This window comes from Natator depressus, chromosome 9, assembly GCF_965152275.1.
Source record: "Natator depressus isolate rNatDep1 chromosome 9, rNatDep2.hap1, whole genome shotgun sequence".
In the NCBI taxonomy this organism is placed as follows: Eukaryota; Metazoa; Chordata; order Testudines; family Cheloniidae; genus Natator; species Natator depressus.
The window spans coordinates 64,368,096-64,512,274 of NC_134242.1; the positions used below are offsets into that span (position 1 = coordinate 64,368,096).

Consider the following 144,179-nt stretch of genomic DNA (forward strand, 5'->3'; position numbering starts at 1 on the left):
AAGGGGCTGATGAAATCAGTAATTAAGGGGCCCACTCTTGCTGTTTCAAAATTCCCTTTTGACTTTTTCTTGAATACAGACTGCATACTTGGACTTTAAATATAAATGTAAAACCAATACATTGGCTGGGTTTTGGTAGGTTCAATCAACCAACCAAAAAAAAAAATAGAAACACAGACAGATTCTTGTTCTCTGACTCAACTCCCAGCCTACACTATTTAATTTACAAGCCTACTTGTCAGTTTCATTGATTAAAGATTCAGTCTGTTGGAAAGCTAGTCATGGAAGAGTTTAAACACCCCTCCTTTCCATTCATCAGTGACCCTAATTGTCAGGCAGAAACAATGCAAGAAAAGGCCTTCTCCTGACAGTGTAACATTCATTATGGCTAGTTGATCTCAATTCCATGCACATTCCCATGTTTTTGGATTAAAGCAGATTTTTTTCTTGTTGTGCAAGACAACATTTGATGTGTTGATGTGATGAGAGATGCGTCAAAGCCAATGGCAACACAAGAGATCTTGTGTCATATGTTAAGTTATATTTGTATTCACCACTTTTAGCCTTTTTTGGGTGACTTTTTTTTAAATGAAAAGGTAATGTGTTCCAGTAATATCAACGAGAAACAAACGATGTGGCAAACATGATTTTCCCCCTTCAAAAGTTAAAATGCACGATTGCAGCCAATATCCTAGATGAGCAAAGCCAGAGCTCAAACACTGCGGGTGGCTCCACTATTTAAAGAGGAAAAAGCCTTGCTGTGTTTTGCCTCCAGCTTGTTGCCAAACGCCTCATAATATTAAAGGTGCATTTCAAAGTCGGGGGCTGCAGGGGGAAGAGAAGGAACCGCCCCATCATTTAAATCCATTGGCAACCGGACAAAACACATATTGACAGATAAAGCCCTGGTCGGTTTCATGAAAGGGATTGAAAGCAACAAGGAAACAGCCCGATCCTCACTGCATCCCTGGCCCCGAAGGAAGCTGCGAAGGGCTCCAACTGCCCTGCTCGCTCTTTGGTACCAGTCTGTAAGTTTCTCCAGCGGGCTCCCTCCCCTTGCTCCGCTTTGGCCCCGCCCCTGGGCCAGGAACGCGGTTCCACGGCCGCTGATTGGCTGCAGCTCGGCGTAGCTCAGGTCCGGAGCCGCGCTCTCTCTCCAGACGGTGTGGTGGCCAGGAGTTTGCAGCAGCAGCAGCAGCCGCAGCGGCGAGCGAGGTGGAGACGGGGCAGTGGGGAAGCCAAGCCGCCCAGCGCTCGGGCACACGCGTGGCACCGCTGGGGTGGGCTTGCACCAGCACCCCCGCCGCCAGCCCTGCAGCAGCTGCGGCTCCTGAGGATTTGGGAGGCTCGGATTTGCTGAAGAACTTAAATATAAAAAAGCTCCTCACTCGTCCACGGCGTCATTTCTGCCGGTTGGGCACACGCGCGCAGCCAGCCAAGCCCGGCGCCCGCCTCGCGCTGTTTCCCCGGCGCGTGTCCAGCCACGATTCAGGGACTATGAGCCTGGAAGTGAAACTTTCCTGGAGCGAGCTTTATTTCCCCTGTCCATTCGCAAACCCGATGAATGCGAGATAATAATGGAGAGGAAAAAGGCGAAGGCTGTCTCCGAGCTCAGCACGCCAGCGCTCTGATTCACCGCGGAGCAGCCCGCACCTGCTGTGAGCGCCTCGGACTTTGCCTAGCCAGCCTATTGCTCCTACTTTCCCCGGGCGAGCCGAAGGAAGAGGAGGAGAGGTGGGGCTGCTGTGCAAACTGCTGTAAGAACTTGCGTGGCGGATACGGTGTAACTGACTAGCTCGGGTTTCCAAAGGCGAGCGTGACTTTCCACTGCTAACTCTATGACTCTCAGAGATGACACAGCCTTCCCCATCTCCAGCCCAGGGAAGTGGCTCCGCGGTAGGGCCCTGAGGAACCCCCCAAAACCCGACCCCCAGTAGCATCTTATTTTGCAGACGTTCCCCTCCCCCCTCTTTCCAGTCTGTGACTTATGATCGGATAAGGCTTCCCCCACCCCTGCTCGTTTGCAGCCGCACTTTCACACCAGCCACTGCCTCGGTGTCTGGTTGCTTTTTTTTTTTTTTTTAAAATAGGGTTTTATTTTTAATGCAGTAACCACAAGGATGCGTTTAAAGTGTGCCTGGTCTCCGCAGTGAGGTCTGTGCTATTTTTTTTTTTCGGGAGGGGGGAGATATTGCGCATGCCAGGTGCAAATAAATCCAGATTCCCCCATATATTGACTGCTCTGTGATTTTTTTTTTAATCTCTCTATAAAATACAATTTTTCCTATAACTTCTAACCTGCATGCACCTCGATGGGCGGAAAGCGCAGCTGATTTTACTGGGATGGTCGATGCTAACTTTGATAAAGAGGTGAAACTGACTGCCGGGGGAAGCAGACGAGCTGATCGTCTCTAGACTCGAGACGATTTCTGCCTCTGATTTTACCCTATTTTAAAACACAACACACCCCACCCCGGTTCCCCCAGACAGCCAAGCACCAAAATACCCCCGCCCCCGCCGGGCGATCAACAGGCAGCCAGGAGGGAAGAGGGGCGCCAGGTGTGCGGAACCGGGAGATGGATATTCTCCCCGTCCTGCTCGCCTTGCTGTGGTCCGGGGCAGGAGCCCTGATCAACCTGAAGTACTCGGTGGACGAGGAGCAGCGCGCCGGCACGGTGATCGCGAACATCGGCAAGGACGCCCGGGAGGCCGGCTTCGTGCTGGACCCCCGCCAGCCCGCCGCCTTCCGGGTGGTCTCCAACTCGGCCCCGCACCTGGTGGACATCAGCCCGGGCTCGGGCTTGCTGGTGACCAAGCAGAAGATCGACCGGGACCTGCTGTGCCGCCAGAGCCCCAAGTGCGTGATCTCGCTGGAGGTGATGTCCAGCTCCATGGAGATCTGCGTGATCAAGCTGGAGATCAAGGACCTGAACGACAACGCGCCCAGCTTCCCCACCGACCAGATCGAGCTGGAGATCTCGGAGACGGCCAGCCCGGGCACGCGGGTGCCGCTGGAGAGCGCCTACGACCCGGACTCGGGCAGCTTCGGGGTGCAGAGCTACGAGCTCACCCCCAACGACCTCTTCGGGCTGGAGACCAAGACGCGCGGCGACGGCTCCCGCTTCGCCGAGCTGGTGGTGGAGCGCAGCCTGGACCGCGAGACGCAGTCCCACTACAGCTACCTGCTCACGGCGCTGGACGGCGGCGACCCGCCCAACTTCGGCACGGTGGAGCTCAGCATCCGGGTCATCGACTCCAACGACAACAACCCGCTCTTCGAGGAGCCGGCCTACGCCGTCAGCGTGCCCGAGAACGCGCCGCCCGGCACGCCCCTGCTCCGCCTCAACGCCTCCGACCCCGACGAGGGCACCAACGGGCAGGTGCTCTACTCCTTCCACAGCTACGTGTCCGAGCGGGCCCGCCAGCTCTTCCACCTGGACCCGCAGAGCGGCCTGCTCAGCGTCAGCGGCGCCGTGGACTACGAGGAGGGCCACAGCTACGAGCTGGACGTGCAGGCCAAGGACCTGGGGCCCAACTCCATCCCGGCCCACTGCAAGGTGACGGTCAGCGTGCAGGACGCCAACGACAACCCACCCCTCATCAACCTGCTCTCGGTCAACAGCGAGCTGGTGGAGGTGAGCGAGAGCGCGCCGCCCGGCTACGTCATCGCCCTGGTGCGGGTCTCCGACCACGACTCCGGGGCCAACGGGCGGGTGCAATGCAAGCTGCTGGGCAGCGTGCCCTTCCGCCTGCAGGAGTACGAGAGCTTCTCCACCATCCTGGTGGATGGGCGGCTGGACCGGGAGCAGAGGGACCAGTACAACCTCACCATCCAGGCCCGGGACAACGGGGTGCCCTCCCTGCAGGCCACCAAGTCCTTCACCGTCAAGATCACCGACGAGAACGACAACCATCCCCACTTCTCCAAGCCCTACTACCAGGTCATCGTGCAGGAGAACAACACCCCTGGGGCCTACCTCCTCTCCGTCTCCGCCAGGGACCCTGACCTGGGCCTAAATGGCAGCGTCTCCTATCAGATCGTGCCCTCCCAAGTCCGGGACATGCCCGTCTTCACCTATGTTTCCATCAACCCCAACTCTGGGGACATCTATGCCTTGAGGTCCTTCAATCACGAGCAGACCAAGGCTTTCGAGTTCAAAGTCTTGGCCAAAGATGGGGGCAACCCGTCCCTGCAGAGCAATGCCACCGTCAGAGTGATCGTTCTGGATGTCAACGACAACACCCCTGTGATAACTGCCCCACCTCTGGTCAATGGGACTGCAGAAGTGTACATTCCTAGGAACGCTGGGGTTGGTTACTTAGTGACAGTGATCAAGGCAGATGACTATGATGAGGGGGAGAATGGAAGACTATCCTATGAAATGGCAGATGGGGATAGAGGGTTTTTTGAAATAGATCAGTTCAATGGAGAGATAAGGACCACCAGAGCATTTGGGGAGAATGCAAAGACTACTTATGAGCTGATTGTGGTAGCGCATGATCATGGAAAAACATCGCTCTCAGCTTCTGCCTTGATTTTGATATACCTATCTCCAGCTCTCGATGCCCAGGAATCCATAGGATCTGTTAACTTGTCACTGATTTTCATTATTGCCCTGGGTTCTATTGCTGCCATTCTTTTTGTCACCATGATCTTTGTGGCAGTCAAGTGTAAAAGGGATAACAAGGAAATAAGGACCTACAACTGCAGGTAACGTGAACTTGTTTCTTTGTACCATGCAATATGTGCTTTGATTTGTCAATCTAAATTACTTTTCCATTTGTTTTAAACCCACAGGTGTATTGCACTCTTTTTAGGAGCAAAAATGAGGGTTCATGATATTATGTTGCTTTTAAGAAAATTTCCATAAACTTTTTTTTTTTTTAATTATTCTGAGAGAAGTGGTTTTGAAAAGAATATTCCAGTCTGAATAAGTGTGTTTTGACAATCTGTCCTAATATACATTTTCTTATGCATTCTGTAGCAGAACAAACCAATCTGTCTTAAATCAGCATCGCTATTTCCTGTGTGCTTAGGGGGAAAAAATGTACAGATCGAATTGTTACCAAAAGAGGAGAGAGCCCCTGATTTTAGATTTCAGGAGAGAACTATGTTTTTATATAGTTGCACTCACTCCTGGGTGAGCAGTACCATCCTGGTTGTAAAGCCAGGTTGGATTTTTGAAGCACTGAACAGCTGAAATGGAACAAGCCTAACGTGGGGAGAGTTGTAGGTGCTCATAGCACTGAGTCCACACATAGGATAGCAAATCCACACCTACAGTAGTAGTTGGTATTGGTGGGCTTTGCTTTAAGGTTCATCTGCATGATGTTTGGATCCTGTCCCCACCAGAGGATGTCACTATGGGCATTTTTTATGTGTTGGTTTTTTCCAGGAGTGGTGGATATAAAAAAAGTGGAAGCTGGGAGAACACACTATGAAAGAAATCAGGGTTCAGCTAGAATTCATGAAGTGGAGCAATGCCCTTAAAGCCCTTTCTTTCCATATAAAAGAACTATTGTGCATGTGTGTTTCAGGATGCAGCTCTTACAAGCAAAAATAAATCCAAAAGAATAGGGGGGAAAAGAGTCATTTCCTTGAATAAACCCAATTCCTTGTGAAAATGTAACTGTTGATTTAGTTCTTATCAGTTGTTTTAATGATCATATTTACAACTTTGCATGATTTTGCAATGCATGATCACAAGTCCAAAATGGGGAATGGTAGGTCATCTCTGCATCTGAAACCTTAGCTGCTATGAAAGCCTAATATCTGAAATTGTGTTCCCTGAATATGTAACAGCCAAGCGATTATTGTTTCTTTTACTATTCTCTGTGTTACACAAGTTAGTAGACAAATGCTAACCACACATGAATATCAATCAGATGCCATAAAGGAGCAGCTGCAATGCCTCATAAATGGTTTAATCCTGTTACTAGTGCAATAGCCATGACTTCTTCATTCCTTCAGCACTGAATCTTTCAGATGGAAGGAATGGAAATTAATTTTGATCTACCTTTGTAACATAACGATTGCCTGTGGCAATTTTATAGTGCAGAAGAATGTGCAGTCTTTAAAGTTTTATTTACAGAGATATAATAACGGAGAGTTCAGTTTTTATATCCCATTTTCACAACATAAAGCATGTTTATAAGCCCTTTTGCTGGATGGGGAAAAATCATCTACAAATAAAGCACTGTATGTGCTATATTATGGGATGCCTAGCTTTAAATGAGAGCTAATATACCAGATTTCTTGCCAGTTTGGTCCATTAAACAAGAATAGGATCTGAATGTCTAAAATCAAATCGTGGTGAGGCCTCTAACAACTTCATACAAAGGACCAGGAGGCTTAATGTGTTTTAGGGATTAATGAAGTGCAGTTTAATTAAATAAGTGGTCAATAGAGAAAGGACATCAGAATGAATGCTGTGAGAATTGGACTCTCACATTGCCAAACTTAAACATTAAGGTAAACAAAACAATTAAAGCTCTGTCAAGTGTTGTTAGACTAGCCTGCATGCGTACAGATCTTTTGCACAACAAAAATCTCCTGAATTCCTTTATTTTATTGACAAGCACAATGGAATGATCATTCTATTAGCAGCGTAAATCTGATCAAGTGAAGTCAGCTGCAGAGGCGCAAAAAAGTACTGTATAGGCTTAGATGTGGTTTTGATCATCATGTGTCCCATATGTGCATTTTGTATATCTGTTTAGACTTGTCTTTTCTTTTCTTATTTTTTCAAGGTGCCTATCAACATCTGCAGGAGGTTTTTCATAAAATTAGTTCATTTATGAGGCGTATGAGAGAGCTAGCTGTTTTGATGGTTTTTTTTTCCGGCTCAGGCAATTAGCTTTGTAGAGCAAGAATGCTTGTACAATATTTACCTTTCTAGATAAACCTGTGTTACTTATTCTTGCTGTTATCTCCTTAATTGCAATTATTGGATTTCAAAAAACCCACCTTTATCATAATTTGAAAAGTAACAAACTCCATACTTTTGAATGTATATTTCTGGCTATGGTAATAGTTTAACATAATTCCTTTGAGAAGTATTGTGATGTCTGGCATCTTGTATGCATATCTATATCTATCTGTGTGGCGTTGATAATGATACACGGTCCTCTGGGTCAAAAAAAACGACAGTTACTTCAATCTAAATGTACAGGGATAATGCCGAGTGCAATTATGTTTTTAATTATTTTTTCCAGTAGCTTAATGATAACTTTCTTCCTTTGGTATTTTTTAAGAGAGAAAGACACACATCCTGCATCAGTTCGTTCTTTCAGCAGGTACGAAGCAAAGGGGAAAGACAGGCATAGAAAAACAAGCTGATGTAAGAAAAGGTCAGAAGAATAGTTTCTCTTTGAAAACATCATTTTTGCTCTTCAGTTTCTAGAAGAAAAACATTTCCCAGGAAGTGGGGAGGGGTATTGAGGGGAGGGGAGAAGAAAGGTTCCAGAGAAGATTTAAAGTTATCAAATGGTACCATGAAAGAGTTGAAATAAAAGCAACCTGGAAACATTTTGTTATGCAAACAGCCTTCGGAGTATGGTGGGATAAGTGTGCAAGATAAGAATATTGTGGAATTTGCTATGTTTACTGCTAGGGGAGGAGATCTGGAGAAAAATCTCTAGTCATGCTGGTTTTTGATTTACATGAACTAAACACTTTAAAAATCCTTATTACACATGGAAATTAATTCAGGTACCCTTTTCAGTTCATGGACCTTAACATCTCCATTTTTTCTTTTCTGCAGGCTGAACTTTATTCCTGGTAACTAAATATCAGCAATTATAAACACCAAACAAAACACGGAGGAAATGTTCCCTTCCCTTTCTTTTTGTGTGTTACTTGTAAACTTTATACATATGAAAATAAGCTAAAGATCATATGTTGCCACAGGATTCAAAACATGACATAAGGTGCATGAATAAGAAGTCTGTGTTGAGATGGGGCTAAGCCCTCTGGGTTTCTTAATTATTGAGCCGGGCACAGTTCAGGATTCTGTTAGATACTCATTTTGCTTCTTCTGTCCCACAGAATTGCAGAGTACTCTTATGGGCATCAAAAGAAATCAAGCAAGAAGAAAAAAATCAGCAAGAATGATATCCGGCTGGTACCACGGGATGTAGAGGAGACAGATAAAATGAATGTGGTGAGCTGCTCCTCCCTTACTTCATCTCTCAACTATTTTGACTATCATCAGCAGACCTTGCCACTGGGCTGCCGCAGATCTGAAAGTACCTTCCTCAATGTGGAGAATCAGAATACTAGGAACGCAGGCTCCAACCACGTTTATCATCACACCTTCACCGGGCAGAGTCCCCAGCAACCGGATCTGATCATCAATGGAATGCCATTGCCAGAGGTGAGTGTGGCCAGAACTTTTACAGAGTTTGTGAGGCTGAATCTAAACAGTTTGAGAACCTCCCTAGCAGCAAATGAAAGTTTGGTGTATAGAACTTAGTGTGTGAAGGCAATGTGTCTTGTTGCAAGTCATGCCTCCAGACTTTATAGAATCTGCTTCCAGAAGGAGGCAGATATTCATGTAAATATATGTACATATAATGCATTTTAATTTTTGCAGGGTATTATACTCCACGCATCTGTTGGTGTTGTCATTGTCGTCTCTGGGCTTTAAGCACTGCGAAAGCCACTTCTTGAACACAGAGATCAACAGTATTTAATGCATGCTCTACATGGATGCTCAGATACCATGGTGATGAGCATAGTATAAATACCTAGCGGTTAAGTTAAGAGTTGGATGTAAAAGTCTGAAGTCACTTAAATCTTTCTAATGGAAGAATCGGCCACTGTAATAATCACTGACTTCAAATATGGGCACAATCCTGCAACTCTTACTTATGTGAGTAATTCTTACTCACCACATGTAGTTCCAGTTAAGTCAGCAGGGCTGCTAATGCAAGTAATGATGGCAGGGTCAGGCCCATGCCTTACTAATAGTGTTGGTGGAGTGTCCCCCTCCCCCCCAATGCTAATTTCATTTTAGCTTTAAGGGGATGACTCTTAAGGAAACATCAGTTTGGTCAATAGTTAAATTCTTAAGTTGGTCTTTGAAGGTTTTTTAAATTTTTATTTGTGGCCATTGGTATGATAGTAGGAATACACAGTGCTTCAGGGTTTTCACTTTAAATTAGGCAGCTGAAGTTCTAACATCTCCCATATTGTCACCTCGCTATTTGGTGTGAGTGAGTGGTGACCATTGAAATAGGTGATGGATGGTGTCTTTCTAAATATGAAGAAATGAGGTGGAGTGTCTGTGGCCCTGGTCGCACTCACTGACTTCCTCTAATTCCGTCAGGTGTTTTCTGTACATCATGGGCATTGTTTACTGTTGCTTGTTTGTTTCTCTTTGAATTGTTATTTGGTATTAAACAAAACAATCAAAGGTTTGTCATGTTTCCTACTTTAAACAGAATAACAAAGCTGAAAAAGCAGCTAAAATATTTATGGCCTACTCTAATCTGCTCTCAGTACACCAGTGTAAATGCAAAATGAGTCCGCTGAAGACAGTGGAGGTGCTCCAGATTTATACCTTTTTGTCTACCCAGTGATTAAACACCCAGGCCTGGCATGCGTCAGCTGACTTGGGATCACAGGACTCGAACTACAAGGCCGTAAAATTGCGGGGTGGCTGTTTAGGCTTGGGCTGGAGCCTGGGTGCTGGGACTCTCCACCCTCATGGGGTCCTAGAGTTCAGGCTCCAGCCCAAGCCCGAACATCTACACTGCAGTTTTTACAGCCCGATGAGCCCAAGTCATCTGACCTGGGCCAGCCGCAGGCGTCTAATTGCTGTGTAGATATACACTAAGAGTACAGTTTTGCTCTTAGTGTCTGGTTGCAGGCCTGTTTTAAAGCAGTTGGTGTCTGTGGGCCTGATCTTGCAGTCCTTATGTTGTCAAAATTCCCACTGAATTCACTGTTTGTAGTATCATTAGACACTGTGTTGGTCCCAGGATATTAGAAAAACAAGGTGGATGAGGTAATATCTTTTTTTGGAGCACCTTCTGTCGGTGAGAGAGACAAGCTTTCGAGCCACACACAGTTCAAGGTTTGGGAAAGGTATTCAAAAGTGTATCGCCTAAATACAAGGTGGAACAGGTTTTTTAGCATAAGTAGTGAAAGCACATTTTAAGGGTCCATTCAAAGTGAAGTGGCCCATTAGCACTTCTGCAGTCACTAACCCCACCTTTTTTGTCCTGTGAGTTAGATGGTTGTATTTAAGCCATAAATCCAGTTTCTCTATTAAGACCATGATATTTAGTGTCTAGCAAGTTATGAACTTAAGCTCCCCAGCTTGTCTTTTGAAGGTGTTGCGCAGCTTTCTTTTGAGGACAAGGACTGAGAGGTCAGATGTGGAATGAATGTGTTTTGAAAAATGTTTACCCTCAGGTTATATGGTGTTCTTGTCTTTTATTATTTTTCTGCGTGAGTTCATTCGAGAGCACAGTGATTGTCTGGTTTCACTCCCATGGTTGCTATGGAGGCATTTAGTGCATTGGATGAGGTACATCACACCTTGTGATAGGTATGTGTAGAACCTATGGCTCTTGAAAGGTATGTTGTGTGGGGTATTGATCATTGTGGCAGTGGAGCTATGTCTGTAGGTTTTGCTTGGGTTGTTATGGGGGGGTCTGGTGCTGCTTTCAGTTGTTGGGTCCTGGTCTGCTGGGAGCTAGGTGAGGTTGGGGGGTTGTTTGAAGACCAGAAGAATTCACTACTATTTTAATCTCCATAAGCACTGCATAATTAGGTCCTTTAAAGAGTAATTTTTGGTGGTCTCTGAATAGGGATATAAGCCTTTGTTCTTGAATTGTTATGGAGTCCCTAGGTAAAATCCAGGGGTAGAGTTTTAAAGGATGGATTTAGTTTGTAATTAAAAGGTGACTCTCTTAGTTTTCTAGGTCTTTGAGATATCATCTGCTTTTACCCCCCCTTGCATTTCACATCTGTCCTGCCATAGCAGCTCCAGACTTTTACATGTCATCTTACAGTTTTGCCGTTTTCAGGGTTACCCACTTAGACGCACTGAGACAACTTCTGCATCAGTGCACAAGCACACGGAGCCAGTACTGAATATAACAGCCTGTAGCTGCCAGGAGTGAGAGAGTGCCTAAATGCAATTAGGAGGGTATGGCTGAAGTAATAGAGCACTGTTACAGAGAATGAAAGTTCAGCTTAACCTCTGGTATAAAAGCTATAATCAGGCGTCTTGGCTGTACCTGAATATTGACCTATATATAATAACTTGTATAATTTACTGTTTAGGCCAGGTCTACACTAGGAAATTAGGTTTGTATAGCAGTGTTGCTCAGGGGTGTGGCTTTTTCACACCCATGAGTGATGCAGTTAAACAGACCTAACCCGCAGTGTAGAAAGTGCTAAGTTGACCGGAGAATCTCCCATTGGCCTAGCTGCCACCTCTCGCGGAGGCGAAGTACCTACGCTGCTGGCAGAAGCTCTCCCATGGACCTAGGTAGCATCTTCATGGACCTAGGTAGCATCTTCATCTTCTACAGTGGCACAGTTGTAGCGATGTAGCTGTGCTGCTGCATCAGTTTAAGTGCAGATCTGCCTAGATACAGACCTGAGGCAGAACCCCTGATCCAAATGCCCTCATACTTGAGGAGAGTTTGGATCGTATCTAGATCTGAACTCTTTGGCTCAGGCCTTTCTTTAATTAATTACATATGCTAGGAAAATTGATCATACAGCCATCTTTGAACCCTAAACTCAGGTGGGCTTGAGAAAAGGTGAAGAATTCCAGAATTTGTTAATATTAGGGTCCCATCAAGATTCAGGCTCATCTGAGCACTGCATAGAATAATATTTGAGGGGTGGAGTGTCCCGAGAGTTCAGATCACACTTTTTTTCAAGGTTGTGGGCAAGCAAAGTGTTTTGTTTTCTGGGGGCAGTGTCCTATGAATAATTCCTGCCTTTATGGGTGGGAGAATGGTATCATTTGGAGGAGGGTCTCAGAAGTGTTATTGGCGGCTGCTGCTGCCTATCAAAAGGCATTGGTATTCCAGAGTACTGTAGGAGCCTCCTATGCAGTTTCTACATATAGGGCAGTTGAGCAACATTGTGAGTACTCTGAGGTCATGATTCAGTATTACAGACTAAATTCAATCATAAAATCCATCACACATTGGTATTAACTAGAATTGTCTGTGGGCAGCTGGAGGTCTGCAGTATTGGGGAAGAGGAAAAGATCAGGGGAGACATCATAGCACAGCTGATAAAGTTAGTAGACATACTCAGCCAGAATACATTTATGTTCAAATTTCTCCCTGATGCAGCTGCATTACAGTTAAGCTTTGGATCCAGCTGGGTGTGAATCTCCCTGAAGAAGCGTCAACTCTATTAACTCTGTTTTTTTTCTATTAGGGAGGCAGGACACTGGCACAAGGGAAAGACATTTCCCTACATTTCTCGTCTTTAACTTGAGTCCCTCTGTCACTTCTTATAAGCTTAATATATTAGAAGGCACTGAAACATGGAGTGTTGAAATGAATTTATTGTATTAACAAATTAAATGTTTCTCTACCCCGCTTCAGTGTCAGCTTAAAATGTAGTATGCCAGCAGTTAAACCAGAACTGCACAAGGGGCAGTTACAAGATTTTCACAGTTTTATTAAGAGTACAAGCAGCTCTCTCACTGGGTGAGCTCAGAAAGTCTCATCCAAAGCCTGTTGAAATAAATGAGACTTTCCATTGACTTCACTGGTTTTTGTGTCAGGCCTTGCACAAATCCAGCTCTGAGAATGTCTCTCCACCAAGGCGTTGTCTGTTTTGTTTGTGTCCTAATTTATATCCCTTGAGGAGAGGAATTGGACGAATCTCCTTGCACCTCAGTTGCAATGCTGGAGGTGTTGAATGTTCTCTCCACTGCATGCCATGCCTTCGTATGAAATGAAGGATTAGGAGTGCTCAGCCCCTGAGAGATCTGGCTGGGATCTCTAAGGGCTTTTAAAATCCTTCAGAATGCTAGATCCAAATGATCCCCCTGCCACGTGATGCTGAGGGGAGCAAGACCAGAGAAAACCCACAGAAATATTGTCATCCACTCAGAGGGGCAAGTGGATATGTGGTAGCATCTCTGTAGCATGTATCCTCCCCCTTAGTAGAATTGCGTGTAAGCTGGTCTCTGTGAGTGGGAGGCTGAAGCCAGCCAAGATGGGAGTAGAGTTGGAGAGCAGCTGTGCTACATGATATGCTCCCAAGAGAATGCAGACTAATATGTGGCAGACTGCTGGCTTAATGCTGATGCTGTTTGCATTAATTCCCTCCCTCTGCTCTGCTCCTTGGGAGTAGTGGAGGGCCAGGAGAACATAGTGGGTGGAAGCACCACCATGAAAAGTCAGGCTGCCAGTTATTTACAGATGGGAAGAGGGTAGCACAGTGTAAGGGGAAATTGAGTCACTGCATCTAATTGAGGAATCATGAATTTGGGCCATGGATCCCTGGCCTTCTGGCCTTTGATGGGCACATTCCCTGTCTTGGTCACACTGCTGTTGATTCCAAAATCTGTGGAGGGAGGATCATAGACGCGAGAGATGGAAAAGGTCTTTTCCGTCATCTAACTCATCTCTCTGCTAGTGCAGGATGCCTCAGACTTGGCAGCTACATCAGAACTGCAGGGATCTTTGATTGATTTGTTCCCCTCTTCACATTTTCACACAGGAGTGCAGCCCTGGGGCCTTCCTGGGCAAGGAGAACCAGTTCAGGTGAAAAAAGAGCTTACCAAACCTCTGTACACTACTCATACTGATCCCTAAATGAAATCTACTTTGAAGCTTGAACAAAGTAGGAAACTGGGTTTAAAAACCATAACGTTCTTTTTCAAAATAGTACCAACCAGGCTGTTGTTATGGGGAGGCGGTTGTGCTATTTCTGACCCAGCTGGCACCAGGAATTACTTTAAATCTGGAAGACCCAAGAGTTTCAGCTGAAAATCCAAACTTTTGGGTGCTTGTGCAAATGGAGCCTCCAAACACTTGGAGCTCATCCATCACTAGCGCCCAGATAGCACAGTGATGAGCTCTTTACAAATGCCCAACATAGAGAGAAGTCGCACAAAAGGATATTCCAGAACTGTTCAGTGTCTGTGGAGGAGCAACCTGTTACCAGATCCCAGCTTTCTCTTACTACTTAATCTGAGTCCATGCTCTTCTCTCCCCTTCAAGATCTGTGCTTCTAAAAGATAAATAGGTCATTGACCCTGGCCCGAGCTTCTGTCCCCCTGCCCAGTCCCAAACATGATGGTTGACTTCCAGGGTGCTTCCAGCCTGGGTCTGCTAGGAAGATGACTGCAGGTCTCACTGCAGCAGTCTCCATGGAACTGCAGTGGAACACAGTTGCTGTTCCTCAGTGTCAGACTGTATTACATTAATAGGAGTTATTGTGCATTAGCAATTACGTGTTTACAAAGCATATTATTATAACACTTCCCGGTGCAGACCGTTTAGTAATTACGATTCTTACCCAGCCACCTGGATTTCAGACAACTGAATTGTAGCTGCTAGAGAAGGGCAAAACCTGCTATCCCATCCAGTCCATCTCCCAGTCAGTGCGGGATTGTTCCCTGCAGTATATTTACCAGGACTTTGTCCAGTTTAGTTTAAGATGTCTCAAGTGATGAGGTCTCTGCCATTTCCCTTGGGAGACTGTTACACAGTCTATTAGATTTTGGTGTCAAGGAGATTTTACTAATGTTCAGCCTACCTGTTACTTTCCATTTTTGTGCTGATGGGAAAGCACAACATCGGTTGACACAGGATACAATACAGAGGTAAACAAAGTAGCTTTATATGCCAGCTAGCATGAGATGTTTGCATCTGAAAAGTGACTGTCTCTAAAAACAACCATTTCCCTAGCAGAGGATGGGTTTGGATTGGCTTGATATATAGCTGGTCTTTAATGTGAGGCTCATTTACTTTAACAGTTAAGAACCTTGAAATAAAAGTCCCTGAGGATGAGTTGTTTGTGGAGACAAATGCTCTTCAGGAGACGCTTCATCTTTCTCTGCAGCATTGTTCAAATGGTGGCAGGTATCTGGGCTGCATATACAGTGTCTTGTTGCTTATAATTGAACTCACTTGTGCTCCCACCTTTTGTCCAGTTGGTTTGGAGGGGATGATGCATGTGTGTCTGCAGGGGTTAGAATAAAGAACAGGAGTACTTGTGGCACCTTAGAGACTAACCAATTTATTTGAGCATAAGCTTTTGTGAGCTTCAGCTCACTTCATCAGATGCATAAATTGGTTAGTCTCTAAGGTGCCACAAGTACTCCTTTTCTTTTTGCGAATACAGGCTAACACGGCTGCTACTCTGAAACCAGGGATTAGAATGTGATTCTGAGAAAAAATATTAGAGACTGCTAGCCTAGAAAGGCTTTTTCTTTATTCTTTGGGCCAAATTGTTACTTCAGTCTGTGTCTGCCAGTAAAATTATTGTTAGGAGAGGATCTGTGGGGTGGAATTCTTCCACTGTGACTTTTGACCCTAGTCTATTCCTGCCAACCCATCACTTCGTAGGCCCTCTTTTGGGGGGTTGAGGCAAGAGGGGACCTCAACCCCAGTCAGCACTGCTGTCAAGCACATTGATGGGGTGGTTCCCCTGGGCTAGGGCCCAGCAACAGGTTCACATTTGTCCCCATGGGGTTAGACACCATTCCCCTATCTCATAAGGAAGTGCCTAATGTATTACCTTTTTGGATCTGGTGTTTGAATCAGCAAGTTCCTGTGCTGGGCATCTGCTAAAAGTTGTGACAACTAAACATCCCTCATGTAGGTCCAAACTATGACACCTGGGAGGGGGTGAATTCCAGCCATCCGGTTGCTCAAAACCTAACCCTGAAGTTTTGCTGCAAGGAAGATGGAAAAATCCCAACCAGCCTCAGCCAATCTGGTGGTTTGGGGGAAAAATTCCTTTCCAATCCCAAAGGGCTGACTTGCGCATCCCACAGCGACCTAGATAAGGGAAGAAGGGTAGACCGACTTCTAGAAACTAGCAAACAGGAAGTGGCTACAAGCACATGACTTGAAATCTCATGCCGAATCCTGCGAGACGTTATGGCGCCAGATCCCATGATACCTCAAGCCTATCCTGGAAGTCCTGTGGTGGCTGGAAATCTTGTGGGACCTGTCCTGTCCTTTTGCCCTCTCCCATCATGGGAGCCACCAAAACACTGCCCTCTCTAGGATCAGGGCCCTCTTCTGGTCACAAGCAGAGTTTGAATTAATTGTGAATTGGTGCTAATGTCAAGGGTGAGTGAAAAGAGTCAGAGTTTGGCCCTTTTATATTGAATTATTTACATTTGTTTTGCAGCAGGGGCACATGGGGTACTCTTTGGAAAACATCTTTTCCAGCCAAAGGAAAACTGCACCCATTTTGTGCCTCAGTTTCCTAAAGCTCACTGGGGATAAATGGCCTTCTCCTTGGGGAACCTGGGGAGAAGTGAGCTGTCAAGGTTCCTTCCCCACTCTGAACTCTAGGGTGGGGACCTGCATGAAAACCTCCTAAGCTTACTTTTACCAGCTTAAGTTAAAACTTCCTTAAGGTACAAACTATTTTACCCTTTGCCCTTGGACTTCCACTGCCACCACCAAACGTTTATCTGGGTTTATTTATTAGGAAAGCATTGTTTGGAAACGTCTTTCCCCCCCCCAAAATCCTCCCAACCCTTGCACCCCACTTCCTGGGGAAGGTTTGGTAAAAAGCCTCACCAATTTGCATAGGTGACCACAGACCCAAAACCCTTGGATCCTAAGAACACTTAAACCATTCAGTTCTTACAAAAGAAGAATTTTAATAGGAGAAATAGTAAAAGAAAAAAACCTCTGTAAAATCAGGATGGTAAATACCTTACAGGGTAATTAGATTCAAAAGACAGAGAATCCCTCTAGGCAAAACCTTAAGTTACAAAAAGTCACACAGATAGGAATATCCATTCTATTCAGCACAACTTAATTTCTCAGCCATTTAAACAAAACAGAATCTAACACATATCTAGCTAGATTACTTACTGAGTTCTAAGACTCCATTCCTGTTCTGTCCCCGGCAAAAGCATCACACAGACAGACACAGACCCTTTGTTTTTCTCCCTCCTCCCAGCTTTTGAAAGTATCTTGTCTCCTCATTGGTCATTTTGGTCAGGTGCCAGCGAGGTTATCCTAGCTTCTTAACCTTTTACAGGTGAAAGGGTTTTTCCTCTGGCCAGGAGGGATTTTAAAGGTGTTTACCCTTCCCTTTATATTTATGACATGAGCCTTAAAATTAAAAGGGCCATATCCAGCCATCATGTTTTGTATGATGCTTCTAAAGAACTTTTTCTGGGAGTTGTGCTTATGGATCAACGGCAAATTGGAATGCGTCTTCCTGTGTCTTGTGCTGGTGGCAGCTACTTGCTAGAGAGTGACAGCATGTTGGAAGTGGTATGGAAGCCAGCATGTGGGAGTGTAAATGCATTTGGATGAAGGTGGTATATGCATGTGAAACATTATGTATTATTAAGAGCTTGTGAATCAACTTCTGTCTTGCTTTGATGCTGGCTTATTATCAGCCCATTCAAAAAGGCTGTGCGCAGAGTGCTCCTAGGACTTCAGAATCTGCCCTCAGATACTCCTCTTTGCTGTTAAGCTTTTGGGGCAAGGTTTTCAGACCAGAGCTGCACATGCATGGCCTATTTTACAGGAGTAATGCATGCCCACACAGCTACCCAGGCGCTTGTGCAAATCTGATATGCGGATGCACGGGGGTAGTGTGCATGTTTGTGCCAACGGTGCACTAAAATCACAGTCTCATAATTTGTCTCCCAGTGTTAACTAAGTACTTCTGTTGTTAAACTAGGATTAAAGTACAAGGGATGCTAGTTTGCAGTCTAAACAGTCCGGAATGCCGTGCTGCTGGTATCACAAACGAGGCCACTTTTTACTGAGATGGTGGACTCCAGCAATAGGCTCAGAAATGACCATCAACCTTTATTCGCTCACACGAATAATCCTTATTCATATTGACTTCATTAGGACCACTCACATGGTGAGCAAAGGTTGTAGGATCAGGCCTTATTGCTTTTACATATCTTTTTGCCAGGTAGTGCTTTTCTGACCGTAGGAAATGGTTTTCCTAGCAAAAGACGCAATTTTCTCTTTGGGTAACCCAGGCAGCTTTTGTTTAGAATATCTCTCTGTATTAACTACCATAAATTTTTAGAGTTAGCAAAGAATTTTATTTTGTAAGACATGAAATCCGTATGGGTCTTTCTCTGTCATTTCTCTACTTGTCAATTCTTTTTTCCTCTCCAGCTTCTCCTTTTTTGTGCTAGCCTTAAAAAGCCCCCAAAGTGTCTGTTATAATCACATTTTGTGTGTTACAACCAGAATGAATGCCCTCACATTAGTATGCCTGGTTTGAGGAAATCAGTTTCTGTCTGGTGTAACAGACAATTTGTGAAAAAACCATGCCATTTATATGTGGGGTTCTACTAGGGAAACATCTGCATATATAATTGGAGAGGTTTTTAGTTCACATTGTGAGTAATGCTGTTTATAGAACTAAAATAAAAGTTTTCAGCACTCAGATGTGCCGTGCTATTGAAATGCAGCTTATTTAACGAGGCGATCATCATTAAAGTATTATTGGCAGTGTTGTTCAGCTTGTCGGAAGATTGACTTCACATGCGAAGTTGCCAGCCTTGTTTTCTCCTTGGGAGGTCACTGTAACTCAGCACTTTTCTTTAAGTTTTGTACACAAAGGTCATTTCTCTAATTAATGCATCTTCATTTTTGAGAGTGTGCACCTTTGTGTTGTGTAGTATATTAATGGAAATTTTTCTTCTTTAAAAGCTTGGCAAAGACACGTGATGTTTTTAGTATTAATGACCCCTCCGCCCTGTGGTTTATAAAAATAAGCGATAGGTGTTTTGATTTTTAACTCTGAAGTGATAAAAAAATGCTGGCTTTTAGGAAATCACATATAATACCTGGATACGAAACAAACATTTGGCTGATTTATGGGATTGCTAATGGGATATGTAGCCTTACACCTGTAGGTCATCTCTTAGTCTCTGGCACAGGTTGGTGGCAACTGAGAGTCATTATCTGATTTGCTGTTTTGAGGGTTTTGTGTAATGAATTGGAAATCTTAGTCTTGTTCCTAGCGGATAGGCAATCATTTCACAAGATCCACTGGCAGAGTTGATACCACTGTTGGCAGCCTATGTAGAGAGGCCAAGGGCAGAAAGAGCAAGGAGACTGAAACTTGCCCTTGGGGATAATCTCTCCAGGTCAAGATTGAAGCATGTTAGTAGGGTAGCATGAACGAAACTCCTGCTGCTGGTGCACGTTTATATTTATCTTGTGGATAATTAGAATTTTTAATTTCCACTACTGGAAATCCAGAACCTCTCAAGAACACTCAACAGTCACTTAAAATATATGCATATGTAAATAGCCAGATAATTGCAAGTCACCGAGAACCTCTCAGCTTAACTATTCCTGAACTGTTTTGTATATCATGATACATTCTCTGACCTTTTATAATGTTGGAGGCCAACATTATGGAAATAAGCAGCTTTTTATTCCATTTTAAGGTCAATCTAACCAAATTATGCATCTTCTAATGTGGTCGCTTCAAGCTCTCAGTTTGGAAAATTTCATTTTAATATCTTGCAACGGAGATAAATACTGTAGCTCATATTCATGTTGAACAATTTATTGCACTGACCATCATTCTCACTGCATGGTTTCTTGGGCCAGGGTCTTGTTTAACATTGCTTTGTTCTCTCTTTATACTGATGATGAAGGGCTCCGATCCCACCCCAAAACACTTGTGGGGTCCATGTTGCAGAGGTTTCAGAGCTCTGCACCTCCTCCTGTTGAAGCTAATGGGAGTTTTAGCACTGATTTCAATGGAAGTAGGATGGATTTCAGTATCCATTTATGGCCTTGCATGGAAGCGGGGTCTGACATGGATTTGTTTTGTGCTTTTGAAGTGTACTGGTTTGGGAGAATAAATTTGAATCAATAAAAATGGACATTGCAGGCTTGATTCTCCGCTGCCTTGTATATTGTGTAATCATTTATAGCTGTGTAAAGTGAGTGTGAAATGCTCCTGTTGTGGCATTGCACCCACTTTTGCATTCACTCTGCCCTGGCATAAAGGACTGCACAAGGTGCAAGGGAGTGGAGGATCAAGTCTGGTGTGAGAAGATCATGTGTTCAGCAGTTGGGTCCAGGTGATGGTGGTCCTTCATTAAACTCCTCAGGGCTCTGCAAGGGCACAGGGATCCAGGTTCAGGGCCCAAATGTGTTGAGAGACTGCCAATATCACACTGTGACTAAATGGAATTTTTTTTGGTAATAGTTTTATGAAACCTGTGCGCGCCTCAGTTTTTATGCTGATTTGTTACGTAGTGGATGGAAAAGGGCTGTTTGCTCTTGGGATAGGGTAAGACACAAGTGTGAATGGCTCCTAGTTGTCTGGGCCTTTGGCCCCATATCAGTGGAGCATCTGAGAAGACAATGCCTGGATGTTGACACCTAGCAACCTATGACCCAGAGGGATATGAATTCCCGCCCTCTCCTTCAGGAGGCCAAACAGCATTTTTCCAGCTTGAGAACTAAGGACTGGGAAGGTGTGAGGTGGGGATAAGAGTTGGCTGCTGGAAGGGGAGTTGGGGGTCTCATTGAGATTCTGGTCTGATGAAGGAGGTCAGAGAGAGAGATGCCATGAATCAGGGGGTTCACTGCAGCTTGGCTGGCCTCTGGGCTAACCAGAATGAGCTATGCTTTAACCTTCATTTCTCTAGACTACCCTAAGAACTTCTTATGCTGTGTTCCAGTTAACAAATAAGCCCTACTCTTTTGTCAATTGTGTGAGTGTCACGGCAAATGCTTGCTGAGGTGCATTAATCACTGAAGAGTGTACAAGTCTCTATTGGACCTGCTGGGACTTGCTGAATGAAGCTCAGGGTGTGAAGCAGGAGTGCTGCAGGACCAGAGGTCCAGTCTAAGGAGGTGGTGAAGCACCTGGCTTACCCTGGAGGAAGAGTGAGACCCCCAAGAGGGTCTTGCATGCTGAAGGGGGTCCTCCTAGTGACCATTCCAAAGCTGGGGCCATAGAGTTTCAATCTTGTAAACATTGCATTAGCTTTTTCCCATTTATGCTGTTTCTCTATATTTTACATTTCGGTTTGGACTCTAAAAGCAGAGTGGTTAGTTTCATTTTGTTCTTGGCTGGTTTCTGGTTCTCGTGCCTGTGGTTGTGTGTTGGGCTTGGGGTTAAAGAAGACACTGCAAGTAAGTACTTTACTTTAATAAATATTCATAGTGGGTTTTTTCTTGTTGTCCTTAAACTATCAGACATTGTCCTTTTTAAAATAACTTCCAAACTAGTTGTCTGCAGTAGCTAGCTATTATGAATCCTGTGGTTTGTGTATAAAGCTAGTATTTACATACTGCATAAAGGCTGCATTAGTTACAAAGCCAAATTCTGGTATCAGATGGTATAACTACTTTTCAAAACTCTACAACCAATGCTTTGGTTTTCAGAAGTACATTTTCTAGAGGCCATACCCTGAAATCCTTACTTAGGGTTTACTCAGTCTGTGCTCAGACAAAACTCTCAGTCAGATGCCCATCCAGACTAACCTACGCTGGCTTGAACAGTCATTTCTGATTATCTGATAATGTAACATGAAGTAAGATCATTCCAGAGGAAAGTTAACAGTAATGGGGTGTTTTTTCCTTTTCTTTCTCTCCCTTTTGCTGTAATCTGTGGCAAAGGCTGTGGTTTAAAAGGCTGTGGTTTAAAGTAATCTCAAAACAGTATGGATTGTGAGCCTACAATTTAAACATGTATTTTGCTTGGCACAGTCTACTGGAAATGTTCAGTATGCAGTTATGGGCCAGCTGGCAAGCAGAACCTGAAATGTGTGTGTTAGGTACACAAAACAAGGACTAGGATGAAATCCTGGCTCTGTTGAAGTCAGTGGGAGTTTTGCCATTGACTTCATTGGAACCAGGGTTTCACCCTAGAGCTATACAGTTTCTAGTGGTCCCCCTGGCCTCTCAATCTAAATTTCTGACTCCAAGTGGTCATTGACATCAGTACTCAAAGTCCCTGAGATGTTTTGACAGGGTCAGCTTGTGGCATTGCCTACTTTACCCCAGCCCTTCTGTCATCCTTGGAACCAGTGGGCCTTCATTGTGTCTAGATTGTATCACTCCTCTCACCAGTTTGTCCTCTCACCAGTCACATTGGTGATTCTGTCCTCTCACCAATCTCATCTCATTATGCTCCTGAGTCCCACTGGAATTTTGCTCCCAAAACACCTCATGCCATTCTGCTTTGGTAGCTTCACAAAGGGCTGCTGTTTGGCTCAGCCATAACTCCTCTGGCTGAAATGCATGGTTAGCAGTTTTCTCCTAACAGTTTGTTGAATCTGGGAATCGCTTGCCTGAGATGCACTGGAAACGTTTCTGTAAGCAAAACTAGGAGGCTTGAGAGCTCCATCTTTCTCCCAAAGTTTATTCAAATATCTTCTTTCATATTGAAATTGCTCTGCTTTGAAGTTAACAGCTCTCAGCCCCTTTCCTTTACATACTAGGCCAGATCCACAGCTGCTGTAAAACAGCATGGCTCCATTAAAATAAATGGAGCTACTCCAGTTTACATCAGTTGTGGAGCTGGCCAACTGTTGTCTCTGTCAGATCATACCCAGATCCCTCTGCTAGTTTTGTTTGCATGTTCAGCAACTAATTCTCAGTCAAGTTCCTTTGCCAGTTGCTAGCAGTCTCCAGCAGAGTTCTGTTACTACATTTTATTTCAGTCCATTTAATTCGTCATCCATCAAAGGGGCAATGGCAAAAATGTTATTTCCCTTTAGGGGTGGGTTTTCACCCATGTTTCTGCAAATAGCTGTGCTTGCCGGTGAAAAAGGCCAAGACTTGCCTTGATGATGTACTGAAGAAAATTGCCATTTTTCCTAAAATCATTCAAGCTAGAAATAGCAAAGAACTTGCTAGACCATTCCATCCAATACATCCTCCTGCCTGTGCACAACTTTCCTGTGAACTGTGCCTTCAGGTGTTTCCTATAGTATAATTTAAATATCTCAATTGATAAGACATCTACTACTTCCCAGAGATTACTCCACAGCCTCACATCACTGTCTCCAGTGACTTTTTTTTCCCCCTTCCCTCCAATCTTGTATTCAGCCTAAATTTTCCATTTCTGGAATTCATTCTACCCTACTAGTTATACTCTCTCTCATACCAACCTAAATAAACCTCCCACTTGTATCATGTCCTCCCTGATTGTTGTTATAAATGTGAAGCAAGGAATAAAATCACATTATCTTTGAAAAGTCATGGAAGATGGGAGACATTCTAGAAGACTGGAAAAGGGCAAATATAGTGCCCATCTATAAAAAGGGAAATAAGGACAACCTGGGGAATTACAGACCAGTCAGTTTAACTTCTGTACCCAGAAAGATAATGGAGCAAATAATTAAGAAATCAATTTGCAAACACCTAGAAGATGAGGTGATAAGTAACAGTCAGCATGGATTAGTGAAGAACAAATCATGTCAGACCAACCTGATAGCTTTCTTTGACAGGGTAACAAGCCTTGTGGATAGGGGGGAAGCAGTAGATGTGGTATATCTTGACTTTAGAAAGGTTTTTGATACTGTCTCACATGACCTTCTCATAAACAAACTAGGGCAATACAACCTAGATGGAGCTCCTATAAGGTGGGTGCATAACTGGTTGGAAAATCATTCCCAGAGAGTAGGTATCAGTGGTTCACAGATATGCTGTAAGGGCATAATGAGTGGGGTCCTGCAGGGATCGGTCCTGGGTATGGTTCTATTCAATATCTTCACCAATGATTTAGATAATGGCATAGAGAGTACACTTATAAAGTTTGCAGATGATACCAAGATGGGAGCGGTTGCAAGTGCTTTGGAGGACAGGATTAAAATTCAAAATGATCTGGACAAACTGGAGAAATGGTCTGAAGTAAATAGGATGAAATTCAATAAGGACAAATGCAGAGTACTCCACTTAGGACGGAACAATCAGTTGCACACATACAAAATGGGAAATGACTGCATAGGAAGGAGACTGCGGAAAAGGATCTGGGGATCATAGTGGATCACGAGCTAAATATGAGTCAACAGTGTATTGCTGTTCAAAAAAAGCAAACATCATTCTGGGATGTATTAGCAGGAGTATTGTACGCAAGACATGAGACATATTTCTTCTGCTCTACTCCAGGCTGATTAGCCTCAACTGGAGTATTTTGTCCAATTCTGGGCGCCACATTTCAGGAAAGATGTGGACAAATTGGAGAAAGTCCAGAGAAGAGCAACAAAAATGATTAAAGGTCTAGAAAACACAACCTATGAAGGAAAATTGAAAAGATTGGGTGTGTTTAGTCTGGAGAAGAGAAGACTGAGAAGGGACATAATAACCGTTTTCCAGTACATAAAAGGTTGTTACAAGGAGGAGGGGAAAAAAATTGTTCTTCTTAACCTCGGGGGATAGGACAAGAAACAATGGGCTTAAATAGTAGCAAGAGAGGTTTAGGTTGGACATCAGGAAAAACTTCCTAACTGTCAGAGTGGTTAAGCACTGGAATAAATTGCCTAGAGAGGTTGTGGAATCTCCATCATTGGAGATTTTTAAGAGCAGGTTGGACAAACACTTGTCCGGCACGGTCTAGATAATACTTAGTCCTGCCTTGAGTGAAGGGGACTGGGCTAGATGACCTCTTGAGGTCCTTTCCAGTTCTGTGATTCTGTGCTTATTTTTCTACCTTTAGACGTTCATTTTTCCCTCTACTGGGAGATGAGGTGATGCAGCACCATCGATCCCTGTACTGTAACGCTCCAATTTGCCAATTGTCTTTTTGGGAAGTAGGTGCCCAGAACAGAATGCAGTGTCCTGTGTGCAGTATACAGAAATACTGTTCCCTCCCTAATTTTGTAATGAGATACCTGTACATATTCAGTCAAAAGACTGCATTGGCCATTCCTTTATTCATGCAGCCAGACTGTATTTCAAACTCCTGTCTAACTTGCTGTCCACTATCACCCTAGCTCTCTCGTGGTATGTGAATGCTTGTCAAATAGAACTTGGTAGCTGTGCATGCTCTTTGCTCCCCAGCCAGGTTGCATGGATTTGCTTTAAAAAATGAGATATTGTTCCATGTAGAGGCCATAATTAAGTGACAATTACTTTTTACTAATTAAAATACATGATGGTCTTATTTGTAGCATAAATAGTTCTAACCTTTTAATTAAAATTTAAATTACAGTGTGCTCTGAATTTATAGAGTTGTGTGCTCTTGTGAAAATGCTTCTTTTTTAGGGCTCGATCCTTCTTTATCCCAAATTTCTAATGACATTAGGAGGAGTTTTGTGTGTGAAGTAATACAGAATCAGGTTGATAATTGGCAAAGTGGCATTATGGGCCTGATTCCACAGTTCCTACTTAGGCAAAGCTGCCTGTTGAAGTCTATGGGCAGATTTACCAGTGAAAAGACTGCAGTGTTGGTACTGCAGCATTTTAAACTAGGACAAAGTAATAGCTTATGTCAGCTGGACAAGTGATTATTACTTTGTGTGTTTAACACAGAATCTCAGTTAGTTCTTGTCTCTTTGTCAGGGTAGCTAAGGTTAGCGTAATGATTTTTAATGATGCCCTAAAAATGTGTATTACATTTATTGTGCTACATCTCCTCAATGGCTTATCCAATATCTTCTGATGGAACTGCTCAGTACACTGCAAGTAAAAAATCTCATAGGGAACAAAACCCTCATTAAATCAAATAAATACTATATGAAAATTGGAGTTGATTTCTGTATCTTTGAGCTGCATAAGAAGGTCTCTGCTTTTCTGCATTCTGTTGGCTCAAGAGATCTGGACATGAATCCTTTACCATCCTCTCGGGGGTCTTGAGCTTGTCGGATTATACCATCTTTTGTAATGGCAGGTGTATGCCACAGGGCAGGTTTTAAAACTCCTATGTTGGTGGATTGCATTAACCCATACTAAGTCAGGTATGTAAAATTCCATTAAGCTAAAACCCTCTGGCACTTTCTCACCAATGCTGGAGATCTGCAGGCTATGCTAATGTAGTAGGTTTGCTCATCTATTAGTAGGATGATGGTTTTAAAATAATAACATTTATCTTTGGCTGTGGACTGACATAGTGCCTGCTGAGTACAATTTTTTGAAAGGCTTTGCAGATGTTGCTTCAGTCAATCTGGGTCAAAAAAAGATTGCTTAGAATCATAAAGGTTAGAAGGAGATCAAATCATTCTGCCTTTTTATTGCTTGAATAATGTGCTTGGAAAATATAATTCACTATTATTAGACTAAATGAGTTGGGATAACATAGGACTCAATATTAATTTTTCCATGTTGGTTGATTTTTGCCTGTTTTATGATGCAGCTAAATTCTGTGTTATTGATTATATCATTGATTAGTGGCTTGCAAAACTAAATGTATGTATTCATGTAAGCACATAGGAGTTTAATGTGTTGCATTAGAAACAACAATTAAAGAATTACTCTTCTGTTTTACAGAAGCGTTTGACAATAGGAAAGACCCAATTAAAGCAGCTGAGTGTTGCATTTAAAAGTTGTTTCTCTGTTTCCTATGGTAGGGGTAGTATTAAGTGATCTGCCTAGACAGTATGGGGCATGTGAATGCAAATTTTGATATGTTAAGCAGTCTGATGGGAAATGATCAGTTTGCTATTTCAACAAATGTCTGCTGCTATTCTGAACAAGGATTGCTTAACAAATACAAAGATCTTCTTTTAAAACATAGTTTTTATGTTTCTTCTTTTCTGGGTATGGAAACTTTTATTTATATATAAAACTTTAGAACCTACAAGTCTACTCAGTCCTACTTCAGCCAATCGCTCAGACGAACAAGTTTGGTTACAGTTTGCAGGAGATAATGCTTCCCATGTCTTGTTTACAGTGTCACCTGAAAGTGAGAACAGGCGTTCACATGGCACTGTAGCCAGCATCATAAGATATTTACGTGCCAGACGTGCTAAAGATTCATATGTCCCTTCATGCTTCAACCACCGTTCCAGAATATATGCGTCCATGCTGATGAGGGGTTCTGCTCAATAACAATCCAAAGTAGAGCTGACTGACACATGTTCATTTTCATCATCTGTGTCAGATTCCACCAGCAGAAGGTTGATTTTCTTTTTTGGTGGTTCGGGTTCTGTAGTTTCCTCATCGGAGTGTTGCTCTTTTAAGATATCTGAAAGCATGCTCCACACTTCATCCCTCTCAAATTTTGGAGGGCACTTCAGATTCTTAAATCTTGGGTTGAGCGCTGTATCTATCCTTAGAAATCTCATATTGGTACCTTTGCGTTTTGTCAAATCTCCTGTGACCGTGTTCTTAAAATGAATATGGTGGGTCATCACCCGAGACTGCTAGAACATGAAATATTAGGTAGAATGTGGGTAAAACAGAACAGGAGACCTACAATTCTCCCCCAAGGAGTTCAGTCACGTATTTAATTAACGCATTTTATTTTTAACGAGCATCATCAGCATGGAAGCATGTCCTCCGGAATGGTGGCCGAAGCATGAAGGGGGATATGAATGTTTAGCATATACGGCACATAAATACCTTGCAACACTGGCTACAAAAGTGCCTGTTCTCACTTTCAGCTGACGTAAATAAGAAGCAGTCAGCAGTATCTCCCTTAAATATAAACAAACTTGTTTGTCTTAGCAATTGGCTGACCAAGAAGTAGGACTGAGTGGACTTGTAGGCTCTAAAGTTTTACATTGTTTTGTTTTTGAGTGCAGTTATGTAACAAAAAAAATTCTACATTTGTAAGTTACACTTTCATGATAAAGAGATTGCACTACAGTACTTATCTGAGGTGAACTGAAAACTATTTCTTTTGTTTACCATTTTTACAATGCAAATATTTATAATAAAACTTATATAAAGTGAGCACTGTACACTTTGTATTCTGCGTTGTAATAGAAATCAATATATTTGAAAATGTAGAAAAATATCCAAAAATAATTAATACATTTAAATTGGTATTCTATTGTTTAACAGTGCAATTAATTGTGATTAATTTTTTTTTGAGTTAATCGCTTGAGATAACTGGGATTAATCAATAGCCCTAATATAAATATAAAACTCTGTTAACTACTGCATCTATAGCTATGTATGGACTGTATTTTACTATTTTAATATAACTTTAGAGAAACTGTAAGAATAACTTTCAACAGCTTCTGCCACTCTTACTCACATCAAGTAGTACCTTCCTTCACATGTATTCTCATTTAAATGAGAATTGGACTGCTCAAAGTGTAAGATACTACTTACTGTAACAGTGGCAAAGTCCGCCCTGCGTCACTAACATAGTCATTAACATTACTGATGTACTAAAAACATAAGAACTCAACTTCTACATATATTTAGAGATGAGCCTAGGGCAAATCAAATGCCCCTGAAATCTGGGGAAGTTCTGATCCAAACTTGGTTCCTAGTTCTTGTCTTTTTTATTGAACTTTGGCAAATTCAGTTTCATGCTGGCTTGGGTCCATCTTCCCTGACATTTAATAATGTGTTCATGACAAATGCAATTTTTAACTGCACAGGGCAACTGACTTATTTTAACTTCCTAAAGCTTGAAGATATCCTGTCCACTCCCTTTCTGGCACACTGCTTTTGAGCCACTGTTTGGAAAAATGGTGTGTGCTGGCCATAGTCCTGATTGTTTACTTCCTTAGGTATGAGCTGACTGTAGTCGTGATGTTGGCGAAGGAGATTAAATTAGTGGCATATATGCCCTTCTCCTTCACGACTCCCCTCTGTAGAGGATTCTGTACAGAGTCTGTCAAAAGAGCTAGTTTGATTTGACTGTTGCTGCAGAACCAGCAGAGGGAGCACAGAAGCACAAAACATTGTTATATAAGTTTTCTGGTTACAGTAGCTACGGGCTCTTTGTGTGCACGCTCTGTGACCAGAGATGAATTACTTTTTAAAAATGAAAATATTTAGGAGTAGGCTCTTTCTTTGATATTCACTGTTAAGTATCATTAGGATTAGTGGGTGCTAACTCACACACACTAAGGGGAGAAGGACTATATCTTCTAGAATTTTGGGGACATTCCTCATTAGACTCTAACAAATTGTACCAAGCTACTGACTCCACATGAGCAAACTCTGGAAAAGATTATCCCTTTTCTACTCTGCACTGTATTTTCTTTAGTTTCTTCTCATTGATCTGATAAAATCATCCTTCTTTTTAAAGAGTGGTTCTTGGCAGAACAGGGAACCAGTAAAAAAAATAAAAGTGACACACTGGGTTTCTGTATTTCCTCTGTCTCAATGACATCCATATCAAATTAGCTTCAGAAGATGATTTCTCTAACTGCCAGCATTGACAACACCAGCTAGAATCTGAAAATCAAGGGTTGTCTCTTCCATCGTCCTAGTAATACAGATTCTCTAATCAAGATTTATAGAATCCATTTTGTTGGTATACATGGAAGAATAGAATCCACTCTCCCATCCCATAGCTGTACTGACTCTGCAGTGCTACCAGGAATAAATACTTGTTGTCCCTAACATAAGCAAATGGGACTCAAATCCCACAGAGAATAGATCTGTTGAGTTACATAGTTACTTTTCACACTAAAATGACACTGTAAGCGTTCATCTGCCCTTGCTGCCTCCAGTCTGAAGCCGTAACCTGCCATGTGTGAACATGACAATTGCTTGCTGTGATAATGCTGCTCTGTTGTTGTTTGCTATATTGTATGGCAGCCTGAGGCATGTGACTGTTGCTGTTTTAAAGTCAATCAGTAATAATTATTTTTACTTCAGGTGGGGGATAAGGAAATAGAGTGCAGTAGCAGACAAATTCTTAAATACAAAGACAATGTTTGCATACAAATGTCCTTGGTGATAAAGAATAGGGATGGAATGTATATGTATTTCATGAAAATTGCTTCTAAGGACAATTGTTTTCACAGATTTACATGAAGCTGATGGCTGTTCTTTGTATAATAAAACTAAATATCATACCCCCAATATCCCCTGCCTCAAAATCATTTTGGGGATCTTCGGAAGCGGGGATGGTAGATTTGCCTACCTCTCTCCTCCCACCCTCTATTTACACAGGGCAAGAAAGTCATCCTGATGCAGTCTGAGATAATTATATATAGCTCAATTTTCACATACCAATTCCAACAAAGAAAAATTGGATGTGACAATCCTGGGTTTATTGTTATGAGGAAAATTTCTTATTCCTATGACAGCACGAATCTTGGGTGGGTAACACACATTCCACCCAGTACATCTTTGTGAAATAGCACTCAGTGGAAGATGTAAAACTCTCTTATATGACTGAAAAACTCCTCTTTTTCAATATCTCCTCTTTGCTCCTTTTGTGGTTCTTTTTCACAGTCCTTTCTTACTTTGTTTGGATGTTTCAAATTAATGAGGTTTTGAAGTATGTGTTCAGTCAGTGTCAATTTGGAACTTGTAAAATCTCTGTGGGCCAAATCCAGCATCCTTGAATCTGCTCAGACTCAATATGGGTAAGCATAATAGAAACATCTAGATAAAGAGAGTGTGATTATTCAGGCAACGTTCTCCTCATAGGGAAAAAAATACTCTTCCAGCTCTTTTTTTTGGAATCGGAATAACTTTCAGTGGCCAATCTGGTTAATAATCAAAGATGCTTATTCCCTGTACTCCTCATCAAGTACTGCATTGAGTTTCCTGCTATCTGAGCTCATTAGATTCCCACTCACATCAGACCCTATTAGGCTGTCTTCCATTCATAGCTGCTTAAGTTTCCTTATTACCTCACTGCTTGTCAGGATTTTCCTATTTACATTGTAAACTGTTAGGTTTGTGACACAGCATATGCTCATTGTTTTGTTCTGTCCTGCAAAATAGTTTCTCTAATTTTGTGTTGTCTATTGGATACCCCCTCCCATTCACAATGGCGCAGACCATGTCCCCTCCTGGTAATAGTCACATAATATCCCTGTGGCTCCTACAGCAATTGCTTATACAAAAAAGTAATATTAGGAGAATATTTAATGTAACTGAGCAGCTGGAAATAAGGGAGAGGAGCCAGCACCATATGATCAGCCAGCTTTCCACGGACCATGAGCTAGTGTATTCCATGGATTGAGACCCTGTTCTGTAGATTATATGCATCAGAATGCACTGAGTTTACAGATGCTTCCTTGCAGTTTTGTTTAATCATTCTTTGCCCCATACACACATTGCAATGCAATCTTTTTTGTATTTACACAAAGGGCATCTTTGCCACAAATTTTAATTGGTGTTATGTGTGCATCTCAAAGAGAGACTACATCTCTTATAGTACCATATATGAGCCAAATTGAGCACCTGCATGTTCTCATTGCCTGAAATCATATAATACTTAGGAGCAGTTAATTTCATATTTGCAGGTTGGGAAATGATGGTTTAAAATGTCTGAGACCTGGCTATGCTAGCAGCTTTGCACTGGTGCAGCTGCTGTATTGTTGACTATGGCTATAATACAGATACTGCTTTCAGTGTAGACACACCTGGTTGTGAAGAAAATCTAATCTGAATGTAAACTGTTGCAGTTTTGGCTGTTTAAATCTGCAGACATGCAGACTAAACTAGTGGGCCTGAGTTTCAGAGATGTTGAGCACCTGCAGGTCCTATTGAGCTGGAGATCAGCATTGCTAAAAACCATACCCAGCAGCTTTGAGAGAGGTACTAATTGTCCCTTCAAGCTCAGCAAAGTGTTAACCCTGAAGCCCAATGGTGGTGACAATCCTAAAGCAAATTGTGATGCAAACCCATATTATTACTACTACAGTAATAATAAAAATCATCATCATCATCCATTTCCCTACCTGTGAAACATGATGAAGAGAGGTGAAGTGAGTTGTCCAAAATGTCACGTCAGAGCAGGGATTAAAACGCAGGAATTTCTGGGCTTCTATTGCTATGCTCAGTAGAAATAGAGTATAATTTTCTGGCCATAGAACCAAGTCTGTTTGTTAATGGTATATGTTTTTCATTTGGTGGTAACATTACTTTTAGCATTATGACAACAACAAAAACCAAGTAACTGTAAATGACAAAAGTATGATTTTGCTAGAGAAACATTTTAGAAAATGACTTTGCTAGTAAAGTAGTTCCTTGAGGTGCTGGGTGAATTTCAGATCATTGTTGTGTTTTTTTTTTTTTTTTTTTTTTTTTTTAATAATTGCAAATATTTTTTTTTGCCATTGAAGCAAATGGGCTTTGATATCACAACTCCAGACAGCTGAACCAAAGTTGTTCAGAACTGCAAGCAATTGACATGGCTGAGACTTGTGAAATTCACTTAGAGCTCTCTAACTGTTCTCATGATATATGCAGTGTAGCATTAAACTCAAGTAGGCAGTAGCGACTCCCAGCACAGTTTAATCCAATTGCATGGTAAAGGGGATTTGCTGGCACAGAATAACGAAGGAAGAATTTTATAACCCATTTTTTAAGGATATTCAACTGCTCCGTGATACTGGATGTAACTTTAGTAAAAATATGGATAGAAATCACTCCTTTATTCAAGTGACAAAATTAGGTCATATTTGCCCCCAAATTTAAGTTTTATGAAAAAAAGTTTTACAAAACTTCACATAGTGACTGCCATCATGGGTCAGCATTGAGTTTGAACCTGGAACCTCCAGTACTAAAAGCATGAGGCTCTAGTGCTTGAACTAAAGGAGACCTCTGCTAGCAGAAGGGGATGCAGAAAAATGGGTCACACTAACACCAATAAGAAAGTGTCCCAGAGTTTAAAAAAAAAAAAAATACAAAATAATTTTTAAAAAAAGCGCTACTGAAATTTTTTTAAGTACAAGCATTTTGTCATGATGTTTCCAGCTGTAGTATTGCAGCATTATACTTGTGCACAACAGCCAGAAAGTGAAGTTGGGCCCAAGTGCTCCAAGTGTAGAACTCCTATAGAACTGAACAGAGAGCTTACAGCATTAACCCTTGGAGCAGAAAGGGACCCCATATGAAAGTGAAACTGACTAGTCTATTTTCATTCTCCCAAATGGAGAGAAAGCCAGCAAGTAAATGAGCAGCATAAATAATGGAAATAAAATGGATCTTTTAATTTTTTTCATGTATTAATAGTGACACAGATGAGGATTTTAAAAAGGTGTTTTGTTTTACCCAGTAATAGACACAAATCCTATTGACTTCAATGGGAGCAGGTTCTGTGGCTTTAACTATAGCCAGGTGTACTTTACAAACTTTCTGGGTTGTGATGAGGGGTATCTTGTGTCTGGGGGAAAAGCCCCCCATGTATATGCAGTTCTTATGTTCTTATTTTATACCAGCAAAACTATGCTTGTTGCACGTGAAGGGCAGGAATAACTATGTGGGCGAAAGCACAGTTTTTCTGGTAAAAGCTGCATCCGCATTATGAGCCCTTTGCTGGTATAGTACAGCTACTCTGGCAAAGTACTCCTAGTATAGACTTGGCCTATATTACAACCAACAATCAAAGCTTTCCCACATCTTTTTCTCGCACTTTCTTTTCAACCATCTCCCATCCATTTGACACTCCTAATAATCCCCTTTAATTCTGTGCAGGAATCCCTTGTAAGGCATGCTGTAGAATTAAGCCATGTTGAGCGGTGGTTGGCTGTCATGCACCCAAGTTTTTATTGGCTCACTTTTGTTTCTCATTTAATATTAATGATTTTTTTTCCCTCCAACCTGCTGTTTCATCTCAGACAAAGGGAACTATAAGGAATTTCTTAACAAGGTAGGCTCTAATCATCTTCCATCATGTTACAGATGTAATTGTGTACATTCTGTACATTCTGTGGGACTCACATAATCGCCATGCAGAATGCATCATTCATAAATTGTTCAGGGCGACCTTTTGTACAATAGCACTAATTATTATTATCACAGAAGCCCAGTAAACGAGACTGGTAATTATTAGGGATTTATTTGAATGGACAGCGGAGCTATTCTTGGCAAGTTAGTCAAAGCAGTTGTCATGACAGCCACACAAATGTGACTTATGAATTGGGTTAATTAGGGTAATTAATAACTGTTGTTTTGCCCTTTAACAAGGGATTGCCTAGGTGTTATCAAAAGGGGAATTGTCCCTAGCGCATCTCTTATTTTTTTCCTGGCACAACAACTTTCAAATCTTAAACCTGAAGTAGTAAGTACCTACAGGACTGCCGTTACATATGTAAATGTGGCATTCTTTTTTTCTTGTGCAAAGCAGGGTATGTTTTAATCTTACTACTGAACCGCTACTACTTGCCAGCGTTACATAGCAAACGACTCGTCATCGTCATGAATAGTATTATTGTAGCACCTAGGAGTTCTAGTCACAGACCAGGCCCCATTGTGCTAGGTGCTGTACAGTCGTCACGATCCTATTCTTGCCAATGGGAGTTTTGTCACTGAGGGCATTGAGAGTAGGATCAGGCCCTGTACACACACGAACTTTTGAACTCATTTTAAAGCCTGGATTTTAGATCATCATTTATTTGTATTACAGTAGTGCCTACAAGCCAGAGCCCTATTTTGCTAGGTGGTTGTACAAACGTATAACAGAGAGACTGTCTCTTTCTTAAAGAGCTTACATGACTGAGAGAATCAAAGTCCATCTATCAGAATTACTAAATTGAATTGTCTCTCTTTTATGGTATGGATGGCCAGTTGGAGCTGATCCTGACATCCTTGCTCAGGTAAAGCACACCTTTTATTTCAGTACTTCTTGCATTTGCCTGAGACCTTGGGACTTAGTCACTATTGTAATAATTATCATTAATGTTTATACTGTGTGGGGTCTAGGAGACCTAGTCATGGATCAGTGCCTGGTTATGTTAAGCAGCGTGCAGACAGAACAAGAGGACCCTGTCCTGGAGAGATCACTGTCCATGTAATTTGATCTAAGGTTTGGAACTTGGAAGCCTCATAGTCCCACTTTGCTTTACATTAAGTTACTGCTGTTGTGATTTCTCCATTACTGCCAGCGTGTGATCTGTGATTCACAAGACCTGTAGTGGAGACAGTTCCTGCTTTGAAGAACAGTAAAAATCTGACAAAGGACTTCAGGATTTAGCCGCTGATTATTAAAAATGAACCAAGATAAAAGGTTTGACTCAGGCATATTAAAATAAGCTTTGTATAGAAATGAACTGAAAACATGACTGGAGACAGTGACTAGCTTTTCAGCTCCAAAGCCATGTTTATTTTTTTTTATCACCTGGGTTTTTGAAGGCCCCTTTAAAAATAAAGTTTATGTGATAACACACATCTTTTAAAAAGAAAATAATGGGGGTAGAGAACCCTGCAGGGAGGCAACAATATTAATGAAGAAATACTTTACATCATTCTCTTACAACCTTAGGTCTAATAGCCTGGAACTGGTACTTTGGCTCCTTTAAAAAGCCCAACAAGGCAATCCAATTATGGACTCTGAAACATTTTTATTTTTAGTTTCTTGTAAAAGCAATTCATCCACTGCCATGGTACATTAACTGGAGGGAACAAAAAGAAGTGAGGTTTTGGCACCTTTTGTTATAACTAACTGGCTGTATTTACCAGATTGTTGTTAATGCAGAGGGAGTATTTTTTTCTCCTTCTTATAAGGGGAGATGGAAGGAAGTTAATGAAGTAAAAGAAGGAGAATGCAGTACAATCCATACCTTAATAAAGACCTACTAAGTTGGAAAGCAGTTTTTCTCCCTTTCCTACAGTTTATCCTCTGAATAGACAACAATTTGGTTGTTTCTGCTGAATTTTTCCTCTCTGGCTAGTTGAGAGATACCTGTCTGGCAATCAGAGTAGCAGCCGTGTTAGTCTGTATCCGCAAAAAGAAAAGGAGTACTTGTGGCACCTTAGAGGCTAACAAATTTATTTGAGCATTTATTTGAGCATAAGCTTTCGTGAGCTACAGCTCACTTCATCGTTGCAACAAAGCCCGTTGCCAACTGTGCCCACATATCTATTCAGGGGACACCATCATAGGGCCTAATCTCATCAGCCATACTATCAGAGGCTCGTTCACCTGCAGATCTACCAATGTGATCTATGCCATCATGTGCCAGCAATATCCTTCTGCCATGTACATTGGCCAAACCGGACAGTCCCTACGTAAAAGAATAAATGGACACAAATCAGACGTCAGGAATTATAACGTTCAAAAACCAGTCGGAGTACACTTCAATCTCTCTGGTCACTCGATTACAGACCTAAAAATTGCAATTCTTCAAGAAAAAAACTTCAAAAACAGACTCCAACGAGAGACTGCTGAATTGGAATTAATTTGCAAACTGGACACCATTAAATTAGGCTTGAATAAAGACTGGGAGTGGATGTGACCTTACACAAAGTAAAACCATTTCCCCATGTTTATTTCTCCCCCTACTGTTCCTCAGACGTTCTTGTCAACTGCTGGAAATGGCCCACCTTGATTATCACTACAAGAGGTGTGTTTTTTTTTTTTTCCCCTTCCCTCTCCTGCTGGTAATAGCTCACCTTACCTCATCACTCTGGTTACAGTGTGTCTGGTAACACCCATTGTTTCATGTTTTCTGTGTATATAAAATCTCCCCACTGTATTTTCCACTGCATGCATCCGATGAAGTGAGCAGTAGCTCACGAAAGCTTATGCTCAAATAAATTTGTTAGTCTCTCTAAGGTGCCACAAGTACTCCTTTTCTGTCTGGGAATGGTCCCCTGACCAGTGTGTACTAATATTGCTCTGTATCAGTTTGCTGTCTTCCCCCAGTGGAGGTTGGGCCAGCAAATATAGTTTGTTTTCTGTGCTCTCTCCAATCAGGAGAGGACAAATATGAGCTATGGGTGTGAAGTCCCCTCTGAACGAACTTCCTGGTGCACATAGCACTGAGCTATGGGTGGGGAGTACTGTGTGGAGAAACTTCCTGCTTTGTACAGCACTGCATCATCCACTAGCTTCATTATGGTTTTGTGTTTAAAAAAAAGCCATCCTCTGATGCATGAAATATTGGCCAGAGGTAGAATATTAGACTTGATAGAACAGTGATTTAACCTGATACTGAAAATCCTCTATTCCTTTGACATTGGATAAAATAATTCTGGATGCGTGTGTTAAGAGAGTAATATGCTGGGCTAAACTCATCCTGGTCTAATTCCCTTACTTTCAGGGGAGTTACATCAGTGACTAATTTGGCCCAGAGTAGCCCTCTACTAATAATTCTCAGTACAGGAAACGCCATTTGGAGCTTGCTGCTCAGAATCCTTTGCAGAAAGCTGGGTGTGGAATAAAGATAAAGCATGATGGAATTTTGGCAGCATACCTCAAAGTCTCCATCTCTCCTTAGCAAACAAAGCCCCACTCACAGATGTACAATACTCCTCTATAGTATTTTTTGTTGTGTCCCTCAGTATGAGCTCCGTGTCCCCATTTTAAAATCCAGTGTTTCATGTTAGACACAGTACTGTATGTGTGAGTCACAGCAAGAACACACAATCAGAGGGTGTCTAGAACAGCATTAAGGCTCATCAAGAGTCATCAGACTGAGCGGCAGTGGGTAATATCAGCATGTCAGGGGCAAAGGATGGCAGGACAACTACTTACATTTTCACTTTTTATGAAAAGGATTAAAACCAAACTGTTCCTTTCAAGGTTGGGCCTTGGGCCAGGCTAGCAGATGTCTTGGTGCTTTATGAAAGTGAGGCTCCGGACGTTTTAGACAGGGTGACTTGATTTAAATCACCAAGTGAAAAGCCTCCATTTAAATAATCAATTTTAATCAACTTTTCCATTTGTTCTTTACTTATTTTCTGAAGAAGGGTGCATTCTCATTGGTTGATATAAACAATTAAAACATGTTGATTTACAACTAAATGGAGCCTTACATTAGATTGGGTACATTTTTTTTTTCCTATGTAGGAGGGTATACTATAACTGCATACATTTATTAAAGCAATTCTATAACTTAATTTCAGAGTCTTTATTAATTGCACATTTTTAGTATGTTAGAAAATGGTAAATGATATTTCTTATTTACTAGATAATTAACTGTTCATGATTTGTGTCTAGCTGCATTAGGATGGTAACTGGAATTTAAACACACAAAACAGCATATTTTAATTAAATGTTTTAAGAGATTATAATAAGTTTAGGGCTTAGCATATTTTGTATTAAATTCAGATATCACTTTTAACAGGTTTATTTTTAAAAAGAAAAACGTACAATTTAAATACCATAAAAAACTACAATTAAAAATTTTAAAAATTATTTTTCCACCCTGGTCTTGGAGGAAAATCATCTGAAGGACTGTGTCTTTTGGAAGAATTTCAGTCTGCATCTTTGGCCTGGCACTGGGGTGTCACAAGAAGGTGATAGGCTCAACCTCTGGGCTGAGGGAAGAGATTGACTTGTCTGTGTCCCCTTTCCCTTCTTTCCCTTTTTCCAAGGTGGATGAAAAAAGTAGTTTCTGTAGCCATGGTCTTAAGTTTTGTGCATCACATTGTGCAACTTGTGCAGATCACATGGAAGGGCTTCAGTGTTTACAAGATGAAAGAGGAGTATGAAAATATAAACTCCAGAGGATGGATTTTACTCTTGGACCCGCCAGTTTCATTAGTTATCCTTTACAAATGTGTGTCTCATCTTTGGCATTATGTCAGTTTGAAATTTCTGGTGCCACTGCTGTTGTCGAAGGGAGGAAAGAGTTTCTCTGCTACACATTGACTGATTCTACCCACCCACTTCCCATCCCATCTCATGCAGCCTGCAAAGCATAGCCAGAGCTGTGCTGCTTTGCGTTGACTGATGCACATGGATCCCCCTGTAGCCTGGATTAAAATGCCTACTTCAGCCTGACTTTTCCATAGTTTGATGATGATTCCCCTCCCTTTCTCATTTCAGAGTTCCTTTGTCAACTTCCTACACTGGTGCAGCCTGGAGAAAGGCATAGTACCTTTCAGCCTTGCAGTCAGTCTCTCTCATGACTGCAGGGTATTTCTGTGGTTTGGAGAGCTGTGAGAAAAATTTTACCCATGCAGCAAAAATGGGAAAAATTTCCTTTTGATAAATAATTTCATTGTGAGTTAAATACCCTTGAGACTTACAGTGGTAGCTGCCAGAAGATATTTTGATTGCAGTTCATCCCTAGAAATTATAGATAAACAGTTTAAATGATAACAAAACAAGTATTGTTTGCACAGGGCATTATTTCACAGGGTTTGATCATCCTCCATTGTGTGGGATTTTATCTCAAGACAGCTTGAGCCTGCTGGAGCCAAGGCCTGACTTTAAAAAATGCACAAGCACAATTATGTACCTAATGTGTGCACACACAACTACTTCGGTTGCATGTACAAATGGCTATTTGTGGGTCTAGCCAGCTATGTGTGTGTGTAAATACTCAATTTGCTCATGCAAATTTTAAAAATCAGGCCTTCAGTCTCTGGCTTTACCCCTTTAGTATGGCCAGGTTAATTTCATTTTGAAAAAAATATAGTGAGGGGAAAAAAAGCTCAAAAGGGTGATGTAGATTGCAAATGCAGAGTTTGATAGAGATCTTTTCCCCTTAGGGAGAAATTTCCCTCTCATTCCTTGTGCATAGTTACAATAAATGGGCTTGTATTTGGGAACTGAACTGGAATTGGGGAGATTGGATCCATCCCCCAAACTGTATCGCCCTGGATGATGATATCCTATGCTATGCTGGCACTCAGATGTGGCACAGACTCAAGCCCTGCCAGATGTGGTGGCCATCAAGTTCTTTGCTTGCTCACTCTGCAGCAGCCGTCTCTCCATGCGGTGGAATTGCAGTACCTCTGGTTTGTTCAGAGCCTTTGATGACCCCTATACTGCTGAGGAGCTTTGACCTTCAGAGAGAGAACACCTTCAACACTGTTACTTGAGGAGAGAATGTGCCAATATTTTGTCTTGCAACTGCATTGCTCCTCCTGAAGGATTTGTCTTGTCTGTGTTTTCTCTCACTGATGAAATATACATGAGTAATACTACTACTCAGTAATCATAGAGCCCCTTTCATTCGTGATACTCAAAGTGCTTCACAAAGGTGGGGAAGCATCATTATCCCCATTACACACATGAAGAAACAGGAACATTGGAGGTTAAGTGACTTGCTCATGATCTCAAAAGTGAGTCAGATGCAAAATCAGTTACAAAATCTAGGCGTCCTGGCTCCCAGTCCCCTGTTTTCATCAATCTTTCCCTTGATGCCTTGGCCTGGAATTATGCAGTGGAGGCAGGGGCACTGCTTCAGCATACAAGCTGACCTCCTAGAACTTCCTTTTGATTGAAATGAAAAGGCATTGGCATGACCTCATGACTTCATTATTCCCAACACAACTGCAAAGACTTTGGGCATTTTTTGTCATGAGAAATCTGAGATCCCTCCTCTGTCCCCAAAATGTATCACTTTTGACCTGGAGCTCCAGAGAGCGAATGACAAAGTTTTATTTAACCTTGGAGATAGAAACTTTTTTTTTTTTTTTTAAAAGAGAATCTATTACATTAGGTTTTATTCATAACAGAAGGAGACATGGAAAGGACAACTTTTAAAGGTTTTTAAAAGGTCTCCAAGTCATGCCCCATTAGTCAAAGATCTCTGATTAAATCCAGATTGTTTCAGGGCCAACAGCCGTGCAGTGCTTAGGGTGTTAAAGGAAATTGCACATCAGAAAATCCTAGACATGGTGCTAGGAAAGACCTATTATTACGTTGTCTTGGCCTTTATCCTCAGGGGCCAGTTCACAAATTTTCCTTAGAATGTATTCACACTTGCGTACGTTTTACTCCCCCCCCCTTCACCCCCCCATGCATGCTTGTGTTGTTCATGTGTGTGGAAAGTGACCATGCAAGAGGTCCTGTGCACTCCCTGAACACAGGAGGTAGACTCTGTGTCAGCTTCAAATAGACTGGTATGGAAGGAAACATTGATGTGGGGTGGAGGAGGAGCCACATGGTCTGAACGTAGGTGGCTCCAGTGGCTGTGAACGGAGATGCAGTGGGTGTGATTAAGGGGCAATGACTGCTGTTGCAGCCCATAGGCTGGGGCAGTGGCTGTGGAGGGGACTGTGCTGCAGCCCATTGCAAAAAGAAAAGGAGTACTTGTGGCACCTTAGAAACTAACCAATTTATTTGAGCATAAGCTTTCGTGAGCTACAGCTCACTTCATCGGATGCATTCAGTGGAAAATAGAGTGGGGAGATTTATATACACACAGAACACGAAAAAAATGGGTGTTATCATACACACTGTAAGGAGAGTGATCGCTTAAGATGAGCTATTACCAGCAGGAGAGTGGGGTGGGGGGGGAAGCTTTTGTAGTGATAATCAAGCAGTTAACACGAACGTCCGAGGAGTGGGGGAATAAACATGGGGAAATAGTTTTACTTTGTGTAATGACACATCCGTTCAGTCTCTATTCAAGCCTAAGTTAATTGTATCCAGTTTGCAAATTAATTCCAATTCAGCAGTCTCTCGTTGGAGTCTGTTTTGAAGTCTTTTTGTTTTAATATTGCGACCTTTAGGTCTGAGATTGAGTGACCAGTTGAAGTGTTCTCCGACTGGTTTATGAATGTTATAATTCTTGACATCTGATTTGTGTCCATTTATTCTTTTATATAGAGACTGTCCAGTTTGACCAATGTACATGGCAGAGGGGCATTGCTGGCACATGATGGCCATGTTGGTATCACAACTATCACATTGGTAGATGTGCAGGTGAAGGAGCCTCTGATAGTGTGGCTGATGTGATTAGGCCCTGTGATGGTGTCCCCTGAATAGATATGTGGACACAGTTGACAACGGGCTTTGTTGCAAGGATAGGTTCCTGGGTTAGTTGTTCTGTTGTGTGGTATGTGGTTGCTGGTGAGTATTTGCTTCAGGTTGGGGGGCTGTCTTTAGGCAAGGACTGGCCTGTCTCCCAAGATCTGTGAGAGTGATGGGTCGTCCTTCAGGATAGGTTGTAGATCCTTGATGATGCATTGGAGAGGTTTTAGTTGGGGGCTGAAGGTGATGGCTAGTGGCGTCCTGTTATTATCTTTGTTGGGCCTGTCCTGTAGTAGGTGACTTCTGGGTACTCTTCTGGTTCTGTCAATTTGTTTCTTCACTTCCGCAGGTGGATATTGTAGTTGTAAGAATGGTTGATAGAGATCTTGTAGGTGTTTGTCTCTGTCTGAGGGGTTGGAGCAAATGCAGTTGTGTCGTAGAGCTTGGCTGTAGACGATGAATCATGTGGTGTGGTCTGGATGAAAGCTGGAGGCATGTAGGTAGGAATAGCGGTCAGTAGGTTTCCGGTATAGGGTGGTGTTTATGTGACCATCGCTTATTAGAAACTACAGCATTTGCTCAAGAAACTCCCTGAAAAAGCACAAGAACAAATCTGCACAGACACACCTCTGGAACCCCGACCTGCGGCATTCTATCTGCTACCCAAGATCCATAAACCTGGAAATCCTGGACGCCCCATCATCTCAGGCATTGGCACCCTGACAGCAGGATTGTCTGGCTATGTAGACTCCCTCCTCAGGCCCTACGCTACCAGCACTCCCAGCTATCTTCGAGACACCACTGTCTTCCTGAGGAAACTACAATCCATCGGTGATCTTCCTGAAAACACCATCCTGGCCACTATGGATGTAGAAGCCCTCTACACCAACATTCCACACAAAGATGGACTACAAGCCATCAGGAACAGTATCCCCGATAATGTCACGGCAAACCTGGTGGCTGAACTTTGTGACTTTGTCCTCACCCATAACTATTTCACATATGGGGACAATGTACACCTTCAAATCAGCGGCACTGCTATGGGTACCCGCATGGCCCCACAGTATGCCAACATTTTTATGGCTGACTTAGAACAACGCTTCCATCAGCCAGGATGGATGTGTCATTACACAAAGTAAAACTATTTCCCCCCCCCCCCCCCCAACTGCTCCTTGGACATTCCTGTTAACTGCTGGAAATGGCCCACCTTGATTATCACCACAAAAGGTTTTCTTCCCCCATAACACCCATTTTTTCATGTTCTCTGTGTATATAAAATCTCCCCACTGTATTTTCCACTGAATGCATCCGATGAAGTGAGCTGTAGCTCATGAAAGCTTATGCTCAAATTGGTTAGTCTCTAAGGTGCCACTAGTACTCCTTTTCTTTTTACTAATTTAATGTAGGATATTAACACCCCTTTGGAGACAGGGAACAGAAGATTCAGAGTTCTATGGCTCTACCCTTGGTTATCAACCTGAACTTACCTTCAGGATGTTTTAAGCTGATAGTCCACATCATCAACCCCGGAGCTGCTGAAAGGAGCTGGAAGAAAGAAGGGAAGTCAAAGGATTTTATAGGCAGCAGCAGTGGCCTCAGTAGCAAATTCAGAGAGAGGTTCCCGAGGCTTTAATGTAGAAGGTAGTGTTTAAATGGGGTCTAGACTGGAGGAAGGGGAGGAGAGGCAGATAGGTTGGTAGGAGTGGGGGAGCGAGAGAGAGATGATGGGACAGAAAAAAGCATGGAGCTGACATCTTTCAAATGCAATCTGAGAGTTTCTTGGCAGTCATGCTTAGAAGCTTCTCTGCCATAGCTGCTGGGAGGCGAGTGTCTCCGTTCTTTCTTCCTAAACCTGCTCTCTGAAGGAAATTGTTTGGGTTGTGTTTGCCAGCTGCACACTTTTGCTTTTTATAGAGGCATGCCTCTGATTCCCCACACACTGCTCCCACCCAGCCAGCCCTAATTCCCTCCTTCTATCGATGTAGGATGCTATACCCCATTAGTTATATACTGAAATACGCTCTTCTTCTTGGTGAGATGTGAACGTGAGGCCCTGATCAGTTGTTAAAGCTCGCCTAGCCCTCTGGATGGGTATTGGCCTTAACATCAGAACATCTCAACTCCCTGGAACCAGCAGGGCCTACTTTGCGCTCTATCTGATCAAGGTACATAGCTTTGTGCCATTTACTGTGTGTGGGATCTTTCACCTGGGGCCTTAAATACTGAGGTCCTGTTTGCTCTGCATGGGCATTAAAGGTCCCAGATTACCTTTTGTGAAAGAAGGAGGTTGCCTTTGTGTCTTTGGGCACAATTTCTCCTCCCCCTGCTGCTTTGGGCCTGGTTGGTGCTGCCCTCCACCCCAGGGGTGACTGCTTCTCAGTGACGTATGCAAATAAAGCCAAGTCCAGTATCCCAGCCCAAGGCAAAAATGGACCCTGCAGAAACGGTATGACTCCACTGTGAATGGACAGGCAGGGCTGGATTTGGTAACCACTATGTCCCAGTATGCAAGGTGTTAATGGACAGAGCTGGTGGGTCTGTGACCAAGCAGATAATTATGGTTATTCTCCCCTAGGGAGGTGGAGCACAGTGGTGGTAGTATGGCTAAGTCAGGGGTCGGCAACCTTTCAAAGAAGAAGAGCCATTTTTTTTGTTTTTTGTCTTTGACCAAAATATTTTGAGAGCCACATCATGCTCAAAGCTACTTGTAGAGTTAGAATTTATCAACTAACAATAATTGAACATATTAAAGTTATTACTACTCACCAATACTTTTAATGCGACTTCTGCCATTTGAATTTGAATATAAACAGGAGGGGGCTCCAGGCTGGGGCAGGGGATTGGGGTGCAGGAGGAGGTGTGAGGTCTGGGAGGGGGTTGGGGTGCGAGGTGCAGGCTCTGGCCGGGAGACGCTTACCACAGGCAGCTCTTGGCTGGTGGCGCAGCAGGGCTCTGGCTCCACGCTACTCCTGGAAGCGGCTGGCTGCTGGCACGTCTCTGTGCGCCCTTGGCAGGAGGAAGGCAGCTCCGTGTGCTGCCCCCGCCCCCAGCACTGTCCTCACACTGCGGGGGCGGTGCTTGCAGGAATGGGCGGTGTACAGAGACCCGCTGACCCCTTCCCCCTCAAAGGGTGCTCAGAGATGCGCTTCTGGGAGCGGCATGGGGCCAGAGCCATGCTGCGCCGCTGGCTGGGAGCTGCCTGTGGTAAGAGCCTCCCAACCAGAGCTTGCACCTCACACCCCCTCAGAAAAAGACTGTTAGCAAGGGGGCAGCCAAAGAGCTTCATATGGCTCCGGAGCCAGAGGTTGCTGACCCCTGGGCTAGATGGTGGTGCTGCTGCTGCTAGGTGGCTTGGGATGGAAGGTCTCTTCTTCCACTCCTCGCAGACCTCTCCAGCCACAGCCTGGTCATTCTGGATGCATGCTGGGATCAAGGATTTGACCTGCTGTTTGTAAAAACCTTTGGGACGAAAGGCAACGCAGGAATAAGCTACTTGCATAGCCCCCATTTTTGTTTGATACAGGGTGAGCATTAGTCCTGTTTTCCTGGTCAAATTCCAACTTGTGCATCCTTGTGCTGTCGTCCTAAAGAAAATGCCCCCTCTAGGTTCAGTGTTCTTTGCTTCCCCTTCTCTTTTTATAGTGCTGGTGCAAAATGACTGCCCCATTTTATAGCCCTGAGTGTCTGCACTGAAAATGGTTGGGGCAGCAATCTTTGTGTATAACAGCCTGTAAAGAGCTTTTGGATTATAGGTGCCATTATGAATGTAAGGTGGCTTTCTTATTATTACATGTGTGTGCTTCATAATGACACTGCAAATTTCTGATAACGCTATCAAATTCAAACTGGTGATATTATTAGCCACTTCCAAGCTAATTATGGCTTCATTGTTGCTGGTTTCAGGGCTGAATCTAGGTTTCTAATGCAATCCCCCTTTTAAAAATCAAGTCACAACAACAACTTTCCTCCTGCTTTCCATCCATTTTCAGTTTTAAAATGAGAAAAAGGCTATTTATTTGGAGAGGGGACAGGAATTCAGAATGGATTAGTAAGTATGTCTGTGCCTTAATATAATCTGTTTTGATACTTTTTCTCATTATGGTGCACAGAGTGATGCTAAAGGATAAACTCTTTGCTTCTCCCAGTGATTTTGCTGCAATGCTTTTCATTTTATCAGGAGAAAATGGAGGCCAGAGTCAGTCAGTTCCTTAAATGACTAATAATTTCCAACAGAACTAAATGCCCTTTATTTAAGCTGCAGTAATAATTAGAGGGTTGCTAGTGTTAAGCAACCATGTAGTCTGGCTCTGAGGAATGTTCATTGTGCCTCATTAAATTTGGAATTAGTACTTAAAAGGTCAGAAATAAATATTCTGTTTATATTTCTGAGACAGTAAATCTAAATGGATGCGATGTTTGCACATCCTCATCTCTGCTCATTGCTGCTGAACTGAGGCTCCACTCCATTTGGTTAGCAGCAACCAGAATGTCTGGGGTCGGGGGGAGGAGGGAGAACATGGTTTCATTGATCAAGAGCAGGAAAATGACCTCCAGTATTACATCTAATTATAAAACATCAATAGCAGAAGCTAAATGCACTTACTGTTTCAGAGACACTAAATTGCTAGTTTTCAGTTTGCAATCTCATGTATTATAGGCTTGAGCAATAAACGGGATGTAGGGAAAACTGCTTTAAAGGGAGATACCAGAGGTCAGATCCTTTTAACCTTTATTGAACTCCTTCAGGTGACTGGGGCCTAAATGCTATTTAATAATAGATAGTTGAATTGCCTCACTTTTTTCTATAGTCTTGTTTCAGGATGTTGACTTAATGAGTGCACAGCACTGCCCTTCCTCTGTCTGAAAAGATTTGGGAAGTTTGTGGTTATGTAGATCCATTCACCTCAAGGTTCATATCCAGCTGAGTTTGGCACTGATGGAATGTTCTCCCCATCTGATTGTTGTTGCAGTGTCCTATGTGAAATCGCTTGGTACTCTCCATCCGGTTCCTGGCATGTAGGACTGTGCATCTCAAAATCCACCATGACTGGCACTAATTAGCTCTGTTGCTGGCAGTCTCAGCAGAAAGGCCAAGGACCGAATGGGCTACTCAATCTGAACTCCCCCCTCATCCTTCTGGTCAGGGTTGAGGCACATTGGAGAAGTTTGCATTGCTGCTGCCTGTTGTGTGGATAATTAGAGGTCGTCATTGTCTAGGGCTGTCAATCCTGCACCTTTTCCCAGCATTAAATTCACACAAAAAATGAACAAAAGGTTAGGGAAGTTTGATGATAACCTGAGTCAGTGTCCAGCAGCTCAAAAGGCTTATTCTGTAGAAGCACTCATGACTCTGCGGCACTTCTGAGCCAAAGCACAAATCGTTTGTCTGTCAAAGGGAGTTATTGGGCTGTTGAATAGTGATGTGGGCTTTGCTCCTTGCAGTCTCTCCAACAGCACATACCGATGATTCCCCTGTTCTTACACCTTCTCCAAAACCTACACTGGGGTCACCATCAATGCCTTTGATGGCACTTCAGGCTGCAAAACAACCCCCTTCACCACCCCATTGTACACTTGGCCAATTACATAATGTTGTCCATTCCTTCCTGGCCTCTTTGGTGATCCATATACAGCCTGGAGTGTGAGATTGGATTCCCATTATTTTAGAATGTAAAGCAACCAGTCATGTTGCTGGTCATAAAATTATGCATGCCTGTCTTCACCTGACTGTGATGCATACCTATCGGAGATACTAATCAAACTTGATGTGAGGCTGGTATGTTTGTGTCTGAGTGAGAGGTAATAGAGTTTTCTTCTACTTAGATTAGAATGGTCCATCTCATCCAGTTTTCGCTTGAGTTTGAAGTCACTCTGGCATTGCACATAAAAATAATAGCGATCTCATCTGTTTATAAGGAAATTAACGTGTAACTGTGTCCCATCAAGTAACTGGATCAGAAATGTGGTTTAGAGTAAAGACCTCTTCTCTTAAAATGCATTAAGATCTTTTCCCTAAATACCCTAGGACCAGACTCTGAACCAGTTACTCACATTGATGAGCAGTAACTCACACTAATAATTCCACTGCAGTTAATGAGTCAGTGAGATTACTCATGTACCTGGTCATTGGTGTTAATGATCCTGCCCTTAATTTTTAAATTAACAAGGTGTTTTCTTTATGAACTTCAGCATTTCTGTGCCATCCAACGAGAATTGTCGTCTGTGTATTGTACAGTAACTTCTGGTTCCTAAACACTATGTACAAGGTGTGTGAGAATATCCTCTACAAAACTGGAGCTTGGATTGCTGCAGGAAATTGTGTAACATTCAGGCACACACCCTTATTCCTGCAAAGCAGAAGGTTCATAGTATAGCTCTTATTCATAATGCAGAACTTTCACCAAACCAAAGATTAATTCAAAGACAAATGCTCTCTGCGAGTTCAGGACATGCCCAGCGACCGAACTCTCTTGGGAGTCTAACCATGTAACGTCCCTGGAGAAATTTCAGGGCTGCCAGTGAACCAGCTCACAAAGGGGCACGTTTTCAAAGAGATGTGCTACATTTTAGCTGTGTGACTCCATTGATCCGTAGAGAACTGAAAATGAGTTGAGTCATCTTTAGTGCCCTTGAGTGAAGGACCGAAGATGAATCAATTTGTTTCCAGACCCCTCCTTCATCTCCCCATTCTCTAGGAGCCCTGTTTTTCTCACCTTCCTCTCCTCTCCTGCCATGCAATGAAACAACGGTCTTCCTGACTCCCTAGCCCTTCCCCCTCTTTCCGCAGGTGTATTAGCACAGGATTTCCCAGCACAGGCTGGGCCATGAAGTACTAACTGGTATGGGGGGAAGGTGCAGAATATGTATGATTAAGATGGGTAGACCATTAACAACACATGGTAAGGTCAAAGGAGATGAGATTGGTTTCATTTTCTTGAAAGAGGGCTTAGATTCCAAGGGTATGTCTACCCAGCACCTAGACCCCCACAGCTAGGCCATACCAGCTGACTTGGGCTTGGGCTGCAGGGCTGTTTCACTGCTGTGTAGACTTCTGGGCTTGGGCTGGAGCCTGCGCTCTGGGGCCCTCCCACTTTGCAGGGGCCTAGAGCCTGGGCTCCAGCATGAGCCCGGAAGACTACACAACAATGAAACAATCCCGCATCCGAGCCTGAATCGGCTGGCATGGCCAGCCACGGGTATCTAGTTGCTGTGTAAACATACCAGCAGAATACACTAGAATGCTCCCTCTCTCATGGTGAGCTAAAGCCTAACATTACCCACACCTCCATGGTGCTGCCAGCCAGCTCCTTTCTCTCCTCCACTGCTAAGTCCATGCCAGTATTTCATCATGCCCAGTTTGACCTGTGGATATTATTCACATCTCTATGCCCATTCCTGGTCACACTGGGTGCTCAGGCCCAGACAGGAAGAGGTTTTCCAGCAAGGGGAAGTAGATAGGGACACATTTTTCTTCCCAAGAGTCCCAATCCACCTCCCTCTTCTTGGACACGGCACACCTTGAGGTGTATATTTGAACTCCTAGAAAATAGCAAATCAAGTAAGTGTTAAAACACCAAGAGAATAGTAAGTGCCTGCCCTGGGTAAAGTCATGGGGGTAACATTGCTAAAACCTGACATGAGCCTTTGAAAATTTGCTCCACATTTATGAACCAGGTGGCAATGCAGGAGAACATATCCCTTCCTCGGGTTTCATAGATTGTTGCCTTTTACCTAAGGTGTGTTTAGAATTGAGTAAAGGACACATCACTAAGTTACCCTGGGCTGGACTGTTTGTTGTTTAAAAAAAGCGTCCGTCTCTCTCTCTGTCCTTTTTTATTTTTGTTTGAAGAAAAGAAAAACACACACACACACACAAAAAAAACAAGCTCAGATGTTAATTTTTTCCCTAACATTTTTTAAAGTGAATTTAGTGCTGTTGAAAGATGCCGAACTAGCAGCCCTGGAGAGTTGGTGTCTCTGGTTAGCCATAGAGGAGTACAGCATGGATAGGGACAATGCATGGCTCCTCAGCCCAGAGGTGCAGGGACAACTGAAAATGGGGAGTTCAGTCCTCATGGCCCTTTTTCTTTCTTGGCTTCTCTGCTGATGCTGCCAAGCTAGATGCCAGTTGTCATTCTGTATTTGTACTGTGGTGGTTGCCCACTGAAAATTGATCTCAGGCCACCAACTTATTTCCCATGGGACAACAAACAGTCCATTGGATGGTAATGTTTATAGCCATTGCTGGCCTAGTCATGATTTGACCTACACCATGTTCTGAAATTAACCATGTTTTACTGATATGACAACAGATGTTTTATTTAACTTGCATGTATGTCCTATTACATGTAATGTAGCTCAGATCATAACAGTTAAGTATTGGCATGTTTATCTAACGTGTTTATCAAGTGAGTGGTTGATGTATTTCAGAATCTACAGGTTTTTGATGGATTGTCCCATGGAGAACAAGGCTGAGAAGTAAGTGGGAGTGAGAGAAGTGATATTGCAAGCCTTGCTTTTTCCACCAGAGAGGCCATGTGCATTTTTATGAATGAGCTGACATTTTTGTGATCTCTGAATACACCTGCAGCGCTGACGTAAGGTCAGAACACCTGCTCTTTTGATGATTACATTAATCTTAATCCTTGTGCTGGTTGGGATTGAGGAATTATCGTATTGGGAGGACGGATTTTATTAAAACCAAACCAAGAGATTCACATACCAGCTCTGAATAAAGGTCTAAGTAATTTTTTAATTATAAAGAGTGACATGCAAGTTTCATTACTGAGGCATGGAAAAAAGGCTGAGAGAGAACTCTCAAAAAGTGGTACTAAAATGTCATTGCCCAGTAGCTCCTTTAGTGAAGGGTTTCTGCATGTGTTAGCAGGAGGTTGCAGCAGGTTTACAATTATTTGAAGAAAGACAGAAATGTTTTCCTCTTCCTGTGAAAGGGCCATAAGAAAAAGAACAAAAAGGGATGGTAAGTTTTATATTCATATTCCAAGTCTGAGGTTTTTATAGGGATGGGTACATGTCAATAGGATCGGGGTAGATAGGAACCCAGCTCTGAACACCCCTGGACTTTGCAGGGGGTTGAAGTCCAGCGTTGTGCAAAGAGTCCCTATCTCTACAATGAGCCAAACCAGAGATCTTTGGACCCACAAACTTTAGGGGTGTTCAGAATCCAGATCCAAGTGTAGTGGTTAACTCCATCTCTAGTTTAGGGGTTCGGTTTTGGTAAATGCCCAGAATATCTAAATTTGATCCAAGTTCTCCAAACTTCTTGGGTCTGCAAAACTGGAGTTGAATTCTTTGGCCTTCTCAGGAGATCGCTGTTTCCAGTCAAGTTGCTTTTGCAGCATTACTGCCCCATCTCATGGTATTTTAGCACTCCAGTTCCAAGGGATGGCAGAAACAGTGGAAAGAATAAAAAGTAATGGGGGGAATGTCAATTGAACTTTTCTGAACCTCAGGCCAGTTTGGTACGATTTTAGGTGAATGCTGAGGGAGGAGGAGGTTATATTGTTTCATACTCTCCATTTTCCTCATCCCAAACCATTGTAGGGTCAAATCCTTGACACTTGCACAAAGCCAGGGGATACTGGCCTGTCACATGAATGCAGATGAATGTACTTTGAAAAAAAGGTAACCAAATATAGAAGTACCTGTTTGCCCCTTGTCTATTTTGTGGGGCATATAATTGATGTGTTACTTTTTTCCAGAGTAACAGCTGTGTTAGTCTGTATTCGCAAAAAGAAAAGGAGTACTTGTGGCACCTTTTTCTTTTTACTTTTTTCCGTATTTTATTGAGCCATTCCCTCTACAGCTGGCTAAACCTACTTTTTAAAATTAAACATTGGTAAGCTGCATGCAGTGCTGGAGCTTTCTCATTGATGGAATTGACGTTAAAATACCCATATGTGAAAATCAAATCCCAAATATATAGGACAGTATAATTTTTGGCATCCCCTGTAAGAGAAGCGCAGTCTGAAATCTTCCAGTGCTTTAGTTTGGAAACCAGAAGATTTATTCTGGAAGAAGAGATTCAGTGCTTCCTGATAACCTGAATATATAGTGTATCTTCAGGATACTGGTTATGGGCCTGATCGTGAGAAGTGCTGAGCATCCTTCACGCTTGTTGAAATCAATGAGGGTTCTCAGCACCACTTTGGGGAGTGAACTCTGCAAAGTGTAATCATTTACAAACAGAGGGCTGAACTGGAATTAGGTCAAATGAACTTTGATTAAATAATGCAAACCATAACCCAGTGCTTCTCTAGGAAAAAAACCTCATTTTTTTTTTAGTTTTCTATTTTGATCCCATAGCCTGCCCTGAGATAACCCAGACAGATAATCTGGCAGCCCAGGAGCAGTTTCATAAACTGCCAGGCTGCCTCATAAACTACGTTGTGTGTACCACTTTAGATCTTGCCGCCAGCCCTTGCTGAAGGCTGCAAGCCACCAATGGATGGAATCAAGTTTTGTTTCTCCAGGGTAACCTCATTGCTCCTTGCCGTATCTGAAGTCTGGAAGTAATTTGCATTAATAGCACTGATTTCTATAGCATGCTAGAGTTCAAACCTGGAAGCAGATAGTGTATGAAGCTCAAATCCCAATAGAAACCAAATCTATCCCATGTAGGATGTGATGTCTTCTTAGTTAGTAAAACGAAGTACAGCAGAAAGTGCAGAGAGTGTGAGCTGTGTGTTTCTGAACGTATGTGTGGGATGAACTAGCCAGCCAAATCTGAATCACAGGGATCTTTCTCTGCAGAAAAGTGTTTTGTTTTTGACAAAAAGGGCTAAATTCTGGTCCCACGGAAGTCAGTGGCAAAACACCCAATGACATCGATAAGACCAGGATTTAACCCTAAATGATCTCCTGGTTAAAAACAGAGAGAACTGGGTGGGGCAATGATGATGTAGGATGGCCTCACCTGATCCTAATGGATGATCCTTGCTCTGTGCTTTGGGGAAGGAGAACTCATCACCCAAGGTCTGTGGACAATATCGTGATAAGGAGACATTCCATTTAATATGTGGTACATCTTGTACGGGAGGACACTGTTCGGCTCCAGCATGGACTTGATTATCTAATAGGTCTTTTTCCATCTCTTATTATTAGGGGCCTACTTAATTCACGATTTTGCAGATTTCACAGAAATCATGAATTATGGGATTGTTCATGAAATTAACCTTCAAAATAAAAATATATATTATTGATAAAACATGCTGCAAAACTTCTGTGATTACCACAATGCAAAAACAGTTGACTATAATCCTGTAATATCATTCCAATCATCAAAGTGGATAGTAAGAGTGTCTGTCAAGTTGCATGATGTAGACTAACGTGAGCATGGCAGTCATTATAGTAGATTGTTGATTGAGAGTGTGTCAACATTTATGATAAGTGAGCAGGACAGTCATCAGGTTGAGTGAACGGAGTGTTGTTGCATGTAAAGATGGCTGACAATAAATAAAAAAGGCAAAAAATGTCAGCTTTGGATCATGTGAAGAATACCCGGTAAGAACCTTACATGCAGATGGTAGTAAATTGTTTTGTTCATCTTGCAACATGACTCTGGATTTGTTCAGAAAAAAAACACGATCAATTGCCATTTTGAGTCCGAATCGCATATTAAATGACAAGCATGTGCAGAGGCTACAGTCAGAACAAAAAACAGGCGACAGGGTCCTTGATGTTCAAAAGAACAACTGAAAGTGCTTTAGCAAAAAGAGAAGCTACAATGGAGCTAGTGGAGGCCTTTATTGCTGTCAACATACATGTAGAAAAAATGAATAATCCAATACTAAGAGAGTACTTTAGAAAGCATGTGCCAAATCCTGGCAGTTTCCCGTGTGCAAACAAACTTCACATTATCTAACAGAAGTAACTGTGAAGCACATTCAATCTACAAAATTTGCACTGGCGAAATATGATTCCATTTCAGTTGTAGCTGACGAAGCAACAGATGCACAGGATAAGTACATACTCCACATTTTTATTTGTACGTGGCAGCTGGAAAGGCCATCGTATGCCCCTTTTCCTAACAGAGCCTGTTCAGCTCAAGGCGGTAAATTTTTTTTCAACTGTATCGCAAGCTGTAGCAAAGGCTATTGTAAACTACAGCTTAGATTTCAACAAGGTCTTGGCATTTCCCTCTAATAACGTGATGTACGTGTGCAAAGCTTTCTCTGCTGTACTGCAAGGAATGATGCCCAGTGCAATTCACATTACCTGTAAGGCACACATTCTTTCAATGGCCAGTGATATCTGGCGCACATGTTTCCCTGATGTGGATGTGCTGGTTTCTTCTTTTAAAAAAATATCCAAGCATTGTCCAAGTTGTAAAATATGATTCAAGGAGTCCGTGGCCAGTCAAAGTGGTAGCCAAGCAGTGTCGCTTCCACTTGAACCAGTGATTACAAGGTGGAATTTGTGGTTACATGAAAAGATTATTAAATACTACCAGCAATTTGTGTGTGAGGAGCTTGAAATCAGACCAAGCATCCGATGAAGTGAGCTGTAGCTCACGAAAGCTTATGCTCAAATAAATTGGTTAGTCTCTAAGGTGCCACAAGTCCTCCTTTTCTTTTTACCAAGCATACAGTCTTTGCTTAAAGTCTCTGATCTGTTAAAACAGAGCAACATTGAAGACCGGGTGAAGTTGGTGGCTGAGAATACAATCCAGTTCATGCAGCTTCTAACATGGTTTGAAAGTCGGCAGGTTTTGATTCACAAAGCATACAACAAATTGATAGATCTGATCAGCTGGACCAAAGATATGGCATCTCAAGAACCTTCAGACTGCCAAACTGAAAATAGCCACAGACAAGAAGTGTTCCAGTCAATAGCAGAAAAGTTAAACCAGTACTACAGGTACGACCAGCCATTGCAACCTCCGTTTAAACAACCAGTTGTCTGCTTTTTCGGTGTTTGCATTTTTGACCCAAATCAGGTGCCTTTTCTGTGTTTTGACACTGAGCTAATTCAAGCAATTCCTGGATGGGAGAAAGATCATGACAACAAATGTGCTGCTTACCTGACCTTTGTCAAAGAATGCCAGATGCCAGTAAAAGTAACTGAGTTTTGGGGCCCTATTTCTAATTTGGTTTCCAAAGCTCTACAAGTTGGCAAAACACTGCCTTACAATTCCTACCAATTCTGTGGATGCAGAACGTGCAGTTTCAATGCATGGACAGAACATGTGCTGCGTGCTATCTTTAACAAATAACATTGTTTTATTTAGGTAAGCATAAATGTGTATTTCTAAGCTTTGAGTATTATACTTTATTATTTATTATTATTTTATTATTAATTAATTAATTTAGCAGGCTCCCTTATCGAGGGTGACTTATGAAGGTAACAGTAGTATAGTACAATACTTGTTACATATATTCTGTATGAACACATCTGCAAAATTTGCTATTTATGCTGTGACCAACCCATGAAAAATGTGTGATTTCTCTGTGATTTAAGTAGACCCCTAGTCATTACCATAATCCTGACTAATTGCATTTATATTCAGCGATAAGATCTGTGTCCAGGTGTAACTGTTCTGTCGCATATTGATATGTAACATGGATTCTGCCACCTATTTGGATGGAAGTCAAAGTGCAGAGTGTGGCATTCTCATATGGGGCACACAGCAGCACCTCTTCACCAGGGATGCTGTATAGGTTGGGTGAACTTCAGAATCTGCTGAACCAGCAGTTTTTGGAGGTCATAACTGAGCTGCTCGAGCATTTTGCTAACTCAGCCTTTTCCCACTTCGGTGCATGCTGCCCTTTTGAATGTTCCTGAGAGCACCAAAAGGGGTTGCTGCTCTCAGGCCTTGTCTGCACTGAATTTCTTAAATTATCTCCCTTTCACCAGAGCAGCTCCACTGCTTCCAGCAGTGGTTGTCACACTAGTACTGACCAGCTGCCAGCAATTTTACTAGTGTTGTCTAGAACTTGGGAGCCAGTAAGTACTGTTTTCTAGCAGTGGTCTCCTCAGTGTGATGTCCAAATGTGGTGGCACCAGAGGGGATGATGTACTGGCAAGTAATACAAGGGATTTGTGAGATATTGATGGGTAGTTGGACAGGATGGGCATTTGGGAGCCAAAGTGGTCTGCGTGTGTCTAGCAGCATCAGTAAAAATACACGTTGGCATTCAGTACAACATAGCCCTGTCTCCTTTCGTAGAACAATACAGTGCTATGCAAACAATGCTGCTGACCCTGCAGCCACAGGGGCCACTGGCTCATGCAGGCTCAACCCCACTAGTGATAGGTTGACATGTTAGTGTGGTATTTACTGCTCATGCCATAATCCCGCCTGGGTGGGATATGAGTTGGCAGAGCTCTGTGGGGATCATGACATCTCCCTATTTATCGTGGCCTTAGCTGGGGTACGTCACAGTTTCTTCCCTCCTGTTTAGCAGGAAACCTCCATCTGTTATTCCCTTAGTTTCTTGCATAAACACATACAGACGCTTCCCGACTTATGCAATTGTTCTGTTTCGGAAAGCCTTGTGTAACTTGAATTTTGCGTAAATCGGAAACGTATACCCGAATGTTATGCAAAAAACCCTCTTATTTCTAGCTTATGGAACTTTTTCCATAAGTGCGAATTTGCATAAGTCAGGTCTTGTGTAATCTGGGGAGCCTCTGTAGTAGCTTTGGATATGTTCCGTATTCCACCCACCCTATCCCTTCCTTCCTTTCATAATGGGACTGAACCACACACACAGCTGGCACATTAAAGGAATTTAGGCAGGTGGGTGTAGAAGGTCATATGCTGGCGATTGGGCATTGCAGCTGGGTTGAGGAGGTGGGGAGAAAGCCAGCTGAGTAGCTCCAGATTTGCTTGAGCCAGCCCTGCATCTGACCGCATAAGATGACTTAATGCACTCCCATCAGAACAGTGATTGCTTTAAAGCTGCCTCTGATTCCTCCTGTCCTCCGTTGCTCAGCTCCTGTCATAGCTTGTTTACAAACTACACCATTCTTTATAACAAATACATTCCTGATTTCCCCCGCCCCCCATAAGCCCTCAACAAGTTTGTGGAAGATAATACCACAGAGATCTCTGTGGATGGGTCAGATCGCTCCTCCAGAGGTGGAAGCATCAGGATTGATGGATAAACACTGTGTCAGAAATCTTATCCAATGTAAATCTTCTCTGTGTGTTTTAAAAATACATGTGTGTCTTTCCTACAGAGACACTAAGCACTTTAACAATCACAATCATATTGCAAGAACAAGGATGCAAGAACTGCAGGGACTAGTAGTTTGTGCAGTAAATCTCCTGCGTGACTCTACAGTAGTAATTACTATGTGAAAGTAATAACTGAGCTGTGCTGAGTGCTAGGCCAACTCCCCCAGCTCTCCGCCGATAGCATGTTTCTCACGGGGAGGCTCCTGTTCGTTAAATTAGATATAATGTTGTATTTCAGAAAAGGTCACATTTAACCAATGCTGCTTCTGCTTTATTATCTTGGTACAACAGTGTAACCGCCACTGGCACATGATTCGGTTTCCTATCCAACCCTGCTTCAGCTGCCTGATTCTGTGCATCCTGCCAGTATGAGTATGTTGGCAGCAGGCTCTGTGTTCCTTTATTTATTGCAACATTAAAGATGCATACATTTTATTTTTACTGTGTTCATAATTGCCATAAGAGCAGGAAATCGTATTCCAAAGAAGCACTTACAAAGAGGATGGAGGGGAAGGGTTCATGCTACAGCCGAACATCCCAAATTTTGAGGAAATTTGGACCTGGGTGGGTTCTTTGTGATGCAAGCTGTTTTTCCCTTTTATTCCAGGCTATTTTTATTATTAATATGTGTATTATGGTAGTGCCTAGAGGCTCTAACCAGGATCAGGGAGAATAGGAAAGGGTGGGGTTCAACATGGCTGTGAAAAAGGGAGGAATTGGGCTGCCTTCTGTTTAACTAAATAATCTAGCTCCAATATCTGCCCTGGGATGGGCCCATGGATCTCCTGTAGGGAGATGCAAATTGAAAGCCAAATGTGGCTTTTTCAGGGCTGCTGTCTGCCTGTTAGTGTCTGCTCATGTCTCCCTAAGCTGACTGTAGCACAGAGCTCTCTTAATAATGTCTAATGCTGCCTATATCGTTGTGCTGCCATGTGGGTAGTGCATATGGCAGGGAGGGAGCACTGAGCAATGCCAGAGCCTGATCGTATGGAACCACAGGAATATTGGGGTGGGGAGGGGAGATAAAGGGAAAGTCTGTGCTACTGGGTCCCAGGTGCTACTAAAAGATGGTGGTGTTTTGTTCTGTTTAGTGGAGTTAGGAAGGACAAAGGAGGGGAAAGAGAGACATGGCTGGAGCAAAGAGACTCAAGTCTGTTCAATGTAGCTATAGCCCAGGACTGAATGATGACTCCAGGATGTGCTAATACCTGATTATTAACAGAATCATAGAGTTACAAAGCAGGAATAACTTTCAGGCCATGCTGCCCATCCCCTATCCTGGCCAGTTCACACTTATCCCTATAGTATATTCTGTAGTGCTTTGCCCACCTGTGTTTTGAACAACTCAAGTGATGCAGCTTCCATCGCTTCCCTTGGGAGACTATTCCACAGCCTAATCGACTGTGACACTGAACTTTTCTTTCTGTCTATCTATCTGGTTATTCAATACCTGTTCCTATGAAAATGGGGGACAGTGGGATTTTTAATACAAGTTTAAACTATGTTGTTTTATGTACAGACTTTGTTGGGGGGAGGGGTTTGCTTGCAAACAATATAATTGCAAGCACTGATTTTTGTCCATCTCTCTTGTCCCATCCCAGTTTTAAGCATACCCGTCATTGTTTGCTTTTGTAATAGTAATAAAACTCAGATATGTCCTCATACCGGTGTTTAACAAAAAGATTTAAAATAGGGCTATCAAGCGATTTTAAAAGTTAATCGCGATTAATTGTGTGATTTAAAACAATAATCACAATTAATCGCACTGTTAATAATATACCATTTATTTAAATATTTTTGGATGTTTGCTACATTTTCAAATATATTGATTTCAATTACAACACAGAATACAAAGTGTAAAGTGCTCACTTTATATTTATTTTTGATTACAAGTATTTGCAGTGTAAAAAACCAAAAGAAATAGTATTTTTGAATTCATCTAATACAATTACTTTAGTGCAATCTCTTTATCTTGAAAATTTAACTTACAAATGTAGAAGTATGTACAAAAAAACCTGCATTCAAAAATAAAACAATGTAAAATTTTAGAGCCTACAAATCCACTCAGTCCTACTTCTTGTTCAGCCAATCACTCAGACAAACAAGTTTGTTTACATTTGCAGGAGATAATGCTGCCTGCTTCTTGTTTACAGTGTCACCTGAAAGTGAGAACAGGCATTCTCATGGCACTGTTGTAGCCGGCATCGCAAGGTACTTATGTGCCAGATGGGCTAAAGATTCACATGTCCCTTCATGCTTCAACCACCATTCCAGAAGACATGCATTCATGCTGATGATGGGTTCTGCTCGATAACAATCCAAAGCGGTGTGGATTGACACACGTCCATTTTCATTTTCTGAGTCAGATGCTACCAGCAGAAGGTTGATATTTTTTTGTGGTGGTGGTGGTGGTGGTTTGGGTTCTGTAGTTTCCACATTGGAGTGTTGCTCTCTTAAGACTTCTGAAAGCATGCTCCACACCTCGTGCCTCTCAGATTTTGGAAGGCACTTCAGATTCTTAAACCTTGGGTCAAGTGCTGTAGCTATCTTTTGAAATCTCACATTGATACCTTCTTTGTGTTTTGTCAAATCTGCAGTGAAAGTGTTCTTAAAATGAACAACATGTGCTATGTCATCATTCGAGATTTCTATAACATGAAATATATGGCAGAATGTGGGTAAAACAGAGCAGGGGGACATAATTCTTCCCCAAAGAGTTCAGTCTCAAATTTAATTAACGCTTATTTTTTTAATGAGCGTCGTCGGCTTCGAAGCATGTCCTCTGGAATGGTGGCTGAAGCATGGAGGGGCATATGAATGTTTAGTATATTTGGCACGTAAATACCTTGCAATGCTGGCTACAAAAGTGCCATGCAAATGTCAGTTCTCACTTTCTGGTGACATTGTAAATAAGAAGAGGGCAGCATTATCTCCCTTAAATATAAACAAACTTGTTCGTCTTAACGATTGGCTGAACAAGAAGTAGGACTAAGTGGACTTATAGGCTCTGAAATTTTACATTGTTTTGTTTTTGAGTGCAATCATGTAACAAAAAAACCCCTATATTTGTAAATTGCACTTTTACGACAAAGAGATTGCACTATGGTACTTGTATGAAGTGAATTGAAAAATACTATTTCTTTTGTTTATCATTTTTACAATGCAAATGTTTGTAAGCAAAAATAATATACTCTTTGATTTCAGTTACAACACAGAATACAATATATATGAAAATGTAGAAAAACATCCACAATATTTAATAAATTTCAATTGGTATTCTATTATTTAACAGCGCAATTAAAACTGCGATTAATCATGATTAACTTTTTAAATCCCGATTAATTTTTTTGAGTTAATTGCGTGAGTTAACTGCGATTAATTGACAGCTCTAATATAAAATAAAGCGCCCACTTTTTAAATTCTCCAGCAGGAGATTACCTTGCTGGTATTTACATATCTATGCAATAAATATTTTAACATGTTAATTATACACTAATAAGAAAAATACCTTTTGAACTTTCTGCCAAATTGCCACACGCAGAACTGGATCCATCAGGGAATTAAAAGCAATTAGTTTTGTAACAGAGTGTGGTCACATCGTTTCTTCTCTGCAAATTGTTCTGTGGTCACCAGTCAGCCTTTTTCTGTCAAGTGTTTATATAAAGACTGGCAGGGCTTGGAGACTTCAGCTGCCTAAAAAAAAAATAATGTAGGATATTTAAGGTATTCATTTTTCATCAGATGTATTTCTTGCTCTCTAAGGGACAAATTCAACCTTCACACACGAATATAGCTCTCATTGATGTCAACAGGAATTTTGCCAGGGTAAGGCCAGAGGGCTCTATCATGCAGCTGTACAACATGTGGAACTTCCACTCTGTTTACCTCATATGATGCTGTATAAACTCTTAATAGCTCCCTCTCTGAGGTAGGGCACTATCATTATCCCCATTTTACAGATGAGACATGGAAATGGGAAGGTGAACATTTACAAAAATGTCCATTAATTTTGTGTGCATGTATTTTGGGGGGCTCAGATTGGTTCTCTGAATGCAGCAGCTACTCCACATTTCTGAAAATCAGATGTCCTACGCTGGGCCACTCAGAAATTGAGGTATCCCAAATTAGAGGCTGCTTTCATAAAGTTGGGCCTTACCAGCTTTTTCAAGCAAGTCAGTGTTGGAGCCAGAACTAGAACTCAGCTCTCCCAATTCCATAGCCAGTTCCTAGCTCACTAGACCACACTGTCGCTCCTGTGATGGGTATATTCAAAACTATAGAATCTGGGTGCCATTAAATAAATTGGGAATGCCTCATGCAGGCTCATATTTTGAGTAAGGACTGGGTCCAAAGGGGGTTGCCCATGTAGATCTGAAGGCAGACATTATCCCAATTAAAGCGTCCCATTCTACACTCCCCATATGGTTAAACTCCCAGTGGGCATTGTACCTGAGTAAGGATAAGCAGGCCTGGGCCCAGATCGGTGCAGGATTTACCAGTTAATTGCCTTTGTCCTTAATACAATGAACCTTGCAAACTTGAGGTTCTGGGTAGGTGAATCACATTTATAACTATCTCCCTTTTCTTTTCCTCCTTTCAGACTGAAAACTACTCTTTTGATTCCAACTACGTGAACAGCAGAGCCCATTTAATAAAGAGGTATGTGGGTTTGCTTGAAAATGCTTCGGTTTGCATAGCCAAATCCAGATTGTTTAGCACTCTTTTCTGCCCTATTATATGCCTCTTAATGTTATGTATGCAAAATGTTTCTGGAATAATCATATGATTTTTTAAAACAGTATTTACTTCCTATTAAACCCCATTGCTTGTGGTTTTTAATAAAGGGAAATCTTTTTTGTTATGTTTGCCTCCTCACTGGGAACTAGCAATGACTTAGGCAAAATGCTGTTACCCTGTCAACTTTAAAATTCATAGACTTTATTCCATTTAAAAGCACAGGAATAAAATGATAGATCTGGATGGTGAGAGCTCCCTGCCATGTAAGGAGGGAAAAGAAACTTATTTGGGGCCAGGTAATTGGGTTTTGATATTTGTTCACTGTTTTAGTTGGAATACTAAAGCAGAATATAATTTTGTTGGGATTTTTTCACATTAGTACTAAATCATCAGCCCATTTTCACCCCAGCAGTTACCCCTTGGGTCAATTTGGCCTACTGGGTAAAATTCTGCTCTCAATTGTATCCTAAGTCGTCTTCAATAGGAGAAGAAATGAGCTCAGTAGTTAGCTAACATTTCTGTTACACCACCTTAACCCCATTGACTTCAACTGGGTTGTATCTTAACTAACCAAGAGATGAATTTAGTTTGTGGGGGAAGTCTAAAAACTTTCAGTTCCCCCATTCCACTTCCCAGACGGTTGAAGACCCTGACGCAGCAAAATGGCTTCTAATCAGGAGGCCACAATTCAGTGCAGGAGATCTGTATCCCCTGTAAGTCATAGAGCTCTGCTCTGGGGGGGTTTACTGCACTCCAGTTTGCAGGGTGGGACTAGACAGGCCAGGAGAGGTGGAGGAACAGAACTACTCATCCAACAGCTCTCTCCCCCACTCAGGATTCCCTCCCATCCCTGACTCTGGGTCTGGGAGGCAACTCCTGGACCAAATTCTGCACAGTTTTATCTGCGAAGTTTTATTCATTAAGACAGTGGAGCAGCAAAGGTGTAACAGAGCAGAGCTGGGCCCTGAACTGTTTAAATCTTCTTCCAATAGTAGAAAAAATCCAATTACTTTACTGGCTAAAATCCCATGTATTTACATCTTAAAAATATAACAAGGGGAATTACAAGTGCATTGTCGGAACAGCTTCAGTTCAGCCAATGAAGGGCAGGTATATTTGTTCGCATTGTTCATGATGTTTAACAATGATTATGTGATTGCTGGAGAGAAATGGGCTGCCTGCAACGTATCACTCCTCACAATATAGTCAGATTCATTCTTCTGAAAAACAGATCTATTAATCTTTTCTTTTTTACACCTAACATAAAAGCAAGGAGCATTCCTGACTCCCACAGCAAGGTTTACTCCGAGCCTGTATTGTTCTGGGATTCCTGCAGCTGCTGATACTCAGAAACCTGCCTTTCCTTTAGAAAAGTGGCAGTGGTGGAAACATGTTGTGTGTGTGACTGTTGCATTATGGCCTGTCTCACTGCAGGAAAGACAAATGCATTGTCATGCAGATTGCTTGCACATTCTGAATGGCAACTCTATGTTCAATATCTCCCCCACCCGCCTTTACTTGTCTTGCACTTGAAGTCTAATGAATGTCATAAATGTGAGGCAGACATTTGAGAATTGAAATGTCATCTATTAAACACTGGAATAATTTTAATTTAGCAAAATCTTTGTTTATATGGAAATGTTGTAGTTGCTTTACCTTTGGTATGTGAATCTCCCAAAATCTGTGAGTTTAATTAATCCGTTTTATACCCTTTTTTTATTTGTTTCTCTCTCACACATACACACACACACAAATTAATTCTAGATTTGAAAGACTTTCTTAATTTAAAATTTTCTGATGTTGCCTGGATTCAGTCAGTGGCTTCAACATGGACATCTTTATTTAAAAGGTAGTGTTTGAAGGTTTATCAATTTAAATGTATTTTCACAGCTCCCCCCTTTGTGGTTCTGTAGAGCAGGAAATGGTAGGTGGTCCACTTGGTTTCCGTGGAGACACAAAGGGGCTTTGCAAAGTAATGAAAATGTCTATTTCTTCAGTGCTTTTGAAGCACAGGTCGCTCCCAAGACTAAATGATTTTAGTCAAAACCAGCTAGCTGGAAAGTTTGGGCCAGATCCTTAGTTGGTGTAAAGTGGTCCAGTGAAATCAATGCTTATTTACACCTGCTGAGGATACCTTTTTACCTTTTTTGGTAAAAGTAATGTTGAAAGACATTGTGAAAGAGAGCTCCTGGGTAGTTAGCCCTGATGCTGACATTTGAATTGCCTGCCTAGATAGATTGTAAGCTATTTGGGGCAGGGACTTTCACTTACTCTGTTTGTTTGTACAGTGCCTAAGCGCAGTGGGGCCCTGATCTTGGTTCATTTCTAGGCATTCCTGTACTACAAAGAGAAGCAATTAAATTAAATGGAGAGGGACAATCTCCGCCTCATCTTGGTCAAAGTGCTGTCAGCACTGGAGTAGGAGGAGCAGTGCTTAATTTGTGCCCGGGCTTGCTAGGGCTGAGCCCTGACACCTCTAGGCTTGGCAGTTCATAGCTCCAGCACCTCTGGGCTTGCCATATCAGTTATGAAAGTAAAAAAATTGCTTGAGCCCTGGCACCTCTTTTATTACAAATTAAGCACTGGGGAGGAGAGAGCTTAAATGAGCCCTCTGTTCCTTGTTATACACCTGCTCGTTTAGCTTTTGCTTCTTCTGTTCCTTCTCAGGCATTCTCCTTTACAGACCTTCTTTTCTAGAGTGCCTCTGTCTCTTTTTGGATGGGCAGCCTGTATATTTCACCAACTTCTCCCCAGCAGTAACCAATTGATTTTACAATGCTGCGGTATCAGCTTGTCCTCTTTGCTGCCTTGGGGGCTCTCTGTGAGCCAGCTACATTTCAAAATGGACTATGTCTGATTTTAGCCTGATGTCTTAAAGCTTTACCTTGTACACCAGTTTGCATGGCTGCCAAGAGTTTCTAGGGTTGGTTGCTTCCCATTTTGCATCCATCCTCAAACCAGAGAACTCCCGGTTTCCCGGTACTCAGCTCTTTGGGCTCTGAGCATCTACCGCAAGAACTTCACCCTTAGCTGTTGTTGGGAGCTCTCTATGTTACTGGCTTGCTCTTGCAACACTTTTTGTAATCAGTGCTGTGCTGCTGTCTCTCTCCATAGCACATGGAAGGCACTGAAGCACCATTTATAAGGGGTGCTAGAGGAGTAGACCTGAAAGTGAAATAAAATGGAACTTTTAAGCAGATGCTGTTTCCACCTTGCAATATAACAAGTCTATGGGCACTGTCAAGTGGGAGCAGCTTTAGTTTAGGTAGTTGAGAGCTCACCAGTTCTAGCAGTATCCATCATCGTAAGTACATGGCCATCACTAGTGATTCTGGATGCCCAACTTGAGATACCTTAAAGAGGCCTGATTTTCAAAAAGTGCTGAGCACGTGCCTTTGGAAAATCAGGTCCCTTTGAATTGTCAAAAACAGAGGCACCCAAAATCACAGTCACTCTTGAAAATCTAAGCCACAGGGGAACCTTCTCAAACCAGTAATATCTTTACCTGTAAAACTAAACTTTGTTACATCAGTCACGGTATAAGGTCAAACCAAATGCAGACGATGTCCCGTCCCCCCCCCCAGCCTTGCTCTGTGTAGGATTTCCTGCAGGAGCTCCCTGTCTCTGCCTTTGCCTTTGATTCCCTCAGAGTCGCACCCACCTCTTTGTATACCTTGGTAGCATTAATAACCTGCTCCTGCCACAACGACCAGAATTTACTCTGCAGTTTTATGCTAGGTTCTAACTCTTGCTAATCTGAGATGTCAAGAGCAAAGTCCAGCGTTCATATATGAGACTGTAGATTCTGCCATGCTTAGGCCCTGATCCTGTGAGGATTGGCCCCCAAGCAAAAGTACCCAGTACTGGAGAAAGGTGTTGAGCAGGGCGGCCAGAAGCTTTCACTGTAGTGCCTCTTAAGATAAGCTGTGTGGGGCAGGGACTGTCTTTTTGTTCAGTGTTTGTGCAGTGGCTTGCACAATGGGGTCCTGCCTGTGACTGGGGCTCCTAGGTGCTTCTACAATACAAATAATAACAGTGATGATAATAATTGAAACAAAACAAGCCAGTTTCCTCAAAAGAAGTCTGAGGCCTTTTAAAGTCACATGGACCCTGGAATTATACTCGTCTGCTTCTTCTGGCTCTTGGTTACCTGGTCTCTGCCCAATAAAAGGCTCTCCCTGGCCTGTGTTCTGTAGCCACTCTCTTCCAGGTGTCAGTGAAGTTGGCTCCAGCCTCATAAAGCGCAGGTGGCAGAATGTGCTGAACATCTTCATTTCCTAATGGTGATGGTAGTCAGGGTGTGCTGCTCTGCAGGTACGTTCTCTACATACAGGCCAATGCACCTTACCCAACACCTCGTGCAGTTCTTGCCATGGCCTGTTAAAGGTAATCTCAGAAGTTTGTACTGTGCATTGCTTTGTCTTTAGCTACTGGGCTTGTTACCACCGTAAGAACTGACATATCCGATCAAACCAAGGGTCTATCCTGTTCCAGTACCTTGTCTCTAACGGTGGGCAGAGACAGCTGCTTCAGAAGAAGGTGCAAGAAACTTCATAATGGACAATATATGGAATAGCCTTCTTCACAGGGAATTTTTTTTTCTGAATGCCAGCCTGCAATAGAGGTTGGTTTATGCCCTAAAGCTTATAAGGGGTTATCCTAGCTAATGTAATTTTGAATGTTCTTATTTATATAAATGTCTAATCCTTTTTAGAATCCTGTGAAGCTCTTGACCTCAATAATATATTGTTGCATTGAGTTCCACAGTGTATAAAAAGAATAACTCTGCAGACCAATGTAAGCTGGATTTTCTGTTTTGCAGGATGAATGGATGTGGTGAGACAGTGCTACTCCTGTAGGGCTCCTTTTTCAGCAATACATTAGTCCTTGTCCTGACTGCCATTTTCTTTGTACCTTCTGTACTCAGCAGCACAGCCAGGAAGTTCTACCAGGCTGTACCTGGCACATTCAGCAATAGTTTGTCCATATTCACAGGAGACCTTCATTTCTTTTCTGTTAGAATGGTTCAGAGCTGTATGTGACGTGCCAAGTTGAATAGGTTGAACTGCTATTGTACTTTGTCTCTTCCTATTCTTCTCAGGTATAAGGTGATCCTCTGTTCCTGATCTTGCCTCCAGTCTGCTTCAGCTGTGCGCCACTTCAACTTTTCATCTCTTTGGCTTATTCCACAATGAGCAGCAGCACTTTGCTTGTGTGATAAATGAGCAAGATCTTTCTGTAATTCTCACAAACCTGTAGGCGGTTCCTGTTTCAGGCTTGCAGCTAGTTCTAGTTGCCTACTGGAACGTGCATAAAGATCAGTGAATAGAATTGTTAGTGTGTCATACTGGGAACACTCTTTTGTGGTTCTGTATTGTGACTACCTATGAAAGAGATTTTTTTCCCCCCTAGATAATACAGCCAGTATAAGTCTTGCTTCAGGGTTATGACATCATCCTGGCTAAGAGAGACTTTATCTGATCAGACTTGACATGACAGTAAATCATTGTTCTTTCTTAAACCCAGCAGTTCAACTTTCAAGGACTTAGAGGGGAATAGTCTCAAGGATAGTGGGCATGAGGAGAGTGACCAGACTGACAGTGAACATGATGTCCAGCGGGGCCTGTACTGTGACACTGCCGTCAACGATGTGCTGAACACCAGTGTTACTTCCATGGGGTCTCAGGTGCCTGAACAAGGTAGGTTGTGTCAGTGCAAAATATTGTATGTTAAGAGAGATCTCTATGGAGCTTTCTGACTGTAGTAACGTTAGATAGCTGGACGCTGATGGCTAGAATATATTTTTGCATGGGTGTGTGATAAGGATGCTTAGCACTTACTGCATATAGTGCTTTTCATCTTCCAAGTGCTGTATTGATATAAATTAATCTTCACTACCCCCCCATCAAGTAAGTAAACAATGGGGATTATCCTGTATTTCACAGATGGGGAAACTGAGACCGCCCCTGAGTTTTTATGTGAAAACTATTCAAGTGGCAGAGTTAGAATTAGAGCAAGAGTTACTTGTTTCTGGTCAGATGCTTGCTGCACTAGACCTCACTTTCTTAATCGAAGATCACATGCCCTATTTTTGACACGGTGTAGCAGGATTTCAGGAGATTGTGAGCAGACATCATCCACGCAACATTTTGAAAAGGTCAGCTGAGCATATATACACATTATTCACACATTCCACAGGAGATTAGCTCAGTCAGGTGGGCGAGGTATTTGTGTCTTTCCCGCCCCATTAAACTGCAGTTTCACCTATTACACATATCCATATGCAGAGTTGGAAAATCAAGCTATGATCTAAACCCAAATGAGTGTTAGCTGGAGGAAAATAGTCAGAAGAGTTCAGCTGAGCCCATTCCTTCATATGTACTTGGGCATGAATGTCGCTTTTAATGTCTTACTGATGCAGACATCCTCTGCAAACATCCTGTCATTTTCAATTAAGATGTATGAATGCAGTTTGGTGCTCAAGCTCAGGGATGCCTTAGGGATGTTTGGATATCTCTTGAGAGAGGCTGTAGCTGAGGCTCAACTGGGAGCCCCACTGCTAAAAGACTTAAGGTTGTGAAAACAAAGTGCTGTGATTTGAACTGGGCTTCAGCTGTTGAATTCCATTCATGGTAAACATCATTAAAAGCCTTTGTTTTGATTTAATAAAATTAGAGTTCTCACCATCCGTGTCATTAAAATATTTCCTCTAAAAGATGATCACTACATTAATTCCTGAGGGATGCTGTTAAATGGCCACAGTTAACCCTGGAAAACTGTGCAAGTTGGAGTACATAGAGGTCACCTACCAATTCTATACTGTCAGCCACATTAACTGGAGAGCGGTGACATCTACAATGATAATGTATTTTCCAGACAACCATACTGTGGCTAAAGATGGAAAAAATTAAACATTTATATAACTATACAGTGGCAATTTAATTCTCCAAGGACTAGCACTGTGTCAGAGAATGCCGGCTGATAGGTATCATTTATTATTCTTCTATTACAAAGAAATGTTTTTTCATTTCAATCAGGAAAAGGTTTCCTAAGATGCTCCTTGCAGTAAGAGATGGCTCTGGGAGCGAAAATGCTCATAATTGATTCCTGTCCTGTTGGAATGGTCTGAACAACATCTGTTAATTTTTTTTGTCACATTTTTTTAGCAAAAAACAATCTTGGTGGAGTGCCAGATAGGATTTGACAGAGATTACATTTCTGACAAGGTTGTGCACTGCCTGCAGTGTGCATGAGATAACAATGAGAATGAATTGAGAAGAATGGGCTGGAGTCAGACCTGGTCAGTAAAGTGACACTGGTGATAAATTTGGTTCAATATATTGGAACCAAATCTCCATCCAGTATGAACTGTTGGTGAAGAAAATTAGGTGGGAGAGATACAAAAGCACATATTGGAGTCAGGTGCCCAACTCCCATTGACCTTTAATGGGAATTGGGTACTTATCACAGACTGTGCCTTTGCAGATCTCCTTCTTGGCTATTTCTTTGAGGGAAACTCAGTTTATTGTAACTTCCGGCTCTTGTTCATTAATATTTGTCACATATGGGAGTATCCTCATATTTAGGCCATGCCAGGATTGTTCGCCGTGCCCTGATTTGCAGAGCACTTAAACACATCTTAACTTTAAGCACATTAATAGTCCCATTGATTTCAGTGGGGCTACTCACATAGTTGGAGCTAAGCGGGGCCTAAGGGCTTGTCTACACTTAAAAAGCACAGCTGCACTGCTTCAGTCTAGACACTACCTATGCTAATGGAGGGATTCTCCCTTTGGTGTAGATAATCCACCTCCCCAAGAGGTGGTAGAATTCTTCCACTGAGCTTGTGCTGTTTACACAGGGACCTAGGCCAGCTTAACTATGCTATTCAGGGGTGTGGATTTTTCACATCCCTGAAAGATACAGTTATTCCAACCTAATTTTCTTGTGTGGACCAGGCCTAAGTGCTTTACTGGGTTGAGGTCTGCCCTCCCAAAACTTGTGGCTTGGTATTGCCATCTAGCTGGGTTTGACTAAACACTCTCATGTGAGCAGGGGTTTTTAAATGGGAGGGAGGAAGCCCTCCTCTGTGGACCCTGTGATGGGGAGCGGAAGACCTAGCTACGTGCTCTGAGCCATATGCATTTACATGGTTATAGCCTGCGTCAAAATTTTGATCTGGATACTACATGACTGAAGTATCCCTACACAGCCTGCTCCTTCTAAAACTGCTTATTCTGGTATCTGGGATGCTGCTTCTCTACATCCTTTTCTGCTGATGGCATTTCACATATACTTAGAGAACTAACACGCTGAGGGAGGGCAGTATTTAGATCTGGTGTGAGATAGGTACAGTTCCATTGGAGTCACCACTTACATCAGGTCTGACTTTGGTCCTGAATCCTTACTAACACTGGTGTAGTGGCTATTTTTAGAAGCGGGAGTACTCTAGACCAAGCATAGGACATTATTAGTAGTATTTATGTTGATATTATGCTAGCATTCCTGGGCTTGTTGTGGGGCCACGGGCTGCTTCCACCATCAGCTGCGTGTTTCAGAACATGGTTGGGCAAGTATTGTGGCTGTTCTAACTTTCTCCTGACGCCTGTCTCCTCTGGCATTCACAGCTTCCAAAAACTAGGCACCTGTGTGCGTGTGTTGCTGCTTCCAATTATAAAAAGGTGGGTACATGCTGTATAGTAACACATATCTGAGGCCCCATCTACTCTGCAGCTAAATGGACCTAAGTTCTGTTGCAAGGCCCCTGGATTCTGTGACATTTTGATGCAGCATGCTGGAAATGTGTTTGCGGTGGCTCTGTTTGGGGCTCTGAATCAACTATGAAAACGAATAACAGAACCAGTCAGTGCTCCTTGTGTTGTTGATTTTGAAATTCTCTTCCATTTATTCTGTGTTCTCTCCTTGGTATCAGTTTTCAGTGTGCCACAGAGTGACAACACGACTGCTTCAGGGGAGATCATAAGGGGAAAATTGGAGGCTTTGGCAGTTGGGCAGGGAACAATTGGGCTTTTGGCTCCTGCTGAGACGTGGTCCATCTGGGAAGGTGCCACTCAACATGAGTGTGGGTGGCAGAATCTGGCTCTCTGTTATGTGCCTAAAGACACAATTTTGGTGCAGTTTTCAGAGTTCTCTATGTTTCCAATAATAATACAGAAAGATCAAAAATCTGAATCGGATACACTGGTTTTAGAATACTGTGACTCCCTTCACTACAGTGGAGTAACTTGTGATTTCCGTGTGGTTAAATGAAATCAGAACCAGGCCCCAAGTATCTGGAATATAAACCTAGTCATCAATTTAGTGGGAACTCTCCTGAACCAGTAAACAATTTAGGATTGGTGATCTAGGCAAGAAGCTAAATTTTACATAAGTGTTCTAGAGCTATAAGCAGTCTGCCTTACTATTTCCGTTTCTGGCAGCTGCACAAACAATACCTCTTCATCGGGCAAGGAAGTGGCCTAGCTAAACATGGATGGAGAAACCAAATACTAGGTAATCAAGGAATCCCTTCTCCTGGTCAAAAGGGCTTTGGAACATGTCCTGCCCTAGGGCAGGCTGGGGTGGACATAAAGGCAGACTGACCGATCAGAAGTCTGTTTTACCCAGAGAAATGAATGGAATCTTGCCTGGAAAGTCATCAGCGTGGTTGTAGAATAGCAGCAACAAGAGTTCAGGGACAAAATTATTAATTTTTGTAGCAGATACTAAAAAAGAAGGTAAGGGTGAGGAAAGTTGTCAGAAGCTCACTCATTCATCAGGGGCTGTGCCTTGTCCTGATACTTAGGCTGCAGAAAATGATCAAGAAAATCAAGGTAATTAGACTACAGTAATAATAGTCGTTCTCACAGAGTTCATGAGACATCCAAAGGGTTCAGGAGTCTTCCTTATCCACTCTGGGTAACTCTTGATCTGCTGATATGAGATCCTGGTTGGCATAAGCCCCTATGGCCTATGAAACATCTTGATATCAAGGGTGCTTCTGAAAATTAGGAGCTTCTACCAAGATACCGGTTGCTATCCTGTAGGCCTAATGAACTTTAACCTTTAAAATACTCTACTGGGTATAGGATTGTTTCTTTTTCTGGGGTTTTGATGAGAGATGGGGATTAGTGGGGTCTTGTTGAAGCACACCTTGATCCTTGAGATTTTAGATTTCCTGCAGGAAGGTGTAGCAAAATTTGATCCAAGCTTCTACCTATAGTGTTATCGGAGAGGCAAACTCTTGAACTCTCTCACTCAGCATTCTTAAGCCTGCGCAAAAGCTTACAGCCTGATCATTAAAGTCACTAGCAAAACTCTCATTGAATTCAGTGGGGACAGAATTAAGACCTTTGTTAATAAATTCTGTCCTTACCAAGCAGTTCTGTGCTGGCACAACGTGTCCATAACCTGAAAAGCTGTCTTGGCAGCTGTAGATGAAACCCTCTACCACGGAACACCTGTTGGCACTCTTAGCAGTTGGAAGGCATGGGCTGGTTGGCCGTTCTGGGTGGGGAAGGACTTTGTATCCCCGTGCTGGTAGGTAGCTGACCTCCATGCTGGCTGTGAATATGTTAGCATGATTAGGTGTATTGGGTAAGGACACAGGATCCACACTAAAGGGTCCATTGGCTGGGAACCTGCTGCTGAGGGACAAAGACCTTCTACTCCAGCTCACAAGTAGGAGTAGTGACTGCGGTGGGCTAAGGATCCAGTTGGCTGCCTATAACTTGGGGGAAAATTTCATCACTCTCTTCCAGTCCCTGTGCAAAATAGCTTCATAAAGCCCAGTTGCTCTAGCTTTAGATAGAATGCAGGAGTGCCATCACATAGGCCAAATACAATTCTGGGAGGCATGGGGTGTGCAAAGTGCAGCCCTCTGTGTCTATGGGGGAAGCTGCACTCAGGAGGGATTAATCCCTGGATAACATGCATGCAGTGCAGTGACACCACTGTGTCCCCCTCCCTCCTTGGGAGTTTTGTGTGTGTGGAGAAAGGGGGGTGGGAGGTCACCTTTTAGTTCTGGAGGGGCTCTGTAGGAAGGTTGCTGCTGAGAGGTGCTGAATCAGAACATTTGCTAGTTATCCTGGCCCTGCCCTGCTTTGTACTCTTAATCCTCATCTGATGCAAGGGAATCAGGTCCATGATATTATTAAACCCCTCCTGGTTTTTTTGTTTTGTTCGTTTGTTAAAATGAAATGTGTTACCTGAAGTACCTGACAGTGTCCCTTTAATTGTGTGGCTTTGGGCCCTGAAGTTGAGAGGTGCTGAGCATGCACTACTCTGCTAGAAGGCAGTGCCTTTCCCCATTTCCTTTCTTTGGAAATCATGTAGGTGCCCCACAGAGAAGCATCACCTCTAAAATGGCAGATCCTAGTGTCAAGGGTAGCAACATGTGGTCAGAAATATTATCCTGAGCTCTGCTGCTTGGCATATTTTAGAAGTCGGAAGCATGCCCAGTCCCTCTTTACCTCATGATCTTAATTATTGATTATAAATTCATCAGTTGAAAAGACTGCTTTAATTGCTGTAATATGCACCCAATTTGGAGTTCATTACCACACTGAATTGTTTTCCTTTTCCTCCTAATTGATACCAAATGGAACATACAGGAACACATACACTAACGTTTCTTTGCCTTTCACGACTGACTTTACCTACTGCAGTTTAATCATTTGTTTATTTCTGGAGATGCAGGGCTTTACAATGAGTTTACTCATCATATTTATTTATCAGTTCTTTCATCAATTGAACTTGCACGTAGCAGATTTGTTTGGGAAAACAAGGTTTTAAAGAAACTGATTCCTTTTACACCTAACTGCTGTTGCACCTTTGGTATAACAATGTGCTGTAGAATGCAAGCCATACATATACTGGACCTAATTCACCATTGCATCACTCCAGTTTTATTCCAGGGTACTGGTGTAAACCTCTAACGAAGGTGCACATCAGCAATATTGATGTGTCAACTCAGTATGTGAAGCACTGGTGGAAATTACAATTTCCACTGGTGGTGTAAACTTCTAATAGAGTTTGTGTGGATATTGTGATTTCCACCAATGCTTCATATACTGAGTTTGAAATATCAGGGTAGCTACTGGTGCAAAAAGCCCAGTCGAGAAAAGGCCTCAATCAAACAATGGCAGGTTAGAATGCTAGTGGCAGAATGGTTTTTTTTTTTTTTTTTTTTTTATTTTGAAACTTCTTAACTTGCATTCCTCCCAGCCTCTCAGCAAAGCGGGAAATTCTTGGTGTGGAATATCTTCTGACATTGCAAGGCAGTGTGGTGCTCTGTTCCATAAATGGTAGCATGGACCAGATGTTCATAGAGTAATTGAAAATTCCATTTTATCAGAATAGCATTTGCTGTCAAAAAGTTTTATCTTTACTTCAACAAAGAGGTTGATTAGATCCCGAAGGACCTGAATTAGCATCTTTGAGGCTAGATATACTGTTTTGCAATTCATGTAGTTATTTCTCCCCTGGTTTTGCTCATTCAGAGTCTTTTTTTTAATGCCTTCGTCCTCTTGCAAACATATTGGTTGCAAAAGTTTAGTGTGTGTGTGTGTGTTTGTATGTATATATATATATATATATATATATATAGAGAGAGAGAGAGAGAGAGAGAGAGAGAGAAATATTTAGATCTCTTCAGTTACTTTTTCCTCACCTTTTTGTGAGCCAGAAGCATACATGTATTTTAAAAACGTAAGCCATAGAAGCACTTGCTTATCTAGAAACAAAAGTGTAACTGACTACTTCAAATATTTATTTATGTTCGCCAACAACAGAGACTTCAAACTTATCTGAATTCCCATTTGTGGTCAATATTTTTAACATCTGTTGTACGAAACAATGCCTTCCCCAAAGAAGCAATGATTCATTGTTTATCATAAAAATAGAATCTGAGGAGAAAATTAGAATAATCACACACACATCATAAAAAGCTCGTGGTAGAAATAATGATAGCAATAATAGAAAAGCTTTAAAAATCAAGGTGAAGGGGTTTTGATAAACTGCTTTGTGTCACTCGTGTATCTTCAGAGAACTGATTCTAAAAGCACCACTTTTATTTTACTAGTACCAAATCAGCGGCAAAGATTGGCAGAAAATATCATCTTTAAGGGCCTGATCCTGCAGACATGTATGTGTGGGTAGTAAATTGGGTCTGATCTTCATTTACGCTGGGAGCATCAAGGGATCTTTGAGTGGGAATGAATTAAATTTTTATTCTCAATTTAAGGCCCCCTTTCCACTGCCAAAGCATTGTAAAGGGGCATTAGTGTAGATAAATTACTCATATGCGTACGTATTTGCAGGATTAGATCCTATTCTGTTCTATACACGTTCTTATACTGTGCTCATTTCCATAGTATCTCAGAGCACCTTCCAATAGTGCATTAAGCAACTTGACTAACATTTATAATTGTAAATATATATATATATATATATAATCTGACATAACTTGTTGATTCTGGTCCTTGTTTCAAACAGACATTTTATACCAGGGAGTCCTTTTTGTACTGCAAAATGCCAGTTAATGTCATCTATTTTTGTACCCCTATGAAGATTCGAGTGATATAGTCTAGGACTTTGGATGTAGAGGCACTGCTGCATTAAAAAAACAAAAACAAAAAACCCCCCACCTGTTTAAAAAATCTACTATCTATATTAATATATGCTATATAAGAAATGAAATCTAAGACTCCTGGTTCAATGGCAGTATATCCCTTATGATGGATAACAGCTGGAAGATCTCTTTACCATGTAGTATCAATTATTATAGTGGTTCTGATTTATGTATTATTACGTTGATCATTTAGTAAAAGAGCTTAAATACAAGCTCAGTGGTATAGCGACAATGCATTCTGGCTAGCTTGGAAGGAGCAGTCCATCTTGTGAATGAATTATTAAACCCAGGAAGAAGTGATTGTGGAACGTGGTCACACTGAGTTTTAGAATAAGAAGGGGAGTTGGTTGTTGTTTTTGCACCTTTTAAATTATTGCCTATTGAGCATCCAAAAGTACAGTGTTTAGTGAAAGCCTTCAGCATGCCTCACTGGAGTAATGCTGAAGGGAGCTAGCATGTACCGTGAATGGCTGATGTGACGATGCTGGTTTTGTAGTTAGTGGAAAATTGTGTGTACGTTTCTCCCAACTGCCTACTATCCTTTTGTGAAAAAGGCTAATGTTGCGTCCACATCCTGCAGGCTTCGGAAAAAAGGAACCAAACTGGAAACTCAGATTGTTAAAGGACTGCAACTCCTCACTTGATAATCTGAAAAGATAGAGCTGGGCAGCAGGATCGGGTCATCCCCAGTTGTTGGGCTGTAAAGTATTTAACTTCTGCTGCAACAGGCCAGGATGGCAGTCATTTGGGGTGGCATTCATTTAATGTGCCAGTGATCTGTGCACGAGGCGCATGGGCAGTATCTGAGGTTTACCAGCAGTTGATCTCAAAGGTAGTGGAAGAATTAGTAGACACTAGAGAATCCTGGGGGAGGTAGAGTTGTTTGCAGGCATTAGTGGATCCTCTGTGTTACTGCTTTCTTAACTTTGTAGATTTAGTAGCTTTTAAATTTCCACATGTACAGTTTGATTAAACCCTGCACTGGAACATGGTGTCAAATGAAGAAAAGGAGATACTGAAATATCTATAGAAAGATATAAAAACAAATCAGATTTTAAAGCAACATAGTAAACAATAAACAGGTTTGTATCCCGCTTTCTTTGCATAACAAGCCATATCTTATGTTCTGGGCTTTCTGGAAGGCTTTCCTCAGTTTTCAACCTTATGAATATCTCTTTCACTAAAATTAATCAATCCAAGGTCATAGAAGTTAGATCTTGTAGATAATTGAGCCCATTTTCCTGTATGTGCAGGAAATAGTCCTCCAGATGTCCTCCAGAACATACTGGTGATTTTTCCGTCTGTTAAAGGTCACTTGCAAAGGAAAATTGAAACTTGGGTTTGTGCCTTTTTTTTGTTCCTTAGTGATGTATCTGAAAGTTTGTGTGGTTTCTTAGTTAACATTTATTTCCCTGTTGTTTTTTTAAATAAAAATGTAGGTGTTATCCAACTTATTTTTTAGAATGATTCTCTGGAGAGCTCTGAACTGGAGAGAGAGAAAGGGAGCAAAACTTAAATGAGAGGGGTAGTGATTTTTATTCAAATGGTTTAAACCCATTTGTTTTGTGTTTGTTTTAGTTAATATCTCTTTAACTCAAGTTCCTGTGTAGAGTTTGAAGAAAAGATCTCTCTGTTACAGTCCAGTTAACCTTTTCTCTGGGTCCTCCAAGTCATCCTTTTGCAAAAATCGTGAAGATAAGAGTTGGTATTTCTAAGATAAGCAAACAACTTGTGGCTTCGTTCTCAATCATAAACAAGCCAGAAAGTGCACATACCCATTTTTTCCCCCTTTCCCAGTCACCTAGAAGGAAAATATTAACTCATTCAATCTGTCACAACAGTGAGGTGTGGTAATGGTTAAAGTAATCTGTTTCATATTTAGCAGGAGGGTAGGTGTATGAATAAAAACTAACCTTCTGCTAGCACAGCAAGTGAGCACTTCCTGATCTTAGACTGTAATCAATCTACATAGCTAATGAGTTTGAAAACAGACTGAACTGCTGGGGCTGGCACCAGGAAACTTACATTACAAACCAACCATCTCTTATTAACCTTTTGTGTTTCCTTCATGACACTAATTAGAACCAAATAAAACTACCACGTGTGGATCGCTATGTTAAAATACAATTTTCAAAAGGAAATATGATCAACTCCAGAGCTCCCAATTGCAAGGCCTTTCCCTTTAATTATGATTGGGGATGGCTATGCTGCTGTTTAACGGAGGCTCATATGATGAATGCTGTAATGTTGCTGTAATTAAAATGGGAGAGAAAAAATGTCATTGGAACCTGTATAATTTACAGATGTCTCTACATTCCAGTGGTGCAGCAGCACAGAGTGTTGCATTTGAGGGTTTAAAATTTATTCTAATTATAATCGCCAGATTGACTAGGCAACAGGTGACTTACGGAACCCGGGCAGCATGCTTTTTGGGTGAGAAATCACTCTGAAATCAGTGAACTTTACAAAGCTGTTTGTTATGCTACTAAACAAGAGAATGTGTACTTACCATGGCAACCTGCATCACTTTTGCTGCCGCAGTAAAATACAGAACCCTTTATTAAAGGAATAATCACTATAGATGGTGGGACTGAGCTGCAGCTGCTCCTGATGTTCAGTACATAATATCACAGTGCTGGTAGTTAAAGACCAGAGTTCTGTCCACCAACCAGTCACTATCAAGTTAAACCACTTTCTGGCTTATGTAATACTGCAATGTGGTGGGGTGAAACTCCATCATGGGCTGGAAAAGGATTAAGAGTCTATTAATTATGGCACAGGTACAACAGATGTACCTAATTAATTGCTTCTCAGGCAGAGAGGTGGGAGTGGGAGGCATCAGGTGATAACTTAATGGACACCTGGGCCCCATAAAAGGGTAGCGAGTTCATTTTGAAGGGAGGAACCACAGGGAGCAGAGAGACACTGTGAAGTGGCTTGAGCCAGCAGCTGCAAGAGAGCAGAGACCTCAGAGAGGCTCATTCTGAGGGGCCAGTGCTCAAGGCTGGAGCTGCGGGAGAAGACTCTGGAGTAGCTGAAGGAGGAGCTCAGAGAAGGGTAGATTTGTTGAGAGATTCTGATTACTGCTTTGAGCTATTAGATGCCTCTCAGCAGGACTGAATTATGTGCAGAGATAGATGACCTGCAGGTGGTGCTAGAGATGCAGAATCCTGCTACATCATGCCTTGAAGCGTGATGGTGAGTGTGCTCCATAACATGCACCCACAAAGTCTGCTGATAATGTTGATGCAACTCTGTACAGACATCTCAATATGAGAATAACATCAAGTTCTGCAGTGTTCCATCTGTGAGTTACATCACGCTCCACTGAGGGGCACTGAATGTTCTCTTGGTCATACACATAGAAAACTCTGTCACCTTCACTATTGGTCTGTGTAGAGATCAGGCCATAGATATTCAATACAAATAAGTATCCTTATGTCCTCAGTTGTGGGAGAATGCCCCACATCACCCTTACCCTGGATCAGGTCTCCAAAGACTTATGGCTTTGACCAATATGATTAAAAACACTTTCAGCTGTCAGCCACCATAGTCCCATAATCACAAGAGCTAACATACTGTCCACACTGACAATAGAAAGTTGGATGCCCAAGAGCTAAATGCTGTCTGACCAGAACAGCCATCAGCAGCTGAAGTGACGCCATGGCCAGTAACAGCTTTTCATTCCACAAGGCTTTATTTTTGTCATGGTCACTTGGGTGTAAATCTGATGTTTGGTTTTATTCCCCATGGCAAAACTGGTACAGTAAGCAAGTGTAGCAGAGAAAAATCATGGACTCTGCCTGGTTCAGGGTTCTTTAAAGTAAAATATTTCCATTATAAACAAATCTGTAGAGAAGAACAAATGCACCTTCATTGGATAAATAAACAAGAATCTGCAATATTCTGAAATAATATATGTCAAAAATGTTGCGATTTACAATGGGGTTACTGCTGAAGGGAACTGTACCCCTGAGCTTGTATTTAAACTTAGAGCCCTGCACATCCAAAATTTGTAGCCACATCCAATCCGCAAAAATGGTCCATGGATATAAAGTGGATATCTGTGGATTTGCAGGGCTCTACTTAAGCTGTTTTACTAAATGATCTATGTAACAATATAAAAATCAGAACTGCTGTAATTGACACTACACAGTAAAGAGAGCGTCCAGCTTTTATCCATCTTAAAGGATATGCTGCCACTCAAGTGGGAGTCTTAGATTTATTTCTTATACAGCATATATGAATATAAGATAGATGATTTTAAACAGGTCAGAATTATGAAAAACATGTGAAGCCTTTAGTCACTGTGTATTCAGCAGGGTGGATTTGATTTAAATCCAATTGATTTAAATCACTAGTCAGGAAAGCTCGATTTAATCATGGATTTCTACATAAAAGTGCATTCTTGTTGGTTGTTATAACCTTAATACCGGTACATATTCTTCACAGGTAGAGGAACTTCATTTAAAATATTTCCAAACTGGGTCTCTCTTACGGCCTGCTGCCATTATAGGTTTTCCCTTCTACTGAGAGAATGGTATGGTGGATCTCAAATCAATGAAGGCTACACTCAGAGCTCAAGACTTCTGGAATATGCTGCTCAAACAGTTTCACTTTTGTTCCTACTGCCGGTCCCTCCCTTCTCACATTTATCTCCAGACTACTTCTCCTTGTCCAGATCTGTTCCGCCCCCAACAATCTTCTATTCATTGAACTTTTTGAAACTTTGCACTTTTAGAGAGAGGTAAGGGATTGACTCTGTGTACACAGACCTCAACCTTATTGTCCCTTTGCAGATTTGTTATTTCTCATCTCTATCTATTATTTATTTTATTTTATTTTATTTTATTTTAAAACATTTTTGCTGTTAACAAGCATGTTATCTCTGGAGACACAAATCCACAGTTTGAGAACTGCAAAACTAAGCATCTCTGACGGTATCTTCTAGACTGAGCACTAAGTCCCATTGGGTAGATAGAAAGATTAACTAAATAATCTATACAGAAGCCCCTGGAACCCTATAAGTTTGGGTCCCTAATCCATGAACTATTGGAACTCATTTACAAAACTTTTCTTAAACATTACATGAATATATTGTCTCCTACTATAGAATTAGAATTTATAATCCCTATTCCATGATGAAATATCTTTGAGCTATAATGTATCTTTATCTTTAAATAGGTTTTTTCCTCAAAAAGCATTTTATCAAAAAAATCCGATTTAAATAAAAAAAATCCAATTTTATTTATTTATTTTATTTATTTTATTTATAAATAATTCATTTTTATCCACCCTGGTATTCAGGCGACAGAAGTTTACCTGAGTAAGGGCTCCAGGATCTGGAGTTCTTAAATCAATGGATATAACACTGTCTGGGAATCAGAAGACCTGGATTCTATTTGTGTTCTGTCACTGATTTGCTATGTCACATTGGCCAAGACATTTCACTGCTCAGTGCCTCTGTTTCCATTCCCACCATTTGTCTATTTAGATTATGAATTCTTTTGAATAGGGACTCTCTCTCATTAGGTATTGGTAGAGTGGGTAGCATAAGGGGCCCCTGATTTTGGTTAGGGCTTGGAAGGCCATAGTACAAATAACAGTGCTCTAGGACTTTGGTAGTTCCTGTACATTTCCCCCCTTTTAAGCCCAAACATCTTCCTGTGTTTATTTTTAGGGTGAATATCCTCTGTGCCTTTATACAGTAGCAGTTGCTGCTTGCAGAATGACTGAACTGCTTAACTAGCTTCTTAAGACAATGCCATGTTTTGGTGTTTCAACCTCAGCTATAGAAGGCTGCAAGTGGCAGACAGTAACACCAGGTGACTTGAATTCACCACTCTGCAACTTCACCTTTAGTCTGGTCTGAATACATAAAACTGAAATTACACAGTGATGTATCAAGCTCTAGATCTATGCCAAATAACTAACAAAATATGGAAATTGTGAAGTGTGTGGTTTTGCATTTTGTGCAAGTGGAGCAACATTATGAAAAATCTCTCCTTGCTTGTTTGAATTCCCATTGGAAAAGGAGAGAAGTGAATGGAAAAAAATGACAAAAATAATCTCTTCAATTTAAACAGTAGGAGACGAAAATTGCTTGGATACGCTGTAACATAGAAAAAAATTGTTCTACCTGCCTTGTTTGGCGCTCTTTGTCTTATAAGAGCATAACTCACGTTTGGCTGTGGATCATTTAGCTAGGCCATCAAGTGCACAATCTGTCTGGCACTCTGCTGTTTCCGATTCTAAAACCTTGGTCTCAAATCATCTTGTGATAATTTGTCTTTTGAGGTTTCAAAATTCAGATAAGACTAAGGAAAGAGGCTACAGTTTCCCTGTAATGCAGTTGGGGGTGCAGTTCCCAAGGTGTGCTGGGGATGAGTGTTCTGGGGCTACAGTCTGAGTGTTAAGGTGCAAGGTATAGAGAATGAGATCCATTGTCTGATTCTGCGAGGTGCTGAGCATCCTCAGCTCCCAGTTAATGGGAGTTGAGGGTGCAAAGCACTTCGCAAGATGAAGCTCTCTCTTTAAGGAAGATTGTATTGTTGGGATACGTTGGCTAAACAGAAGAGTGCCTTAGTGTGGCTTAGATTTTTCAGTTGTATATTAAAAGGAAACGTTGTTTTAGTTGAAATTAAGTGACTTATCACAGAGCAATAAAGGATCTAGGTGGTTGTTTTCTCGAGGAGTTTAAGGGAATTAGATGCCCTAATCCCATTGAAATATGAGAGGTGGGTACTTACTCTGGTTCCTTTGAATATTCCAGTCTCATTGAAGAGCGTATAGATGTCTGTCAAAATGCACCATGCTGCGTGCTTCCCCTGTTGACTGCAGCACATAATGTTAAGGTATTGCATACATTATATGATGGGTAGCAACTCATGCCTTAAAATTCTTCTCTCTCCTTTGTTCCTGTTTTAATGATCTGTTTGGATTTCACTGCTTTTGGCGTGTATGGATACAAGAGAGTGAACACCCCCTGTGTGAGTGGAGTGGAAGGTACTGCACTCACTTGCTTGCTCACCTCTCTGTTCCCTCCAATTAGCTGCTTTAGTACTTAAACCAATTCTGATCCAGTGGAGGAGCCCTGTGATTTGTTATAGGAAAAAAAAAATCTTTCTCAATTCAAATCAGCTGCTTCTGAGTCAGAGGATACAGCTCTGTGAGAAGCTATAAAAGAGGTATCTCATGTTTGGAAGAGGAGAATTTGGCTAGAAGACTGAAGCTGAAACCTAATACAACAGTAAATCAGGAAAGGCCAGGGAGCCACAAGCACTACTGTGAGTGCTAGGTAAATTACTAAACTGTATAAATAGCTTTGTATAAATAGCTATAGTATTGGACACTATATATGTATTGGACTTTCATTTATTTGCTATTTTTCACTATTTGAGTTTGCCTGCTGAGTTATTTGTGTCACTGACAGTTGTGCTCATCAGAACACTTCAATTGAATCACAGCGTGGGTTTTGATACTTCATTCTGCCTAGCTTTTTTGGTTTCCTTAAACTAAGCTCAGAAACCATCTTAAGGGGACTAAAGGCTGTACAGACTCTACCTTGCAACTCCCTCAAGTTTGGTTTTCATGTTCTGCATTTGTTCTGCCGTGTGCTGCTTCTGAAATGATTCTCTGTTTAATTTTGGTTCTGCAGACTTATTGATTTATAGACCTTATTTACTTTGCAATAGAGCTCGTCTCTGTGGAATTCTAAGCCACATGTTAACCCAGCAGTCTGAACTATTCAACACAGATTGAATTTGTCTGTCTTGTTTCAAAGTTTTGTTGCCCTCCAGTGTTGCTGTTAACACATGTAACCATGCCCATATCAAACTCATTTATGTGCAAGGGAAACACAAATGGTCCTGGTACCAGCCTTTTGTTGTAGCTCATTTGTGACATCATTCCGCCTTGAGCTATTTCATTTCATGGACACTGTTTCATGTCTCATAAGAAATGTTTAACTCATGTCATCAACTCCCCATTCAGCACACTACTGTGCTTTGGTAAACCATTCTGTCTTGTGGTGGAAAGCAGTATCAAATGCTCTCTTGAAATCTAGTGGAAATCCTGTCCTTATTTCATCCTCCCTCTCTGTCTCTTTAATTGGGAATATATTTATGCAGGTATTTATACGCAACAGTCATCACTGTAGCATCTGGGAACTTCACATTAATTAAAAATATGCAATTAAAATGAAAAATTCCACCCATACAGGGTATTCAAATGACCTCTGCCACTTTAGTCCAAACTCTCCGCTCACTGCTTGGTAGATCTCTCTATGTTATGATTAGAAAATTTGTTCAGAAGCCTCGCCGAATAGATATGCCTTGCACTGGTTCCTAAAGGCTGTCATTCAGTAACTCAGGCAAACAATCAGAAAATGAAAGTTTCATAAGTGAAGGTCCCCTACTGAAAACACCTTGCAATCATTCCTAGACCATTCTACCCCAGGAACTGATAACAGCAGAAGCTTCTGGGTGTGATTACAGTTGGTGGCTTTGCTCTAGAAAACACTATATGGTTTGTCTTGTAGCTGCTTTACTTAGGATCTGATTGAAAGCCCACTGAAATCAAAGGCAGTGTTTCCATTGACATAATTGGATTTGTATTAGGCCCTTAGAAGCCACTAATACATTTCTTCTCCCTATGTACCATCTTAACATTGCTATCAGAGGGCCCCAGCTGACAATCTTCTATTTGAATTAGGAGGCTTGGAAGCAGGACATTCTCAGTGGAGATACTTTGATTCTGGAGTTCATTTCCCCCATTAGTGCAACACAGATCAAGTCTCCCAGTGCCTGTCCAGGGAGAAGATAGTTGATATTAGACAGCTCTTTAATCTAGCAGACAAAGACAATAACACATTATAGTGGCTGCAAGTTTAACTTGGAAAAAATGTAAATGTAAATAAGACCCAAGTTTTTAACAGTGGGGATAATTAACTACTGGAGCAGATTTCTGAGGAGTGTGATAAATTCTCCATCACTTAAAGACTTTAAGTCAAGTTTGGATATAATTCTAAAAAATATGCCTAGTTCCACCATAAATTATTGGGCCCTCTGAGTGTGGTTCAATGGCCTGTGTTACGTTGAGGGTCAGGCTAGGTGATCTTATTTATCCCTTCTGGGATTACATACCATCAGTCTATAAAATGGTTGATAATTCGGGATATTGTGTAAGGTAGAGTAGCTTGTAAAGGAAGAATGTAGCTCAGGCAATGTTAATCACCATGGTGGGACTCGCACAGGATGAGCAATTTTTCCAGTAACTCTGTCCGAGACCACCTAGAAATGCACTCCCCCATTCAAATCTGCTCTTCCTTTCTGAACTCACAAAGGCTGTCTCTCACTGAATTGTACATGCCTGAATGTTTAGCAATCTTTTCCATTATTAGAGTTTCCACTCCCCCTCACCTACAACTGAGGAGGGCGTTTTTAAAGGCCTCTAATTTCCTGAAGCTTCCCTTTTTTAGCTTTATTTCAAAATGGCAAGTAAACCCTCTAGTCAGTTGTTCCTACCCCTGTGCTCAGGGAGCTACCAGACATTGTTGCCAAAGGCTTTCCTATTTGCTATGCTCCAGCCTTCAGAATTCTGGGGTGTAATTTGTCTGGGCCTGGTGCTTTGTCAACTTTCAACAGTTCTAATTGTTTGATTATCTGTGCTGATGTAGTTGTTAAGCCTGTTATAACTTTGCCCCTCCAAACATGGGAAATGTATCTCTGTCTTCAATGTTGCTATTTTTGTGACTACCGAGGATAAGGATGAGAAGGTGCTGTATGCTTTTAGTCCTGCAATATTATTAACCTCATTTGTTGTAACTTTTCGGCTCCCGTCTCCAGGTCCTTGTTGCCTTTGTGCCTTTATGTATCTGTATTTAAAGAACTTACCGCTTCCAGTCCTTTGTTCTTTCATTTTATTTGCCCCTCCAGCCTTCATTATCATTTTTTATTCATTTAATTGCCTGCATTTCTTTTTATCACCCTCTTCCTTTTCATTTTAGGTGCCCAACTGGCTGCTACCATTCTCCACAATCACTCAAAGCCTCATTCATCCACCCAGGTCTCTTGCATTCCTTGTGCATTTCTTACTAAATGACACACAAAACATTAGTGCATTAGCATCCTGATTCCAAGAACAGTCTCCATCCTCTCTTCTCTGGTTTCCCCCCTTGTGGCTCATCCAATTTAATTAATTATACTTAGTATATTACACATCCTGTCAAAATTTTTCCTTTCCAAGGTTTAATGGTTTTTTGATTCTAATGTATGCTGCATGTGTAAGTGTTTTTGAAATTAAGAGAGTGCACAGTGGCAGAGACAGCCTTACATCTGTGCGCCACAGACAGGGAGGAGGCATGAGGTAGGTTCCCTGAAGAGATTCTCAAGCAGAATTTCCACAGGACCATGTTTGTTGCTTTGGAAGTGGCAGCCCTATCACTAAACACAAAGGGAAAATCAGGCTGGCATCACACACAGGAACATGTGCAAACTTAAAATATTCACCAGCAGTAAAGATAAACTCCTTCCCAGCGAGGGTTGTATTCCTGCCTCTCCTGGAGTGTGGAAGATAGGATTAAAATGCCTGCTGATTCACTTGGTGCCTTGCCTGCATGGGGAATGCAGGATAAGGGGCTGTGGTGAGCTTGAATATAATGAAGCTTACACTTGGTTAAAGGAGGAGAGTAATTGAAAGTCTCAAATTACACCAGTTTACTTCAGTGCTGTTTCATTCCTTTACAGCAGTGCTGCAATCTGGATACGATGGAAGCCAGCCTAAGTAACTAGGAGTGTTTAGGACTTGCATTAGGACTCTGGCTTGCTGGTCTTCGGTCTCCGGTGGTGCTTAAAGGGTTTGGTCAGAAAGATGACTCAGTCTGAATAACTTTGTGGGGTTCCATATTTATTAACTCTGTGATTCCAGATCAAATCTGTTCAGTGCAAAAGATGTTTTTCTAGCTTTCAGTGTTGCATATTGCTTGGAATCTGAAAGTTGAGCTGGATTCTGTCTGCCTCTTACACCTTCACCAGAAATAACGATGCTGTTCTTGGAACTTATCTGATGTTTCTGTGAAGTATGTGCTAGGCCAAATAGAGTCTATCTTGCCCTCCCATAGCTGGATTGGTGCTCCATGGTTAAACTTATCAGAAATAACTTGAATTCACACTGGGAGGTGAGATATTGAGTGAGAAGATCACCTTGCTGACCATAACCCATTTTAATCCTGCATGTTGGAGGTCATTAGCATCTACCCTCTTTTCTCCCCATTGCTATTGAAATTGAAGGAAGGCACTTGTGTGGCAGATCCCAAGCAGTGCTTTGCTGACTGAGCAGGCAAGAGCTTGTGTGCTGGTCCTAAAATCTGAAGCACAGTAAGAAGAAGTCAGGAACCCATATTTTGGTGTTAGAGAAAATTCTGCTGGTAGTAGAATTAAAGGTTCCTGTGTGTGTGTGTGCGGGTGTGAGAGGAGGATTGGAATTAGGCATGGGGGGTGTGATGGGTTGCATCACAGATTTGGGACTGCCACCTGATGTGCCAACAGTACTTCTGCTCCTGCTTTTCTGCCCTGTCAGCTTAGGACTTCAGTGCCCTGCCTGGTTTGAGCCAGACCTGCTAGCCGCCTGCAAACCCAGACCTAAGTCTGAACCACATCCCCGAACAGCTGTAGACTTAACTGAAAGCAGCTTACAGAAGTGTGCCTGTCTTTAACACTCAGATGCCCAATTCCCAATGGGGTCCAAACCTCAAATAAATCCGTTTTATCCTGTATAAACTCATAAATTGTTTGCCCTCTATAACACTGATAGAGAGAGATGCACGGCTGTTTGCCCCCCCAGGTATTAATACATACTCTGGGTTAATTAATAAGTAGAGTGATTTTATTAAATACAGAAAGTAGGATTTAAGTGGTTCCAAGTAGTAACAGACCGAACAAGGTGAATTACCAAGCAAAATAAAACAAAACACACAAGTCTATGTCTAATCAAACTGAATACAGATAAAAACCTCACCAGTTTCAGTAAGCTCTCTTTTACAGACTAGCCTCCTTCTAGTCTGGGTCCAGCAAGCACTCACATCCCCGTAGTTACTGTCCTTTGTTCCAGTTTTTTTCAGGTATCCTTGGGGGTTGAGAGGCTATCTCCTTAGCCAGCTGAAGAGAAAATGGAGGGGTCTCCCACAGGCTTAAATAGACTTTCTCTTGTGGGTGGAGACCCCCTTCTGTCTCCTATGCAAAGTCCAGCTCCAAGATGGAGTTCTGGAGTCACCTGGGCAAGTCACATGTCCATGCATGGCTCATAGTTTTTACAGGCAGAAGCCATTGCCCACATGGTATCTTGAATGTCTCCAGGAAGACTTCTTATGTGGATTGGAGCAGTTCAAGATGCATTGTTCCTTAAGTGCTTCTTGATGGGCACTTAACTTTGCGAATTCCTTTCTCCAGGAACTCACCAAATGCTCGACTAAGGTTATTTAGAAATCAAGCCAGTACACGGCCAGTATTCATAACGTTGAATACAAAAATGATACATGCATACAAGTAGGATTAATAGATTCAGTAGATCATAACCTTTGCAGAGATATGGTACATGGCATATGTAGCATAGAACATATTCCAGTTATGTCATATATATCCATAAGCATATTTCCATAAAGCCTTATGAGGGGCATCATTGCAGGGGGAACCAGCGGAGATCTAGATTCTAGACAGTCTTCTCTCCTTACTTAGGCTGGTCTTCCTCTACCCAGGAGTTGGCATCCATTACAAATGTTTTTGGACCTCAGTAGTTGAAGGGAGATGGACTTGGGGATTGGTTAGTTTTTGTTCTGATAAAGGAGAAATGAGAGTCCAAGAAAGGAGGAAAAACGAAAAATTGAACTTTGAGGGCCAGACTCTCAAATGGTGTCAATTGGTGTAGTTCTGTTGACTTCAGTAGGGCTATGTCAGTTGACACCAGCTGAGGATCTAGTCAGAGAAATAAGCAAGAGCTAGTACAGTGTGGTGACCAGGAAGACTCGAATCTGCAATACCCCCTTACTGCTGTTGCAATCAAAGGTCAGCACATATATTGTTTTCTTCTTCATGGATTTAAAAAAGTAGCACCACCTTAGGTTTGATCTCAGTCCAGTAGTGCTGTGCATTTCGGACATCAGAACGATAGTACGGGGTATAGTTTCCGAATGACAGGTTCCTTGTGGGAAACTTTCACCATCTGGGTGTTGGGGAGCTACAAAAGCCACTCTGGAGCCAACTGTTTTCCTCAGAATATTTACACAAATTATGAAAATGTGATTGTTTTTCATTTCTTTTGTTCAGTCATTTCCCCATACCTCTCTGGTTTACAGAATGAAACCGATTAGTTAATTTAGCTCTTCTGAATGTATGATCAGCAGAGAGGGATTGCACCAAGGCTACTGGGAGATGAGCTTGTGACATCGGTAAAGTAATTTCCCCTGGATTTGTATTAAGGTCTCAGGTTTGACCTATGACGACATACTGCTTTATATGTATATTTATATGCTATGATGGCATACTATTAATTTACGAGGATAAGCTCAATTGCTAGAACTAATCGTCTGCTGAATTTAATGGGCCAGCTTCCCAGTCCTTTCAGTGTCCTTTGCACTGCTCTGGAGACAGAATACATCTGCACTGAAAAAAACCCCCCAAACCTGTGGCGGCAAGTCTGGGATTCCTCTTCCTGGACTTCAGAGCCCAAGCTCCAGCCCAAGCCAGAATGTCTACAGGGCTATTTTCAGTGCTGTAGTGTGAGCCTGAGTCTGAAGACCTGGGCTCTGAGACTTGCTGCCATGTGTGTGTGGTAGTGGTGTTGATTTTTTATTTTTTTGCAATGTAGATATACCCAAAGAGGCCATAAAGCCAGCCAAACCAGCCAGCTGAGGATTTTCACTGGCAAAGGGGTATCCCTAGGGGCAGACAGAGCTTGCATCCCTCTTTTTAGCCCCCCAGAGTAAAAGATGTGGCTGGGGAAAGAGGACATGCCAGAATGCCCTTGTGCTCTAGTGATTCCCAATGCCAGTACGGACCCTGGGGCCTGCTGGAAGTGGGCACAGTTTAGAGCAGCTTATATCAAACTGGCCCCAGAATCAGAAAGCTGCAAATTTTTTGTGCCACCTCCCTTCAGCTGCATCTAGGGCTTATGGGATGCAGCTGAGAATCTGGGAAAGTGTATTTACGCTCAATATTCCCCTTCAATATTCCACTAGTGTGAAAAATAGAGACTGTATTAGTCACAAAACAAAGGGGTTAAAGCAAAAGAATAGGAAAGGAATAGTACAAAACCAACACAGTCACCTTGTCTGGAGTAGTGTGGGGCTAGGGTAATGGCAGGGAAAAGCAGGGCCTAACAATTTCAGTAACAGAGGATTCCCCCAGTACTGCTCAAGAGTGGGAAATTCCCCATTGTGCTGGGAACCCTGCCAGCTTTCTTTGGAGTTCAGAGCTGTGTGTTTCTAACAAGTACAAAGAGCTTCTCATAATGTTTTGCCTCGTGGGTACGTATATGATTAATTCCATGCAAGCATTACTGGTGCACTAATAGTTCTGGAGGTCCTAAAACTGAAAAAGGAAACACATTTGGCTCATACTTCATACACAATCACTTACACTTAAGCTATTGATAGCTGATTGGGATCTGTAGACTGTTGGGTTGGTGCCACTGGGTTTCTAAGCATATTCAGTGGCTGGAACAGACAGCTAGGCTGTAGGTTTTGGCAAGCTGTGGGTCTCGTTAGTCAGGCTGACAGTATCTGACACTAGAGATTCCCATCCACTAGGATGAAGCTCACTTCCCTAGGCTTTGGCTGATGTCCCAACAATATTTACATGAAGGACAACAGAGGACCAGTGTTAGATAAAAACTAAGTTTCCAGTAGGCAGGCCATTGAACGTTCTATTGAATACTGTTTTTTGATTATTTGGATAATAATGAAGTTTAATAATGTCCTTGAAAAATGTGAGGAACGGTTGTTATTTTATACTAAGTATGCAAAGCTGTGTTTCATCTTTGGTGTGGGAGTAATTTATTCGTATTGTGGCATCACCAAAAGGCCCCAGTCAGGATCAGGGCCACCTTGGGCTAGGTGCTGGCCATACATAGTCTCTGCTGTAAGGAGCTTGTCGTCTAAAAAGTTCTGGCTAAGCAAATAGCTTGTTAGTTCCAGGATTTTGATCTGATTATATGAACTCTTCCCAACTGCCTTCCCACTAGCACTTTCAAGTTCAGACCTTCATTCTTCAGGGCTGGCTTCATTTTCAGCAGGTCACAAGGATTGGACTGGGATGAAAAATATGCCAGTACTACCCTAAATTTCACTAACAATTTAAGCTCCACCTACTCATGGTATCAGAGTAAAGTGCTATTTACATTTGATTGCTTGCATGCTTTCATCAAGAGTTCACAATATAGATATTCTAGTTATTGCCATTAGTCTTCTGGGGTAACTCTCCATTAAGATGAATAGGGGCTGTTCACACCACTCAGAGCTATTGATCCAGGGAGTCTGCAGACTCAGACATTCTGGCATCAGCATATACCCAATTCACATGCTGCAGGTGTTACTTTTGCACCAATAAGGGCTAGAGGCATAATTGGTATTTTTTAAAATGGAGTCCCAATGGTCCCCACCACAAAAAGGTACTGTCTTGCTGAGTTGGGATGGGCCAACCCAATTCAGTCCCCTAGAGAGGGTGCAGCTGGCTTTGTTAAAAAACATACTATATTCTCCTCCAATTCCTCCACCATCCAAACCATCTAACTTCACTCCACATGGCAAACCCAGATTCACTCCCAGTGTTCTTATATCACCCCAAAATAGCTGAACCCTTTCACATAAATGAATCTTTCTCTGCTGAAGTCAAAGGCTGGCTGGAAGGCCCTGGGGCTGCAAAGTTACCGTGCTGCAGCTCCAACAGGAGCTAGAGCCTGTCTTGCCTCCTGAGACTCAAGCTCCACTTCCAAAATGGAGAACACTAGGTGGGCCAGGTGCTCGGCGGGGGGATGATTTCTCCAAGGATCTGGCTGGGGGTTCGCACAGTAGCAAACATGCTTGAGACTCCCTCCCTGCCTTTAAAGCTGTCTATCCCTGCTTTTCCTATCACTCTTGATAGCATAAAGTGTTTTAAATGATGTTTACAATGAGATCGTAGAAACTTGAACCTTACATTTCTATAGCAGCGTCTATCCTAAAGGAACTTGAAGCGTCTTACACACTTTACACGTACATGAACAGTTACACCACCACTTAAATGCAGCCACATCTGGGGTAGGTCACAACACCTGTTTAATAGTGAACAACAGCATATGTAACTGAAATTCCATGGCTCAGTTAGGGCAGCAGAATGTACTGACCCAAAGTGGAATGTGTCCTGGATGCCAGTACACTGTACAAAGAGCCCTGGATCTTTACGGACCACATCTGGGCATGAGGTCCTAGGTTTTGCCTCTCATCTGAAATTAACAAGCACTTTCATTACAATAACAGTAACAGCATCTTCTGAGCCAGCTTCACAAGAAGAGGGTATGAGGATAAATGGTTTTGTTTCACTTTCATTAGGATAAGGATAAGATAAAGCTAAAATGAAATATCCTGAAGACCTTGCCCTTTGTTAGTCAGATCAAATCAACTTGGAATCTCTTCGTATCTTTCCCAGCTATAATTTCTGTTTTGTTGGATTTTTACCAGAATAGTCCAAATAACAATTTTCTGATTGACATAATTTTGCATGGGATATGGTGGTAATTTGATTCATTGCTGTAGTTTCAGTTTGGACGTGGGGTTTGCATTGAGTTACACGACACGGAATACTTGAATTTGTCTGCTTAAGATTTGACAATGGGATAGAAAAGTCACCTTTGGATTAATTTGCTTTGTCTGCTAAAGTCCCATTAAACTGAAGACAGCTGGTGTCAAAGGCATAAAGGGAGACAAAGTTTTGCTCTCAATTGTGGGAAATGTGTTTAAACAGGCTAGAAATGTTTCCAGCTCTGCAGGGTATAATACACTTAAATGGTTACATTAACATGAAAATATATAACGAAGAGTGTATTTAGGGCAATCCCTTTGTATCCTGTGCTAATGAATTTGAATTTCAGTAATGAAGTCAAAGGGTTGTATTCTTCTCTTGATGCATGCAGTATAGTAACTCCCATTAGCATTAATGGGAGCTGCACAGATGAATCAGAGGATCATAATAGTTAGAGATGGAAAAGACCTATCAGAATATTGAGTTTATTCCTCTCTTAGGGACAAATCCTTCTCATTGCGCTCTTGTAAGCAGCCCTATTGGCTCAGTTCTTATGGAGATGAGCGCCATATAAAATATCCCAATAGATTTACAGGGAGCAGAATTTCAGGGGTGAAATTCTCCCCATGCAGGAGGCCAGCACAAGCTCTATGGATCACTCATGTTCTCCCCCCCCCCAAAAAAAGAGTGGGGTGCGGGGGGCTTAATTGGTGTTTAAATGGTGTACTATGCTGGTGCACAGGAGTGAATTTCACCTCGTGACTAAGGCATGATTTGATCCACAGTCCCCAGATAAGTGGGAACAGCTAACATTAATCCTGTGCTACACTAAATCTTAGCCAGTACTTTAAGGGGTTGGCTCTGTTGTACTGCAAAGTGTGTCCAAAATTCAACATTCCTTTGGGAGATCTGCTTCCTTCCCACAACATCCCAGTTTCTAGAAAGCTGCTTAGATTGTCCAAAAACCCTGGTTTTATGGCAGAAGTTGTTCCTTCCCCCTGCACTAAATCTATTCGTATCCACCTAATTTACAGTTTAAAGGATACCTTTGATGTAAAAGGGTGTGTCAGTTTTCATATTCTGTACAAGTAAGTTAACTAGAAGAAAAGGAAATTATTAATTGTAACATAGGTCAGGGAAAAACAAGGATATTGGGCCAGATCCCCAGGTGGTATAAATTGGCATAGATCCATTGCACTTATTTGGAGCTATGCTGATTTACATCAGCCATATGCCTAGTCTGTTGAACACTGCAAAAATTCTTTACAGAAGCTGCATGCGGACCTTGGTCTCTATCAAAAGTTGAATACTAAATTAACGTAGTTCAGATCCCTTGTTTCATTAAAATCATTCCTTGTGAGCAATTGCTTTGTCCAAACACTGTTGACCTCCTGAATTGGAATGGGCAACATGGGTTAAAAGGATAAACATTTTCAACTCACAAACCCCAACCAGGGAAGTTTAAAAAAAAAAATCCTCAATGCAGAAAAAAGCATTTGTCACTATCCTCTTCTATTAGTATCCTCTGAACATTTTAAAAGAGAAGCCGTGGCAGGATTACATTTCTGCCTGGGCTGGAGGTTTCTTATTAGTAAAGGCAGAGGGCTCTGTAAAAGCCCATAGGTCAAAAATATAATCTGGTATTCCCCCGCTCTTGTTTCCTGACGTTAAGCCATTAGGGTAGATAAGGGAGAGGTGCAGAGTCTTAATTTATAAGCAAATGATGATCTGTGGTTGGGGACTGTTTGCAATTGCTAGAGCTTATTATTTTATCTTGAACTTAATACAGTGGATCACTGTTCACTAACCAATACCAGCAAATCCCCAACCCTTCTGCAAAAATAGACCAAGGGCCGGAGCCTCAGCTGGTGTAGGTTAGTGTAGTTCCTTGAAGTCAGTAGAATTGTATTGATTTACACTAGCCATCTAGCCTGGAATCTGGATTAAGGGAGGATGGGGTTGCATAATATAATATCCTTATGGGGCTGGGATATTGCTCTATTAAAAGTATTATGGGAGTCCTGGGCAGTAGGGGCCATCGTGGCTGTATCATCTCTGCAGGGTTGATGTTGTACAGGACCCTTTCCCATATCTGTCCTGGGAATCCTTCTCCAGGATGGGCATTGCTGTTAGTGGGCAAAAACCTGCTGTTATCAGAGATAAGCAAATGCTACATTTTTTGAAGTGAAGGCTGATGTGTGGTTTGTTCTGTTTTGTAATAAGAGCAACTCCTCAGTTAACTTTAAATTAGTTTCCTGCACCATAGCAATTATTTCTTTATTTTACAGCAAAACATTTGGGGGTATATTTTGTGCTGTGAAAGTGAGGGACAGACAGCTCTCAGTGAAGTTGGTACTGGTACATGGGTATGTTTTTTAGCAGCTGGCCTCCCTTTTGCACACACAGCACTAGATCACCACTTTGAACTCTCCCCTGATTAGGGGCAGCCCACAGGTGCACTGTCCCAGGAGTTGTGCAGGAACCAAATTGGGAATCAGAGGCTCCACCCACTCACCTGTGCAGGATGGGAAGTAGCAGCTGGATGGCAACTACTCCCTTGTCATCCCCCCCAGCCAGGGCAACGTGGGTAGCTTGTAGGTTGGAGTGGGTAGGCTGGCTCACAACTGAGCCCATAGTTTGCATATTGCAAAAGTTGGGCATGTATTTTTGCACCTTTTTCATGTGTGATCTTAAAGTGGGAGGGAAAAGAGGCAGGAAGAGTGTTTTAAAAGGACAAGTCCGGGATAGCTCTTCACCCACACTCCCCTCGAATTTCTGCAATTGCCTGATGCAAAGGATTGTATTTGGGGAAAGGGGCTGGCCTTCTGTAGAAAAAACAGCCAGGGTCTGCATGACATAGAGGACTCTGTAAATTTCCTGCTTTTGGTCAGAACCCTGTATGTACACTGAGAGCATGGGTAATGCCTTGTATTGAGTATGTTTTAATGAAAATAAAGATGTCAGATGGAAAAAAATCTTAAAGAAAAGTGTAAAATACTACAGTTGTCCGTGAAAGATGGCTAACCACAAGTAAACATCAATGGCAGTGTTTGATCCCTTCAAACTATTTATTCATATTTATTATTCATAAATTCCAGCACAAATGTTAGGCCTGCACCCCAGTGACACATTTGCATTTTACTTTAAGTTTGATTTCTCTCTCCCCCTGCCCCCTCCAGTTTTTCAAACAGGGATTTAATGATTTACCATCCCATATAGTTTCTTTTGTGTGTGCTCTCTAGCTCTTCTCAGCTCTTCCCCTTCTTGTTTCAGGAAAAGATTTTTAACATGGAAAAGTGATATTTGAATACATTCCCCTAAGGCAATCAATTTACTTTTAATTTGTCTGGAACTAAGCTTTTCTTTGTTACAATGAGAAAGGATTGAAACTGCTGTAAAATGTATTAGCTTCCAGGAAGATTTTGAAATGAATTTTTTAATGATCGTGCTGTTTGCTGTACCCAGCAGCAGTGTCATCATGATTACAGTATAACCATACGGTTGCTGCGAAAACACTGAAACATCAAGATAATGCCATACTTTCATATGAGGGTACTTATGGTAATAGGTAGCAAAAATTAGATATACTAATAAATATTAACACTTATATGGCCCCTTGCACAGACTTCCCTATAAACCATCTTCATGTAGCTCAAAAACATGATCAATGGTGTGGAAAAAACAGCCACCACTCTGTTTACTTCGTATTTCAGACAAATATTCAGGGCTCAGCTCAAAAAGAAGCTCTATGCTTCCTGTGCTGCAAAATGTTTGGAGAATTTCTGGAGTTCCCTTCCTCCAGATGTCTGTCTCACACACATGCATGCGTGTTTCCGCACAATATCCCTTTCCCCCTTTCGGTATGCAGCCACAATCATTCAAAACATCACAGTTAGGATATTAGCACCTTCGCTTCCCCAGCCTACTACTTGCTTGCCTTAGCTCTAATCAGTCCATAGCAAGCTGCTTTAATTCTTAACTGGATCCTGAACCATCAGGAATCATGTGCAGCCTGTACTTCACCCAGGCATTCCCTCTGTAGACGCCCGCACAATCCACTGAAACACCTGATGCAAATTGAAGTCCAGCACTTTGTCACATACTTTTCCTCCATCGCACTGGCCGAAATACACATGCTGAAGCCCAGTCAGTCTTGGAGTGTCCTTTTCACCTTTTCTTTCTTATTTTCCATTTTCAGGTGGCTCCCTGTTTCTTTCCCTTGCTCCCCATGCGTAGCACAAATGAGTCCTACTTATTTGCCTCTCCAAATCTCCTCTGACTTGGATTTCTGAACTGATTTTCTGTTCAAAAATGGAAACTCCAGGGACTATTGTGATTGCCCAAATTACACTGTAGATGGTATAACAGCACATGTCATCCCACCATTTATCAGAAATATTAAATCCCCTAGCACTTGCGCCTTGGTATGTTTTAACTTTGCCTCTGGCCAGCACTAGAGATCCAACTGAAGATAATACAGTTGCTCAGGGAGCTGAATGGGCTATCTCTTCAATCCGTTTTCATGTTGTACAGGACTAGAGTGAACTCAGGTGAATAGGAGAATAAAAATACGGGTAGTGCAGAAGCTTCGGTTAACACTTAACTGCCACAGGCACTACAAATACAGATGGTTTGGGGCACAGCCCTTCACATACCTCCCCAAACAAAACTGTACACGTGTACCTGCTTGATGGTGGGATTAAAAAGCCATTTTGGGGTTTGTTTCTTCACAGGGCTCGTGCTGTGACTCACATCTGTGAAGCAACACCTTATGCCAGGCAGCAGGTGGCATGTAAAGCCGCTGGGGAAAGGGGGAGTCTTCCATGGCATAGAACCTTGTAAAGTAGCCACAAGGTTGCGAGACTTATGAGGCCAGAACCTCAGTCACACTACAGCTGCTTTGTGCTGTTTTGTTGGCACAAAGCAGTCTGAGAGCTGGCTTACCTGGCCAGTGGAGAATTCCTCCAATGTGAGTGACTCTTGGGTTGGTCTAGAGCAGTGGTCCCCAAACTTTTGTCACTCCCCGCCCCTCACCCATAATGTAATCTTCCCTTGCCCGCTCAAGGAGTCGGGGCTGGGAGCGGAGTCGCTGCTGGAGCCAGGAGCCACAGCTGGGAATGGGGCCAGAAGCGGGAGCTGCGGCCAACGCTGGGGCCGGGTCGCAGTTGGGGCCAAGAGCTGGGGCTGGGGCTGGAGCGGAGCTGTCGGCAGAGCAGAGCTGGGTGGCACTCACTCCCCTGCATCCCCCAGGCCTGGCCCGGCCCCACTTTGCCCCCTGAATGTTCCTGCAAGTCCCCCTAGGTGGGCATGCCCCCACAGTTTTGGGACCACTGGTCTAGAGCCATGTGATATCACCTACACCACTCCCCTGCCGCTCCAGTGGTGTGGCAGGGAGAAGGGGCATGGCTCTGGTTTCTTTATGCCCGACTAACCCTAGCTTCAGGAATGGTGTTTGCGGGTGGTCTAACTTACACCCAGGAACTGCCCTGGGATCCAAGGATATAAAGGTTGTGTCAAACACCCCCTCCTCCTCCCCCCCCACACCTTTGGGCTGTACTGAGGACTCCTCAGCCACATCCCAGGACTGGGGCCACAGCAATTTCTCTTTCTCACCTCCCCCAACCTTCTCCCCAAATACAGTGAAAGTAAAAAAGAGGAAAAGAGAGAAGACCAGAAGGGGTGAATGGAGAGAGCAGGGTGGAGCAGGGGGCATGCGTCCCATGTCTGGTATTTGATTGCAGACTGTTTGAATCCTGTCATACTGTGGAGGCTGCAGTATATCACTGGTGTCATGAATTCATGAGTCTGTAGAAATGCCCGAGCACCATAACAAGCCCTGATATTTTCCTGACTACTTTGTGGCTGCAACAGCTTCCCTTTCCCCCAGCCCCTTGTGTTCTAGAGTTCAGTGAAAGCTGCTCCTTGCATCAATGGAGAAGGAGTCTTCTGTTGGTCCATAATATTACACATCAGGCTATCTCCAGGTCATTGCTTCTTTGCAGCCATGTCAGCCCGTCTGTCCCCACTGCTGTAGCCCTTGTCCATGCTTGCTCATCTCTCATCTTGACTGTTACTGTCTCCTCTCCAGCCTCTTCGCTTCCTCCCATTGACCCCTCCAGCCAATCCAAAAGGTAGCGATTCTCCCCTTTCCTCCTCATCGTCCTCTGCCTTGTTCACTCCCCCACCCCACTCATTGATATGCTGTTTTCTATGGCATGGCAGTCAAGATCCTCACCTTCAAAGCCCTACACACTCTAGTCCCCCTCTGCTGAGCACATCTTTACTCTTGGTTCTTCCCACTGGCTCTTGCTCTTGTCACCGCTCCAGATCCTCCTCACTGTTCCCTTCATCTCCTTTCCCCATGCCTGGCTTTGTTCCATCATTCACATGGTCCTCTACATTTGGAACATTTTGTCTCCCTGTCTCCTTGTTCAGATCACTCACTGCTTCCAGGAATTCTCCCTACCTTGTTCTCTCAGAGAATCTTTTCACACCTCACCTCACTGTCCTCATATCTTGTCTTGTTCACCTTGTCTAAGAGCCTGAAAGGAAGTCCACAGAAGTCCATAAGTAGGGCTCTACACATTCACGGTCCATTTTGGCCAATTTCACAGTCATAGGATTTTAGAAATAATAAGTTTCATGATTTCAGCTATTTTAATCTGAAATTTCATAATGTTGTAATTGTAGGGGTCGTAGCCCAAAAAGAAGGTTGCAGGGGGCAGGGTTGCAAGGTTATTGTAGGAAGGCTAGTGGTACTGCTACACTTACTTCTGTGCTGCTGCTGGCGACAGGGCTGTCTTCAGAGCTGGGCAGCTGGAGAGCGGCAGCTGCTGGCCGGGATCCCAGCTCTGAAGGCAGAGCCGTCGCCAGCAGCAGCACGGAAGTAAGGATGGTATGGTATTACCATCCTTAATTCTGCGTTCCTGCCTGCAGAGCTGGACAGTCAGCAGCCGCCACTCTCTGGCCACCCAGCTCTGAAGGCAGCAGAGCAGAAGTAAAGGTGGCATGGTATAGTATTGCCACCCTTACTTCTGCACTGCTGCTGGCGGGACACTGCCTTCAGAGCTGGGCACACAGCCAACAGCCACCACTCTCCAGCTGCCTAGCTCTGAAGGCAGCACAGAAGTAAGGGTGGCAATACCATGACCCCCCCCTAAAATAACCTTGCAACTCCCTTTTGGGTCAGGACCCCCAGTTTGAGAAACGCTGGTCTCCCCTGTGAAATCTGTATAGTATAGGGTAAAAGCACACAAAAGACCAGATTTGATGGGCGGGGGGGGGGAGACCAGATTTCACGGTTCATGACACATTTTTCATGGCTGTGAATTTGATAGGGCCTATCAATAAGGAATCATGGGGATCAGCCCCTCAGGTGTCAGCTGCTCAGGTCAAGGAACACTGTATTAGTGTAATCATGGTGACTTTTACCTTTCCGGGGACCAATATCCTGGTCTGATTTTTGATTAACAGATGTTTTTTACCCTTTCTCTTATGACTTGTACGTGAAGCTGGTGAAGTATTTCTACAATAGATTTTTGTAAAAAAATTGCTGAGATGCTAAGCAAGCTGCAGTTGTGAGGTAGTCCTGCTTTGTACATGCTGTGGGTCTAACTGGCACTGTTCTGACACAATTTCATTCCTGCAGTGCCAGTTCGTTGCTTTAGATCAATGCTGTTCCAGTCTCTTCCCTGGCTCCCATTTCCCCCTTCCACCCACACCCCCGTTAGCAATATGGGCTATACCTTTTTTATGCAGATGAAACAGGTTTGTTTCTCTCCTCCACCAGACGTTTCTGAAGCAGTTTCATTCCTCGCCAGCCTGTCTGTCTGTAGACTGCATGGCTCAGGCCTTTAAAATCAATACAGACACAACATGTGTGTGGTTGGGGCTCGTTGTAAATTGCCTTTGTGCTAGTCCCCTGAGGTGGGAACAGAGGTGGTTTGAAATCTGGAGCTCAACATGGGCTTTACTTTACTCTTTGAGAAGTCTATTTATTCCAGAGGTGGTTGGGTTGGTTGGTTATTTATCTTTCTATGTTCGGGATTATGCTCAGCTCTGACTGTTTTTTCCCCTGTTGTCTGACTTAAAAGCAGTAGCCCACTGTCTTTCTGATTAGACTTCAGAAGTGCTGTAGTATCTTAGATCACTGAGGCCATTACACTAACATTGTAGGAATCAATATTAAGGTGAAATGCTAACAGCTTCATTGAAAACATCCATCTGGAGGTGTGCATAGAACTGACCAAATGCTCCCCAGTATCATATCCCAGCAGGCACTTGGTCTTGTGTAAAACCTGGGATGGAGTGACTCTGTTTGGGTTGTTCCAAAGCCTTGAGTAGGAACATGCAAGGAGATCTTTCCAGGAGATCATGTGTTGCGCGTGCACACCTTCCTGATAAGGAAGGGTAGTGGCTCCAGCAGGCTCCAACGGCAGCACGTTTTGTCCACGCGGAAGTAATTCCTCCCGTTTGTGTGAGAGGGACCCTGTGTGGAGATGCAGAGCTTTCTGCTGTATCTGCCAGGCCAAGTGCATTTCATTAGTTCCGACTCAGCAAGATAAAAGGCAGAGGCAGTTGAGAGAAGGGAAGTGTTCTGAGGGTGGCTGTTTTAGGAAAGTGTTAGGGATTAAGCATTATGTTGAATTGTTTTAAGTATAATCCATGATGTTTTGTTCTGGGTTAATTTCTGAATATAATCCAGGATCAGGGAGATTTAGGGAAAAACCTACTTTGTGCATGTGCTGCCTTTTATTAGGGGGTTCAGAACCTGCCCCTTCACATTTCTCGCATGGAAGACTGCAGAATCATAGCCTTTTTTACAGCATTTGCCTTGCTGAGCTGATGCTGCTCGTTCAGTGATCCCTACCTACAGCACTGTCTAACCACGTGTGGTCCTCTACGACTGATTTTCAGCAGAACTAGGACCTTAATGTCAAACACACTCAGCTTCCAACATGCTGAGCTCTCTGGAAAATCTGACCCCTATTTTGAGACTTTTTTAAAGCCTGAGGTTGTGGTCCGAATTCCATGCTGCCAGATCAGTTTTAGCTTGCTTATTCCTCCCAGTTCTTCCTAGGCCAGTGCACTTGGGTTCAGGAAATACCATCATTCAGTCACACACACGTGGTCCTGTTTGGGTTCAGGTGCCTGCTCCATGGCTCGGGGTCTCCCATGTAGTGGAGCAGAGAGGAAATGGAGGCAGCGGAGCTGTCAATTGTCTGCCTTGCTGCAGGAAGGAAAGCTATTGCCTCTTTACTGTTCCCAGCCACTCCTTTGTTCTCTCCTCCCTTTACTTCCTGTTGGTGCCTCCGTGGCGTATCAGTGACACCACCCGCCCCGCCCCATCCACTCTGTCAGCTTGCTTGCTCCCACCTTGCTCATTCAAGGATCCAGGCAATCTTCCTGCCCAGTTCCAGGAAGTCCCCTACTGCCAGCTGCCTCCCTGTTGTTTCTGCATTGTGTGCACTGCACTGTGTGATTATTACCTGTGCTTTGCTCCTCACATTAGGAATGTTTTTAGTACAGACCGTAACAATTGTACTGGCTCAGGCAGGTCTAGAGCTGTAAAGAATTTCCTGTCTTATTATTTCAGATAGTTTAAAAATATTGCTTTAAAGGAACAGTACATGAATGTGAATAACTATTGTGGGTGCTGTGATGGCTGGGTGAACTGGAGCTACGCTAAGGAGACCAGCACTGTGCAGAGGTGTTGTGCCTGCATGGTACAGGAGCATACAGAATGCATGAGGGGAGCGAGAGGGTGCCTGCACATGAGTGGCAGTTATTACATCTGTTCTACAGGTATTCCTCCCTTGGGTTCAGGCTGCTCCACAGTGGCCGCAGGCTAGTGCATAGATGGGTTGGAGCTGTGGTCACGTACATTAACATCATCTTTCTGGGATCAGTGCTTAGCCCTGCTGGAGCACTAGAAACTCAGTTATGTTTGCCTCTTGCATAGGTGCACTGGAAGAGGAAAGGAAATTCCTGTGCTTACCTCTAGCACACCTGCCCTTGGCATCTATAATGGAGTAAAATATTACTTCAGATTAAGTCCTGGTCATCCATGCCATGCTGATCAGCATGGTATCTGAGAGCCCAAGCCATCTGAAGGGAGCCAAAGTTGTTGTTGTCTGCCATTTTGTGGCTTTTGCAAAAGGAATTGACTCCCTCAGGGAACTGATGGGCAAGATCCCCTGGGAGAATAACATGAGGGGGAAAGGAGTCCAGGAGAGCTGGCTGTATTTTAAAGAATCCTTATTGAGGTTACAGGGACAAACCATCCCGATGTGTAGAAAGAATAGTAAATATGGCAGGCGACCAGCGTGGCTTAACAGTGAAATCCTTGCTGCTCTTAAATACAAAAAAGAAGCTTACAAGAAGTGGAAGATTGGACAAATGACCAGGGATGAGTATAAAAATATTGCTCGGGCTTGCAGGAGTGAAATGAGGAAGGCCAAATCACACCTGGAGTTGCAGCTAGCAAGAGATGTTAAGAGTAACAAGAAGGGTTTCTTCAGGTATGTTAGCAACAAGAAGAAAGTCAAGGAAAGTGTGGGCCCCTTACTGAATGAGGGAGGCAACCTAGTGACAGAGGATGTGGAAAAAGCTAATGTACTAATGCTTTTTTTGCCTCTGTCTTCACGAACAAGGTCAGCTCCCAGACTGCTGCACTGGGCAGCACAGCATGGGGAGAAGGTGACCAGCCCTCTGTGGAGGAAGAAGTGGTTCGGGACTATTTAGAAAAGCTGGACGAGCACAAGTCCAAGGGGCCGGATGCATTGCATCCGAGAGTGCTAAAGGAGTTGGCGGATGTGATTGCAGAGCCATTGGCCATTATCTTTGAAAACTCATGGCGATCGGGGGAGGTCCCAGATGACTGGAAAAAGGCTAATGTAGTGCCCATCTTTAAAAAAGGGAAGAAGGAGGATCCTGGGAACTACAGGCCAGTCAGCCTCACCTCAGTCCCTGGAAAAATCATGGAGCAGGTCTTCAGGGAATCAATTCTGAAGCACTTAGGGGAGAGGAAAGTGATCAGGAACAGTCAGCATGGATTCACCAAGGGCAAGTCATGCCTGACTAATCTAATTGCCTTCTATGACGAGATAACTGGCTCTGTGGATGAAGGGAAAGCAGTGGACATGTTGTTCCTTGACTTTAGCAAAGCTTTTGACACGGTCTCCCACAGTGTTCTTGTCAGCAAGTTAAAGAAGTATGGGCTGGATGAATGGACTATAAGGTGGATAGAAAGCTGGCTAGATTGTCGGGCTCAACGGGTAGTGATCAATGGCTCCATGTCTAGTTGGCAGCCGGTATCAAGTGGAGTGCCCCAGGGCTCGGTCCTGGGGCCGGTTTTGTTCAATATCTTCATAAATGATCTGGAGGATGGTGTGGATTGCACCCTCAGCAAGTTTGCAGATGACACTAAACTGGGAGGAGTGGTAGATACGCTGGAGGGTAGGGATAGGATACAGAGGGACCCAGACAAATTGGAGGATTGGGCCAAAAGAAATCTGATGAGGTTCAACAAGGACAAGTGCAGCGTCCTGCACTTAGGATGGAAGAATCCAATGCACCGCTACAGACTAGGGACCGAATGGCTTGGCAGCAGTTCTGCAGAAAAGGACCTAGGGGTTACAGTGGACGAGAAGTTGGATATGAGTCAACAGTGTGCCCTTGTTGCCAAGAAGGCCAATGGCATTTTGGGATGTATAAGTAGGGGCATTGTTAGCAGATCAAGGGACGTGATCGTTCCCCTCTATTCGACATTGGTGAGGCCTCATCTGGAGTACTGTGTCCAGTTTTGGGCCCCACACTACAAGAAGGATGTGGAAAAATTGGAAAGAGTCCAGCGGAGGGCAACAAAAATGATTAGGGGACTGGAACACATGACTTATGAGGAGAGGCTGAGGGAACTGGGGATGTTTAGTCTTCAAAAGAGAAGAATGAGGGGGGATTTGATAGCTGCTTTCAACTACCTGAAAGAGGGTTCCAAAGAGGATGGGTGTAGACTGTTTTCAGTGATAGCAGATGACAAAACAAGGAGTAATGGTCTCAAGTTGCAGTGGGGGAGATTTAGGTTGGATATTAGGAAAAACTTTCACTATGAGGGTGGTGAAACACTGGAATGCGTTACCTAGGGAGGTGGTGGAATCTCCTTCTCTAGAAGTTTTTAAGGTCAGGCTTGACAAAGCCTGGTTGGGATGATTTAGTCGGGGATCGGTCCTACTTTGAGCAGGGGGTTGGACTAGATGACCTCCTGAGGTCCCTTCCAACCCCGATATTCTATGATTCTATGAATTAGCTTGTGTCAGTGCAGTTCCTTGTGGACATCTGAAACCTGCTACGAGAGCTAACAATCTCTGTAGTGAGTCCAGCAAGTTACGTGGCACAGAGATGAAGCTGCCATTTTACTTTTTGAGATGGTCTCCAGAACAAAGTTGAGGCATATTGTGGGGGATAGGAACAACCTGGCAAAGCTAGCTGTTATGCTACCTGCACTGTACCAGTTCTGGGAATAAACAGGGAGTCAGTCCTGCATCTTTCACATCACTAATTTTCTTCTTAAAAGATATCAAACAATGTCCATAAATGTAACATTCCCCAGCTCTTCCCAACCCCTGCTATTCATGGTTTCCAATCAGTTCTGCTATGCAGGCTATAGATGACTTTCTGAAAACAAATACCTAACCCTTTGTCAATAACAAGCCAAAGGAGGGAACCATTCACCTCCCAGACAGAGCAGTAACTGAAAGTAACAAAATCAAAGTATAACAGCATTTAGGCAGCTCCTAATGCAGGTTGTTCTACATGTAAAGCTGAGCGCATCATTCTCTGAAAACACTGTAGAGAAGGCTACTGAAATCCAGACCTCCTGCACAGCCAGTCAACATTGCCTTTTGTACAATGGGGTAGCTGCTGTGATGCAGAGAAATTGCTAACATTTTAGACATAGATTTTCAATGAATTGGTTTTTCTCTCTTTTTTTCTAGGTTTGCTTTTTACTAGCTGATTCTCTGTAAGTGTTAAGCTGCTCATATTTTGGTGCATTGTGCTATGTGCTGAGAATTTTTATCAGCTGCCCTTGTGCTAGAATGTGGTGGAAATACAAATGTATCTGAAAAGCTGAGGTGATGTGCACAGAAGTACAAAGCATCAAAATGAACTGTTTTCAGGTGGACAGGAAGCAAACCAAAGCTGAGTCTGCACCTCTGTGGGTTTCAGTATTTCAAACTGGCAAGGACTGAATGTATTATTGTATTATTATTAACATTAACTCTTGACCACACTGGGTAGTTAATTTGTGTACAAATTACAATAAGAATATGTTACATAACAGTGGTTCTCAAACTTTTTTTTTTTTCATGGACCACTTGAAAATTGCTGAGGGTCTCGGCAGACCACTAAATGATCTTTCCAAATGTTGTTTGTACCGTTAGCTAACTATTGTAAAGCGCTTTGGATAAAAGTGCTATATAAAAAACCCTTAATAATAATTAATGTTTTTTGTTCTACAAATAAAAGCACACAACTCATATTTTAATATCAGTAGTCTTACCTTTCTAATGCGATGGATGTGCCCTCTCTTCCCCGCTGCGGCAGCCCCCGAGCTGGGGCTGGGAAGGAGTGGGCGTCTCTCCCCTGCAGTGGCAGCCCCCGAGCTGGGGCTGGGAAGGAGTGGGGGTCTCTCCCCAGCAGCTGCAGCCCTGGAGCTAGGGAAAGTCACCTCTTTCTCTGGCCGCCGCAGCCCTGCACGTCCCATATTCCCCCCACCCCCTCTTCCCACCCCACTGCTCCCTCCCACCTGCATCTCACCTTACATGTGCATCTTCTCTGGGGTCCAGGCACCTAATTAGTGGAGCCATGCCTGCGCAGCTCCACTAATTAGGTGGGTGGCCCTTCATTCTTTTGTGTGTGGCTGCCCAGGCGTGCACCTTAGAAGGAACTATCCACGGACCTCCTGAATGGAGCTCGTGGACCACTGGTGGTCTGCAGACCACAGTTTGAGAACCTCTGCTACATAATTTTGAATGAAATGTGTGTGCTTTGCAAAGGTTTACTGAGTTGTCTTCAGCTACAAGTTCTGATCAAATGAAGAAAACGCTAGAGTCAAAAGCAAATACTGGAAAAACCTGGGATGTTATCTGTATTAAATGGTCTAGTTCTTAGGACAAGGCAGTGAGAGTGAAGACTTCTGGATTCTATTCCCAGCTCTGCCACAGATTCACATTAGCGCTTCAGACAAGTCACTGAACCTCTGTGTGTCTCATTTGACCATTTGTAGAAGGGGGATAATATTTTCCGAGTTCACAAAAGAACTGTGTGATGTACAAGAGGAAAATGTGTTCCCTTGCTTGAATGTGGGAGTCCTGAAAAAGGTGCAGAACCACAGAATTTCTTCTTCACAGGGAGGACTGGCCACAAAGTGGCTGTGTAGGGGAACTCCACACCCTGTGTGTGCCATGGGTGTGGCCAGTAGGTTCACAAACTATGCAGATCCACTGACCAAAACCCCAGCATAGTGAGCTCTGGCCACTATTGGAGGAATAGATTCCCCCTGTGACAATCCTACCTGATATGATTTTGAGCAGAGATTGAAAATGTGATCCTTAGTTTTTGTAAAGAGCTTTGAGATAAAAGGTGCTGTAGAAGTGCAAAATATTATGCCGCATATCAACAGTGGAAATGCTGCTAGTTGCAGCCTTAGGTTCTGGAGCAGACGGCAGGGAGAGAATCTTTATTATTCCCATACGAATGGAGATCAAGTGCTGGGAGTGACAAATTTAATCTTCAGTGGAAGGAGATGGTGCTGGTTATTTACAAAGCCTCTGCAATTGTGTGGGAGGCCAACAGGGAATTAAGCAAAATGTAAAAATCAACAAAAATACAAACAAATGGCAATCCCAGATGTAGAATTTATGCTCAGATTTTTCATGTTGAACAAAGTTAAAGCAGAGTGCCTTTTAGCATTGGTTACTGAAAACAGAAATGCTGACTCTAAGCAGCTTGACACATGAGACAACCCCGTTTTAATTTATTTCCTATCGTAAGTTGTTTCCCTTTAGGTTTTAGTTCTGGTAGCAGCAAAAAGCAAATGACACACAACCTGTTGGAAATTGAACTTCAGCCCATTAAAATAATAATAATAATAAAAAATGCAATAAAATGCCCCTTTAAAATGTCAATTTAAAAATGTCTGCTGTTTGTTTGAAAGTAACTAACATTTATGTAGGCATAATAGAAAGGGTCTGATCCTGCAAACTTCCTGAGAATCCCCTGGAAGCCAGTATCCATGTCCTAGCAAATCCTACTCTGGTGATGAATACTTAGATTGTCTGCGTGTGTGTGAGTATATGAGTATTTACACCATGATATCTGATGGGACTTTGGTGTTAGTTTCTATGTACCACATGTGTGAGTAAGGATTGCAGGGTCAGCTTCCAGAAAGCTTCCAGCTTCCAGCTTCTACAATTTCATAAGCCATTGTATTTTCTTCACACAGATCAAACTGATGGATTTCATTGTAGGGAAGAGTGTCGGATCCTTGGTCACTCAGATAGATGCTGGATGCCCCGGAACTCTGTCCCCAGTCGTGCAAAATCCCCCGAGCATGGAAGGAATGTCATGGCACTCTCTATAGAAGCTACCACTGTGGATACAGAGTCTTATGAAGACTGTAGTACAAAAAGAACTTTTGCAACGTTTGGCAAAGATGGGAGTGAACCCCTGGCCGACGAGCGTATCGTCAACCTGAAAGGTAAAAGAACAGTGGATCTGCCCATCTGCAGCCCAAAGGTAAATGGCGCAGTCCGTGAAGCGGGGAATGGCTGTGAAGCTGTGAGCCCCATCACGTCACCCCTTCATCTGAAGAGCCCCCTGTCTAGCAAACCTTCAGTCTCATACAACATAATGCACTGCCCGGTAAATCGTGACCTGGAGCAATTTGTAAACAATGGCCCTTCTCGGCCCACCGAAGCAGAGCCTAGAGGGGCGGACAGTGAAAATATAATGCATGAAATTAACCCACTTCTGCAAGAATGTAGAGAAAAAGACTCACCAGGAGTGAAGAGACTAAAAGACATAGTGCTCTAAATGGCACCATATAAAAAAGGAGAACCAACACTACTACAAGCGCATATTGTTTTTAATTGCTTACCAGTGGTTCACAAATTGCTGTATTTAAGAGCTTTCCCTAAATGTATTGTTTATAAATGAAGCTATCGTTAATGTGACAATCCCACTTGTTTCAGCAACCAGCAGGGGTGTTCAGTTGAAGCAAATTAGCTTGTTTTTCTTTTGTCACAGGGTGGGGGTGAAGGTGAGACCAGTTCAGTTATAAAGAAGTATTATGTATGGAGTATTTTCAATTTATATATTTTTATATATCAAAACTCTCTATAATAAATTGCCATTCTTTGTAATGAATTGAATTGAAAACTCCTTATCCGGCCATCTTTAATAATCACCCTGATGGTTTTTGTAGTCAATACAATTTAATGGCCATTTCTTGTGTACCACTGTTAAAAGAACAATTCAATGAGTTTTAATATTTGCCTAACACAAGGCTGTTTGTACTTTAAAATGTTGCTATTTTGCTGTGGACACCCCTGCATTAAGAATCCTTTTGCTATCACATGCCTATCTGTACTGTTATCGTATTTGATATTGCAAATTACTGTTTGTCTAGTGATGGCAAAAGGCTTTCAAGTTTAAAAAAACACAGATATATTTAAAACTTGGGGAAACTGCTAATTTCAAAGCCAATGTTAGGAGTGTTTTTCCCCCATCTTACCCTCCAGCACCCCATACATCCTATACTTGTTTTCACAGTACTATGATAGATCATTGTGGAAAGTCATTTGGGGGGTATTCTGCTGCCTAATTTGCAGTTGTCAGATGCAGCGGGCTGAACGTTTTGAGATCTTTTTTTTTGCGTGTGTGTGTAATGTCAAGGCACTGCATGGAAAAGCTTCTCCGTAAGTTATTAGTTCCCAGGTTTAGATCTTCCCTGTCTCTAATCATCTCAAAGCGAGGGAATTGTATAACAGATCTAAATTAGCATCTTGGTTAGACACACACTTCCTGATTCAACATTCCCCAGTCATGATTACACTAAGTACCTGCGTGAGTGTGTGTATCTCATCATGGGAGGGATTTTAGAGTGGTATTATTTCTGTTTATCCTGCATCATAAATAGGTATAGAGTAAGCAATAGAAGGATATACGTGTAGGGACAGACAGGTGAAATGTAACACCACTACTAATCAAATTAATGTGCCTTCCATATGGAGAAGAAAAAAGACATTATTTTTTCTCATAATTCTATGTGGTTACAAATTTGCACATATAAAATTGATTTTTAAAAGAAAAAAGACCATTTTAGCTACTTGAACAGCCATTTTGTAGAAAGGAGGGGAGCTGTAAAGATTTTCACAGCGTTGTACATTCTCTGCTCTCCTGCACTACATAATAGTTCAGATTAGGTTTGGGTGGGGTGGGGTGGAGGATGATGGTTTGTGAATTAGTAACCCTTTATTTGACAGACTTTTCTACCAAAAAGAATATTCATTAGAGCGTAACAGTTCATTATGAGGGAGGGAAAAATACAGATATTGCTAACATTTGCTCTGCCAATGAACTGAAAACAATGGTTTCTAGAGAAACAGACTTCCTAGTACTAATGTATCTTGATAACAGTCTCATTACTTTGATTTATTTAAATTAAAAATGTCATCAGGAAAAGAGCCTCCAATTGTTATTGTCCTAGAAATCAAATAAGCTCCAGTCATTTCTTTTCTTTAGAGAAGGTGGATAAAATGGATATGGTTGAGGTTTTTAACTACTCCAATTGGTACATTACCAGTATGTCTTATGGATCCAGGAGTTTGAAAATAATTTATCAAAAGGAACTTCTGATGAAATCACTAAAGTTTTCTTTATTGGTGTTGATTGCTACCTCATGCAGATAGAATCCCCTTAGTAGATGTGACTGCATCTGTCCCTCTAAAACTGAGCCATATTTCTTTTTTTCCTTTAATTTTGAAGTTTGATTCATTTTTAAATGGTATGTTCTTTTTATTCTAGTTTTTCATATCTGGGGTGCTGTTCTGCTGTCATTAAAATATATATTTTTTGCAAGTGGATGTATTATATGAGCAATAGAAGAAACAGGTTGGTTTTGGGGGAGTTTGTTACTGGACTGCCTGTAATATTAAGATGAGTGTTTTGTTCATTATGATGTTACCGTATTTGTTAACTTCTGAGAGCTTTATTCAGTGAAAATTCATGTCCCTACTTACTGAGCCACAGAAGCTTGTTGGATATCTTTTTGTTAACTGCAGAAATTAATCCTCATTGATTGGCAGAAAATTGTTTATAGAAGGATTTTGTGTGTGTGTGTGTGAGCAGTAACTCAGAATTAGTCTATAGTACTGTTCCCCCACCCTCCAACACATATATTCTTCAGGCTCATATGGATAACCGATGGCAATCATGAAACTTTTGATATCAGGGGCCTCTACTTAGGATGCTCAAAGACTCTGGTTGCCTTAGGCTAGCTGACAAAATGAGCTGAAGTTTATATGAACCTTTTGCTGTCTCTTGGAGATCCCACAAAAAAGGCTTGGGTTTCTTGAAACTCCTGAGTTTTACTGCTTGGATTTTGTTACAAAATCCAGGAAGCTCATTAGTTTTGCACCAAGTTCAGTGAAACTCTCCATCCAAGAGTTACCTTGAGATTTTGAATTTTCACACCCCCAAATGTAAACAAACCCAGGTGGGGATGTGTGTGTTGCAAATGGTATGAACTGAACTTATCCGATTGCTTGATGCAACCTCTCCTAACTTGAAACGGGTGGGTGTCGTGCTGCATTAATGGCAGGTCATTTCCCTGAAATGAGCCATTCAAGTAACTTCACAAAAGGGAGCTGATGAGGAATAGCCAAAAGGCTTCCCTGAAGAGAGCCGAAGGCATGACCCCTCACTGTGATAGGAGAGAGCCCCATTCCCCACCCCACAACTCCATGTCTGCAACAAGTAGGAAACTATTTAGGTCATGTTCAGATCAAGGTCATAGATCCATCTTCTCTCCCCAAACATACACACATAAGTATGACCCTACTTTAATGTAATCTGATTCTGTGGCTGAGCTCTGGCTAAATTCCAGCACTGACTAACATCATGATTCCTGCCTTGGGTTATCTTGATCCAGCTCCACTGAAGTCTCCCATTGGTTTTCCTGGGAGGTTGGATTGGGACTTAACTCCCCAAGCCAAATAATTTGCCCAGAAGTGCTTGCACGTTATCTTCTATGGAACTGAGAGCAACAATCCATCAGGCAACACGGGAGAGGAGAGGATAGCCAATCAGTGTGGATTCTCCTCCATCCACTACACTGTGCTGTGAAAATTGGACCGTCCTATTCCTTTCCCACAGCCCTCCTTCTCCCCATCCAAGGAGTGACTAGGCGAGGGTCCCCTGTCACCTGACCTGGTGAATATAAAATGGACAGAAGAGTCCAGCTGTTGATTTCTACTGAACGTGGGCCTCTGACTATTGAGCTGCCAGCACCAGCCTGGCACTGGGAGGAAAATAGATGCTAACTGAAAAGAAAAATAAAATATTTCTCTGATTTACCCATTAGAAACATTCCTTGCCACTAGAAATAAAAGCGCAGCCCAGAAAATATGTGAAATATTTCTTAATTAAAAGGGAGTTTTAAGAGGTCAGTAAGCCCTACTGCCTCCAAGCAAACCATTTAAACAACAGTCTTTCCCATCCTGGCCTGTGCTGAAGCTTGGGATCTTGAGTGCCTAAGGCACCTCCATGACATATTGCTGTCTCATGAGAAGAAGAACCAGGAGAGGGACTGGAAAAGGTTCATCGCCTACAGAGTTCTCTTCCAAATATTTCCTATTCCCACTTGCTTTCCCTCTCTCATTTGAAATCAGTTCAGAGCTTCTGGCTGAGCTGTAATATAATTTTTAAAGTAGCTAAATTAACCACATCAAAATGTGAATGACCCAGGATGGTTTTTTTGGACAAGATGTAATGAAGCTCTCTTTAGAATTTATATTGTTACCAAATTCGGCACAGGAAAATCGTTTGAATGTGATGTTTCCCCCCCAAATATTTCCTTCAGGCAAACTTGCTCTGCCTACCTATTTACACAGGGAAGTAAGAATGGCATAGTAGTTTATACCACATTTAACAAGAGCCTGATTTCCAGAGGTGCCAATCATCCACAACCCAAAATGAAACCAATACTGCATTGTGCATGCAGCACCTCCTGGATTTCAGACCCCAAAGATACAGTCTATGAGTAAATTCATGACATGCTCTACTCAAAGTGTAATATTTACCTACTTGATAGAATCTCTTTAGAAAATCCTTTCACAAGTGGAATTTTCTTTTCCTTACATTGAAATCTTGCAGCACTGGTTTTATTTTTATGCTGATATATACAAAGGGGAATATGGGAGGGGAGGGTTACGGGAGGGTGGATTGATGGTTTAAAAAATAATCCATAAGCACTTAATGCATTGTCCTGATGAAGTTGTTGCGGTTATCCCTGTTTTATTGTGAAGCTGGAGATGGCCTGTGGATCACATATTGTGCAGAAGTGAATTACTTTTTTTCAAATAGGAAACAAGTTGCTTTTGTGAAGAACACACTGTCTGATTAATATGTTGAAATTACTCTGGGGGAAAAAAAACTAATGACGAATAGAAACACATTTGTCTGTCATTGGGGGAAATGGATGATCTTGTTGCTACAGCTGCTTTTGCCGCTACAGATAATCTTTTATCCAACTTACGAGGTGCATTTAACCTTAGCAGAAGAACCCAGCTAACTCTGTTGCAAGCCCTGGTGAAATGGATTCTTTACTGGCATCAGCTGATGTTCAGCTGATATGAGCTGGGATATAATCTTTAGTGACAAGAGCTGACCGAGTGCAAGCTAGTTTTCAGCAACAAATACCTCCTTGCACTATTCAAATGCTAAGGTATTGGTTGCAGAAGATCTTAAGTCTTAGAGCTACAAGCTTCTGTAGCCTGCTGACCAGCCTGATGACACCATAATTGCCCGCGAAAGCAAGGCGGATTTCAGTGGGACTTAAGTACAGTACGATTCATCAAGGTGTCTCTGTTGCTGATTATATGAAGAATAAATTGTTGTATATGCTGATATGTATGTTATGTACATTTTCACAGTGATGGAATCATTGTAAACAAAAAAAATGGAAAAAAAATCACCATTCTGTCTATTTTATGAAGATGATAAAGCAGCTTTATTAAATTATTACAGTTCTGTTTCAAAATGGTGTACCTGCCACATTGTTTCTTTCATCTGATGAGACCTTTGTTTTCCACTTCAATGTGATTCCCCCCCCGCCCCGCTTCAGGCATCTAATGCATTTTAGTATTAAAGGCAATTATTGAATAAAATGGAAAATAAGTGTTTGGTTAAATATGAGTAAGAGGGTTTGCTTGTGATTGCCTCGGATTGTTGGCCTGGCAGAAACCAATGCAGACAGAGCTATTCACATGGTCTTTTCTTAACCCTGTAGAATTTCAGCTGGTGCTAAAATGGATACTGTAATATCCAGAGGCAACTGCCCAGTTTTAACATAGCAGCCTTATTTTGAAATGTTTTAAATCTCAGATCTATAATAGGTTCACGGGAGGGTGAAATTCACTGTAAGTGCATTGGGACCACTTAAGCCCCTCTCTTCCATTTAAATTCCACTTACAGCCCATGTGGAGGGCTTAAATGTGAACTGCAAAGGAAGGGAAAAAAGTGGGTGTTTGCCCCCTTTCCTTCTTCATTGTTTGTAAAGAAGGCCTATAAAATGTTTCTTCCACGTGCTTTCTACCACAGGAATATGAGGGAAAGCACGTCTTGCCTTTCCAGGTGTTGCAGGAGGTCTCTTTGGAGGACGTAGAGAATTGGTTAGGGAACTTTCTCTGCCCTTAATTGATTATCCTTCTGCAGGTCTTGCACTGGGGTGAATTTCACCCATAAGGGGCTGTTATATTAGTCGTCTTCCATTAACTGGATCTTTACACATTTTAGCTAAAACACATGATCTCGAAGTTTTGGTGAAAGACTAAACAAACCTAAATATCCTGCAGAAAAATAATTATCCAGTGGGGTCTGTTTGGGGAGTTCCTTTTAGAAACAGGTGAGGAAGTGGAGTGGCTGATGGTGATGATGGGAATAATAGTTTAAAAACAGATTTATATTTGCTGTCTTTATCTTTAAAGCAATGGTGAAGATTACAGCAGTATGATACAATAGTGAAGGTTCCTCTAGGATTATCCGTTAAAAACTGCCAGATTCTGAGATTGAACACTGGAGCGATGTAACAGCCTATACTGGCCCTTTAACAATAGAGGGGGCCAGACGACCTCGTTCCAGGAAGATGGAATGAACAAAGGCTCAGAGGATGGCCTTGTAGCAGAAGATAGGAAGTAGTGCCAGAGAATTAGTAGTTGGATGGGGAAAAAATCCAGGACGCTGTCCGTTTAAGGCCCAGATCAGGAGCCCTGGAATGTAAGGTGGGGTCAGACCAGTCGAGAGGTGCACTCTGGAGGAAGGTAGTTTACAGATAATCACTTCCCTTGGAACAGGAGAAGTGCCGGTAGCAGAAAGAAGCTAGAGCCAGAAGGCTGAGCTAGAAATGGCTAGGAGTGGGGACCCTGCAAAGAACAGATGCTGGCAGGAGAACAACTCCATGTGAGTGGACGAAGAACCAGAGATAAATGTGAGCTCTGGCGTTGCAATGCGGAACTTTATTTTTGAGACCTTAAGGACTATGTGGGACTGATTGTGGTCATGAAACCAGCCTTGAGCGGAGTGTGGTTCTACTCATAAGAGAGACTATGTAGAGCTCATTAGGGGACCTGAAGAGGGAGAAGAGAGGCAGGGTGCTGCAGGGGGATCTCTGGCCATGAAGGGGCACTCAGTAAGTGGCAGCCCTGTTACAAGCCAGAGGAGAAAATCCCTCTACACTGCAATGTATGGAAGAAAAAAAATCTGTGCTTCGCTGCAGATCCTGTATTGCTTGAGCACTCAGTACTCCCATGTCCTTTCAGAGAGCTGTGAGTGAGCAAAGGATGCAGGGTTGAGCCCTTAGTGGGTTTTTAGTTCTGAAGATCCATTGTGGCTGAATTCACTGCATTGTGGAGGACCTGCACAAAATTGTTTGCACCACTTTAACCCCACATTAAGTACTTCCCTGGTGGGTCAGGCTTGGCATGGCTCTTTGTACGGGGGTAAGGGTCTGCATTTGTGTAATAACCTTTTACCATGAGGTTAGATTGTAGCAGATTAATTTTTAGCATTGTGTTCTGCAGGCTATTCATTTCCATTAGAAATCTGCTAAGGAGAGTAATGCCAAAAGAAAAGCATCTTTGGTTCAGCCTGTAGCACAGGGCTCTGGGGGCCAGATTTTCAAAGAGCTCAGCGTGTTGGATGCACATTGGTGCCGAAACCTTGAAAATCTGACCATAAGAATCACAATAGGAGCAGCTGGGGCCGAGCACTTTTATCTATTTCTTATTATTATTTGTACTAGGGGAGTGCTTAGGAGCCCCAATCGGGGATCAAGTCCCCATTGTGCCAAGCACTGTACAGACAAGTAACAAAGAAGACAGCCTCTGCTCCGCTCTAGCCGTCAGGCAGGGCCCAGTGAGTGGATAAAAGAAAGACAAACAGGAGGGCGGGAGGAAGAGGAAATGTGAACATGAGCAGAGCAATGGAAGTGACAGGTATTGAAAATCTGACCCATTTTTAGGGGCCTACAGGGAAGCCAGGCTCCTCTGAAAATCTCACCTCATCTGTAGGGGCTGAGCATATGGAAACCTGGTCCCACAGAGTTGTGTTGATCTGTGCTAAACCTAAGCAGAGTTGGACTGATAGAGTGAATTTTGCCCTAGTACAGAGGGCCCATAGGAGGCACCCCATAAAGCCCTGGGCCCTTAGAATTAAATTCATGCCAGTATAGGGAACCATGCACCATACAGACAAATATTATCTTTAATGTGTGACTTAAGTGGTGTGGAGGTGGTTGTGTGAATCCCTTGCAGTGTCCCCATACTGGCTGGTGGTAGCCATAGTGGGAGCATGGGTGTAGGCAAGGCACAGGATTTGTCCTGCAGCGTGGTCTGTCTCTGCTCAGAACGGGTCTAAACACAGCGGTAAGAATGCAAGTGGTGTGCATGCCCTGATTATACTAGTGCTCCCAGTGTTGCTGTCACCAGTGGGGCTGCACCGGTGATGGTGTGACTGTGGGAAATTTCCCAGGAAAGGCGGGTGTAGACGAGGCCACAGAGGCTTTCAAGTCATGGGCGTGATTCTTTTGCTCACAGATTTTCGTGTAAATGGGTGATAAAAACATGCGCTTTAAAGTGAGTACATTGCTCTCCGGACAGTGAGTGCTCTGTCCCGCTTCATAAGCAACTCCAGCGTGATTCACCAAACCAGCAATGCCTCATCCTTCGTTGGGCCAGCCGAGGTGGGAATGATGCAGAGGTGGCTCTCGCCATGGGGGATGGGGGAGGGGAGTGGAGGGGAGCATCTCAGGATGATTTTAGGAGCAGCATTGATCAGGCCTATAGGAAGATCTCACTAGCTCTCCACAGGTAGTGGGTCTGGATGGCAGCCTGCAAACAGGCAGCTTCTTGGGGCTTTGGGAGAAATTAGGAGAGCCAGGAACAATGACTCTTAACTAGCAGTAGTTTAAGTGGGAGGGGACTGGCAGCAACCTCCTTGCTGCAGCCCTGGGGAGCCTGCTATAGGGGCTGTGGAGCAGCTGGGTCCTCACTGATTAGTGTCACGTGCCAGGGCACTCTGCTGCATCGTGCTGCAGGCTACCTAGTGCGGGAATTGGCTACTGCTTGGTGGCTCATCTTCCCAAGACACATGCCAGCACACGTCCCTTCAGAGGGCAGAGCAGAGCTAAGAATGGCTTAAACCTTCCTTTGGTTTTTGGAGTGCTGTTCCTGAGGGTGGGTGATTTCATGGGATTGCTTTAGCAAATTCTTTCCAGTGTTTGCCTTCTCTGCAAAACCAGTGGGAAAAACGCCTTCTGCAATCTCATGGTGGGAAACACACATCCTGTGGGAGTGTGTTTGAGCTTAACCCGTTCAGTGCTACTGACCTTTCCAGATATGTCTGGCTAGAACAAACCTGCTGAGCTGTGAATGTCCCAGGTATGTTTCTATATAACCCAAGTGCACTGGTAATTGGTGGTGGTTATCATTCACTTAGCTTGCTGATGGCCAGGTTTCAACAGAGCTCCCAGTTGGGTCCCTGAAACCTGGCTCTAGTTGTGGGTCTTGAACTCATTGGCAAATTGCATGAGAGTGAAATTCACATAGCACAGAGCACCAACACAAGGGTGAAGGTCTTGTGTTCATCCTCTGCTTAGGGATGAATTTCACTCTGTGGTCCCAGTCCAATTGCCATTGGATTCCATGCAAGGACTTACATTGACTTCAGTGGGAATTGGATCAGGGCATGATTTAATAAAACTGTCCTAACCCATCAGTGCATTTCACATGCTGCAAGGCTCCTGGATACAGCCAGCTGAGAGCCATTTGAAATGTCAGTGCTATGATATCTCCCCCTCCTGCTCTGCTAGACATCTGTCAGTATCCTGTGTCTCCTCCGGCATACCCCAAAGAACTGAGCATCTTAAGGCCACTGCGTGTTTAGACAATAAATGTTTGTATTGAAGTTTGCATAAATAACAGACCCAGAAAAGGGCTTTGGCTGATGGAGGCGAGAGAGGATGATTTATAGCAGCCCACCGATAAGGAAGGGATTTCTTTTCAGAAATTATGCTGTCCCTGAATAATGCACTAAATTCTATTCTTCTCAAGGCCTCCTTCCATATTAACAGTGAGGGCCAGATCCTCAGCTGGTGTGAAACCACTGAAGTCGGAGAAGCTATGCCAATCTTCACTAGGTGGGGATCTAGCGCACAGCTTTTAATGGGGCCATGATCTACGCTATGTGTATGGAACCCAGCTGTGACTTACTGGTCCGCAGGAAGACACATTCGATATTTACTGTAAGTTCTTTATATTTCTTTCATATTTTCAATTACAGTTCCAAATATATCAGAATTATACAGAGCATCTTGTCACTGGTAAAACTACAAAGGGGACTGCTAATGGGATGGCACCTTTCACCTTGGCTTGCCCAGGCTGCTGCTGACTTGAAGCTGCTGTCATCTGAGGGCTGTATAGTGGCTTATGTGAAACGAGATGGTGCGCTTCAGCTTGTTTCCCAGGAAGCAGCTGTGCGCGTCAGCAAACCACCCTCACATCTGGCCCCTTCATTCACAGTCTAAGTGGAGGCCAAGGATAGAATGGGCTGTGGAGACTGCCTCCCTCTAGGCCATATTGGAGGCATGCTGATGGGACAGTGCATGAATCTTGCGGCGTCACTGGCTGCCCTGGAGGCAGTGCGCTCATGTGCTGTGCCCACTTTGCTCAGTCTGTGCAGGTGCCAAGAGACACCATGGGCTCCCTCAGGGAAATCCCCTGCTCTAGGCGGTCCCCTGGGCTTGCACAACAGGGGCCAGAGGAAGGAGGAGGCTTAGCCAGGGTGTTCCCCTGCACAACACCCCCTATGGAAGGGGCCACAAGTTAGGGCACTCTTCAGACTGCTCTAACCTCCTTCCAGGGCTGGCCCAGTCCCTGCAAACCCCAACGTTAGGGGAAGATGAAAGCTTCTCTTTGTCCCTGCCACAGTTCAGAGCTGGTTCACAGAGAACACTCATTTCTGTTTCTTCTGTATATTATTTTTTATGTTATGTGTCTTCCATTTGAAGTTAAACTGGAATATCTAAATGCAGCCAAATTGGATTAGCAGGCAATGAATTATCATATACGTTGACTATTAAATTCACAAAGAGAAGAACAAACAACCTGGAGGGATCAAAGGCCTGAAAGTATAATGTAAGAAAACCCTGTCTGGTTGAAACACTGTCTCTCCACACACGGAGAGAGAATCACAGGAAGAGAAGAGGGGTGGGAGATGGGAACCAATCAATGCAGGACCCAATCCTGCATTCCTGGCAGCCCATGGACATCTTTGGTTTCCCTGTTGGGATTTGGGTGTTTTGGGAGGACTGGGAATCCAGCATTGGGCTCCAAGCATGACTTCTTATCTGCCATTTGTCTGTAATGGTGAGGTAGATGTGCTTAGCTCTCACACAATAAATAGACAGTCTTTGCACTCAGAGGATATTCCCTCTCTGAAATTGTCCTCCCCACAATCCCATCAAGGCAGTGAGGGGTTGTCACCATCCCCACTCCCTAGGAGACCTGCTCACAGGAAGCCATGGCCCTCTAGGTGGAGGGTCTGTAACTCTGTATATGTGTCTTGGTTCCCTGGTAGTCTGATTCTCTTGGTTCAGTTGGTGTCCCAATATGTGCGGGGATGAGGGTCACAAACAAGGGAAGGAAACTCCCCATTTTCAGAAGGGGTTCACAAGCTTTGGGAGGTCAGTGTGGTCATCTTGTGGATGAATGGGAAGTGAGAAACTCAATTACAGGGGAGCAACATGTCTTAACAACAAAAACTATAGGGCCAATCTTCTTTTCAGTCATACACACCTGCATAACTAGCCACCTCAGACACTTCTGGGACATTGCAAACTAACAAAGCAGTCTCAGGCTGATTGGGGAGCATCCAGCCAGCAAAGAAATTGAATTATTATCACAGGAGATACATTCTAAAATGGTCAGAGTGCACCGCATTCATTATGCACTGCGGGGGAACAGGGAGATAGCTGATAGAGACTAGGGTCATGAGTTATTAATACACATTAGGGAGACTGTTGTTGGTATATTGCACATATGTATGTGTCTGTGGTCAGAACTTTTGTTCATCCACACCGTTAACTCCACAGACTTGAGCCCCTAGTAATTTGTACAGTCAGTTCAGCCTTTGTGTCCAGGACTCCCCTCTGAAAGGCCACTCTCCACAGACGAGGTATGAGGTGAGTAGCAGCAGGACAACCTTGTCTGTGTGCCTGTATCCTGACACTACTTCATCAGCGTGCCCACAGATCTAACCTTACAGATGAGCAAGAGCTTCTGTCTCCACAGTTGTAACATTACTTTGTGCCTTATAATTCAGAACCATAACACAGAAGAACCCCAAAACAGAAAGAGAGTGAGAGCGGGCTGCTCCCTAAAAGGCATAATTAGAGGCATAACTCACCCCACCTCCCTAAAAGGCATAACTCACTCACCCCACCTTACTCTAGGCTGGCTGGCTGCAAACTGACTGACAGCGTCTGTTTGCCAGCCAAGCCCAGATCACATGCTTCAATGTAGAGGCCCCCTAAGCTGCAAGCAGAAGCAGGAACTCCCCTGAAAATTAAAGTGACATTTTTAGTGTAATTTTTACACCATTTTCAATACACCATCCTCTGTACCGTATGCAGTTATTTACACCTGTGCAAAGTGGGTGTTAAGCTAGCATCAGGTCCACTGCCAGGTGGTGGAGTTAACCTGGATCTGCACTGCTTTGCAGCCTATTCTGTACACAAAGTTGCAACAGTTTAACTACTGATTTTCAGCTGATTTAGTTAAACCTGAAAAGAAAAGGAGGACTTGTGGCACCTTAGAGACTAACCAATTTATTTGAGCATAAGCTTTCGTGAGCTACAGCTCACTTCATCGGATGCTCACGAAAGCTTATGCTCAGATAAATTGGTTAGTCTCGAAGGTGCCACAAGTCCTCCTTTTCTTTTTGCGAATACAGACTAACCCGGCTGCTACTCTGAAACTAGTTAAACCTGGTGCACCTTTGAGTGTGGAAATGCTACACTGATATAACCGTGGCATATGTTCGTGTAGCTTGCCACCCGAGCAGCAAACTAAGCCAATATAACCAGATTTAAACACAGGGGTTTCTGCTGGTTTAATTACATTGGTTTTGAAAGTGATGTAGTTAAATTGGTGCAACTTCTGTATGTTGGCAAGCCCTGACAGAGAGCAGAATTTGAATCTAATTTACTAAGAACTGGACTCAGACCCCCAATTCATTTTACGTGGGTTCCCAAATAGTCATCAGAGAGAGAAACACAGCCAACCACACAATTATAGAACTCCCCCCAGCTACTTCACTTCACATTGCATGTGTTTCCCTATTTCATTTTAACCCTACAGTGGTAAGAGACAAAAAATGGGTTGGAGGAGAGGTGTGACTGGAGTGGGACATGTATGTACAAGTTGTATATACAGACTCTATGTACATGAGGTGACTGACTGGAGGCTGGGGCTCGTTCTCCTAGAATACATTAAATGGTTAACGTTCCGAGGCTGCAGCATAATCAGTCATTGCAACCTGTATTTTTACAGCACAATTGTGAAAAATCCTCTCACAGTGCTTTACATTAATACAGATGAAAAATAGAGACATATGGCAAACAATATTAACCCCATCACCTATCAAGCTTAAAAGCTTTTCCTGAGAAAAATGTCTCAAGATTGCTGTTAAGTAATTGCAGAATGGGCTTAGATCTCTTAGGAAAGATCATTGCCCAGCATTGACTGCAAAAAGCATGAGCTCCAGCATATTTTTTTGAATGCCCAACACTACTTCTAAACCCTCCCTCTGGCTCTCGAGGGGTGAGCTAAGACATATGGCATGAGAAGGTCAAAGTCGTGCACGAGACCAATTCCTCACAAAGGCTCAGAAGTCAACAGAAGAATTTTAAACTCAACCTGGCACTTTATGGGAAGCCAGCGCAGCCTCTGAAAGCTCAGGAGTGACACGATCCAAACAGCAGCCTTGGCAGGAGCCACTCTACGTTGGCTGAAGGTGATGGATTGTCTTCCAAGGCCCAGATAAAAAAGAATTGCTATAATAAAGCCACAGAGAAACAAACACAGGCACCAGGGTTTCCAAATTCCAGGGCGGTAGGGATGGGGGTTGCCTGGCAACCTGTCAGATACCGCAGAGCTCTGCCTTCCTTGGCAGCTGCTTGTCAGTCACAAAACTGAGGCCCATTCAGAAATGAAAAGTGAAGCCATCTGAAGCAGGGGTGTCCTTTGGCTTTCTGCGCCCAGCCCCTCTGGACCATGTGACCACTTCATTGGCCTTTCCTCCTTGTACGCTTCAGACCACTGCCCCTTCTGCAACTTAATGGCCACTGCTGTGCATTCACTGTGGACTCACCCTGCTTCATACCATCCAATGGCTCCATCTCTGCCCCTTGCACACTAATCATGCACAGCTCCCCCTACTGTCCACTCTGCCTGACCCCTTGGCCCTTTCCTCTCACTAGGACTATACACACATTCATCCAGCTCTGTGCCTTCCTGCTGGCTGGATAGATGCCCCTTCTCCCTCACTCTGGCTGCAAACTTGCCCTTTCCTCGTACTATGTCCAAGCCTTCAGCCACATCCCTTCACTCTTGCTGCCCCCTGTCCTCTCCCACCTGGCAGTTGTCACTCCAGCCTTTCCCCCTTCACCATGTGTTGCCATCTGTTATTTTCCCCCGCTACCCAGAATGCACCGGTTCACAGACAGACTCCTGAGCTGAAGTAGTATGTCATTTATTCGCTGCTTTAGCGAGTCATTAGTCCACCACAACAGGGTTAAATGCAAGCGCCCACCCACATTCTGGTACTCGCTTTTAATACAGTGTTACAAAGTTATTCATTAGATATTGTATCACCCCTTTTCTGCCTAAGGCTACGATTAGTTTGCTAACTCAGTTATTTACCTGATTGGGCTGCTGACTCAGTTGTTCACCTGATCAGGTTGCTGGCTCAGCTTTTTACCTGGCTGTTCTTTCCTTGCCAGACAAGCAGTATCTTTTCACATGCCCCAACACCTACAATATACATCCTACATATTCCATCCTACACTGTGACCTACACCACCTATCCCTGCCCTCCTGCCCTTTCCATGGCTCATCCAATCTGCCTCCGTCCCTTTCCCTCTTCACTGTGTTCACCCCCTGCTTGTTCCTCTTTTGTTATGGCTGCCCTGTTCCTCCCACTGTAACTTCCCTATTGCTCCATGCAGCTGGCCCTGGCCCTGTTTTTCTTGTGGGCCCACTTAGATCATCGCTGTATTGTTTGGTGCATTTTGTAATTATTTTTTACTGGTGACAGGCTTTTCAAGCATATGTCCCCATCAAATTAGGCCCATTCAGCAGTTGCAACATTAGACACAGGTGCTGATGGTAGTGGCTGCAAACGAGCCAACAGGGCAGCTAGTCATACAGCAAGCATGCAGCATGGCGACCAGGCAAAGAGTTTGGGTGCATGAAGAGCTGGGTATACAAGAGCAGTTATACTGACCTTGTGGCAAAGAGCTCCTCCTCGGTGAAGTAAAACAGACAAGAGCAGCAGCACCCAATCTGCTTTCACTCAGGCTGGGGACTGGTTCTGCCACCTAGTACTAAGGAGTAAACATCCCTTCCCAGCTCCTTTCCACACTCTGCTCTCTGGGTTACATTCTGGGCAGCAGTCATTATTAACCTATCTTCATTCTGCTCCTTCTGTGTATACTATGAAGAGACCAGACAGACAGAGAGGGGAGCTGTTTTACCTGGCAAGACATTTCTGCATAGAAGAAAAAATAACAAATGACTTTATCCTGGTTCTTTTTCTACCAGTAGAGAGATTCTTACACACAAACACACACACGAAATACAAGGGCTGTTGTTCACCAACTTGATTCCCTGTAAAATTAATATTACCCAGTCCCTTCTGAGAAGTTTAGTTGAACTCATAGGGTGAACAGTGGAAAACCTCCCACTGCTTTCAGTGAGGCCAGGGTTTCACCACAGAGCTCTTCATCCCACAGTTCCTGGAGGGGACCAATATGTATTTTATGGAGAACTTATTAAAGTGAGGTCTTCTGAATAGCGGGTCATTCTCTAGTTCAGGGGTGGCCAACCTGTGGCTCCGGAGCCGCATGCGGCTCTTCAGAAGTTAATATGCGGCTCCTTGCATAGGTGCTGACTCCGGGACTGGAGCTACAGCTGCCAACTTTCCACTGCTCAACCCAGGCCCTGCCCCCACTCTACCCCTTACCCAAGGCCTCCGCCCCTTCCCACCTCCTCTCCTGAGCCTTCTGCACCCTTCCTCCTCCCCCCTCCACCCCAGAGCCTCCTGTACACTGTAAAGCAGCTGATCGCAGTGGGCAGGAGGCACAGGGAGGGAGGGGGGAGGCACTGATCGGTGGTGGGCAGGCGGTGCTGGGGCTGGGAGTGGGGGAGCTGATGGGGGCTGCTGACATATTACTTTTGTGGCTCTTTGGCAATGTACATTGGTGAATTCTGGCTCCTTCTCAGGCTCAGGTTGGCCACCCCTGCTCTAGTTCTCTGCTGCAGCACATGGTGTCAGCTGTCTCTCTGCGTACACACACCTTTGCTTACCTGCAATTGTCCATTAATACAAGGTCTGGCATCTCCTAGTTTAAATGTAGGAGTCTCCCTGTCCAAGCTTCCAGTACTACCCAGATCTACCTCTAAATTTCCGCAAAAAACATGTATGTTCATTCATCAGCCATAGCCACTATGATCCCCAAACTGTACCGTCCACAGATCAGCAGTGTATCACTTAATTGCTCAATGGCTAATCAACTGTGGTAATACAGTAATTCTATGTTTGCTTGGCTTGAAATGCTCCTGCTGAGATTTTCCTCCTCTCTTGCAGCTCTGATTGAATCTTCTTGCCTCCTGTAATTTCCACTCTCTATCTGCATGAAGTTCAAGCAGTTGTCTTTCCTTTCAAAGCAGGGCACAGCTCCACTTCTACCTGCATCTCATCTAAAACTCTTCATGAGGAGGTGACATGACTATGCTGGCTCCATCTGATGTCCAAGGTAGGGCCTCCTATTTTACAGCTGGATTTGACAGTATGCGTCTATCTCATATGCAAGTGGGATGAAGATAGAATGGGATGAAGGTCCCTTGGAATCCTTAACTGACTGTATAGAGTTCTGCTTACCAGTTGCACTGGAGTTAATATGAACCAGTGTTGTGGGGGTCTTCAGTATCAATAATGACAGTGATTCTTCTGAATTAGCTCAGTATTTCATAACCACAATGATAAGCCACAATTACCTTTGTCATGGAGTGACCACCACCTCCTGTTTTACAATGCAGTTTTCCCACTGAGACAGAAGATGTATTCAACTGTCCTGCCATTAAAGACTAATAGAACCAGATGATTCTGTGCTTCCCACAGGGCACTGTATGGTAGTCTGATAGGACAGAATAGCAGTCTTTCTACAATGACTTTCAGGAGGGTCGGGGTGCTAACTGCCCTTTGCATATTCTCCATCCTTATGAGTCTCCTTGGTATGAAAATGGCCTGCAACAGAGAAAATGGGAAGAAGACTAGAGCCTTCCCCTCATGTGGTAGTTGAAATCACTGTAGGTGCTTTAGCTAACAGCCCCCTGACTTAAATCTGCAGGGGCTGAAATAGAGCATTTTCAGGGAGGGGTCCTCAGCTCTGGAACTTGCTTCTCCCATTGGTCCACATTTTCCCTGTTGCAGAATGCTGTGTCCATCTACATGCATAACAGTGGGTGATGGCTCCTGGTGAGCATCCTCTAGCTGGAATGCAACCCACTCATTATCACTAACTTACAAACACGCCTTTTGGCTCTTCATAGGATTTTGTTTTTCCAGTGGGCCCCATGACCCCTGAGCTCCCCAGGCTTTGGGCCAGCTGCTTTGTAATGAATGGCACCTGACCAAGATGCCACCCTGTCATACAGGCCAACAGCTGAGTGGAATCCGATTATAAGAAGCCGTTTGCCCTCTGCACTGTGACCCTCACCTTGAGAAAAAAAAAAAAAGCCTGTTTGGGGCCAAAGCGTTTTGCTGATGCACTGTTTGCTGAAGGAAATAAACTCTCCGAAATGTACGTGCTCAGCTGGAGTTTCTCTAATTCACATTTTCTGCTGTTTACTACACCAACGTTTTTTTCCGTGGGCTCAGATTCTAAGGCTGGAAGGGAATTTGCTACTTCCCTTCAGCCCCAGTAATAATTATAACAGTTAATGTAATACAGCCACTGACGCCCCTGTGGGGCTGACTCATTTGTGCCTGAGCGCCGCCCGACTCTCTCTGCATAGTCATGTGAAATTTATGATAATCCAGTCTCGCTTGCAACAGTGACTCCAGAACACCCCTTCCAGATCTTCTGTTTGAAGCATTGATTTTTGCCTCCAATTACCTTAGCAAAAAGAGCCCACCTCTTCAGAAAACAGCCAGTGGAGGTCAAAATAGAGTCATCATTTGAGTGACTCAGAGTTCCAGGGACCTTCCTGCTAGGGGTGGAGGAGAAGCAGCCGTGAAATTTGCGAGAGTTAGATGGGGAGCTCTAAGGGGCTAGAGAGCTCAGCCAGATCTCTCAGCTCATACTCTGTAAACTCCAGTCCCTGCTGCTGTTACTGGGGACCAACGACTCTGTGAGGACTTTGAGGAAAAGGCCAGGCCAGAGACCAAGAGAGGAGACCCTTATGAGGTCAGAGAGACTGCTGGTCGTGCCCACCTCCGAAGGAGCTGGGTCCCTCCCCTCAGCAAAGAGGACAAGCTGTGAGTAGATGTGGGTAACTCCTGCCATGGATTAGAGTAGGCTCATCCTTACAGAGACCAAGTGTTTCCAGAGAGATCTCCATCCTACCCCTGCTTGGTGCACCCTCTCCCCTTTGCCATCATTGGGTTCCATCGCCCTTGGCAACAGGATCCGCCCTCTACAAGTTTGCCAGGATGTGCGCACTTCAGCCTGATGGTTTAGCAGTCCAGTAATCATAGCTAACACAGAGCCAATGGTGGGGAGTTAGCCCTAGGAAAGGGGTGGAACCATTTCATGGCAGTGTTGGATGAGGAGAGGCTGGCTTTGTAACAGGAGCCACTGGAGTCAGTCAATACTGACCTTTTGTAGCCCTCACTCATGGCATGTCACTGGGACCACTGGCTAAAGACCACTGGCTTGCCTGGCACTCCTGTGTGTCACACACTTACCACAGATTGTGGGCTTTTATTCTACTGGCTTATTTGCCGGCCTTTTTACAGCTCTCTAGTTTCAGTTTAAAAAAGGCCATTCAGGGCAGGCCCTTCTTTGCTGTACTGTCTGCTTGTGTGTTAGCTCTTTAGATGATCGGTGTTGCTCCCGTTAGTGTGAGTGGGTCCTGCTGGCTTCCCCAGGGGGACTGCAGTACCAGTGTGAAGACTGTTTCCCTGGTGGGGACACTGTACAGTGCTGAGGCATCCTCTTGCAGAATCCCCTTCTGTCCCCCAAGGTCCCAATAAATCTGCCTCTCCTGTTCAAAGCCTGAAGACTGCTGCCCAGAAATATGGAGGCGGAGTTCCCCAGGGGGAGGGGGGAAATCGTAAGCTGTAGCTTGATTGAAGGATACAAGTAGCACTCAGCTTTTGAAATCTCCAAAGAGAGTTGAGATATATCTTGATCTGCTCTTAAATAAGTCATTGCGACTGCTGTTAACTTACATTAACCACTGAAAGGCAGCTTGATGTGCTGGGAATGAGGCACATACATCTCTGTGCATCAGGACAAGAAATATATCTACCCCAAAGGTGTCTGTGGAGATGTCATGGCCGGCAGGAATTCTGCTTCTGTGCCTGGGTGTAGCCTCAGGAAGAGACTTGGGGGTATTAAATATTTGATTCACAAAGTTTTATTTTAGCCTGATCCAGACTGGCATTGCTCTATTTCCAGAATTTAATTGGTTAGAAGAACAAACTCAAGTCCTCTACTGAAGCAGAGCCATTGTTGTGTTAGCGGAGCGACATAATAACAATAGACCAACATGACAGAAGGAGCCAGCAAAGGTGTTTTAAGATTCAGGCCCATCTGCATTTACCAGTTTTACATAAAGTCAGCACAAGCTCAGATATCTTTTAAAGTACAATGGGCATGCTGCTAGGCAGCTCCGTGAAATCAACAGTTTGGGTTTTATAACAAAGATGTGTCACATATCCATTTTAGAGATAATGCCAGTGCCTTAATGTAAATCCAGGTAATGGATATCTTCTTCATATTCACAATGCAAAATACCCATGCAACATTGGTCCTAATAGCATCCCCCTACCCCTTCTCTGCGATCTACAGCCCTGCCTGGCAATGAAAAGGAAATGATGGAGCCAACTCTGTGGTTAGTGCTGTACTTTGTAGAATAGGGCCCCAGATTCGATTCACTAGGCTAGCTGCTTTTTCTTCCAGAGCTGGCAGGACTCTCTCTCCTTTCTTTGTAACTGCCGCATCCTCAGAATAAAACCCACTCTCTCTCACTAGTCCGTTCCAAATGCCTCACTGCTCATTATTTTTGTTCCCCCAAAAGGGCTAGAATCACACTTAGTACTGGGCAATTTGTCTGCAGTGTGGCACACACAGAGAAGTGCTAGCCTAGCCCAGTGGCCCAAAAGACACTGCTTCTAGGCACAGAGACTGGAAGAAGGGAGTGGTGGGCTGTGGTATTATTAGGCCAGCCCGCATGGCCTATGCAGGCCTGCTGCACTTTGCTCTCAAATTATTCCTTTGACTCTTTTTCATGTATTACATAGATAGGCAGAATAGAGTACGACTTCATCTAGAGGAGGGCAGCATGCTGTTTGGCCTGGTCTGACACACAGGTCAGGGCTACAAAAGGCTGTCACCCCCGTGACATGCAAAGGGTCAGTAGCCAATGAGACCAGCAGCTACTCTTACATTTGTCTCCTGATGTCCCTTCCTCCCCCTGCCCGGCTGCCATCTCCACTCCCATCTCTGGATTCTGGCACTTCTCAGACAGACCCCAGTATGTTCTCAGGCATCAGGTCCAGCTCCTTGTCCTGATGATCTGCTTGGTCCGTAGAGCTGGTGTTCTCCTCTGCCCTCTCCTCACTGCCACTGTACAGGTAGCCTCTGTTCTGTCCGGTTGCACATCAGGCTTCATAAGGGTGAGTGCTGGGCATTTAGCCTGCCCCCTCCATAAACTGGCAGGTTTTCCACCTTGCTCTAGACCTGCTATTATTGTCCTGGCCTTTGTCCTAGCCATTGATCTTTCCCCAGAACCGTTTGCTGGACCATGGGATGCCCTGACCTGGCAAGGTGCTCACACACAAATCAGAGACCAGAGTGTTATGAATCATGCCAGGTTCAGCTATGACTGCATTTCCCGTCATCCCGAATGGTCTTCAGTGACCAGACATTTGCTTCTGGCCAACTCACAGTATAGCCTCAGTGAGGCTTCTTTCTGAGACCTTTTGGCTAGGAATGGAATTGATCACAAGAGCACGTCATGGTGATGCTGGTCAAATAGCAAGCAAATGAGCCCCATGGGCACTGCTATTTGCGCAGGTAAGTGGCTACTGGCAAATTTGGCCCTCTGTTCAGAAAGTAATCTAGCCAGCCACCTGAGCACTGTGGGGCTGTACTGGGAGGACATTGGGGGTCATTAGATCACGCTCATGCTGCACCAGTGAAAACTGGAGGGCCACATGGTGGTTAGCCTTGCTCCAGGCACATGTAAACCACATGATCTAAGTTCCTTTGAACCCTTGGGAGCATCTTCATCTGTGGATGTGAGGTGTTACATGTGCACGGGGGCGGGGGGACAAACAGTGGTTAGCCATGCCAAATTTCCTTAGTAGAGACAAGGACTCTGGGCAGCAGTAAACATTGCTGCTGATTGTTTCTGTACTTGATTCCCAACTGGAGGTGCAAGTTCTAGCTGTATGAGTGATTCCTCTTGGAATTGGCATTGATGAGAAGGATGTCGGTAAATTTGAAGTGCTCTGTTTGAACCAAAGCCTTTGTCATCACCTTTCCCAGTAAAGCCCCTTTGGGTTCATCATTCAGCCAACATGAAATGACAGCGGCAAAATGCTTGGATTGGGTATTTTTGTTTGTTGCCCTTTTCAAAGCTATTGAAAAAGGCATATCCTGTTGCTTTGGCTTAAAAGTGTGAATGGTTATGGCTGGATGTCCCTAGTACCTATTTCCTTTCCTATGATTTGAAGGAGAAGTGAGTTCGTGCTTTGTTCAGGATTGGAGCTGCAAGTTGCATCCTTAAGGTATTACATGTTAACAAACATGTAGATGGGTCAGACTGTGCTATTTTTTGCTTTTGTTTTTTCCCTTGTAATCTAGTACGGGCAGCAGCACCTTTCATGTTTATTTCATCAATGGTCTCTAAGCAAATCTTATCTCAAAATGTATTGCATCTTTGGGAATAGTAATTTTCAACTCAGCTTTCACATTACTCCATATTTGTTACTACTCGTCCACCAGGGGAGAAGCTGGTTGTTATTAGTTCCTTGCGTGATACAAAACATTTAATTTTAACAGAAACCACCAGGAGAGAAAGACATATTGCTTTTCATATCCAAAGTGTCAACATCTTGACCAGACTGTAGCTAAAATAATGTTTACCATATGGTGGATTTTTTACCTTAACTTTGCATCTGCATTCCTGCTGCCTCTCTCTTCATTCAACGGACATGGTGTGGGCAATAAAAAGCACCGCATGCATGTTCTCCTTCAATGGGATCACAAAAGGGCTGCTCAACAAATAAGGAAATAAGCCATCCATACAATGGCTGTGACTTCCTGCTGGGTTTCTACTCAATGCATTTTTTTTTTTTTGTAGCAGGACAGAAAACATAGGGCAGGAGCATATATTGGAGAAGTAAACCCATGTGAGGGCACAATTGCAGAGCATGTTGGGAATGGTAACTAGAGCCACAAAAAACTTTCATCAGGTGACCCCAAACAAAGTGAAGCTGGCTGGGTTTTGAATTTCATTACAATCCCAGAAATTCAGGTCAGATTTACTGAGGTTCTGCATTTCTAGTGAACCTGGGGCTGATTTATTGGTTTTGGTAGAAACTGTGTTAAACTCTGGGAAAGTTCTGTGTGTATGGTGAGTTTCACTTCTCGTTGGGAGGTTTGTCTGAACCTAAAGCAAGTAAAAAGGCTGGATCCTACCTTTCAACTCCAGCCAACAACGAAACATTTGCACAAGGCACCTATGGACTGATACTGCTAAGGGTCACACAGTTCTGATGGCAATGCATTATGTGGGATAATCCTGTTAAAGGCCAGAAAATTCAAAAGGCAAATTTAGCCCTTCAAATGGCCAACATTTCTTTGGGTTGGTCAGCTCTGGGTCAGAAGATAGTCTAGTCTGACGCACAACCCACCCACTCCTGTAACAAACCCCTAACCTATGCCTGAGCTATTGAAGTCCTCAAATCGTTTAAAGACTTCAAGGTGCAGAGAATCCTCCAGCAAGTGACCCGTGCCCCACGCTGCAGAGGAAGGCAAAAAACCCCCAGGGCCTCTGCCAATCTGCCCTGGAGGAAAATTCCCTCCCAACCCCAAATATGGTGATCAGCTAAACCCTGAGCATGTCGGCAAGACTCACCAACCAGATACCCAGGAAAGAATTCTCTGTCATAACTAAGGTCCCACCCCGTCTAACATCCCATCACAGGCCATTGGGCATATCTACCGCTAATAGTTGAAGATCAATTAATTGCCAAAATTAGTCTATCCCTTCCATATCATCCCTTCCATAAACTGATTAAGCTTAGTCTTGAAGCCAGATATGTCTTTTGCCCCCACTTCTTCCCTTGGAAGGCTGTTCCAGAACTTCACTCCTCTGATGGTTAGAAACCTTCGTCTAAACTTCCTGATGGCCAGTTTATATCCATTTGTTCTTGTGTCCACATTGGTACTGAGCTTAAATAATTCTTCTCCCTCCGTGGTATTTATCCCTCTGATATATTTATAGAGAGCAATCATATCTCCTCTCAGCCTTCTTTTGGTTAGGCTAAACAAGCCATGCTCTTTGAGTCTCCTTTCATAAGACAGGTTTTCCATTCCTCGGATCATCCTAGTAGCCCTTCTCTGTACCTGTTCAAGTTTGAATTCATCTTTCTTAAACAGGGGAGACCAGAACTGCACACAGTATTCCAGATGAGGTCTCACCAGTGCCTTGTATAACGATACTAACACCTCCTTATCTCTACTGGAAATACCTCGCCTGATGCATCCCAAGACTTCATTACCTTTTTTCACGGCCATATCACATTGGCGGCTCATAGTCATCCTGTGATCAACCAATACTCCGAGGTCCTTCTCCTCCTCTGTTACTTCCAAGTGATGCGTCCCCAGTTTACAACTAAAATTCTTGTAATGCATTTAGGGATTAATGACCTTGCACTTTTCTCTATTAAATTTCATCCTATTACTATTACTCCAGTTTACAAGGTCATCCAGATCTTCCTGTATGATATCCTGGTCCTTCTCTGTATTGGCAATACCTCTCAGCTTTGTGTCATCCGCAGACTTTATTAGCACATTCCCACTTTTTGTGCCAAGGTCAGTAATAAAAAGATTAAATAAGATTGGTCCCAAAACAAATCCCTAAGGAACTCCACTAGCAACCTCCTTCCAGCCTGACAGTTCACCTTCCAGTGTGACCCATTGTAGTTTCCCCTTTAACCAGTTCCTTATCCACCTTTCATACTGATCCCCATTTTTTTCCAATTTAGCTAATAATTCCCCATGTGGCACCGTATCAAATGCCCTACTGAAATCAAGGTAAATTAGATCCACTGCATTCCCTTTGTCTAAAAAATCTGTTACCTTCTCAAAGAAGGAGATCAGGTTGGTTTGACATGATCTACCTTTTGTAAAACCATGTTGTATTTTGTCCCAATTACTATTGACCTCAATGTCCTTAACTACTTTCTCCTTCAAAATTTTTTCCAAGACCTTGCATGCTACAGATGTCAAACTAACAGGCCTGTAGTTACCTGGATTATTTTTTCCCCCTTTCTTAAAAATAGGAACTATGTTAGCAATTCTCCAGTCATAAGGTACAACCCCTGAGTTTACAGATTCATTAAAATTTTTTGCAAATGGGCTTGTAATTTCATGTGCCAGTTCCTTTAATATTCTTCAATGAAGATTATCTGGGCCATTGGGATTTAGTCCCATTAAGCTGTTCAAGTTTGGCTTCTACCTCAGATGAGGTAATATCTACCTCCATATCCTCATTCCCATTTGTCATCCTACCATTATCCCTAAGCTCCTCATTAGTCTCATTAAAGACTGAGGCAAACTATTTGTTTAGATATTGGGCCATGCCTAGATTATCCTTAACCTCCACTCCATCCTCAGTGTTTAGCGGTCCCACTTCTTCTTTCTTTGTTTTCTTCTTATTTATATGGCTATAGAACCTTTTACTATTGGTTTTAATTCCCTTTGCAAGGCCCAATGCCACATGGCTTTTGGCCTTTCTCACTTTATCCCTACATGTTCTGACCTCAATAAGATAGCTTTCCTTGCTGATCCCTCCCATCTTCCACTCCTTGTAGGCTTTCTGCTTTTTCTTAATCACCTCTCTAAGATGCTTGCTCATCCATCTTGGTCTACAACTCCTGCCTACGAATTTTTTCCCCTTTCTTGGGATGCAGGCTTCTGCTGGTTTCTGCAACTTTGACTTGAAGTAATTCCAGGCCTCCTCCAGGAGTGATCCTTGTGGGGTGTCCTTTGCATGTTCCAGGTCCCTTCATCGTTTCTTTACATCCCCACTTGACTTTCTGTGGTTCCTAAAGCAGTAACCTTACTGTGCAGAAAATGCTGACATTTTGTCCTTCTGCTCTGAGTTGAGTTTCTGGGACAGGTGCCCCAAAATCATGTATAAATGACCATTTTTATTTATATTCCATAAAGATGGTGGTTGGAATCACTATACCCAAGTTCAAGTATTAGCAACTACCCCAAATGCCAGCCTAGCTTCTACTGAGGAGCTCTGATCCTTGCAAAATCTGACCTGGTCCCTGCTTTTGAACCCCTGCCTCTCCTTCTCTTTCAGCCAATCTATCCTAGTCTTCCATTCTGTGATGTTGGTGCTTTTTTTTTTTTTTTTTTTTTTTTTTTAAATCTGTGGCTTTTAATCCATCCCTTTTTGCCTTCTTTGGCCAGCAGGAAATAAGGAGGTGAGCCCCCTGCTCTGAGAAGCAGCACGTCCATCCCTCCTGGCTACCACATAATCTCCATAGAGTAATCTTTCAATTCGGTGCTCGCATGCCCTATGTTGCCGAAGAAAGTGAGGGTAAGTGGCACATTTTGGGGGAGCACTTAGTGATTGGAGGGCATGGGAAAAGACAGGTAATGGATGGCAGAGATAAGGAAAAGGGGGGGTCAAAACTGAAAGGCATATTATGAATTGCATTAAGGCAGTGGTTTTCAACCTGTGGTCCACAGATCCCTGGGGGGTACGCAGACTATGTCTAAGGGGTCAGCAAAAGATTGTCGTTACCATAGAACAGTGGTTTTCTACCTGGACGGGGGGTGGTGGTGTCTGCAGACTATGTCTAAGATTTCCAAAGGGGTCCACACCTCCATTTTAAAGTTGTAGGGGTCCACAAATGAAAAAAGGTAATATGGATGGGCCCTAGCTGAGATCAGGGCCCCCTGGTAGTAGGCATTGTACATACAGATACCAAGAGACAGTCTATCTCCAAAGAGATTACGTTCTAAATAGACAAGAGAGAAAAATGGTGAGAGAGAGGCAGAATTATTATCCCCATTTTACAGACAGGGAACCTGAAGCACAGAGAGATTAGGTCATAAAGAGAGTCTCTGGAGAAGCCGGAAATTCACTCCAGATCTCCTGACCCTCAGTCTAGTGCATTAATAATAAGACCATCCTTTCTCTCAAAATTGGTGAATATCTTGGACACAGGTTCAGTCCAATGCCAAGAGAGTGAAAGGGATGACATTCCAAACGTAGTAGCTTCTCTTAGGACCTGGAGCCAAATTCCATTTTCTCACCCTTGCAACTCCAATAAATTCACTGAGTTTGCAAAGGAGACTTTGGCCTAGTGGCTTGCCGTCACAATAGCCTCTGACCCCAACATTCTCAGTGCTGTGACAACGGGAGTAAGGCATGGGTATATTATGTCCCTACTGTTGTTTGCACTGGTCATAGAGAAAGGCAATGAAGGAATTTTATGGAAAAAGCAGAATTGGATGATCTCATTTTTGCTGATGACATTGTCTTGTTTGGTTTAACACATCACCTAATGGAAGAAAAGACCCAGTGTCTGGCAGACACAGCAAAACAGGCTGGGTTCTTTACCAATAAGGGGAAGGCAAAGTATATGGCTATAAATGTCCCACAAGCAGCCAAAATGGTACCTAGAGAAACACTAGAAGAAGTAAGTCATTTTACCTATCTAGGGAGTGAGAAGTGCAGTGGTGGGGATACCATGCGAGATGCCAAGCAATGAATAGAAAAAACAGCAACTTTTGTAAACATGAAAAGATTTGGAAAAGTAGCGTGACTGCCCTTGATTCAAACACCGGCATCATGTCTGTCCTCCTTTCTGGAGCAGAGTCATGAAAATCTATAACAGAAATTGTAAGAAGAGCAACTAATTCCAAAGTAAATGGCAGCAGAACGTAGCACTTTCCTGAGTCCATTGAAAAAAGTTTCTTGCAATGTCCGAAATTTCTAAGTAGAGCAAACTAACCTAAAGCATCAAACACGGTAAGAAGACAATGATGGACATATTTAGAACATACTTTAAGGATGCCACCATCCTGGCTTCCATGTCAAGTAAGTGATAATATGGATACCATCTGGGAAGAGAAAAAGAGGGTAACCTAGAAAAACATTACACAGAACAATAGTGAAAGAAGCCAAATCCATCAGCCTGAACAGAGCAGCATCAGACCAAAATAAATGGTGGAAACAGGTGGATGCCCTATGCACCCAAGGGTGCGGGAGATTTCAAAAGAAATAAGAAGATGGGGTTTGATTGTATTTCCTGCTGACTTTAATGGAGAGCCATGCAGCCAGCAGTCCCACACCTGGCTTTGAAAAGGTAGTGGCTAGAAGACTCCTCAGATAATTCAGCACCTGCCTCTCTCAGTAAAATAGGATGTTAATACAATACAATGGAGAATTGCTCAAACAAATTTTATTTTTATACGAGTGCTTTCATGTCATACTGGAATAAGATTCGACTTTTAGATCTTTTTTAGCCATTGAGCACTGTAAGGACTTCATTATCTTGACAGAATGATTGAAGAAGAATAGATGCAGCACATATTAGAATTGGGAGGATAATGGTCTCTCTAGTAAGGGGAATTTTTGCAATGCTTTTCATTTAAAACTAGACTGGACAAAGTAGTAGAGACTATACTGTTGGGAACAATCCTGTATTAGCAGAGGGATGAACTAGGTGATCTTGTAAATCTGGTCACAGAATCATATAAGTCAGAAATGGAAAAGACTTCTTAAGTCACATTAAGTGCTTGTTCCAAGTCAATGCAAGATTATTTCTTAATGATAGATTTCCTAGTGGTTTGTCCCATGCAAATATGATGTCTCAAATGATGGAATTCCCCCTTGCAGGGAGACTAGCTCACACCCTACTGCTCTGACCTCTCAAAGACTTAAGCTTGTGCTTAAATTTATTCACTGTGACTAGTCCCAGTGAAGATAATTCTTTGCGGGATTTAACAACTTCAGTGGAATTACTCAATGTGTAAAGATAAGCACATGCATAAGTCTTTGCAGGTTCAAGGCTTAACATTCAGCTTAAGTCATTAATTTGCTTCATTTCTTCCTATCACTGCTAGTTATATTCCTTCCCCTACCTGGATCCCTTTAAACAGTCCCTTTCCCTTCTTGAGGCCTATCCCCTTCAATTACTTGTAGACAGTGATCACCTTTTCTTCTGTCTAACTTCAAGGATGCAGACAAAGCAAACCTCTCCACAGCAGATAAACTGTCATTTCTCGGGCACACAAAGGATTGAAAACAGCGTTAGTATTCCAGCAGCACATCTTCCAGTGCCAAATCTAAATTTGATGCTAATGTTCAATAGAACAATTTTTGTTGTTTCCTTGCTTTGGAGTGAAAGGACCACTTTGCGGACCACACCGCAAAGATTCAAAATGGAGTAATACTGTATTATCCAGCAAGCAATCTGGTAGGTGATTAACTTTGGTCTCCACTGCTTGGTGAATAGAGAAGAAGACACTTTCCTGAGTCCATCTGCTAACAGCCTTCTCAATTATGCACCCGCTCTCCACACTTAGAGCAGATGTTCACGCTGGAAACAGGCTTCTCCTCTAAAGCGGGAACCATCACATTACATTAGAAGCTGGCAGCCAGTCGTATGCTTTGTTATACTTTTCTTGCTGACAGAGCGTGAGACACAAAACATTTTAAATGAAGATCTGTGCAATTGCAAACACATAGTGATAAATATTAATGTTAACTTGTTAAACGAGGAAGCAGCCATGTATATGATGGGCGGTGATGCTTTGCCGTAAGTGACACATCATTATTTGGTATCCATTTCACATTTTTCATCCCGAGATCTCAAAGCACTTTACAAAGGTGGGGAAATTTTAATATTCTTATTTTACAGATGGGGGAGCTGAGACACAGAGATTGAGTGACTTGGCCAAGGTCATACAGTGAGCTAGTGGCATGTGAGTCTTCATTTGTAAATTGTGTGCAACCATTTTGTTATGAGTATTTGAAATTTGAGCTATGGACTGAGCTGATTGGACTGAAATCTGAGCATCTAGTCCCAGCTTCTGGCAGTCAGAGGTTTAGGGGCACCCAGAGCATAATGGGGCATCCATGACCATCTTGGCTAATAGCCATTGATGGACCTGTCCTCCTTGAACTTATCTAGTTCTTTTTTGAACCCTGTTATAGTCTTGGCCTTCACAACATCCTCTGGCAAAGAGTTCCACAGGTTGATTCTGCATTGTGTGACGAAATACTTCCTTTTGTTTGTTTTAAGCCTGCTGTCTATTAATTTCATTTGGTGACCCCTAGTTCTTGTGTTATGAGAAAAAGTAAATAACGCTTCCTTATTTACTTTCTCCACACCCGTCATGATTTTATAGACCTCTATCATATCCCACCTTAGTTGTCTCTTTTCCAAGCTGAAAAGTCCCAGTCTTATTAATCTCTCCTCATATGGAAGCCGTTCATACCCCTAATCATTTCTATTGTCCTTTTCTGAACCTTTTTCAATTCCAATATATTTTTTTTTTGAGATGGGATGACCACATCTGCACGCAGCATTCCAGATGTGGGCATACCATGGATTTATATAGAGGCAATATGATAATACGGTATGTTTCTATACCCTGATTGAATAAGTGTATATCCTAGAATCAGATTTCTAGTGTGAACACTCATGGTAGAGTGCAGGGATTGCAATTTTGCCAGACTCCTGTGTAGGGCACCTTCTGCCAGCTGCTTTTCTTGTCTTGCCTGCCTGGCTGGATCTGTCTAGCTTACCTATCTACTGGTTTTATCCTACCACCCATAACTCTATTGTTTGATCACCTTCCCTGTAAAATCAATAGGAATAGTGACATCCCTAGTCGTTTTCATGTAGTCTCTGGCACTATTTACTCCTTAACTTCTGTCCGTCTTAGTTCGCTCATCTGGAAGAGAGATGTGACCAGGATTTACCCCACCTCTCTGGGGGATGCTAGGAATGAATGATGGTAGAACTGCCTTGAGATCATTTGATGAAAGGCACCTGAGAAGTGTAAAGTGTTGTTATTAATTACCATATTACATTATTTGGAGGGAGAGGACAGAGAGACTGATCAAAGCAAGAGTTCAGTTGTTTCGGTCTCCCCTGAGATTTTGGGGCCTAGTGAATAGAACTTGGCTGCACTCTACCCAGGTCCCAGTGAGCCTATTTCCTCCCAAACAATGCAGCATTGTCTGAGCAGGAGGTGGATTCTCAGCAGAGACGAAAGAGAGACATGTTTCTTATTTAGCTTTTAAGCTTGAGTTCATCCAGGGGAGGCAATTTGGTTCTCTTTGTTGTTTCCAGCATCATTCATCCCTTCTGTTTGTGCACTACAGAGGCTGAGGCTGGAATATGCTTTGAAAGAAGTTTCCCTTTCAGGATCTTTGATGTTAGGTTTGTTATCTATACATTTGAAAAGAATTTTACAGATGACAAAGCCTAGTGCTGGCTCTGTGCTGAGCTGGTGTGTGTGTGTGTGTGTGTGTGTGTGTGTGTGAGAGAGAGAGAGCCTCACCACTATGTGATGGTGATTAAAATCCAACAATGCCGTGCACTTTTTCAACTGAACAATTTGCAGCATGGATGAGGCGGCAGCAGGTAATAATGGATCCTGGTTTGTGTTTGATTTTTCTAACCCTCCCCAGATTCTGGAGGAGATTGGATTTGGGCTACCAGTTCAGGAGCCCTGACAGTGGAATTCAAAATGTGACAGGTGACTAGGTTTTGACTCCTACGGTCACATTGTGAGGGTGCTTGGATTTGGGGTTCTGATCCAGATCCGTTATCAAGAGAGACTAATCACAACACCAAGATCCAGGGGTAAGTCTGCATTTCAGTGCCTTTCTGCCCCTCAGTGGAAGTCCAGCTAGGGAGAGCTGGACACAGTTGCCTCTGGAGTTCATCCCTTAGGCCAGCCTGAGAAAGTGACTAGGCAAGAGTGCATCCTTGGTACCAGAGATGGACAGCTTCTTGCCTGAGAATCAGTTGAGAATTTGAATTCTCGCTGGTCACCAGAGCTGGGCAGGAAAGATTTTCCAATCCTGTGACCACTGCTGAGATTTAAATTTTTTTTCCTGTCCTGAGTTGAGACAAAAAGTCCAAAGCTTAAACATTTTCATGAACAAAATTCACATTGGGTCAATCAAAACGTTTCACTTGGATAATTTAGAAATGTTTTGTTTCAATTTTGATCCATTTTAATTTTTTTAACCTCCCTGCCTTTCTTTTTTAGTATAATTAACTCGCATTTCAAACCGAAAAGTGGTTTCAAACTGGGAAAGGAAACTTATCATTTGGAAACATTGAAACTTTTTGTTTACAAAATGTTTTCAAATTGTGAGAGTCCTTGAATCTGACCCTTTCACCTGGACAGGTTTGGTCATGATGAACTGGCATTTTCAAACAAAAAATCATTTCCTTGCAATATTCCCAATGAGCTCCACTGGTGACTACACTGATATGAATTTTCATTGTTCACCTTAACCATGACACTGCTACGCTCCCCAGCGCTGCTCAAACATTGACTCCTCAGTCAGGATATATAAGGCACGTAGAGCAGCAGTTGAGAAGTTGATATTTTTAAGGTCAGGCTTGACAAAGCCCTGGCTGGGATGATTTAGTTGGGGATTGGTCCTGCTTTGAGCAGGGGGTTGGACTAGATGACCTCCTGAGGTCCCTTCCAACCCTGATATTCTATGAAATGCTCTGTCCCAGGGTTAGCCAGCCCATATTTGTGGTAGATGGCGCTGAAGTTGTTAAGTAAGAAAGACGCTATATAAATAAAATCCAAATCTGTTATGTTTGCCGCTAATTGGCTTGCAAGTGCCGTTTGTTTGAATTTTGGAACTTTCACAGAAATGGGTGACCTTTTGACAGTGCTAATGTTGCCTGTGAAATCCCACAAGCTCCATACGGTCCCTCAGTTTTGCTGTGAAAACCTTGCAAGCATAATTGCTCCACTCTTCTCCCATGCCTTTCAACTCCATAGGCTGAAATAGTTTCCCATGGCATGTCTCAGGGAAGTTTCCTTGTCACTATGGATTAATTAGTGTGCAGCAAAAGTTCTGTGCTCCAAAATGTAAGCGATAATTGAAATGAGGACAATACAAAGGGAGCAAATGGGCTAAAGCTTTTCGATGGTGCATTTCTGCTCTCTGTCGATTTTGGGCTCTGAGATTGTTTAGAAATAGGCTTGTATCCACTGCCGCCACTTCTTCTGTTGCTCCTTCTCTGTCTGTTCTTATTAGGGGGTACCTGGTGTGTTGTGTAAATCCCACACAGTCCCAGAAATGGCTAAAGGGAGCCTGAGAACTCTGTTACCTCAGCTGCTACACCTGGGGAGGGTGTAGCCAGGTGGAAGGAGGAAAGCATGCAGGAAGGTCAGAGGGAGTGGCTCAGGAGAGAAGAGGTAAGGAAGTCTTCTCCTGGGAGGTAAGGCTGGTTAAGGACCCAGTCAAGGAGGGAAAGAAAATAGGCACAGCTAGAAGAGACAGGACTACCTCCCGCAAAGTGCCCTGCAAAGGGAGCAGCCTTGCAGGGTCAACATCTTGAGAAAAGGACCAAGAGGCAGTGAGAAGAGGAGGAGAGACTGAAACCTCAGAATCAGTAGGGATGAAAGAGCTCCAGCCGTATTTTTTAGTTGGGACTCTATTTTCTGGAGAGACTGGGATTGAAGGGAAGGAGCAGAAGACCTTTTGGGACTTGGTGTCTTTGCATTAATTCTGGGGGATAATATTATTTGGAACTTGAAGGACATTATTGCCTCAGAAGGAGCAGGTCTTCAGAGCAATGTGGCTGGAGTAGCAGGTGATGAATATAGGAGACTATCAGAAAAAGTCACAAGGGGATGCCCCTGGATGGTAAGGCTCCTACAGGGTTCTGCTCCTCTAAGGATGAGAGCAGCAGCTGTTCACTGTCATTGAGATCTCCTATTGTTACCCTCCCTACATAGCAAGGGGTACTTTACACATGTCCCATGGTGGTTGCAATGCCACTACCTCCATCACCTGGTTTGCATAAAGCTTTTCCTGGCAGGGTGAAGCTTCCTGGTAACTCTCTGTTTTAATGTAGTGTGATTCCAGGCTGGACCCGGTTAGGACACTTACCTCCTTCGCCCATAAGAAATGCTCTGACAGTGTTACTTGTGAATTCATAGATGGGCAAGAGCAACAGTCCTTATAAAATAGCTATGTTAAAAGAGAAGCAGGGTTGCAAAGTTAAATGCTCAGAGGTCAGGAAGGCCCAGATTCTCAAAGGTATATAGGGACCTCGCTCCTATTGAAATCAGTGGGAGTTACGCGCCTAAATTTCTTTAAGCCAAACTGACAAAGTTAAAGTTGCATTTGGAACCTTAACATTTCCCCCTTGTGCATAATCGTTATGGGATCGTCTTCAGTGACATGATGACATTTTTTCCCCACTAGATCCCTCATTCAAGGCCTGATCCAAATCCCATTGAAGTCACCCTTGCTGTAAGAAATGTATGCCTTCATTCAAATGAGAACTTAGGCACACATTTTTAAGAGTGCGGGTGATTCACCAATTAAACAAATTCCCAAGGGAAGTGGTGAATTCTCCATCTCTTGATGTCTTCTGATCAAGACAGGGTAACTGGGTGAAATTCTACAGCCTGTTTTATGCAGTAGGTCGGACTCGATGATCTAATAGCCCCTACTGGCCTTAAAATCTATACAGTTATGAAAACTCAATTGAAATGCACCCATTAACTTCAGTGGGCTCTGGGTCAAGCCCTCGGTGCATTAAATAGCTGGCACTCAGTGAACAAGGAAAGTGCTCTTTGTTGCCATTATTCTTCCTCTCGTTTGCTGCACAACATCCCAACCCTGCTCTGAGTCAGGAGTTCTTTCTTTCGAGCTGTGCCGGTGGCGCCCACCTGAGCAGCCCGCAAATCTTAATGCATTGTGTATTATTTTTCTGATATAATGATGAATAATTTGTTCCCCATTAGTCACCGAGGTCTAATTACAATTATAATGAGAGATGATGATTATCATTACTATTATTTATATTGATTAATTAATGTCTGTTTGAACATGAGCAACTCTGTCTGTGAAATGTCTGAGGCTGGTTCTTTCATTTATTGTCTCCAGCCTTCCCCCAGAATCTCTAGCAAATACAGAACTCCAACACCTGTAATGCCTGGATACGCACAGCTGTATGCCACCAATTACCAATCCCATCTGCAGGGCAGCCCGTTTGACTTGGGATGGGTTTGGGGCAGAGGCAATGTGTAAGAGAGTGTGGGTTCACAGCCCTTGTGAAGAGCTTTTTGCAGCTCTTTCTGTGTCTGTGATGTGTTTTCCTCTCTCACTGCCTGGTGGGGAATGCTAATGAAACTCTTCTTTGTGTCCTGCTGGCAGTGCTTTTTGGGCGATGCATGCTCCTTTCACGTTAGTTTGTGGTCTCAGGCTAGCTGGGTTACCTGGTGACCTGTGGGGATTTATATGGTAACCTGATGATGCCTGGCACTGCAGTGTTTAGAAGCATGAAACAACCAAACATCAGATCCAGTGTCAATTAATTGTTTTTAACTCCATCGTAGCAAACAGAGGCAGCCTTAGACCTATGTGATCACGATGGGCCTGACTCTGGCACTGACAGGCCATGGCAGGGACTGGATTTCCCTAACAACTCACACATATTTCGCACTTGGAGAGTTGTACTTTGCCCCCATGTCCTGCCTTTTTGCTCCTAGGAGTGTGTGCACCAGAAGCCACGTAGACTCCTGGCTGTGTAAAGTGAGTGTCCCACGGAGACAGGAAGGGGCTGAACATTGTGTGTGCTTTGGTATGCAGTGGGGTGAGGGATTCACTCACAGGAGAGGAGGGAGCTAGAGAGAGCCCTGCATGTGTTAATTTCCTTGGGCCCCTCAGCTCTTCAGGCTTCCCTGACCTGCAAAGCTGGTACTGAGAGCAGCTCCTTGTTCTTTGAAAGGCGTTGATAAACCTGCACCAAAACCTGTGCTTGTGGTGAAGGTGGCTTCGTTTTCACTCATGTTCCTTTGTGCAAAGCTTAGAATGGTTAGAATGGGGTGAGAGTTCTAGCAAAGGAAAGCTGCCTAATGAGTCCCCAGTCTATCACTGCAGAGGATAATTCACTAACAGTTTGGAAACAGAAAACAAGTGTATGCCAATTATGTGGTATCTTGGAATAGTTTCAGACCATTTAGCTCAACTTTGCCTCTGCTCTCTGTAGCCTTATCAACTAGGGGATTTTTACAGATTCCCACCATTGCAGCTGTGCTACTGTTAGCAATGGGAGGAGGGGGGGATTTTCTATGTCCTTTCCATTCTTACCGGTAAGTTCCTGCTCTGTCTGTGAACTCAGCTAATTCATGCTTCTTTGCCA

General features: G+C 43.0%; 1 protein-coding gene across 4 annotated transcripts; it reads left to right on the forward strand.

Annotated features, from left to right (window-relative positions):
- The first annotated feature begins 1,596 nt into the window (after positions 1–1,596).
- PCDH19 (protocadherin 19) lies at positions 1,597–108,417 on the forward strand. Of its 4 annotated transcripts, XM_074964432.1 has the most exons (6): positions 1,597–4,711; positions 8,048–8,375; positions 61,681–61,739; positions 67,344–67,516; positions 70,445–70,498; positions 107,719–107,780. In XM_074964432.1, the coding sequence occupies exons 1-5, from the start codon at positions 2,577–2,579 to the stop codon at positions 70,456–70,458; spliced, it is 2,709 nt and encodes a 902-aa protein (XP_074820533.1). In that variant the 5' UTR covers positions 1,597–2,576; the 3' UTR covers positions 70,459–70,498; positions 107,719–107,780. The 4 variants fall into 4 exon arrangements, with proteins under 4 accessions (XP_074820533.1, XP_074820530.1, XP_074820531.1 ...); XM_074964429.1 differs by lacking the exon at positions 70,445–70,498 and having other exon boundaries at positions 107,719–108,417; XM_074964430.1 differs by lacking the exon at positions 70,445–70,498 and having other exon boundaries at positions 67,347–67,516; positions 107,719–108,417.
- Positions 108,418–144,179: the final 35,762 nt, after the last annotated feature.

What these genes read in the sequence shown, in the direction of transcription:
- PCDH19 (XM_074964429.1), top strand. Translation starts at nt 2,577, where the DNA reads ATGGATATTCTCCCCGTCCTGCTCGCCTTGCTGTGGTCCGGGGCAGGA. An exon ending in ATGGAATGCCATTGCCAGAG is followed by an intron (nt 8,376 to 61,680) that starts GTGAGTGTGGCC and finishes TCCTCCTTTCAG; the next exon opens with ACTGAAAACTACTCTTTTGA. An exon ending in AGAGCCCATTTAATAAAGAG is followed by an intron (nt 61,740 to 67,343) that starts GTATGTGGGTTT and finishes TCTTAAACCCAG; the next exon opens with CAGTTCAACTTTCAAGGACT.